This window comes from Thermobia domestica, chromosome 9 (assembly GCF_964235325.1).
Source record: "Thermobia domestica chromosome 9, izTheDome1.hap1.1, whole genome shotgun sequence".
NCBI classification, from domain to species: Eukaryota; Metazoa; Arthropoda; class Insecta; order Zygentoma; family Lepismatidae; genus Thermobia; species Thermobia domestica.
Genome location: NC_137462.1, coordinates 25,522,413 through 25,666,591, shown reverse-complemented (window position 1 = coordinate 25,666,591; position 144,179 = coordinate 25,522,413). Strand labels below are relative to the sequence as shown.

At 37.1% G+C, this 144,179-nt stretch overlaps 1 protein-coding gene across 2 annotated transcripts; it reads left to right on the top strand.

Moving 5' to 3' along the window:
- Positions 1-85,630: 85,630 nt before the first annotated feature.
- On the top strand, positions 85,631-140,698 carry LOC145694482 (uncharacterized). 2 transcript variants are annotated; one of them, XM_081770778.1, is made up of 3 exons: positions 85,631-86,439; positions 130,082-130,141; positions 140,253-140,698. In XM_081770778.1, the coding sequence occupies exons 1-3, from the start codon at positions 85,732-85,734 to the stop codon at positions 140,463-140,465; spliced, it is 981 nt and encodes a 326-aa protein (XP_081626904.1). In that variant the 5' UTR covers positions 85,631-85,731; the 3' UTR covers positions 140,466-140,698. The 2 variants fall into 2 exon arrangements, with proteins under 2 accessions (XP_081626904.1, XP_081626905.1); XM_081770779.1 differs by lacking the exon at positions 85,631-86,439 and having other exon boundaries at positions 129,303-130,141.
- Positions 140,699-144,179: the final 3,481 nt, after the last annotated feature.

Genomic DNA, 144,179 nt, shown 5'->3' with positions numbered 1-144,179 from the left:
GCAACGCTCTGCCACTGCACCAAAATCCCGTCGCGGTGGTCACGTGTTCATTCCAATCGTAGTTGCCGATGTCGTGGTGTTAACATTCGCACATGGATGGGTCGTCGGCTGCGGAAGCCCATCGTTAGGAGTGTTCGGTGCACTGCGTGTTAAGACACACTTGTACTTTGCCCAGCATTAAAGTTTGGTGTTAGTTCTGCCACAGTTCGCTGCCTGTCCTGTTTTACCAGTCTGTCCAGCCTTAGACCTCCGACATTTGTAATGAGGTGGGGAGAAGGAAGTTATGTAGCCCTATTGCGTTCATGGGAACGAAAAACACAATAATTATAACTATGCTAAATTATTGTAGACTGCCAATTGCTCATTCAGAGAATTTATTTAGTTCACTTTATCACAGTAGTTTTATACAAACTAGATATAGGCTACGGGTAATAGTTTTATACAAACTAGATAATCAAATATTATTATTATTATATTTGAAGTACAATCAAATATCACGACATTATTTATTAGTTTTAATTAACTGAATTGAGCTGAAAATTAAATCTTGATCTCGAAAGATTAACTATTAAGTTTATGCGTTTTGTACCTTTCTAAAATGATAAATGCTGGAATTGATTTCAAGGCTGTTTGTGAGTGAATACTTTCTTCAAAATAATATTAAAAATTATAGAAAGATTTTCAAGACATTCGAGTCGAGTCGAGATTTTTACGAGCAGTCTCGACTCTATTTGTGTTTCGACTCGAAAATTCGAGTCGAGAAATGCGTTTGTCTCGACTCGTCTCGAATTTACAAAGTGTGTCTTGACTCGAATCTCGAGTCGAGTCGAGTCGAGATCCGAGACATGTCTCGACTAGTGCGCATGCCTAGTCTTAAGTTTTATCGCCATACAACAAAAGCAGTAAGAGATAGCGATTTATGGCTTCGTTAATATGGATTCAGATTTCTAGGGACAAGTTCTATATTTGATGTTATTAATCTATTGCTACTAGTAGTTTATAAATGTACTATTTCTAGTTTGAGTATTGAATTCGCATTGTTTGGAAGTCTACCGCAGTTTCACACCGTGAAACGAAATTTACTTGCTACTAACAATATTGGTCGGGTTACACTACATTCTAGTTTAACAACAATTTCGTACAAGTGTATTTGCAGTCATTGTGAATAAATTTACTACATCCTATCCTATAGTATGTCAACATCGAAAATTAGGTATCTTCACAGCAAGTGATCTACCGAAGAGTATCGATCGTAATAAGTAACCTTCCCCAAGGTGACCAGAATTCTTACTTGCAAAAACGGGACGCATACGAATCAGCGTGGGGGGGGGGGGGAGGGAGGGATATATCTGGTTTCCAGATTAGCACTGTTTTCAATTTATAAAATACACAAGTAAAGGCCAACATACACTAGCGTATTTTCAGCGCGCATTTTCGGTCCGTAAAATGATGTCGTAAATTTCGGTCCGTAAGTTGGCCCATACACCTAGCGTAAAAATAGGCGCGTAAAAGAAGAAGAAAAGGAAGCGGTCATTTTTCGCTCTTCCTCTTGCCTGTTGTTTGATCACATGGTCGTTTTCCAGTTTACTCAAGTTGCTTGAACAAGATGGATCTATCTGAGGCCATGGTTTTAAGTGCAGGTGCTATAAACATTGTGTTGTTAAGTAAAAAAATAAAAAGAAAGCATAGAAGAAACAGACTGGGAGCCACGCCGAAGAGGATTAAAAATTCACATTTATCTATATTACGTCCAAGCAGCTCAATCCACTTGGCCTAGTTTTGGTACAATCTTAGATCATTGTACTTAGTGATCTGAGATCACTAAATATTTATATAAATCGTACTTCGAAGGAGGAGGACACAGGACAGGGAAAAAGTTATATTCAATTTTTTACGGTGTAGATTGCAAACATTTAAATTTCTAAACAGACACAATGATGATTTAATACAATCTGAACGAGCTTGATGTGTGGTTTCCTCTTACCTTCCGAAATAAGCCTATTGTTTGGAACTGCAGTTTACAAAGAATAAGGGAGTAAAGGAGTGTTCCGATAGTTGAATAATTGATTGATTTTTTTGTTATACAATGTTTTAGACTGTTGACTTTGGTGGTTAAAAAGGGGGCTACTGAATGATAAATTCAATTTAAAGAAAATATGATTTATTAATGGTTGTAGCTTTCGTTTTTTTTTTTTCTTTCTTACAAAATTAACGAAGAATATAGTAGTAACAAATAGAATAAATTATCCCCTCACGGGATACCAATTTTTATTATGTTATCCACAGCTCAAAATAGGCCAGAAAGGAAAAACAAGACTTATACAACTACCTCCAGCCCCAGGGGCGTCGTTAAGGGAAGTACGGGGGGAGCCTCCCCCCTCAAAGTTACCAATTTCTTGACAAGTTGGCAAATTAAAATACCTAGTTGGCAACTTGAAGAATGCCGTTTTGTTCAATTAACTTATTTGGTTTAACATTTTCTTAGATACCCAGTTGCTGTAACTTATCAGTTCTTTTATAGATTTGGCATAAATTTTGTGTAGTTTCCTATCTTGAAATAAATTGATATATTCGTTTAAAGCTCCTTTACTTGTTGCATGTGATCACACTTCACCTTTGTTCATTTGATATTCCTAAACATTTTGAAGAATCTTCAATAAAAAAATCGAGAAATTGTACTACTGACAAAAGCACAATAGAGGTGGTGTACAAAATTAAAACAAAGCCAGATAGAAGAGGCTTTTCGGTGGCAGTTATATTGGAAACAAAAGCATTTGATACAAGAGCGTATACAAGACAACAGGCATATTGTGGAGATTAATGAAACTAATAAGAATTGATATTAATAAAACAAGAACAAGGCAGTGACTGGTTAGTATAAACTTTTTATTTCAGTTCTGTTTTGCAGTAAGACTTTCTATTCACAGGGCTTTTCGAGGAGGGAGAACTGAACAGAAGTGTGTTTTGGGAATGGTATAGCCAGTGCCTTGTATAAGGGGGAGAGCTGGGCGACAGCCCCGGGCGCCGAAGTAAGGGTGCTCAAAATTGGGATAGAAAAAGAAGAGAACGAAAGAAAAAAGAAAGAAATGAAAAATTAGAGGAATATTACTAGTATGTACTTAAATCCTCTTTCTGCTTTAGGAGGTGGTCCTATAATGTTACTCATGTTAGGAAAATATATGTGCACATATATAAAATGGAAGGGAAAAAGTAACAAATATTGCTCAAAATCAAGGAAAATCAGGGTTTATTTTTGAAAATTTTCTTACGCTTCGTGTCAACCATGGTGGCGCTTCGCGGTTGGTATGTCGATCTCACTCATATGTACGGGGGCGCCATCGTGTACTCTCGCCCCAGGCGCTGATTTCCATGGCACGGCACTGGGGGACCACAGTAGGTTTCTCAGGCGTTCGATGGGGGAAGCTACAATGGATGAGTCGAGTCATTTTGTAAACCTAAGTGCATGATTCCAAAAGTCACATTCTGGAGGGCCAAACAATACGTCTGCTGGGTGAAAGCATAGACCGGCGTGTCTTTCACTTCATTTTCATACAGATGAGTTGTCATTCCTACCTTATTTTTAATCCCGTAGTTGCTTCTTTCGGAAAGTTAAACAAAAATTGAAGTTCTTCCTTTCTTTATAGTACGTATTTATAAGTCAAAGCATTACGTAACCATTGCATGTTACGTAGTTCACAGGGCCGCAACTATGGGGAAGAAAGCAATTCACGTGCCCCGGGCGCGTGACTGGTGGAGCGCCTAAAAGGGAGGTTAAATATTAGTATTTTTCCTGCCGGTATTTAATACTTTTCATCAGAATGCGAAATCATGATATCGAAGTGGGAGGAGACTGGAGGACAGAAAAAAGCTCTGCGCACTTCTCGTAAGGATTGGCTGGCGGGGATTACCTAAACTATGATAACCATGAGTTGTCAAATTAACAGTTGTGCATCATGGGTGATGATAATGATCCTGAATTGAGCTGTGAAATTGGACTCGAAACTGGGGGGTTATTCGTATTCATATCTCAGATGGGGCATGAAATGGGACGAATCTGAAAATAAGGTTGCTGTAAAGTTTTCCACAGGGTTGGTAAGTGTGGCATTTTTTTTTTATTATCAAGACTTGGCAATTTCAAGTTTCATTTCTTTCTCCCCCCCCCCCCAAATCTTGTAACGCTCGCTACGCCGCTGTCCAGCCCCATTCTTTAGAAATAGTTTGATCCTTGTTAGCTCGGCTTTTGTACGTTGAAGGTATCCTCCCCGCTGCTTCCACCTACCTTTTTTTTATTTCAAAGTTTATCTTGCCATTTAGTTTTTATCTAGTTGTTAAAAATCATTTAAATATTTATTTATTGAAAGGTTGGGTGTTAACGGACTTGGGTAATTTCATCACCGAAATTTTCGTCACCGGTAATTTTGTCACCAAAATATTAGCATGTAGGTTATTTCGTCACCGGAAATTTCGACATAGTAATTTCGTCACTTGTAATTTTGTCACCAAAATATTAGCATGCAGGAAATTTTGTCATGGTCATTTTTTCATCTTTGTTGAACTAAGTAGAGACAAAGTAAACGACCGAAACAGCTGACCTTATCTTAATCAAAGTTGGAAAACAATTCAGTTAGTGTTCGACTCTGGAAAATCAAAGTTTCGGATACTCGAAGCAAGAACAAACAGCAGTAAAATAACATAATGTCAGTTTCAGCAAATGTTAAAAGCACAGGCAAAATGGGCCAGTAATGGATTTATATATCACTATTTACAAATATAAGTTTTGGCAATATTAAAATTTCAGAATAGAAAATTAGCAAACAAAATATAATTTGTATTAATGCAATAAATGGTTTACATGTTCATTCTACTATAGGAAACAACAAGCAATTTTTTTTAAAACATTTAGTTCCACTGTTATACGTTAAGCACAAAGACTAGAGCCATTTCTAAAAGATCTAAAACACTCTTCTAGTTTGCTGTTTGGGTGGTTGCCCCACACTATCTTGATGAAGCACAGCTGAAACCGTTGCTTTAACTTGTTGAATTTCATGAATAAGCTTCCAAATAGTTGCGTGGGACATTCCTACTAGATGATGAAACTTCTAGTTCCACAATTCACAAATATTAATTATCCTAGAATTGCTGCTAAAGGTAGCCTGGTGAACGTTCCAATTGTCTGGGGGATATAGACGGGGCACATTACGCAAACAAATATTCCCGGACCGAGCTTTAACACGGTGATACGTGTTTGACACGTAAGTGCTATCAACATAGTCCAGAAGTTCCAGTTCTTCCTCCGAAGTCACTTGTATTAATCGATGCACATCTGCTATTGGAAGAAATGCAAATCTGTTTATATTCTCGTAAAATAGACGAAAATTTTCATTGCTCTTGTACCGTTCTAAGAGTCCAAGCTCTTGGACCTTCCTCCACGCTGACTGAGTCAGGCGAAAAAAGTAACGCTATAAACGAGTTGAATCTCCAAAAGTTGCATTTACAACCAGCATTTACGCTATATCAAAATCCATTACCATAGTTACAGGTCCGGATATTCACTAAATTCATTCCACTGGTGCACCACCGCACGAAATAGTTCTTCATATGAATTTTGTGTCTTGGTCTACATTAGGGCGTATACCTAGTAAAGGAAGTCTCACCTCAAATAACATACATTTTTTTTTTCGGAGCCATTGAAAAGTTGGCGTTCAATATCCATGTTTCACTTTTCAATAGCTTCATAAGGTTGTATTTAAAGGAAACATCCAGAAATATTTATACGTTTTTCTTCCTTTATAGAGATTTGTTCTCTTCACATATATATCCAATAACAATTTGCCGATGTTTACTCAGAGTTGAAATATAATATAATTCTTTTAATAGCTCCTAAAAATGACCACTCTTTTCAAATTACACTGTTAACTTGGAAGGTCCAAGAGTTTGGGCTCAGAGAACGGTACTAGAACGATGAAAATTTTCGTCTATTCTGCGGGAAAATTAACAGATTGGCATATCTTCCCATATTTGTTTGCTATTTTCTGTTCTGAAATGTTGATATTCGCGAAATTTAATATTTGTAAATAGTGAATAATGAACCCATTAGTGCCCCATGTTGCCTGTGCTTTTAACATTTGCTCAAGCAGACATTATTTTCTTCTACTGGTGCTTGTTCTTGCGTCGAGTATCAGAAACTTCAATTTTGCAGAGTTCAACACCAACTGAATTGTTTTCTAAGTTTTATTAAAATAACGTAAGCTATTTGATCGTTTACTTTGTCTCTATTTAATTCAACAAAGGTGAAGAAATAACCGTGACAAAATTTCCTATATGACAATATTTCTGTGATAGAATTACTGGAAACTTTTATCTCTTGTCTCAAATACGATATCTAAAATATGTAACTCTTTATTTAATAATAATAATCTATTTTAATTATGCTGCATAGTTTTGCTTCAGTTGAAGATTAAAGAAAATAATTTCAAAAACTTTTTCGAGTTCATTCATTGTACTTGTATTATGTTCTAAAAGACACTGGTGATGAAATTATCGTGACATTATTTTCGGTGACGAAATTACCTATATGGTAATATTTTGGTGACAAAATTACCGGTGACGAAATTACCGTCACGAATTTTCCGGTGACAAAATTACCGCCGCCCGGTGTTAGCATACGGGGTCAGGTTAAATTCAGTTCTACTCTGGTTTTCGTTTATTACCAGTTTATCACTGTTTATTTTCATGTTTCCTTTAAATGTAGTCTTTAGTAATTTACTGTATTAAAAATGTTTTAAACACATAATGACTTTTTTCTTCGTTCTTGCTGTCGGGTATGTGACATGAGGGTAAAATCCACCCGAACTTGAGGGTTTCCACATATACATACAAATCAATTGAGTAGTAGTAAGGGCGAACTCAACATCGGATAATTTTCTTTGAATTCGAGTGATAAGCTTCTAAACTTAATACTTTTATCAGATTTCCTAGGGAAGTTTTTCGAATTTTCTTCCTATCCCCCAAAATAAAGGAAGTTCACTGATAGATGAAAATAAAAAGACAAACGCGATTTTATCGAAAATAACTCTAAGGATTCTGCTTGTACATCAATATTTCATTACCACTTTTATTATCTGGCATAAGTTATTTCTGTGGTAAAAATACAAAAAGGTTAGTTTACTCTTGCCTGTGAGTTTTTTCATGATATTTTCTCAAACACGAGTCAGTTAATTTTGTTCGTAATTGATAAATAAATGGTTTATTAATAATCGGATAATGTGACATAGCTATGTTTTCCTGAAAAGATCCACAATGGGTAGTCTACTCTTGAGGGAGATTTTTTTTCGAATTTCTGAAAAACGCCTTAGATGATAGTTCATATTTCACAAATAAATGTTTAATTAATAGCCTGTAATATGGAAATATCCACACGAAGCAGTCTTGAAGAGGAGTTTTTACTATGTTGAATATGTAATGTCTATGAAAAATATACACTATTAAGTAGCAGATTGCGTCAATTATGTCAATTCTCCTAATAATGATGCATATACTACTTACAAACATAGTAAAACGATTGAGTTGTTCGTGAAATAAATTATTTAAGTGAGAAGTATTGAGTGTTACATAATATTTTATGGCAATATACCTTAAGTTGGCATTTATCTAGGAAGGTTTGATAGTACTCCCTACACTGAGATTGAGAAATGCTTTAATAAGTTAATATAAATTTATGAGTGTATTTCCTGTAAATGGGTGTAATTTTCAATTTTGGTCTTAGTTATGATCTCTTTTGGGCTTACATCTATTGTACTTTTCAGGTAAGTGTTCGTAAACATATCCCCATCATGATGAGATATAATATAATGTTGAAAAATATTGAACATGGCCGGTACCTCGAATTGAACCAGAACTTTTACGGCTGGGAAGCAACCACACACAAAAAAAGTTGTACAACGAGTTGTAATGGTGAAATAGAATTATTATTAGATTTAAATATTTGCACAAACTGAGGTTTGCAATAATATACGAAGAAAGAAACATTATATCTCGTGGTTTATTAATTCTTTTTTTTTACGAGTAATGTCAAGATCGCGTGAAAAAATAGTTACTTTCTGAACCTATTTCGCTATAAATTCTTCTAAAGTTGAGAAAGTACTTAAAATAATAAGCAGCACATTGTCAAAATGCAAGAATCGTCATCGAATTTCGATATTCAAACTCAATTATTTGCTCCTTGTTATCAGGGAAATATCGGATAGTATCTTGTTCAAGGTCAGGATTACTACTATTTACACTTACTTCGTAGGTAGCTATAGCTTTAATGCTGGTGATTTCTTCGAATATTTTTTCATGGAAACGTCGGATAAAAATAAAATATTTGCATTAGTTGGTAAAGGAGTGTCCTGCACAAGAGTGAAATATAATTTATCTTTGTTATTGGGATCAGGTTTATTTGTGTTCGACCGGAGGGAACCAAGTTCCTGCAAGTATGCCTGGAAGAAACATTGTTGCTGGCAGGGGCGAATCCAGGGGGGGGGGCGATCGGGGCGATTGCCCCCCAAGAAGAGGAAACTTTCTTATTTTCCATATATAAATAAAACCCATCCCAAACTTTGGAGCCCTTAAAAGTAGCAGTATGACAACCCACCTCCCCCCCAGAAGTTGGTCCTGGAACCACCCCTGGTTGCTGATTGCGCTAACCTTATCTTTCACTTTTCTTTTCTTTTCTTTTCTTTTCTTTTCTTTTCTTTTCTTTTCTTTTCTTTTCTTTTCTTTTCTTTTCTTTTCCTTCTTTCTATTTTTCCTTTTTGTAAATAGCGTGGCATCATTTATTTATTTATTTATTTATAACAGGTTTCAGATACAGCACTAGGCCATTTTACTCGGAAACATTTTAACAATTCGATAACCATTTAATAACAATTTGAGGACAAGATGGTACAAGACAACAGCAACGTTACAAAAATAGCTTATTTATAGATGATCTTAAATTATACTCACTTGAAAAAACGTCTACGGTTTCTAGTAACTGATTATAGGTACTGATAATTTTGTTTAGAAGGGGCCTTTGGACAATATTAACTCTCACCGCTCGAGTGTAAAAGAGATCACTAAACCGTGTTGTTCTAGAGGGTACGCGAAAATTGATCTGACTTAACAACTGTTCACATGATATGTGGCCAATTACAATTTTTTGCAAAAATATTAGGTCAGAAATTTTGTTTCTCACTAGGGGAGGTTTGATATTGAGGGATTTTAAAACGTTATTTTTTGAAAGTGTTCGGAGGTGAGGTACTCGGTAGGATACAATGGCTAAAAAGAAATTAATTACGGAATTTAATTTTTTAAAGGAGTAGGGCAGGTCATAGACCAGATAGGAGAACAATACTCAATAGTGGGAGCAACATATGATTTATAGATAATTTTCAATTCGGCAAGAATTGCTCAAATGCTATTGACAGTCATACTTTTTTTTTAAAAAAATATCACAACAGAGGGCCACAGCGGCTCAGTGCTAAAGCACTTATCTCTGGTGCGTGGGGTCCCTGGTTCAATCCCCGTGTAAATAAGTTTGTATGGGCAACATCATGTCCGTGGGTTTTCTCAGGGTACTCTCGTTTCCTCCCACATTTCATTCCACCAATTCTCTCATCATCATTCACTTGCCTTAATTATTGTATCCTTTAGTCTAAAGGGCATAATCGTGGGAAGTTAAACTCAAATATTTCATTTCAGTATCACAACATGGGTAACTCTGAAGGTGTGACTTCATCTTTATATGTGCCTTTACCTGTGTGAAAAAAAGAAACTAATGTCCAAATATTAAATTAAATCTTAAATTCCTAGTCGAAAGGCATCAGGTTCGATAAGTTTAGCGAGCCTATATGAGAAATAGATCCCGAACCGCATGAGCTCCAGCCTAGCATCGAACAGGGCGCCCCGCACAGAGAATGCGTACGCTGACTATATAGCCACGGAGGAGCTCTCATAATTTGCGAATTCAGATTAGGAAGTATTGGATTTAAATACCTTTTTCTCTGTGCACTCAAAATTAATTATGAATTTTAATTAGGAAATAATGTCTCGTTTTGTGCAATAGGAAATATTAGTTTAGCCAAAATCGTATCTTGTATGGAAAGACTGAAACTAGATTGGAATGATGATTTCTGGTGAGTCTACTAGCAAACCTCAGCAACGATTCGTGAGGACAACACAAGAACAGGTTTTCTCTTCTGAAAACAATAAGACCAGACCAGGGAGAAAGCCGTGGAAAGGGCAAGAGACCACCTGCTGCTCGAAAACCCTTTCATCTGAGCCGTTTTTACGCGCCGTATTTACGCTCGAAGTTAAAAGCAGCCAGACTTTTCCAGCGTATGAAAATTCGGTACGTAAACGTACGCCAGGTCCCACACACTAACGTATTGACAGCTGCTAACAAGACTAGCGCAAGAAATTTTATTGCTACGGCGGAAAAATACGTCAGTGTATGGCAGGTATAAGAGTAATAACACAGCGTTTCTAACTTAAGTACTACCCAACAATACTTTTAACTACTAATAAACTACTTACCTCATTATTGAATATCTGTTATTCTTTACTATATCATTACTTTCACTACATCATCTATAGCGTAATTTTCACTGGCATTTTTGGGATGAATGGATCTTCTTTAAAAGTTCTTTGTTTGCACTTAACAATTTGTAGAAATTGGTACAAGACTGATCAAAATTAATCTTACTGGTCGGCACAGCTTCCAAAGTATCTGTAAACAGTTGGGTTTTCATCACTTGTTCACAAAGCATTCATGTGCGAGAATACACGTTCTATTGTAGCATTAGTCCCGGGTAAACAGAGAAGGAACTTCACAAGTTTTAGAAGATTTGAGTACGGTACGTTACCGGTATAAGAACAGAAATGGGAAAATACTTCTACCCAGCAGTTGTCAGGAGATACTTTATTTGAGTTCCACTTAAATGAACCTTTCCAATGAGTGTTGGTACGGAAGAGTAGAGTTTGTATTGACCATTTATATTTTGAATATTAATTACGGGACACCTGGATCATTTTTGCTTAAAAACGGGACATTTAGACGTCCTGTTTGAGAATCAGAAAATTACGGGACAATGATTGAAAAAAGGGACTGTCCCGGCTAAAACGGGACGTCTGGTCACCTTGACCTTCCCTGTATTTGTCATGAATATGAACTACCTGATTAAGGTATTGGTGTAGCTTGCCCTGTTTTGGCTTAGTGTATCAGGGTGACTCACAGCATTGTTGTTACCCTTCTCTCCTGCAAAAGAAACAAGTAAAACATGCAGTGGCGTATTTAGGGGGGACTTCCGGGCTTAAGCCCCCCCCAAATCTTACTTACTATAGTAAAGTATATGAAATATCTTGCAGAATTTTCACATTTTCAGGCAAAGCTCCCCGAAACAAAATCGTAAATACGCCACTGGAAACATGTATGTGAAAGTGAAATGTGTCAATTGGTGATTGGGAGTAGTGCAATCAAATGACAGCTGATGATTTCTACCATATAAAATATTAACTGAACAATCTACATTAAACTATTTTAGAGATCAAAGGTTTAATGCCTGATGTAAATAATCTACCAGGTCTATCATGTGTGGTGATAAAATGATGGAAGTTGTTAGGTGTAAAGTCGATGGACAGTATAAAGAATTTAGAAGTAGAGAAGAAATGCAAAAGTAAGCAATGTCAGATATGTTAATCAATGTTAAAGATAGACCAGTAATGCCCTATAGAAATTTCAACATTCCTATTTAATACATCATTATATATGTATATTTAATCTTTCAGTTTTACATACCAAGATCGTGCTGTGCAAGCAAAAGGAGACGATGATGATGAGAATGAATGAAATGGTGGAGTGTAGAAAGTGGAAGGAAGCGGGACAACCACGAGAAAACCCACACATACAGTGTTTGTTCACCACAAAGCTCACTTGGCGTAAGCTGGGATCTAATCAAGGATCCAACGCGCCAGAGGTGAATGCTCTACTACTGAACCACCGCACCCTTCTTTGAATACGTTGTGTTTGATCTCGACATTTGTGTTAGTCACCAGTTGGTGGTTAGTTTTCCAATATGGTGAATGTATACAAAAAAAAAGAAAAAAAGTCACCTGTTGTGAGAATACCGAACATTTTATGACGGGAATCGAATAGGGGCTTTTCATCGCACAGGAGTATATCAAATAATAATAATAATAATAATAATAATAATAATAATAATAATAATAATAATAATAATAATAATAATAATAATAATAATAATAATGCGGTGACACGAAGTTTCATGCTCAAGTCAATGAGCATAATTATACTTAATATAATAATTCTTAGATTATTCGGTGTTTGAAATTGATATTCTGTATCTTGTATAAAACCAGTGCACTTTCAAGGACATGCAACCACTGCAACATTTAAAAAAAAATAAAAAGAAACATGTCTGGATAGCAAAAGATTGACAAAAAATGAAGATGACTCATTCTTAATTAACATTTGAAACGCCCTCTGTGGGTTATAGACTTACTGTATACTGCCGTGCTGCCAGCATAAACATTACAGATTTTATCTTCACTTTTCGATCTACTTTTGAAGGATTATAATCCTTTGGACATGTTCATGCAATCAGCCTTGCAACCGATCAAACTGTATCATTTTGGTTTGACTAATTGAAGATGATGGTGTTCAGAATTGCCAACTCGTAATGGAAGACTGAATTTGCTCTTATGTAGTGTTTCTCTCTCTCTCTCTTTCTCTCGTTCACTCACTCATTCTTTCAGGCAGGGCCGACCCTAGGCAATTTGGCGCCCCATGCAATGGCATCATTTGCCGCCTCCTTTCTCCAGAAAGAACAAATCTTAAAAGCCACGATTGTAAGTATGCTTCGCCATCATGAACAACGAAGGGGAGGGAAAGTTAACTCGCACTCAGAAAGGCCTTAACACTACAAATACAATCTCGTTGTGTCTGTATTTTTTATCTTTGAATAAAATCTACTAATTGTATTATGTTAGTGAAAGATAAAGCAAACACCCATGCAGAGGAAGGATGGTAATCCTTTTTATAGAATTCAATATCGAGCTTGAATCTCAACATATCAGTTTGCAATTTCAGTACTCCTAGCTCCTTTATCTTTATTTCTTGATTTTCCTTCTCCACCTGTTAAAAATTTAAAGAAAAAACTTGTTTCTACCTACAATGATAAGGAACTTGTTTATAACAAAAACACAATACTAGTTTTCATACGAACACTGTGATAACTAACTAAATGGAACAGGTGTTCGCTAGTATTCGAGAATTGAGTACTTGTATTCAGGGGCGTCAATTAGGGGGGTAGGGAGGGGCATTTGCCCCCCTGAGCTTGAGGTGTAAATAGATTTTATCAATAGACTAGTAGTAAGTCAGTAAAAAACGCGAAATTTTACTTATATCAAGGGGTCTTGCCCCCCCCCCAAGCAAAATCTGAAATGACGCTCCTGCTTGTATTTGACAACAATCAAACAATTCATGCTGGGATTTGTTTGGCCATTTGCTTTAGAACTGTCTATGTGATTTTAAACTAATGTGACCTATATATGATTTATGTATATACTATTTAAATAGAAAGTCAGCTTAGTAAATTTAACTACCATTATTATGAAGTCTGTTTCCAGCAGGAAATATTTATTTTAAATAATATAGTTAGTATGACAGATTTTGCCGCCCCTCGAGGCTTGTCACCCTGTGCAAATGCACGTATTGCACATATGGTAGAGCCGGCCCTGTTTTCGGTGGAATAAAGCCCCCGGGATTTGTCAACTACACTCTCTTCTCGAAGCTTAGATAAAATAAATTCGGATTACGTACATATTACTCTTGTGCAGGGCACGTCATTTTCCAGTGTCCCCAGTGCTACCTCCTCAAATTGTGATTTTGTTTCCTCTCATCCCCCCCCCCCACCGAAAAAAATCTTGAAGAAATACTGGATACTGTATATTCAGGTTTCTTTCTGCTTATCTAATTTTCGAGTTTTGGTTGGTTGGTAGGTTGTTTCAGCGTCTTTTTCAGCACCTAGGCTATATGAGACATGGACCTAAAGTTTAAGGTGCAATTCGAAGGCTCTCCCACCGGCCGATATATGGTAACTACATCGACATCTATCATTGTTATTTCTGTCTTCTTACAACAGTCACGTTACAATGCTGGGTTAATCGAAACCGGAAGCACTTACACAAACGGGCTCGCTCTAGTCATTCATTAAACAAGTGGAGAGGGCAAGTTTTGAATTTTGTTTCTTATCAATATTGTACGTTAATACGTTTAAAATATTTTAGCACGGTGACTTAATAGGTATCACGTCCGCCTTTAGTGTACGGGGTCCTGGGTTCAATTCCCGGTGGGAGAGGCTTTGAAATTTTAACTTGTCCTGGATATGTTTGTGTTCGTGTCCCTGTCGAAATTCGTAAAGGTTAAAGAAACCTTGTATACGAGGAAACTCGGGTGCTCAGGAAACTGAGGTATGATCGGTTGATCTTTTTTTTAAAAAAGTGGTAGAGCGTTTACCTCTGGTGCATGGGGTTCTTGGATCGATCCCTACCCAAGTAAGTTTGTGGTGGACAATATAGTGTCCGTGGGTTTTCTCGGGGTAATCCCCTTTAATCCCACATTTCATTCTATCAATTATTCCATTATCATTCACTTGCTTTAATTATCGTCTCCCTTAGCCTAATGGACATAATCGTGGAACGCTAAACTAAAAGATTTCATTTTAATAGATTTAAAGTATTGATGCTAAATCTTGTTTTAACATTTTTAAAAAATTATTTATTTGTACAGGAACATTTTTCTGGGCATTATCGTAATCTATGGCCTTAAGCCCGTCAAGATGACGTCCCTCAGTGAGCACACTATGCGGGGAAAGGGGGAAGGAAGGAAGGAATGGCGAAGAAAGGAAACAGCCTGGAGCCAGTACATTAGGTACCATCCCGGCATTTGCCTCGTATGAATTACGAAAACCCAAGAAAACCTCACTGAAGATGGCTAGCCTTTTCGATCGAGTATCTCCACCAGGAACCGAATCCGAGAACATAAAAGTCGAGAACCTCCCAATGAATATTTATTTATATTTTATTTAGATCAGAGGGTACATGGCTAAGACCAATAGCGTACACGAAATTTCATCAATGGAAGGTTGAGGCACTCAATGTCATATCAAGTGCGATTTTTGTATCGTATATCTTAATAGTAAACGTTTATTTTCCCCATAATACTCATTTCCAGCTCAAAGTGTGCGAGGTTTAAACCCTAGAATCCTTTTTGGGTACGCCACTGGTAAGACTGTGAAAGATTATGGTTTTGTGTCACATCACATACTTTTCATAAACTATGCACTACGGTCTTGGGCTATTTTCTTTAGCCGTAAGAGTTATCTGCTTTTACTGATTGGTTGGTTAAATTGAGTTTAACGTCCCTTTCAACACCGAAGGTATGCGAGGCAGAACCTACAATTTAAGACTTCCGCTGCTGGCCTTACATAGTTAATTCCAGTTTTCTGTCAATTTAGTGCATTTTTAAGATATTTTTAGAGCTCAAAAGCAAGCTAAAGGAGGGATGACCAGTCGCAGACTGCTGCATTTTTTTTTTTTTGGAATCCTCTCGGTTATATAGGTGTTTTAGGTGAAGCGGTGGCGCTGCTGTTCTATTGTCGTCAAGTGACCAGTGTTGTCATGTGTCGTCATGTATCTCTGTAGTCTGCAGCCATAGTAATCTGTAGTAAGACACACATGGTTGATGTTTGTAAATAAAAGCACATGTTGGGTGTTTGTAAACACAATCATGCAGCATTTTACAATATGTATCAGGTAGCAGAAAGGTAGAGATACGAAATGCATGGTAAATAAATGAGTGGGTCGGGGGAAGACAATGATAAGCGCCAATTCCAGTGAAATTGAGTTATTAGTAAGTATGGGTTGGAATAAGACCACAGAAAAGTATATAGGTAATTCAATTTCGGAAATGTAGGTCTACTTGTGAATGGGAAAGCAAGCCAAACGAGCTTTGGGTATGTATCATTGCATTGCATTGTATGTGAATGATAAATTGCAGGCACGCACCCAGCAATTTTTGTTTGTAGGGTCCTAAATTTAGAGGGACTGTCTAATCTACAAGCCACTACGTCTATGTAGTATTGAATGGGTATTATTCTGTATCCGAAAAGACGACAAGTAATTGTAAAGTATTTTCACTATATTTTCAGAAGAAAAAAGTGTAGAACTAGATTGTTTTTATAAGAAGAGAAAGAGTTCAGATGAAGTGTAAGGTCAAATCTTCGTGCTATATCAAACATTTCTCTGTTAAACAAGTATAGTTTTATTAAAAAAGTGTACAAATATATATTAAGTTAGAGTTTGTTTGGGGAGGGGTCCGGACCCGGTGAACTCCCCCGAATGGGTGCGCCCCTGTTTACTCAGAAGTTACAAAATATTATATCTTTAGGGATGCGTACGACACAAGATTTGAGGCTGTCTTGTCTCGAAAATGTGCTGTAAAAGCGAGGTCTCGACTCGAAAAATGTATGTTTCTCTATTGGAAGAGCTTTGTCTCGACTCGAATTTTGTCAGAAAAATTCTGTCCCGACTCGTCTCGTGCGCATCCCTAGATATCTTCTCTCAAGCCGTTCAAATCTTTAAACATTCTATTTTAAGATGTATCCCATATATTTATTGGTATTGTTGGATGGACTTGCTACAATATTACCAAGCTAAGACTCAGGTTTCGTCCGTTTGCATTAATGTTATCCCCAGCTCTGCTTTGACCTTAACATCGAAAGTATTAACGTGGGATTCGAACTACGTGAGTTTTCATCGGCAATCGAACTCAGGTCTTCCGCACTAAACGCATATATGCTAAGTATACAGGGTGTTTCAAATCAACACCGATAACGTTTGGGAGGTGATTCCTGACACCAAGATAACACAAAAAGTATAGACAACTTGCGTGCATAGATGCTTCCTTTCGGAGTTATAGGCTGTCGAAAACATGAAAAAAAAAAAAAAAACTTTAAAGGTCTTTAGTTTCAATATTATGGGGAATACCGTAGTCGGATCAAGACTTCACTTAGGAACTAGTACTGTATGTGCCCTATCCAAAAATACGTGTTTCAGAATCCTGCGGTACAATTTTTATAGAGGGAGTTTGGCTACGGGCTTATAATTTGAAGTGTTACTCACCAACTACCTTTATTCAAGTTGTTTCGGAATGTATTTTTGGACAGCGCACATACTAGTTCCTAAGTGAAGTCTTGATCCGACTACGGTAGGCCCCATAATATTGAAGCTAAAGACCTTTAAAGTTTATTTTTTTCATGTTTTCGGCAGCCTATAACTCCGAAATGACGTATTTCTGCACTCAGGTTAGTCTATACCTTTTGTCTTATCTTGGTGTCAGGAATCACCTCTCAAACGTTGTAGGTGTTGTTTTGAAACACCCTGTATAACCACGAGTGAATTCTAATGTTATGACCCCGTATATTAATCGTACTTTTCATCTCCCGTATTCCTTGTCACTGAAGACAGGAGGCACTAAAGAAATGGCAAAATGAAGACAATCTTATAGATATATAGAAGAGAATTTCTTATCTTCTCAGCTGATAGCTTCTTCGTACGTCTTCAAGAGAGAAATTATTCTCGTAATTGCAGTGAGAGTTGCTCTAATGAGAGAAATTATTGTCTTTATTATCCATCCTTATGAAGATTACATGAAAGTGAAGGTGATGATGTTACATGAGAATTAGAAAGCATATTATTCGCTCGCATATATCAGTTACCAGACTCATTGTTAGATCTCGCTTTTGCATCACTGATTAGCGTTCTTGTCTTTCGTGAGAAAGATTAGCATTCTGTTCCTGGTGGATTGGTTGGTGAGATTGGGGCATACTGTCTCTTTCAGCATAAAAGATATAAGTCGTCGATATAAAGCTAAACGTAGAATGCAAACCACATGAGTGTCCACCGGAATCGAAGTCGATCCTCCCGTGCAAAACGCTCATACAATAACTAGCTATAGCCACGAAAGAGCCTCGATTCCTTGTAAAAGAGCATTTGGTTCTAATACCACGTTAAACTGTAGATCAACATGTTGAAAAAAGAAGTTAAACTCAAAATATAAACAACACAACTTGCATATTTGCAATATTTGCAGCCCCCTAAATCCGGCCCTGTATATATTAATATTTTAAGTTGAGTCAAATCAACTATTATCCCCTCAATTTAACTTGTGAAGCATAGAACGAGCCCACCACAATACCATTTCTAAAAGAACTGGAGATAATTTAAGGTGCTCCTGCTGCCCCGTCATTCAACGAAATATGTTTCTCTCAGATGAAGCATAAATGTAATCTGAGCCTTACTTCAGGAAACACCAACTGAGACCCCCTATAAGTGTTAAACATGTTTGTTAACGTTTTAAATTCTGGGGGGAAATTTCATATTTTTCTAGGGGGCAAATAGTAATATCTGTCCCTCCAGGGAAAGTTCCAAGTTATGGTGTCCTAAGTTCCAAGCAGCATTTTTATTATAATGAGTTGGCAATCTTGAAATCAAGCTTCGAAAAAACAAAATAAAAGACACAGACGCAACTGCTATTCAAGTAATTGCGCTTCCAGTAGAAAACAAAAGAAGATCGTAAAATGTAATTAAGTTAACGATTGCACAGCTATAATCCAAAATTACATCAAATAATAGTAGAATCAGTAAAATGAAGCTTGTCAAGGGGAATGGAACAGTTAGCGCTATTTTCTTTCTTCAGACTATTACGAAAAAGCTGACATGAACAGTTATATTAATGTTTTTAACTTCTGACCGAAATGGTTCTTTTCCTTTTCGGATCATTATGGCTTATTTCTCATTATTGTTCAGGAAGGAGAAGGTAGTCCCGAGGTTTCTTATATGAATGAGACTAAGGGCGTCGGCAGAATTGTACTATAGAAGCAGTAGGGACAAAGTAAAACTCGATTATATTTCGATCAGAAGAGGTGAAGAGTATATTATTTTAAGCTTATGGTAATATATAATAAGGCTATTTTGTTTACAAATAAATCGAAAAGGAAAACGTTTGTTGGAGTTTTTTTTTTTCTGCTTGTGGTGGAGTACATTTTTGCTTGTATTGTGCGTTCGTTCTTTGGACGAACCTTTAGTGATAATGATTTGACCTCATGTTAATTAAAACTACTCCACCAGGGGCGTCATTTGGGGCTCCAGACGTGGGCAATTGCCCCCCCCCCTCTGGATTTGACATTTTTATGTATTTTAATCCATAAGATAACAATATACCAATAGAAACTCGGAAAATCTACGGACATCTAGGGTTTAACCAACACCATCTAGATCTCAAATCTAGGTGGTGTTGGTAGGAAAAGAGACCACGCGCATCGAAGTTGCTCGCGTTAACGATTCGGCTAAACAGAAGCTCATTTAATATTTTTTTCATTATCGTTTCTAATGCTATTCCCACCAGTAGATAGTAAATTTTGATGCATTGCCAGTGAGAAAGATCTTGAAAAGATTAAGATTATATGCAACTGAATTGGTGAAATCTTAAGTAGTGTTAAAGATAGAGCTTGTGGAAACAAGTTTTTTTTTTTTTTTTTTAAAGCATGAATGACATATATACTATATATTGTCATATCACTATGGATCACAAATGAAACGTACTGAATGTAAGCAGAATCCATTTTCAATGTCAGTGTACGAAAGTGGGGGGGTTGAGCCATGTCATCCTCCCTTGGTTACACCACTAGTTCTTGAAGTTGTTTATGAACAAAATCAGTCAAGGAGCGACTAAAGTTGTTTGTATCCAGTTTAGTTCAGATAGTAACCGTAGTTCATCCTCGTGTGTATCTCAATTTTTCCATGGCAACTATTCTCCGTGTATCTCCTTTATGTAACTCGGAGGGATGAGTTGATTTGTCCATTGTCAATGCGGATAGCCTAGCGACAGAAGCAGGAAACTGCCGATGCTGGGTTGGCACAGGCTGTTACCGAATCCATATGCTCCCAGATAAACGTGACTAGCTTATAAAAACGCCCATCGTGCTCGACTTGGCTGCAAATAGCTTTTGATATACAACATAGCGATTTTCGTAGGTGTATTGGCAGGTTTTGCATTATTTACTAGTAGAAGGATTAAAAAAAAAAGCCTTTGAAATAACATCACCAAAAAGTTATATATCATACCCTACTATTAAAAAGAAAATTTGTCTTGTAGATCTATAAGTTCTTCGATGCTTAGGTAGTGGATACAATTTCCTGCTCAGCAATATTATTTTATTTTGTTTTATTTTTTTACTTTCGAGCGACAATAGGAATTGTGAAAAAAAAAAATAGCATTCAAGATTCCAACGGATTTACACGTTTCGGTGGTCTCGCGTAGCGTAGTCGCTAACGCTCTCACCTTCGGTGCAAGCGATCCCGGCTTCGATTCCAGGTGGGGGCACTCGGTCGAAAAAGTGTAAAACGCTTTTTCTGGGTAGCCACCCTGAATGAGGTTTTCCTGGGTTTTCCTCATTCACACCAGGCAAATGCCGGGGTGGTACCTAACTTATAGGTCCCAGGCCGCTTCCTTCCTTCCTCAATCCTTTCTTCCTTTCCTTTTCCCGGATTGTGTGCTCGCCGAGGGACGTCATCCCTCAAACGTGACGGGCTAAATGGCCATAGATGTCGAAAACCCAGAAATCTAAATCGTACCCCTTAACACGTTTTTATGCTCACTAGAAGCCGAAAAAGTTATTTTTGGATGTATGTCTGTCCGTCCCAACGTAAATGTGTTCATTCGCCATTCAATGTATCCGTACCAAATTTAAAACTTAATGGGCCTTATGTAGAGTCATTTGAAGTATGATTAGGGTCATACTAAAGGCCTGACTACTGCAGGAAACATGTTAGTCGAACTCTTTATTATGACACTAATCATGGGTCAGAACGACTCTGCATAAGGCCGAAGTTTTTAAAGGGTTTTCCAGAGTTTTTTTTTTCAAATTTCCTTCCTACTCCCAAAATTAAGGGTAGCTTACAGAAGGGGGGAAAATTCAAAAATATTATTTTCTCGAAAGCTCCAACGATTTTGTTTATTTTTTAAATATATATATATATATCAATATTTCATGAACAACCCTATACTATAGTATAAGTCATTTCTCTCAGGAAAATCTATAAAGGGCGGTTTATTCTTGGCTGTAACTTATTTTCGGAAGATTTTCTCGAAATCTATTTAAGTGATTTTGCTTATATTTCATAAATAAGCATTCCATTCCAATAATCTGATAATATGGCATGAGTTATTTTTCGTGAAAAAATATACCAGAAGTAGCTTATTCTTAGCGGTGAGTTTTCCCGGAAGATTTTCTCTAAAATGACTCAGACGATATTGTTCATATTTGATAAATTAATATTTAATTAATAACCTTATCACCTATACCATAATATAGGGTTATTAATGAAATATTGATATACGAAATGTAAACGAAATCGTTTGAGCCATTTTCGAGAAAATAGTGCTTTTCTTCGCTCTTCAGTAAATTACCTTTATTTTGGGAGGTAGGAAAGAATTATTTTAAAAATCCGGTGAAAAATCTTATTAAAATCTACATTTTAAAGTTTAAAAATTAAAATTTAGTTTAAAATTCAGTACAGATATGCTGAGCGACATAGTTTCTAGATGGATGCACATAAATGGGGACAAATGAACGAATTGACAAACACAGAAATAACTTTTTCTGTGAAGACAACAGAATATATGAATTTCGGATGAGATGAAGAGGAAACTGTACAGATAGAAGAACAGGATCTAAAGAAAGTAAATATAATCCATTGTGAATAAGGATGGGAGTTTAGATGCGGAAATAGACCACAAGGTTGGATGGGTGAACTGGAAGATGTCGGGTATTCTTTGTGATAAAAGAATTAGTGTCAAGGTAAAAGAAAGAGCCTACAAGACCGTAATGTAATCCACAATGCTATACTGAGCAGAAACTTGAACAATCAAGGAAGTGCAATAGAAGATATATATGAATGAAAATGCTCAGATGGATGTGTGATGTTGCCAGGTTGGGTACGATCAGAAATGGAAGAATAACAGGCAGCGATTGTCGAAGAATGTATGAGAGAGAAGATTATCCCTTTGGGGTACTTATGGTACAATTTGTACCATACGGGTGTTTCATGGTACATTACGTTATAACTCTCCTATTTGAGCTTTTTCGTCCGTTTTTTTTTTTTTTTTTTTTTTGTTTGTTGGTTTTCAAGTCCAGAGGCATTGTAGAAGACCTTACGTATGGTTTCACACCTTCCTGCGTCGAGACATAGGTGATGACGTCATAATTTTAAATATATATTTTCTTTTATAGGTTTTCTTTTTCGTCTATGTTCATTATTTTTGGCGGGCTTATTTTTGCACGTAGAAGATTGAAATTTTGTACAAACATTCAGTCCACCGAGTAGTATTTACCAATTTTTTTTTCAGATTTCTGCGTTAAAACAGGGGGGATCCAGAGGGGCAAAAAGTTAAAAAAAAAGGGATATTTTTACCAAAAAATCCCTTTCTTCGGGATTTTCCCGCCTTAGATACATGATGGAGACATGTGAATGGTACCGCCTGAAAGGCAGTTCTATTCTGAAGAGAATGATTGGCGGATTATAGTCCTAGGGTAAATAGAGATGTCTCAGGAAATTTTTTACCCGAGATCATGGTGTTTTGTGGTAATTTGGGGCATTGTGGGAATTCTTGATAAAATTTCTCCCGCCCTTAGTATTCAAGATAGAAACTTGAAATTTGGCACACACATTCAGTATACCAAGTACTATTTATCAGATTTTTTGAGATCTCTACGTTCACACAGGAGCCCAGAGGAGCCCAAAGTGTGAAAAAAATTCCCTCGAAATTTTCCCTTTGACATCACTTTTCCCTCTCCTGGTATATGGTATGAGCATGCAAGTGGTATCATTTGAAAGCCAGCTCCATTCTGAAGGGAATGAGGTATGAACCATGATCCTAGGATAAATAGTGACGATGCAGTAGCTGCTTGACTGAAAGTCTAAAAAATACCCCAAAAAAGCCCGGATCCCGAGGTATGTGTCATGTTATGAGGAGAAATGATGGTAACGTCGACAACAGAGTGGGAAGGACAGAAGTACATGGCAAAAGAAGAAAAAGAAGATCAAAAAAGATGAGTAGATTGTGTGACTACAGGGTGTTACGAAAATTTGTCACAATATTTTGGAAATACATATCTCACATCAAAATAAGAAAAAAAAAGTTCATATGGACTTCTGGTCGGAAGTGCATAGTCTCGTAGTTATAGGCTGCCGAAAACGTGAAAAAACGAAGTTTAAAGGTCCATAGTTCCATTATTATAGAACCGATCATGGTTGGGTCAGAACATCATTGAGAAACTAGTATGTGAATTATCCAAATACATATCTTCCAGAACCTCCAGTACTTGCACAATCAGTTTTAGAGAGGTTGTTTGGGAGTACTTGATCACTCTCCACCTACCTCTCTTAAAAATTGGTATGCAAGTAGATACTCGAGCATTCTTAAATATGAATATCTGGATAGTTCACCTGTTCCTCAGTGATGTCTTGACCCGACTACGATAGGTCCCATAGTAGTGCAGCTATGAACTTACAACAAAGTTTACTGTAGCTTCCCACTCTGTTGTTCCGCTCTGTTGTAGAGCGGAGTTCATATGTTCTACGTTTTCGGCATCCTATAACTCCGAAACTATCTACTTTTGAGCGTAGGTCCATATGAACTCTTTCTCTCATTTTGATGTGAGAACTAGGGATGGCCACAAAGTTCCGGTTCCGGCGGAACCGGTTCTCGGAGATCCGGTTTTCAGAACCGGTTCTCGGAGATCCGGTTTTCAGAACCGGTTCTCGGAGATCCGGTTTTCAGAGCCGGTTCTGGAACCGGTTCCGGACCTGGATCCGAAAACCCGGTTCCTATCCGAAAGCCTCCAAAGACCCGTAAAGGAGGCACAAAGTTCACCTTCAAAAATAATGCAAAGAGGACCATGCGCTTGTGCCTTTCCGCCCAGACCCGCTTGTGCCCCCAGAAAAAAATTTTGGAACCAGTGGGGGTTTAGCCAAATGAGTTGGCCAGTTTGCCTGGTTAGCCAATGAGTTTGCCAGTTACCCAGTTTATTTAGCCAAATGAGAGAAGCTGCCGCCGCCTGGGCGTCTGCCTGTCGCTTCCACCATTTCATCTAGCATACTGTTCACAGCTTGCCAGCAGCTCGGGTTTAGCGTAGGGATGGTCACAAAGTTTCGGTTCCAGCGGAACCGGTTCCGCGAGGAACCGGTTCTGTTTTCAGAACCGGTTCCAGACCTGGATCCGAAGAACCGGTTCTAGACCTGGATTTGAAGAACCGGTTCCACACCTGGATCCGAAAAAACGGTTCCGGAATTGGATCTTCTAGAACCGGATCCGTTCAGACCCGAAAACCGGTTCCACCAGGAACCGGTTCTGGCCATCCAGTGTGAGAACCCTGTTCCCAAAATATTATGACACAGGTTTGTAATACCCTGTATACATTTAGGAGAAAAGAAGTTAATCGAGGATGATGTGTTGAATCGAGGAAGATAGAAGCAAATCATCAAGAATGTCGACTCACATACACGGGAAACTACAGAGTAATACCAGAAGAGGGACCATGAAATCAGTTGAAATTTCTATTTTTTTTTTCGCGATTAACACACACTTTTTTTCAGCTATCGTGACTCGAAAGTAAATAAAACTCTGAGGAAGATACTAGGTGAAAAGTTGCGGAAAACAACCCTTTACAGAGGAAAGTTCGTTCTCCAAGTATTCCTGCAATATGGGAGGAACAAAAGAATAAACTTGAAACAGCTTTGGCGGCACACTCAAAGTTGAACGTATTTAATAAAATCAAAAATAATACATAATACACTTTTATTTAAAAAAATAAAATAAAACACGACTTTAAAAACACTGTTCTCATTGTGGAATGACATTACTTTCTCGAGTAATGTCACTGACATCGAATGTTTATTTTCCCTTTCTTTTACTACTGTAGTCAATTTGACAATTACTATAATTTGAAAACTACCGTACTCTTGGTCAGCCTTTCACTGTTTACTGTTCCTCTTCAGTTATCGATCTTAATAACAACCAACAGACGTTAAAGATAAATCTTCCAAAATATAATGGGAGTTGGTTGCTTCCTGATGGCCCCAGGCACCTTCCTTCTACTAAATAGGCTCCGCTGAAACCATGTGTAACATTATTCTTTTTCTTTTAATATTTCCTCCACCCGCCAACATCCTGTATAATAACTACAACGCCCATGTTTTCTGAAATCCCATAGTTTGCTTTTGTTTCACGTATTTGATTGATTAGTACTTCCAATATAGCAAATATAATATACATTTTCAAAAATATTGCTCTAAATCTTCTTCTTTATACTGTGTATAAAAATTAAAGTGATTATGTTTGTAATTTCATACCTCTTAAACCATCCAACTGATCTCAATCAAATTTTCAAGGTAGATGAGGTTCGGGCCTGGAATGATGTTTATAATTTCGCTTTGACGGTACAACGTCGGGGAGCGGGAGGGGAATATTTAAAAATGACAGATATTAGTGCCGAATCCATAGTTTTCGGGGTCGCTGAGACGAACACTGACACTTCGATGTCGTTTAAATTCAAATTCACCCCCTTTATATCCAAAATGAAACGTTTTCTTCCATGTGAAGAACGGGTATTCTGCTAGTTAAGTTAATTATGAATCGTTCCTTAGCATTATTAGAACTTAAATGATATATAGTGCCTCTTCGTGGCCCGTTGGCCACACTAGAGTAGAATAAGCCGTTTGGCTGTTAAGTATGAAGCACAATTTATTCTGGCTCCGAATCTCAGATGAAAAAATAAAATCTTTCAATTTAACGTTCCACGAATATGCCGTTTAGGATAAGGAAGACAGATAATTAATGCAAGTGAATGACGATGGAAGAATTGGTGGAATGAGAATGTGAAAGGAAACGGGAGCGCCCCGAGAAAACCCACAGGCACGATGTTATCCAGCACAAACTTACTTAGCAGGGGATCGAATCACGAACTCCACACACTAGAGGTAAGCAGTTTATCACTGAACCACTGTGCCTCCCAAGAATCTCACTGACGTTTTTTTTTTTTAAGTATCCTTAATAGTATTCGCATGAGACGAGACAATTCGAGAAATCAAGTTTTTTCTTGTCTCACCGCGTTTTGTAAATTTATGTACAAAATTTAAAGCGCCTGATTATTTTTTCAATTTCATTTAGAAGTTATCAGAATCTTTCGCTTCACGAGAAACCCATGAAGGATGTAATAAAAACAACATTTAGACCATATTTATTATTGCAGTGCGTTGTGTAATGATTTTTACGTCTTTAAAAGCTGATAAACACTTTTGATTGTGTTCCTGCAATAACTTCATTAATTTCTAGTTTTTATAGTATTGACTTACGTGACACTAAAATAGTGTTTGACATGTAAGGTTTGGGTTGGATAAACTAGTGTTGCCGACGAGAGTTGTGAAGTTCCTTGTCTCGCCTCCAATTTCAAAAGATACCTGTTGTCTCGTGGACAACACTGATTCTCGTTGTTCAGTGTCCCTGTGCCTGTCAAGTATGGTTAAAAAAAACTCAATCCCTGGAAGGATCTCTTTGGTTCAATCCTAAGCCAAATGAGTGTGTGGTGGAAGTCATATCCGTGGGGTTTCTCATATTTCCTCCCATATTTTCATTCAACTAATTCAAAATAATTTACTTTCAGTGACCATAAACGTGCGACGTTGAACTAAATATTTCATTTAGTTTCTTCAGTGAAAATAAATTATAAATTACGGAGAGAAATTATAACATTATTATCAAATTATTTTGAAAGGAAAAGGATAGTAATGTAAGGTGAAAAATTTTAAATTACATAGATTGATTGAATCAATGTATCGCCGTATATCAAAGAAGAGTCCTGGTTCTCTGATTGATGAATCCAGGCCCTCCATATATCAAAGAAGAGTCCTGATTGACTGATTGATGAATCCAGGCACTCCATATATCAAAGAAGAGTCCTGATTGACTGATTGATGAATCCAGGCCCTCCATATATCAAACAAGAGTCCTGATTGGGTGATTGATGAATCCAAGCCGTCCATATATCAAAGAAGAGTCCTGATTGACTGATTGATGAATCCAGGCCCTCCATATATCAAACAAGAGTCCTGATTGGGTGATTGATGAATCCAAGCCCTCCATATATCAAAGAAAAGTCCTGATTGACTGATTGATGAATCCAAGCCCTCCATATATCAAAGAAGAGTCCTGATTGACTAATGTGCTTAAGCGGTTTTCGACTTCCAAACTATGCTATGCATAATTGCCAGAAGACTAATATAAAGGTAACCGAGAAAGTTCTGTCGCTTTCTGTAGAGGTCTCTGTTCGATTGACCCTCACACCGTGAGTTGAATGCGAATGGAGATAAGGCAAAGGTCAGTTGTTAGTGTGAGTATATCCAACATAGTAAAATGTTGTGGCAGTTCAGTTACACCGTGAACTTGTGTAAAGACGGAGTGGACATGGGACCTCCACAGAGCGTCATAAGGGATGTAACATTATGCTGTACGAGTTCAAACTGGGGTTAAACACTGCTGTGGCGAGGCGGAAGATATACCAGGCCTTTGGTGTGTCGTGACTACGCGAACAATGCAGCGGTGGTTTAACAAGTTTACAGACGGTGACGAAACACTCGAAGACGTACCACGTGCCGGAAGACCAACACGTGTACAAAATGAAGATGTTCAGGCAGCAATTGAGTCAAACAGTGGCCAGACATGTGAGAAACTGAGACTACAATTCAGCGCGGTGGCTCAGTGGTACAGCGTTCACCTCCGGTGCTTGGGATCCCTGGTTCGATCTCAGCTCGCGCCGTGTAGACTTTGTGTGGACAAACATCGTGCTCGTGGGTTTTCTCGGGGTTCTCTTGTTTCCTCCCACTTTCTTCATTCTACCATTTCATTCATTTCTCATCTTCACCGTCTCCTTTATCCTAGCCGGCATAACCATGGGACGTAAAACTTAAAAGATTTCATTTCACTTAATAATAATAATAATAATAATAATAATAATAATAATAATAATAATAATAATAATAATAATAATAATAATAATAATAATAATAATAATAATAGCTAGTAGTTGCAAGTAATTTCCTGTTACGTACATTCATGTCCAAAATGATTGTCACATATCTATAACTGTCTTCTTATAAGAATATAATTTGATAATGATTTTTGCAGGGTGTTTTTAATATTGATACTATGTTAATAATCGGGAAATGTATATTTGTGGTAAATTTCAAAGGAAAGAATTATAAATATGAAAATTAGAATGAATAAAACATAATGTTGCTAAATGGTCAAGAAAGTTTTACTCTTGTTTTATTGTTCTTATTTACTGCTCTTTTGTAGTAAATAAATTGTACGTAAATAATTTTGTAGTAACGAAATTTGCCACATACATGTCTTTGCCGATTATACACATACTAACAGTATAAGAAATATCGGGTGAATTTGTTATCAAATTATATTCCTACAACAACATATTTATAGACATGCGAGAATAGTTTTGGACATGAGTGTACATACAATAAATATGTAATGGAAGTAGGACATTACATGGTGTTATCGCACAGACCATTGGCCTTCTCTCTGAGTGGTATTGACTAACCACACATTACTCAATTAGAATCCATTTATCTGACTGCAGCTCTTATTTGGGAATTAAATCATTATACCTAAATATGATTGGATGAAATGTACTGCAATCATAACGTTCAACATCAAATTATAATATTCAAACATTATAGGCTTTAAATTTATGAAAAAACATACCAAATTTAGGTTTGCCTGGTGTAATAATAACATTCCATAAAGTAAGCGAGAAATTCCAATTACATAAGACTGATCAAATATATCCAATACTATTTTGATTAATAATAATTGAGCCCTCTTCCATGTGAAATTTCTCGGGTTCTTACCAGGAATATATAGGTCCACCAACTAAGTTTCATTCGACAGATCTGGGTTTGGAGCAAACAATTGATGCTTAGTAGATAATTTTCATTTTACTATTAAACTGGCGTTATGTATATTCTAGTTTAGTTTCAGGTTTTATTATTCTCTTAAAAAATAAAAGACCCACATGCGGATATTCCCATTTTAATGAAATTTGTTGCTGTTTATAATAAGTAATAGTGATCCTCTTCGATAGCATTTTTTTCATTGGTTTAGGTTTTTTCAAATAACTTAAAACTAGGAACGGAAGAAAGTTTCAAAGAGATCAAAAACATAAGAAATAATATTGTAATAAGAAAATACAGTCTTGATTTTGGTTTATAAAAAAGTGAGGTGAGGTGATTTTAGTTTAGCGTCACGTTCAGCAGCGAGGCTATATGAGATGTGGACCTACTGATTAACGTGGAATCCGAACCACATGAGCTCCCGCCGGGAATTGAATTCGGGTCTCCCACGCCAAAGGCGCGTACGCTAATCGCTTAGCCACGTTATAAAAAATTGTTATTAAATTTTCCTATGATCTTCTCAGAAAATGAAGATATTTTTAATGTCGTTCATATTGACTATGTGTTGTATTAATGCATGTATTTAAAATTGTATAAGTATGCATTTGAGCAATATTGAATTTTGTTAAAAGTGTAGAATGTGTTAAGAACAAACGCTTTCTCCAAAGTGTATGTCGTCTCTTATGGGTATTCATAATATTAATTAACAATGTTGAAAATTGCCGTGACTATTAGTGCACAAAATGAACTAGTGCTAGTACAGAATAGTAAAATTTTTGCATGAAAATTGAAAAGAAAAAGAATGGTTTGAAGCATCTACTTGGTATAAAATTACAAACCATTCCTCAATAAAACTGAGTTACAGAATTTAATTCACCTTATTAGGAGTCGTAATGCTTTAATTTCTTACTTAATTTCAAGTAGCATGTATTTGTTGTGATGTATCTTAATTACAATAGATGTTTTGATCTTTCTCTCTAATTTTGTAAATCATCCATTTTTACTATATTTGATTATGAATATTGTGATTGTCATGAATGTTATTCAAGTAACGTGAAGTCATGATATTTACTTTCGCTTGCACTAACGATACTTTTATGCTTATAACAGAACGATAAACTTTTGGGGGGGGGGGAATGTACTACCATGAGCAAAATAAATGACGCGTCTCTTTATTTTGAAGTTTTTTGAAAATATCTCCGTTTTCTTTATATGTTCGAAATTTCGGAAAGTTTCCCCAGCAGGAAACGTTAATAACAAGCCCGTTTTAAATATTTGTGTTAGATATTAGCTTAAAATAAATAAATTAGAAGCGAAAAACATTAAATCGACTGAAATTACGGGAATTACCAACTCTGCTAAAGTGGGAAATTTTCAAGAACGCGAGGGAATTCTGCAGTTCAACACGAAGCAGCGACATCTATGTCATTGAGAGAAATGTGGATTAATTCTACAAACGAAACTTTTAACGAAACATTTCTAATATGTCTTATTACGTGCATTATCTGCAAACTCCAAATATATGAATCTATACTAAGTATTAACGTATAGATAGAGCATATAGTGGAAATTGCCTATGGAAAAGGACGAATTGGTAGCACGATCGTAATGAAAAATCATCTTTACCGTATAACATGTTCAATTTGTGTAAGAAAACAAATAGCTCAGTTAGTTAAAGCAACGAGTCTGTATGCCGAAGGTAGCTGGTTCGAATCCTCACAGAGGTGCAACTGTCATTTTTATTACTGTGGTTATTTTATTTATTTTTTATGTGGGAAAGAATCAAATTGTAACATATGTGTAAAACTCATGACGATACCAAAAAAAAAAAAAAAAAGAAAAAAATGTTGTCGCACTTGCATTAGTGTCCCTAAGTTTTGTTTGTAAACAGTTACGTAATTATTTTCCCTGTGCTCACTGCTCACAATATGCTCGCTGGTGCATAATGAATGTTTCCCAGTAAAAGCTAATTCTAATTTGGAGATTTTTATAAAGTTTCACAATGTTTATCATTAAATAGTCTTCTATCTACTTGTTTGGACACTTTGATACCAGATTTCCCTATTAAATGTTTAATTTTCAGTAGATGTTTCATTACGGAAAAGTTTTACAGTGTATTTGTCTTGAATTGAAATTGTTTTGAATTTACCCCACGAGGTAAGTAGCCCGGAGGAGGAGAACTGAAGTAGCTGATATTCTACGTAAAAGCAACCAATTTTAGATTGATGACGCTTCTTACCTTCAGCACATAATCTTTACGTTAGAGAGTCAGAGAGAAAAATCCTTTTTTTCCCCTCCCCTTTGACCACTCATCTTAAAGCTCTACATGTAATGATTCGTGTCACATAATTTCGTCTCTCCAAAGATATTCATATAATAATAATTATTATTATTATTATTGGCGTAAATGGCGCCCCCACAACCCTGTGGCGTGGGGACCGCACAAGCTGCAAAGTCAAAAAATATATAGAAAGTACGCAGGGACGAACCAGGCCAAATTTTCACCTGGGCAAAGTGACTTTATGGCGCCCTCCCCCCTAGTATTAGCCTATATTTTACATTTTATCCTAGTGTTTTTAATAGTTTAAACCCATTTTTTCAAAAAGACATTCATTACCTAGGAAAACTTCACAAAAAATATGGCCTGCTATAAACAATACGAACAACGCCCCCCCCCTCCAGCTTGGTCTAGTGGCTAGCATGCCTGCCTTCTGTGGTCCCGGGTCCAATTCCCGGTGGGTTACTGTTGAACGATAAACGTGGTTCGGATTTCACTATAATCAGTATCCACATCTCCTTTGGCCATTAAGGCATAACTGTGGAACGCTAAACTCAAGCAAAGAAACAAACAATACTTACTCCCCCTCCACTCTTTATTCTACATGCCATCTCTCAATTTGTCGATACAGTCCCCTTAGTGCTATGAAACTCTTCTTCCATGGTGAAATGGAAAAAGATTATGTAATTGCCGCTACTTTACAAGAATATAAACCAAAAAAGTCAGTAGGAAACACATTATAAAATTTACTTTTTGAGGCTCGTTTTGGCGTCCCTCTGACTCTTGCCCCGCCCAAGGTCCGGCCATGAAAGTATGGACGCATAACTAAGGGCTGCGGACGTGAGGTTAACCTTCATGTTATGCGACTGGTGTTTGAAATGTTCAGTAACTGATGGGTTAGTAAAATAATTTCGACAGTTACTGATATTTAAAGTTTAGCTAAGACAAAGTTACCTAACCAAATACATTTGATATCGCGATGTTACAATTTGATTTTTCCTCACATAAAAAAAGAGAAAAACAATAGTAAAAAAAACTCTTACTCGTATTAGGCTCCAACTAACAACCTAATTCGTACAGACTAGTTGCTCTGACCAACTGAGTTTCGATTTCTTACGCGAAAGAAGTCTGTTATATTACGAGGCATGCTTTTCATTATGATCGTGCTGTTAATTTATTCTTTCGATAGGTAATTTCCACTCTTTGCTTTACCTATATAAATAAATGTATGGATTCATATATAAAGTGTCTTTGGGTAATATGTGAAATAATTTCGCGACATATATACTTGCTTAAATGTATTGTATGCTATGATTTGCCCTGATTGTCTGTTGATATGGTGGTTGGAAAACACACGTCAAAACTGTTCGAAGTAATACGAACACAGCTTAAGAACAGGGACTGAACTGAATCACCACTCGATTGACCTTGAGGGCAAAAAACACCAAAGGGTAGCTATAACGAAAGTTCAGCATGCATTTCTGTGGAGCTCTGTTCAGTATCACCGTTCTCTGGCAAACACGTTTGTTCTTAGGAGTATATATTACAAACCTAACCTTTCGATACAGCGCAATTGCAGAGAACCAAAGTAAAGGAATTCTTGCCCTTGTTAAGTTGGGGTACCACCATGTGCAATAAAAAATATCGCGTCTCCTTGAAGTGATACTTTATCGAAAATAACTCGTTTTCCTTTATATATTCGAAGTTTCTGAGGGTTTCAAAATGAGGAAACATTACTGAAAAACAAGGACGCATTTAGGGGTGGGTTCAGGGGGTCCAGACCCCCTCTGAAATCCCAACTTTTCTGTAAATTTAACCTAATTTTGGGGGTTATTTTTTTAAAAAAAATATTATAATTTATCCTAATATTGAAGTCGGACCCCCAGATAACTTTGGACCCCTCCCGAAATAAATTCCTGCATACGTGCTTGCTGACAAAGATATTTTCAATATATTCGTTAAATAATAAAGTAAAATAACTAAATTAGGAGCAAAAAGCTTCAACACGGTCCAACTTTTGTCCACTGCCAATATTATTAGAAGGTATATTAATAACAAAAACTTATAGTCAATGCTTAACCTTGGAACTTCATCCCGAACACAAGCATATTTTCGAAACACACTAAGGCCTAGCCAGAAAGCATTGTAAGCAAGTTACGTTTGGCAACATCGCACGGAAACAAATGAATGCTGAATTGCATTGTAACCCGTTTCTACTACTATTTTTATTACTAACTTCGCTATGGATCTGTGGAACTGTATAGTACAACTTATTTTAACGAAAATTAAAAAAAAATAATTGTTAAATCACTTTTTGAATATTATTTTAAATCTTTTTTTTTTTAACGAAAGAAGTGTTATAAACTTTTTAAAAAAATAATCGTCCCTAGTCAGGATTTGAACCCACGCCAAAACCAATCTTGATTACTAGCATGCTGCGCTAGCTGACTCAGCTACGAGAGCCGACAGCGTTTATCGTTTATTTTGTGCTATATTCACGTCATGATTCGTGATGTCACCAACAGGATCACGATATAGACGTCATTATTTTTCCTACATTGCAGAGTCCCCCGAGAATTGATCATTGTCTACTCGGACTGGAATTGTCATTTGGAACAAACACTTGAATATGAAGCCAAAAGTTCCTTTAAAATAGACGAAAACTTCGAAAGTTTTAAGAATTTTAATATTTTTGCCTTTTCCCATAAGGGGGTCATAGCCTCTACACCGAAAAGCCCCCCAAGATTTGATCATTGACCACTCGGACTGAAATTCTCACTTGAAACCAAAACTTTAATATGAAGTAAAAAATTTAACTTTTACATCAATTTGAACTGACTGGATTCCGGTTAACCACACCATTATGTTTAGTTTAGTTAAGTGGTAATTTGTGACAGCTTCATATCAACAAAAGAATCCTTCACTTCACCGCTTCCCCCCCACTCAGGAATCCGTGCTGGATCAGCCACTAGAATCAATAGACACTTTTCCTATTCTTTTTGTTACCCTTGGTTGTGTAGGAGCTCCCTCGAACAAATAAAGAAGCGGTAATATTACAATCAAGGGGAGCTATGTATTAGGTATCTCTTTAGTTACTTACCCCTAACCGCACAGGGTTATCTTCAGTAGAATTAAAAATGCTACGTGATATTCCAATCATGAACGGGGAGAGGGTGATATAAATATATTTTCTTATTCATTTTGTCTGCCCTGCTTATCAGAAATTACGTAACGTTGTCCCTGTTTGTCAGTAACGTTTAGTGCTGTCGAAATCGGTTTTTGAAAAAACCGAAAACCGGTTTTTGAAAAAAGTGAAATTTCATAAAACCGAAATGTCGGTTTTGAAAACCGCTTTTGCGGTTTCGGTTTTCAAAACCGCATTTGCGGTTTCGGTTTTGAAAACCGCTTTTGCGGTTTCGGTTTTGAAAACCGCATTTGCGGTTTCGGTTTTGAAAACCGCTTTTGCGGTTTCGGTTTTCAAAACCGCATTTGCGGTTTCGGTTTTGAAAACCGCATTTGCGGTTTCGGTTTTGAAAACCGCTTTTGCGGTTTCGGTTTTGAAAACCGCATTTGCGGTTTCGGTTTTGAAAACCGCTTTTGCGGTTTCGGTTTTCAAAACCGCATTTGCGGTTTCGGTTTTGAAAACCGTATTGCGGTTTTCGGTTTTCAGAAAATTGGTTTTCTGAAAAACCGAAAACCGCAAATGTCACACTAATATCAAGTAACGACGAGAAAACAGCTAAGAATCTTTCCCCACTCCGGCTCACAGTTGCCAGATGGAGGGAAATTTCCCTCGGCGTAGGGAAAAAAATGATCAAAATTTGCAGAAGGAAAAGAAGGTATTTTTTCTTAAAATGTCTTAAAGTGTAGGAAAATTCTTGGTGAATATACTTTTACAATTGGCAGAATAAAAAAAATAAGTTGCAATTTCTCAAAGAGGCACGGCTATCGTTATTGGAAAGTAAAAAGATACAGAATAAAATATGATCGGTGTTTCCTTCACGTATAAACTACTGCAGGTGTCTGGGACTTGCGATAAGAAGCCAGTCAACACATGCAAAACCACAACATTCACATTTATCGGAGTGGGAACAAATCAACAATAAAATTGTGTATTGAGATAGAGATTTTTTCTTCCTTTTCTCTTTCTTTTTTTATTAAGAAAGGGAGGTGGTACCTTTTTGTTAACAAAAGAAAGAGTGGCAGTACTATTTTTAAAACAAGGGGAAAGAGTAATAATAATATAAAAGATGTCAGTCTAAGTGGATGATATTTCAAATTGAATTTCATGAGTTGCATGTGTAGTGATCTTAAATAGGGATATACCTTATTTCTATTGAGCTTAGTGTTGGCTTATTACCCTATTTTAGCGGGTACCACCCGATTTTCAGGTTCTATATTCGTCTCCCGCTTAAACATATCTTAATCACGAAAAACCACCCGCTTTTTGGGATTGGAGAAAAATCTAAGAGGACTTAGTTGATAAAGTGTTGGTATGGTATATTCAACGTAAACCACTACATCTCTGACAATCTCAATCGCGATTGAGTTAAATTTGGACTCGCGCTCAGGCTCAGGCTCTGGGCTATCTGAGCAGTGCACGTGTGCAGAATTATTTGCTAATAAGAGATCTGCTCTAATGCACAATGGTTTTCTTTGTGTAGTTCATGTGTTTTTAATGAAATGTATTGGAGGTTCTATACGAATGAATATTCGTTTGTAGATGTTGTAACAAACATACTTGAATTATTCATGCCTTCACAAGCTACAAAGAATGCCGAACGACAATTCCAAGACTCTTATAGAAGCGAATTTACGTTTCTTAGCCAGGGCAGAACTCAGTTTGAAGCAAAATGTACACTCTGGAAAACTGTTTCGTTTGAAACGTAGGATGCAGGGAAGCAAATTGGACCTCCCCTGATTTTTATATATTTTGTAAATTAGACCACGAGGAACAAGAATCTGAAGGAAATTTGACATTCCGAGTTTCGGAACTCGAGATATTCGAACATAAAGTGACCACGGAAGTAAACCGGACTCCACCTGATTTTTATATATTTTGTAAACTGGAACACGAAGCTGAAGTAGTTTTGACATTCCGACCTCCGGAACTCGAGATATTAAAACTTAAAGTTTAATATAGACGCTATCTATCTATATGAAAAAACACAATATTCTCTATACGAAACATATTATGTCCTGTGAGATATATAAAGATAACCAAGAAAGTTCTGTCGCTTTTTGTGGAGGTCTATATTCAATTGACCCTCATACCGTGAGTTGAGTGCGAATGGAGATAAGGCGAAGGTCAGTTCTTGGTATGGGTATATCCAACATTCTACCTGGTTGTGGCAGTTCAGTTACATCGTGAACTTGTGTAAGGACGGAGTGAATATGGAACCTCCACAGAGCATCATAAGGGCGTGTATGCTGTACGAGTTCAAACTTGGATCAAACGCCACTGCAGCGGGGCGGAAGATACCTCAGGCCTTTCGTGAGGGTGCCGAACAGTGGACAGACATGTGAGGAACTGGGGCTAACATTCAATGTTAATGGAGAAACCATTCTCCAGCACCTCCATCAATTTGGGAAGCACTACAAGTTGGGTCTATGTGTCCCAGATGATTTGTCTCCGGGCCAGAAGGCTACGCGTGCAGACACCTGTGATTCTTTGCTGTCTCGTCTGAGGAAGGAGCCATTTCTGGACAGGATGTTGACATGTGTTGAGAAGTGGGTCCTGTACGAAGCTCCACGGCGTCATCATCATTGGTTAAAATCCCACGAACCGGTTCCAAAACAGCTTAAATCAGCAATGCAGCAGAAAGTCCTCCTGTATGTTTGGTGGACTGCTCACGACATCGTGCATCGGGAACTGCTACCGGGTGGTCAGAGCAGAACATCAATGCAACTGTGTACTGTCAGCAGTTGAGCCGTGTTCAAGAAAAACTCAAAACCCTGGAGCCAGCAATTCTCAATCGCTAAGGGGTTCCCTCGTTACGGAACAACGCTATGCCCCACATAGCTAGAATGAGCCGGGACACTATCCTACGCTTTGGATGGGAAACACTATTGCATCCGCCATACTGTCCGGACATTGTACCGTCCTGTTATCACCTGTTCCTTTCCTTGGACACTCACTTTAAAGGACTCCAGTTCAACTCCGTAGTAGAGGTGCTAAATGCACTTGATACCTTCTTCGCTTCACGGCAAACCAAGTTCTACCGCGAAGGAATCCATGCCCAACCCGAACGTAGGCAGAAGGTCATTGATACTGATGGGTACTATTTTTGATCTTCCAGGTACGTCTTAGGTGACATATCGATGCTCTAAGTGATAGGTCAAAAAGCGACAGAACTTTCTTCGTTACTTTTATACATATTACATAAAACTACTGTATAAGTTCTAGTATCTCGAGTTCGGGAATTCGGAATGTCAAAATTTCTTCAGATTCGCGTTCCTCGTGGTCTAATTTACAACATATATAAAAATCAAATGGGGTCCTTTTTGCTTCCTGGTCAGTTTATGATCGAATATCTCGAGTTCCGAAATTCGGAATGTCAAAATTCCTTCAGATACGTGTTCCTTGTGGTCTACTTTACAAAATATATAAAAATCAGGTGGGGTCCAGTTTGCTTCCATGGTCAATTTATGTTCAAATATCTCGAGTTCCGACATTCGAAATGACAAAATTCCTTCAGATTTGTGTTCCTTGTGGTCTAATTTACAACATATATAAAAATCAGGTGGGATCCAGTTTGCTTCCCTGCAGCCGAAAAGTACATTGGAAGTGTCATCAAAGAAATAACTAAAAAAAAAAAAGTACTAAGGATCGCAGGTCAGTATTTGTAACACAGAAGTTCACATCAATACTTACGGTTTAGAACCCCTCACTTTTCTGATTTTAAAATATGGCAACCCTAATTTAGCTGTCACTTGTACAACCATCGAACTATCCCTTTCGCACTGTGCTGCACATATTACAATAATAGCCTTGGAGCAAATAAGAAAAAGTTAAAACACACATATAAATCAATACATTTGTCTCGATCGATAGATGCTTTCACAATTGTTAAAAGGTGTAATTAAAAACAGCAAACATTGTTTCTGCTTTGAAAAGGACAATCCCTTATAAAACCGCAAACACGGTTTCGGGCGGCTTTCGCTTTCGAAAAGAGCTTTTGCGGTTTCAGTTTCGAAAACCGCATTTGCGGTTTCGGTTTTGAAAACCGCATTTGCGGTTTCAGTTTTGAAAACCGCATCAGCGGTTTCGGTTTTGAAAACCGCATTTGCGGTTTCGGCCTTGAAAACCGCATTTGCGGTTTCGGTTTTGAAAACCGCATTTGCGGTTTCGGTTTTGAAAACCGCATTTGCGGTTTCGGTTTTGAAAACCGCTTTTGCGGTTTCGGTTTTTAAAAACCGCATTTGCGGTTTCGGTTTTGAAAACCGCTTTTGCGGTTTTCGGTTTTCAAAAAACCGGTTTTCTCAAAAACCGAAAACCGCAAATGTCACAAAAATTCAACAGCACTAGTAACGTTGTCCTTGTCTGTTGGGAGGAAATGAGAGGGGCAAAAAACAGTCGTGCCGCCTCCCACATGGTTGCTCAAATTATTACAAAAGAAAGCATTTTAAACTAAGATGTCTAAGGTTACTACATTAGGTAAGTATGGTATCATGGGCGGCATTAGGGGGGGCAAAGGGGGCATTTGTCCCCCCACTTTTTTGAAGTAACCCATTAATGTATATAGTTTCATTTGGAAATGTAATGTTTTTGTATGTATTACGGTCTCATAGAAAAAATGGTGCCATATAATATTTGTCATTGCGTGAGTATATATTGGTTGTTTTCCCGTGAAGTTAAGAAAGCAACAGGAATTGCGTTTTAATTGCCACGGAAAACATCCCCAAAATTAACCTATTGAAGCACAATAATTCCAGCATACTTTCAATTCAGTGGTATAGAAGCAAAACCTGATAAATCCATTATTCAATTTTGTCAGGAAACGAAGAAGTGACGCCCTTATGCTTCAGAATTGTTGAACATTTTTTTGTTTAGTGATCAATAATACAAATGAGTGAAATCAACAACTAAACAAAAAAGTTGTTAAGAAATTCTGAAAACACGAGGGCGTAACTTTTTCTTCGTTCCCAGCCAAAATTCAAAAACGAATTTAGAAGGTTTTGCTTCTATACAACCTTCTTACAACGGCTCGATATGTTAGTCAGCCGCTTTGAAACTAATTGAGAGAACATTTGCAAAAAAAAAAAAAAAAAAAAAAAAAAAAGTATTTCACAAGGAATTCTTTAATTGCACAAAAATTGACAGTTCCTAAAATGTCTTTTCTTCTTTCTAAAGTAAGGAATATTGATTAAAAAGAGCGTAATAAGAAACAACTTCTACCTTTTCCATTGTTTTGTAGTGTAATATACGAGTGAAGTGGTGTGTTTAGGGGTGTACGAGTTTATACACAATTAGATTTAGTAAATTCAACATAATTCTAGGTTTTAGAATTATTTTGTATAACTGGAGTGTGAAATGATTCTAAGTGTGGTTGTGTTTTGATGTATTCCAAGTGAGTTAAAACTGCACCTAATGGCAACGAACATGTTTCGAGAAGCTGCACAAGCAAATACATGTATTGCTTTAAATGTCGTAGCAAATGTTTGTTGTATTTACTGGCTTTCATTTTCCAAGAGTAATAACATTCATTTAAAAGCATATGTGGAATTAAAAATTAAGTTGTTCATTAATCCCCAGTTTCAATATTACTTCTACATAGCATACCTCATTATTCATTACTATGATTAATATTATCCTTTCTATTCATTTGTTTTGTAAATTTGTTATTAAATAATCTGATTACACACTTTTCTAGACAGAATGTTAAGAGAAAGAAATGAAATGAAAGTTTTGAGTTTTATGTCCCACGCTTATGCCGGCTAGGCTAAAGGAGACGGTGAAGATGATAAATACTGTAAATGAAATGGTGGAATGAAGAAAGTGGGAGGAAACGGGAGAACCCGAGAAAACCTACGCACAAGGTGTTTGTCCGCCACAAGATCCACTTGGCGGGAGCAGGGTTTGGACCAGGAACCCCATGCACCAGAGGTGAACGATCTACCACTGAGCCACCGCGACCCCCAGAATTTTAAGATGTTCATGAGCAAGTAATCAAATCTCTTCTTACACCTTTGTTGTTTAAGAATACAAAGGGCTAGTGCCTACTTCTGTTGCTCTTGTCAATTTATTTAATAAAATATAAAAATACGATATACGGTATTTTAACTGAAAAAGATAGTATCCTATTAGTTATACAACCTTTCGTCAAACAAATTGTTGGAAACAACCAGGGAAACTAACAGTGATATACAAATATTCAGATCATGTCTTGCCCCCCCGCTTTTAACGTCCAATCGCCGCCACTGTATGGCATATTCAGAATTATTATTATTATTATTATTATTATTATTATTATTATTATTATTATTATTATTATTATTATTATTATTATTATTATTATTATTATTATTATTATATGAATGTCTTTGGAGCACAGAAATTGTGTAAGACGAACCATGGTATGTAGAGGTGGTTTAAGATGGGTGGTCATAGGAGAGGAAAAAACAGGATTTTTCTCTCTGACTCTCTAATGTAAAGATTATGTGCTGAAGGTAAGAAGCATCATCATTCTACAATAGGTTGCTTTTACGTAGAATATCAGCTACTTCAGTTCTCCTCCTTCGGGCTATTTACCTCATGGGGTAAATTCAAAACAATTTCAATTTAAAACAAATACATTGTAAAACTTTTCCGTAATGAAACATCTACTGAAAATTAAACATTTAATAGGGAAATCTGTTATCAAAATGTCCAAACAAGTAGATAGAAGATTATTTAATGATAAACATTGTGAAACTTTATAAAAATCTCCAAATTAGAATTAACGTTTACTGGAAAGCATTCGTTATACACCAGCGAGCATATTGTGAGCAGTGAGCACAGGGAAAATAATTACGAAACTGTTTGCAAACAAAAATTAGAGACACTAATGCAAGTGCGACAACATTTTTTCTTTTTTGGTATTGTCATGAGTTTTACACATATGTTACAATTTGATTCTTTCCCACATAAAAAATAAATAAAATAACCACAGTAATAGAAATGACAGTAGCACCTCTGTGGGGGTTCGAACCAGCTACCTTCGGCATACAGACTCGTTGCTTTAACTAACTGACCTATTTGTTTTCTTACGCAAACTGTACATGTTATACGGTAAAGATGATTTTTCATTACGATCGTGCTACCAATTCGTCCTTTTCCATAGGTAATTTCAACTATTTGTTCTATCTAAACGCTAATACTTGGCATAGATTCATATATTTGAAGTTTGCAGATAATGCATGTAATAAGACATATTAGAAATGTTTCGTTGAAAGTTTCGTTTGTAGATTTAATCCGCATTTCTCTCAATGACATAGATGTCGTTGCTTCGTGTTGAACTGTAGAATTCCCTCGAGTTCTTGAAAATTTCCCACTTTAGCAGAGTTGGTAATTCTCGTAATTTCGGTCGATTTAATGTTTTTTGCTTCTAATTTATTTATTTTAAGCTAATATCTAACACAAATATTTAAAACGGGTTTGTTATTAACGTTTCCTGCTGGGGAAACCTTCCGAAATTTCGAACATATAAAGAAAACGGAGATATTTTCAAAAAACTTCAAAATAAAGAGACGCGTCATTTATTTTGCTCATGGTAGTACAGTAATATTGACTAGAAAACAATAGTAACTTATTTGTCGCAATCTGGGAAAAATTCTTTACTTCCTCTAATTTCTTTCCCTTTTTAGGGTTTTAAGTCACAATGTTACTGATGCACCTTCTTATTTGGCATATAGGTAGTTTAAGAAAGAACACGTAAAAGGGTACAAATAGAGCACGAGTGCTACACAATATTAAATTGTAATTTCCCATTTCTGAAAGCTATGAAGTTCGTAGCACTGGGGAACTCCTCTACTCAGCTGGTAAGACCTATTGTGTGACGTCACTGTAGCAGCCATCTGGCCTTCTCAAATCTAGGTGGTGTTGGTCCTACTCCGTCCCAGTGGTAGCACTAACATTTTCCGGTGTTGATCCAGCATCATAAGACAACTGGGGAGATACTTAAATTAAAGAGGTACCGGTACCGAACTCCGGTCCACAAAGCCAGAAATATGTATACAAAAATCCTGAGACAATAGAAACTTGAGACCTTGAGCTCCCTGTCCCTTTGATGGAATTCTTCGTACGGGATTGGGTCAATCTATGTGTCTCTAGTCTAATATTGGGAGTACGGTGGCTCAGTGGTATAGCGCTTACCTCTAGTGCGTGAGGTCCCTGGTTCGATTCTCGGCCAATTAAGTTTGTACTGGACAACATCGTGTCCGTGGGTTTTCTCGGGGTTCTTCCATTTCCATTTTCATTTCACCAACTTTTCCATCATCATTCACTTGTCTTAATCATCCGTTTCCCTTACGATAAAGGCCATGTACTTGGGACTTTAAACTGAAAGATTGAAAAAGTGAAATGAAATCTTTAAATTTTATGTCCCACGTTTATGCCAGTTACGCTAAAGGAGACGGTGATGATGAGAGATGAGTGAAATGGTGGAATGAAGAAAGTGGGAGGAAACGGGAGAACCCCGAGAGAACCCACGAGCACGGTGTTTTTCCACCACAAAGTCCACACGGCGCGAGCTGGGATCGAACCACGCACCCCAAGCACCGGAGGTGAACGCTCTACCACTGAGCCACCGCGACTGAAAGATTGCATTTCATGTTATAGAGGAACTGTTTTTTTTTTTGTTTTGTTTTATTGTAATCAATAAAACAAATAAAGCTCGCGCCAAGTGAATTTTGCGGTGAACAAACACCGTGTACGTGGGTTTTCTCGGGGTTATCCTGTTTCCTTCTACTTTATTCATTCCAGCATTGCATTCATTTCTCAAGTCTAGGCATAAGCATGGGACGTAAAACTGAAAGGTTCAATTTTTACTATGTACTTCTTTTTGTACTACTACTACTACTACTACTACTACTACTACAAATAATAATAATAATAATAATAATAATAATAATAATAATAATAATAATAATAATAATAATAATAATAATAATAATAATAATAATAATAATAATTCCGCTTCATGATAGAAAGTGACCCTTTTTTGCTGCAATGACTACAACGACTGAGATGTCAATTTGGTGAAGTGTTGGTTTAAAGAAATGTGAACTAAGCAATCTACAGAAATGTTCCTTTTGAGGAACCTTCCTTTTCGTCATGCTTGAATAAACACACGATGCTCTTAGATCTAATAACAGTATTTTCGTTTCTGTTTCTCTAAGCGAAACAGAGAGAAAGAAGGAGAGAGAGAGAGAGGCGTGACACACTGTCTAATGCAACGCTTTATCGTTTATTTCCTTATTATGAACGAACCTGAGCTGCACATAATGCACCAAGCTTTCGATATCATATTAGAATGGAATGTTTTAGAAGGAAAATGGGCCGGCCACTTCCTCAATGCAGACGCGCGGTTACTTTCTCCACACCAATGAACTTGGGAACCGCAATCTTCACAAAAAACATCAATATACAGATCTGTATTTGTTCGCTTGCCGAATATTTCATGAATAATTTTACCTTTCACAAATTTATTGTTAAGTGAAAAGGTAATACCATTTGGAGATTTATATAAAACCCTAAAACTTCGAACAATCAACAAATGCAGCAGAAATAGTATAGTAGTATTTGGAGGCGTTCGTGCAACTGAGTCAGCAAAATTTTTTTTTAGTCCACTTCAGGACCCAAGACCCAAGGTCTTTGACCAAGAGGCGATGGTCCAGGAGTACATAGTGACCAGCCCCTATAAATTTTGGCAATGATTACGTTGGTACATCTTAAATTTCGAGAGAGATGCATAGGATCATTTCTTAACTTTTGAAAATTGTCAAAAACTGAAGATTTGGTATGGTAGTAAAGGACCAGGATAAATACCTCGATAAGATTGATTGGTCCATCTCGTTCCTTTTCACGGCTAGAAAATGGACAAAAATTCAAATTTGAGACGATTATCATCTATTTTATCCTTTCCGGTTGACGTGGAAAGTTGAAATTTCGCATGATTGTAGCTTTCCGGAACTAAACCACAGGAAAATTGCTAAAAGTGAATATTTTTAATTTTTAAGGGGTCTAAAGGGAAATTATAAAATTCCTACTCTCATTTAAGTGCGACTTTTTTTAATCTCATGTTTTAGCTGCTTGGAATTGGAATAAGAACTTGATGTTCGGTACGCTTGTACTATTTTGTTAGCGTTACCTAAGTAAATCACTAAAAGTAAAAAGTTCCAACTTTAGAGTGGTATTATGGGAACCTGAAAAATCTTCCCCATGTTATTTATATGGAACACCTTTTATTACTGGCGTCTCTGCCATGTAAAATTTGGGGGAGACATCAAAGAAAGTGATGAACTTCGATTATATTTGTTACCTTTCTGCTTATCTTCACGGACCCCCTGAGGTATATCAAGAACTCGTTGGGGTCCTGGGTTCGATCCCAGCCCTCGCCAAGTGATCTTTGTGGTGGACAAGCAACGTGTGCGTGGGTTTTCTCGGGGTTTTCCCGTTTCCTCCCACTTTCTTCATTCCACCATTTCATTCATTACTCATCATCGTCGTCTCCTTTGACCTAACCGGCATAAGCGTGGGACGTAAAACTCAGAGATTTCATTTCATTTTCATTTTTCGATTACAATCGTAGGGGGCGCGGTTGCTCAGTGGTAAAGCGTTCACCTCTGGTGCTTGGGGTCCCGGGTTCGATCCCAGCCCCCACCAAGTGAACTTTATGGTGGACAAACACCGTGTGCGTGGGTTTCCTCAGGATTCCCCCGTTTCCTCTCACTTTCTTCATTCCACCATTTCATTAATTACTCATCATCACCGGCTCCTTTAGCCTTACCGGCATAAGCGTGGGACGTAAAACTCAAAGATTTCATTTCATTTCATTTTTCGATTACAATCGTTTCACAGCCTGAATATTATATTCCAAATAAATATAATTATTATTTATATGATATTCTGTTGTTAGTAAATAAATTTAATTAGAATAGAATATTGAATATTTTGTACTTCAAAATATTGGGGGACGCGTTCCCCTCGTCCCCCCGCCAGAGACGCCCATGCCTTATATACCCCAAAATTATTGTCACTTCCTGCAGGGCAACAACGATAAAATTTGACAGAATTGTAGCTTTCCGGAACTAACCGACAAAAAAATTACAAAAAAGTTACAATTTTTAATTTTTAGGGGGTGTAAAGGGGGGACGAAGAAATTTCCTATGTTATTAAAATGTTCCTTTTATTGGACCTGTAATCTTATATTTTAGGCACTTGTAATAAAAACTTGAAATTCGGTATGCTTGTACGTTTTTATTATCGTTACCTAAGTAAATCAGCAAAAATAAAAAAAAATCAACTTTATAGTGGTTTTACGGTGAACTGAAAAATCTTTCTCATGTTATTTATATACGACATTTTCTACACCCCGAAAATGATTAGGCACTTCGGGCAGAATTAGAATGATGAAATATGGCATGATTGTAGCCTCCCGGGACTAATCTACAGGAAAATTGCAAAAACTTAATTTTTTTTAGTTTTTAAGATGGTCTAAAGGGGTATAAAAATTTTTTTCAATTTTATTGAAAAGGCGTTTTTTGGGATATGAAATCTTATATTTTAGATAGTCGAAATAGGATGGTAGAATTGTGGGTTTAACAGGTGCGAGACCGTAGGCTGAGAAACGCGGGGGTCTGGGGACGAAACTCCCAGCTGGTCAGTTTCAGGAAGAATTAAGAGCATATGCTCGAAATTCAGTCTTGATGCAAATGTTGATACATAAGAAATGTGAGGCTGTAGAGAGAGCAAACGCAGGGATCTGGGGGCGGAGCTCCCAGCTAGCCAAATACTAGTCACCTTATACATATGTATAGTTATATGTATAAATGAGTAAAGAATCCATTTTCTTTCATAAGACGGGTATATTAATGTACTTCTCTTAAAGTTTGGTAGGGGTACATTAGTATACTCCTTAAATTTAAAGAATTGTCAAAAAAATAAAATTTGATAAGGGTTTTCTAGGACTCGAATTTGGTTGGTCCTGCATGCAAAAATTCAAATTTAGATTTTTTTTGTCTATTTATCTTCTTTAATCACTTTATTATGGTTATATAATTGAGTACAAGGTTCCATTTTTGTTTATAAAGTCGATTTTTTGTTGTTGCCAGTTTGATAACTCGAACACTGGTTACTCGAAAAACTCGATAACTCGATTCTTTTTTTATTCACTTCAGTTTCGAGTTATCGAGATGCCACTGTACATACATACACCATAACAAGTCGCAATATTCTATCGAAAACAGAAGTTGTTGAATTTATTATTATCCTTGTTTCAATACTGATTTTCATGGAGCAAATATTTTAAGAGAAGCCGAGTAGTTGATTGCAGTTGATTCAGCGTCCCAAGAATAGGTTCTATCCTCTCCTTTAAACCCTCTATTCAAATCGAGAATGGTTCAAATTAACAATAGGAACATGTTCTATCTTTGATCTTGTTACTCTATTCCAACCTACTAGTTGGGGCCGCGGTGGCTCAGTGGTAGAGCGTTCACTTCTGGTGTTTGGGGTCCCGGGTTCGATCCCATCCACCTCCAAGTGAACCTTGTGATGGACAAACACGGTGTGCGTGGGTTTCATCGGGGTTCTCCCATTTCCTCCCGCTTTCTTCATTCCACCATTTCATTCATTTCTCATCATCACCGTTTCCTTTAGCCTAGCCGGCATAACGTGGGAAGTAAAACTCAAAGATTTCATTTTTCCAACTACTAATTACAGATGTAGTACTGCAAGTTCGAGTATTGAATTAATATAGTTTGGAAGTCTACCGTGGTTTCACACTGTGAAACGAAGCTAATTTGATTAGGATTATTTTTATCTCACACGACACTGTAAAAAGTTTCAAATAAAATGGGGGACGGGTTTGATAAGCACCCTTAAAATATCGATAATTTTTGGTAGTTCTATAAAGACTTTTTTCTTTTTATATTCTTGGGCTATTGGACTATAAAGTGAGAATCCCACTATCTTAAGCCTTATAGGAGTTATTTTGTTTTGAATATAAATTAATGTGAAAAAATGACTGGAATATTTCTAAATGTGGATGCAGAGAAAAATGGAGCAAATTAGTTGGGTCAAACGGAAAGCAAACTAAACGATGTTATAAATGATGGGGAAGAAAAGAAGTTTTAGATATTATTAAGAAGAGGAAGAGAAACTGGTGGGACATTGGCTAAGAGGAAACTGTTGGTGTGCTAGAGGATATGGTGGTAGGAAAGAGAGGGAGAGGGCGAAGGAATCCACAATTAATGGATAATATCAAAACAGAACAATCGTATGTGAAGGTTAGCGGAAAACTGTGGAGTAGGGATGGTTAAAATTTTTCCCGAAAATTTATCTGTATTCCGGAAAATTTATTTTCGGGAATCGGAAATTTCACTTTCCGGATTTCGCAAAATTCCGGAATTCGAAAAAATCCGGATTTTTTCGAAATTGGAATTTCATAAATTCCGATTTTTTCCCGAATTCCGGAATTTTCTCGAAATGGGAATTTTTTCGAAATCCGGAATTTTTGCGAATTCCGGATTTTTTTCGATTTTACTTTCCGGATTCCGGAAGGTAAAAATTCCAGAATTGGTCATTCCTACTGTGGAACATGGAAGCTTCTCAGTTGGCAAGTGACCTGCCAACGATGGCAGAATAGCTATGATGATGATAATGTAGATTCTGTGATTTTCCCTTTTGTTCTTTTTTCACTCGTAAAATCTGAAGTAAAGTATAGAATATCTTCAATGGTTCTCGAGGTTAGGAGCTTAGAAAAGTGAATCGACATAATAATTAAGTTTATCATTTCGGTAATACTATGTCAACATTTAAAATAGATACACTTACTCTAAATATTGTTTTGCTTTACAGAATAACCCGGAAAACTTCAGTGGCTTCCCCTTTTTATCGTTGATATGCTTGCTTTGTTAGTCATATGTTTAATTGAATGTATAAAACTTAAGAGTTGAGTGTGTGAAGCAACCGGCTTGAGTGAGTACAGTTGAGTTGGAGCATCGTCCTCTGATTGCAGCTGCGTCACGTCGGGACTTCCGTTCGAAAGGCGTATCATTCAGTCGTGCTCTGTTGAACGATTAAATAATAAGTCACGTACAATGTTAAGTTTCTTTAATCTCTCAAAACGCTTTGTCCTCTCTTGGTTTTTGAATCTTTAAATAAGATTTGATGAGCTTTGTTTTCGGTCCTTTTATATCAAATAGTTCTCAATCCATGGGTTAAGTCCAATTGGTTGTCCTCATGAGGCAGTATTAAAAAGAATGAAATGAAATCTTTAAGTTTTACGTCCCACGATTATGCGGATAGGCTAAAGGAGACGGTGATGATGAGAAATTAAGGAAATGATGGAATGAAGAAAGTGGGAGGAAACGGGAGAACCCTGAGAAAACCCACGCACATGCTGCTTGTTCATCACTAAGCTCACTTGGAGCGAGCTGGGATCGACCCAAGGACCCCATGTACTAGAGATTAGCACTCTACCACTGAGCTACCGCGGCCCCTTTGTTTATCATTAGAGTCTGACCTTTAAAAGAAACTAAATTTAAATTTAGTCTTGATTTTCAGTTTAGCCCTGAATTTAAATTTAGTCTTGAATTTAATTTTGGTCTTTTATTTAGTCTTGAATATAAATTTAGTCTTGAATTTAGTCTTGAATTTAAATTTAGTCTTAAATTTAGTCTTGAATTTAAATTTAGTCTTAAATTTAGTCTTGAATTTAAATTTAGTCTTAAATTTAGTCTTGAATTTAAATTTAGTCTTAAATTTAGTCTTGAATTTAAATTTAGTCTTAAATTTAGTCTTGAATTTAAATTTAGTCTTGATTTTCAGTTTAGCTTGAATTTAAATTTAGTCTTGAATTTAGTCTTAAATTTAATTTTGGTCTTGAATTTAATCTTGAATATAAATTTAGTCTTGAATTTAAATTTAGTCTTAAATTTAGTCTTGAATTTAAATTTAGTCTTGATTTTCAGTTTAGTGTCCCTTTCAGCAACGAAGTTATATAAGACGTGGACCTACAGCTTAATGTGGGATCCGAACCACATGAGCTCCAACCGAGAATCAACCACGGGACTTCCACGCCAAAGGAACGTACACTAGCCGCTTAGCCATGAGGAGGCTCTACATAGAAAAGATCTACAATATTATTAGTCCTTAATGAAAAATATGTCCAAAGGTTAGAAATATACCAATTGATCGATCTCATTCAGCTGAACAATATGATATGACTCAGTGTAAATCCTCATGTGTAGCTTCCGAAAAAGAATGAGAAAAATAGTTTTTATAAACCTGAAACTAGATGCTGTAAGATAACTACACCACCTAAGACGACGAAATCGATACCGAAAGAAAAACATTAGTTCCAGGTCCTGCTAACAGCAGAATATGGTACTTAATAATAATAATAATAATAATAATAATAATAATAATAATAATAATAATAATAATAATAATAATAATAATAATAATAATAATAATAATAACTGAAATGCCCATTCTTCGCTTGGGAAAAATAAGGTTTATGCAAAATATTTTAAACTAAAGACATGAATAAATAACGGAGAGCAGTGAACACAAGTGAAGTAATTAAATAAATAACAAAGATTTCCATGCCAGCTAAACTGTGTAAACTTAGGCTTAAATGTAATCTGGATTGCCATCAATCAATTTAATGTCCCCGAAAACTACGGATTGGACATTAATCTCGGCCATTTTGGCTTTTTAAAAATCTTTCACCCTCTTATTCATCTCAGTGTCTTAGAAAACCATGAATTCGACGCTATTAGTCATTCTCGATTAATGTTGCATGTCACCCCTTAACTCCTAAAAAACTTTATGTATATATATATATATATATATATATATGGGGGGGGGTGTATGTGTGTGTGTCTGTGTCTGTGTGTCTGATTACAATGACAAAAACATCAAAGTGCGTAATAAACTATGCAAATTATTATAAAATAAATATAAATATTATTAAAAAAAAGTAGTTAACAAGGAACAAAGACAGCATAAGTCATCGATTACCGTTGAGTTCATTTTCCTAGTCGCTGCCTTAACCTAGAGTTTTGGGTAATTCAAATTCTGGTCACACTGTAATTTCTACAGATGGCAACACTGAAAATTCTTCCGATTCTTATTTTCGGGTGTAGAATAACATTATCTATTATTGTGATAAGCTACATTTCATTATCTCTTTTCACTTACGAAAAACGGGCAAAAGAAAGATTGTTAGCTTTTCAAAAATATTTACTAGTCTTCCCCTTAAGTAAAAGTATGTAAAATATATATTATTCATCCTCTCTTTAAATTGCAATATACGTGGTAACGTTCTTGCGACTCATCCTTCCTTATTGATGTATATATGCCCTAGTATTTCTAGGTTATACCAAACTAGTTTTCACACCAATTCAGTTCAGAATTACTAACAGCAATCATAAAGATTATTAACTATGAGTTTCTTACAACCAAAACACTCTTGATGAGATCATGTTTTATATTGAATACATTGCATCCTCATTTCACCTTAAACATCTTCAGAAAATTTATTGTAGCGAAAAAATTCCCCTTCGTCATTAGGTGATTGAGAACACTGTTGGAAGTGTCTGTCTTTGCTGGTACATTGAATTTCTACGGAGTCTATCACATGAACACGAACAATCGAAGCGTAACACAAGCCTCTATCATTAAAGTTATACATTTAATATACGTTATATTCATTAAATTTAAATAATGAAAACATACCCGTAAAACTTTACCACCTCCAACAATTAATTCTTGTCACTACAGTACGTTCACACCTATAATAGAAACTCTCTACGTTAAGACGTCGTGTATTACCTTTATAGAAATAGCTCCAATGGTCAGTACAAGAGTACAACACAAAATAGAGAAGATAGACTGCTGTTCTATAACTTCCCTACTTTCCGATACGTATTTTACCTTATAGTTAGACCATATGCTTTATAACCTCGTTTAAGGTATGAGAAACTCTCAGAAATTTAAAGTGAACACATAAAAGATAAGCTTTGATTTAAATTATATGTGAGATTTGGTTAGTAAATTACTGAAACTTTGCTATGATTTAGTTCCATATATTGTTTAAATTTTCTTTTATGATTAACGAAGAGTTTTCTTATATGCATATATATTCTTATAAGCTTGAAAATATTGAAAATCCAGGTAGTATTTCAAATTTCTTATATGTATATATTTAAGTCTAAATTTTCACCTCACAGTCATCGACTTACGTAAATAGATCGTTTCAGGCAGGTGCGCACTCAGAAATTTTTATTGGGGGTCCAATATTGCAAACCACTACGTCTATGAAGTATTGAACAGGCGTTATTCTTTACCCGATAAGTAATTCTAAAATACTTGCACCTACATTTTCAGAAAAAAATCTAGAATTTGTTTTTATAAGAGAAAGAGTACATATGGAGTGTAAAATCAAATGTTCATTCTACACCAATCATTTCCCTGTTAAACAAGTATAATTTTATTAAGAAAGTGAGTTAGGAAGGTTTTTTTTGGGGGGGGGGGGGCGGAGGTCCGTACCCGGTAGACCCACACCCATGGATGTGTCCCTGGTTCCAGATTTCTTTGTGTAAGTCAATTTTTTACTATAACCTAACTAAGATTTGTTGCATATACGTATGAAAAAATACGAAAAGAAATCGACAAAATACCATTTAATATTACTGCAATGCAAAAACTGAATCACATAACGTGCTTTACAAATAAACACAGAAAATAATATTTTGCACTTACTAAATAAATAATTAAAATTACTCGTTCCTAAGATGTAAGGGTTGTTCCTAAATTTTACTCATATCGGAATTCTTACATAGGTAAATATGAATTTACGTATGTCAAATTTACAGAACTCGGGAACAATCTGTATTTGACGTAGTATACGATTGCAGCCCGTAGCAACTGAATTTTCAAGCCTATAGTTTGAAAACTTGCATTCATTAAATTTAGATTTTGCGATGCATTACAAAATATGATTCATTTAGTTTACTGTCACTGTTTTTATACTAACTTCCTGAGGGGTGAAAGCCAATTTTGAGTATAGTTGAGTATAGTTAAAAAAGAAAACTCAATTTATTTTTTCATTTTATTTCATTTCGTACTTCAAGTTTGTTGATAACGATGATGTATGACTAGCTATACTTCCACTTCGTTCTTGAGTGAGCGAGCGTCTCTTACCCTCTTTCTCTCTGTTCTCGTGTTAAAAGAGGCTATACATAATCTCATTCAACCGCGAAATGGCAGTGGGGGAACGTAAATTTCACATCAGAGGAGCAACACACGTGGTAACCACACATGGCTAAATATACGGTGACGTGGAGAACGAAAGAGTCTTAACAAAAATTCTAAAATTATCTTGTGTTTGAGGGAAAGTTAGATGGAGGTGTTCTGTTAGGAAGAAAAGTGGAGAAAATAAGAAAAGATGGAAAATGCACCAGGAAGAAAAGTTAGCGAACTGGCAGAAAGTTTTTGCAATAATTTAGCAGTAGATGTCGCAAGTGTAGACATTATCAGGAGGGTTGTCTGCGATCTCTCAAGACCTCTTCTTCCACTTCATGAGTCTGGAGTGTTTGTTAAAGCAGACCCTATGTTACTTTTTTCTTATTTTCACTTGTTTATATTCCTCCTTCTTGTTTGGATACAAAGATACAAACCAGGAACATACGTTCTGCCATATTTGCTGGATAAAATAGGGGCAAAGACCTTCCTATCAAAAACATTTTTTTTTCTATTTCTTTTATGGATTAATACTTTTGGATTTATATTAACATAAAATGATTATTATTTATTGTCATTTTCTGCCTTTGACTCAGAATACCTATATTCAATCCTGATGGAATCATGTTTTCTCCGCTGAGTCTTTCAGAATTTTGACATAATATTTAAATGTTCTTGCTGAATTGATGATTTCATCTAAGTTTTGATAACTTTCAACTTGGAAAATCTAATTTCTCCAGATGCTGCAGTAACACCCTGGTATTGACAAGAAAAATCGTATATTTATATATCTTCTTGTATATATTCGACATGCTGTAAATGGATTACACTCTAGCTTGGGGCCCGATTGGAAGCAATTGGAAATCGCCAAATGTGGGTGAGATCTGTCTGTGCTCAAGCAGCAGACATCACAGCAAATGTGTATTGCCAAACATTATCTAATCTGCGAAGAGGAATGTTACTATTTGGAATTCTTCTCGTCCATGCCAACGTCCGCCCGTGATATTGAGACAATTCAATAATTATGATTGGAACATTTTAATCATCCCTCAAACCGTTCCGACTCTGCCTCAGGTTTTTGTTTGTTTATTTGTTTTGGTCCTTCACCTATACCCTGGCCGGCGAAAGATGATATCTGACAGCTCAGCTCGCGAGGACGACTGAGGAGTGCAGTGTTGCAATGTGCTTCTCGCGCAAGGAAAGAATCGTGTGCTTCCTCGTTGAGGGTGAGTGAAAGTTTGACAATGTGCGGTGGTTACCATGGAGACGCGACATGTTCTGAGCCTAAGGTTGGTTGACCTGCTGTCTTCTGCTCGCTCGCTGTGGCCTTGTGCAAAGCTGTCAGAAATCATCGTTCATCGGCCAGAGTATAAGAAGGTGGTTTGCTTTGCGTTCAACGTTAGAATGACAGTAAAGTTCTTAAGAAGTCAATTATCGAGTGGTTGAAGTCTCGGGCCAGATTTCTACACAGAGAGTCTATGAAAGTTTGTGCCATTCTACGAAAACTGTCTACAGCTTTATGATGACTATGTAGATAAGTAGCCAAGATTTGTACTTATATAAAATCAACAATATATTTTTCTCATTTCATTTTCTTCTTCGCGATACCCAATCGGTTCTTTTTGACATGCTCTTTGTATATTTATTAAATGATACATCTAATAAATAAAATAAAGAGTTTGTTTGTGAGTCTATTTGTGTGCAGCCTGGGGACCAGATGAGTGAACCGAGAGTTACCAAATTTTGGTCACGGGTACCTTGGTCTAGGCCCCAGACCAAGACGAAGCGTTTATTTCAAAATTCGAACCAGGAGGGTCTCAGAGAGGGCGTTTACCGGGACATGTAAAAGTAGTAGAAAATGACCGGTATTAGTGTCACATTCATAGATTTCGTGGTCGCTAAGATCAATGGTGAAACTCCGATCGCATTTACTTTCAAATTCACCCCCATTCGGCTGCGGGCCAGAGGTCACCGGGGGATACCGAGACATGTAACAATAATTTAAAATGGCCGATATTAGCGTCAAATTCATAGTTTTCGCGGTCGCTGAGATCAATGGTGACACTTCCATTAGCAATGACTTTCAAATTGAGCTACCATTGTATGCGGGCCGGGGGTCATCTGCGGGGGCGTGTTACCGAGACGTAAAAATAATCAAAAATGACCGATATTAGTGTCAAATCCATAGTTTTCGTGATCGTTGAGATGAATGGTAATACACTCACAGGCGTTGACTTCCAAATACACCCCCCATCGGCTGGGGCCAGAGGCGTTTTTTTTCTTCAAAATTCGAACCAGGGAGTCGTAGGGGGTGTTTACCGGGTTATGTAAAAGTAGTAGAAAATGACCGATATTTTTTTCCTTTCGTTGTTCAATTTGTTTACATAGATATTTTATCTAATCCATACGAAGAATGGGTATTTCAGCTACTTTTAAATAAAAACATACTGAATAATAGGCCTATAATAATTACGTTTACTGTCAAATGAAATGTAATTCGCAAGTGAATTTATATTCATTAATTAATGATTTAATGCATTAAAAAATAAATTTGATTTCCAGAAGCGTATATTACAGTTCAAATTGCAGTGGATTTAGTTTTATTAAACATAATTATATATGTGACATGTCAAAAGTTAAATGTGTGTACTTCATGTAATAAGCACTTACTGCAATAAATCCGAAAGTATTTTTCAGGTTGAAGTCAAAGATTGAGTATTTTTTATACAGACGTGCTTCGTATATTTCTTATTTCATTTTACCTGACCAAAAACACCTTTTTCCCACATTGAAGTAAACATGGTAAAAGTATAGGAAGCGTGAGAAAACAAAATAAATGTTGTGAAATATAGATAATTGCGTAATATAATGACTAAATATTTGTTAGGTAATACGGCACTGAATTAGTCTTAAAGGCAGTTATTTGTTTTAATGTTTTTTTTTGTAATGTTAGTATATCGGTGTACATATGATACAAAATTAAGAGCTCGCTTGTACACATAATCTTGTATCTTTGGTAAAGTATGGGAAACGGGAAAGAATTAATTGCTAAATAGCTGTATCTGTCCTTAATGTGTGAGAATATTTTCTTTAACAGAGAAAATAAAGTTTGTATCAAATATCTTCCGTAAACAAGTGTGTGTACCTTGTAAAAGTCAGAACTGACAACTGTTCTTTCGTAACACACACACACATATGTGAAGGTCTTTTGTTTTTTGTGTGTGATAGTGTTATAGGAGATTAATACTACTTTATCAGTGGCGTTAGCTACAAACATTGTACAATTATATATATATATATATATATATATATTAAAAAAGAAAACATTATTTGTCTCAGTAAAATATTATGAAGAATATTGATGTAAACAGTACCTTATCTTGAAGGAAATATTAAACATGTCGACTGCCATGTGCATGGGATTCCATACACATGGCTCTTCCATGGAGCGCTGCGTGTATGAATTTCCATACACAAACAATATATTGCACTTTCTGTTGAGTTTGTTTTATAGGTGTGTATGCAATTTACATACACATGACGTAGAAGTCAAAATTTAATGTCCACGCTGCGTATATGCAAAACCACACACAAAGAAAATCACACATGTATGCGCCTAAAACAAAGGTAAGAACAAAATATTAGCTACTAGCGAACTCTTGCGAGTGACATACAAGTGATAACGGCAAACAGATATAGCAGCAGACAAGGTGTTAAACAAGGAGAAAATGGCGACTTTTTACCATGGAAATATAATGAAATGAAATCTTTCAATTTAACGTTGCACAATTAGGCCCTTTAGGCTAAGAGAGACGGGTGATTAAGGCAAGTGAATAGTGATGGAAGACTTGGTAGAATGAGAATGAGGGAGGAAAGGGGAATACCTTGAAAAAGCACAGGGACATAATGTTGTCCACCACGAACTTACTTTGCCAGGATCGAACCATTTACCTTACGCAACAGAGGTAAGAGATCTATCACTGACTCACCATTCTCCCACTTATTAGTATGGAATAGAATTATTATTATTTTACAGGTGAAATACTTGGATTCGCACAGGGAGAATACCTTTATGAAAATTAGTTAAACCGTCTTTTCCCCTTTCGAATATACTCTTTTGCTGATCAATCAAGATTAGAACCAATAGTCTTTCAACTACACATAATACCTCACTACCTCACTTAAAAAAAAAAAAAAAAAAAAAAAAGCTTGAGAGAGTCTGAGTTAAACCTTAGTTCCCAGAAATGCATATATTCTACTTATAAGTTACTACACTGAAATATTTTTATTCCTCAAAGCTTATATCTAAACGTTGCAGATATCTTATTGTTTCTCACTTTTTTCTTGATACGAGAATCTCGTTGAATCTTTTAAAGGCGACGGTCGCAGTTCGACTCGAGGATCAGGCACAGGCTGTCACACGAAATGTTTAGACGATCAATACTGGGAAAGAGAGAAACCTGCTTCTAGTCTCTCCCTCCACTTGTCCTTTCCCTTGCGAACTTCTCGATGTGTGTTTATATTCATGTGTATGTGTGTGTGTGTGTGTATGTGTGTAATGTTAGCATGACGCACGTTCTCGCAGTGCACCCTAGCATGCATGAGTGATGCGATTCTGAGAAGTAATTTTAGCCCTATGCCATCGTTGTTATTGCAGTTGTTGTTATATCTACCTTACTTCCCCCTCCCACAAAACATAATTATGTGTTTAGACCATAAGGGGAAAAACCTAGACGAGAAGCTCGGAATGAGAACATTATTAAGTTCAATATTCTTTCTTTATATATATTAGAAAATTAGAAAATGTCGCTTCTCAAGCAAATACCGGTCTAAAAGTTTTGGGGCCCATGTATTACTTTTAGCAGCTTGAAAAAAAAAAAGTCATATTTTAAGCATTTCCACATAAAGAATTTTTTTGGGGGGAGGTAACATATTCTGTACTACTAGTTTTAACATATTGTTTTCCTGAAAAATATACATGGTCCATCCAGAAAAAACTGGCGCCGCCCCTGAACACAGTTCCTGTTCTACTTTGTGATTTAGGTTTGCAACGGTAAGTGGTAGAGATTTTTTTTAAAAAAGTTTTTTTGGGGGGATCATATAAATAGTAAGTTTTTTCTTTCTAACATTTTTTATTCAAGTACAACCTTATTCAACTAGCTTGATTTTCCTGTAGTTGATTCAAAATTAAAAAGTACCTTTACAACATTCAATGAATCCCAGGAATTTTGCAAGCTTCCTTTCACCCGCACAAATTTTTGTACACCCTCCCAGTATAAATACTTTTAGGTGGTGTTTGGGAGGTGTTGAGTGTATGAAAGCATGTTAGTTTGGGGAAAGTGATGACAAAATTCTTGATAAAATAGTGATATAGTGGCCTCCACAATCGCCAGACCTCAATATCACTGAGCTCTTGTGATAAGTTTTGGAGACCAAGGTATGAGCCCGCTACCCACCACTTCGTCTCTACAACAACTTGCAGCTGCTTTGGCGGAAGAGTGGTACAATATTTCTTTGACAACCACACGCGACCTGTATTTCTCCATTCCCTGTCGATACCGATATAGATAGTAATATTTAAGAGGGAGCAAGACACAACTAATATGGATTAAGAGCTTCAATTTAGCGTGGTCCATTAACACTTCTCATTTTATAAATACCTGTACCCACAGCATAACTGAATGAAGTTACTGTCTTTTACACCAACGTATCAATGGCTAGCCCCCATTTCAAACATGCCCTCATTCACCATACTCTTGCAAAATTTATCCACCTTCCGTCCCGCCCTTCCCTCCACAGCCCATCTATTAATGGCAACGATGCATTTTCATTTAACATTGGGCGCATAAAGAGTGTACAGCCCAAACGGCTCGTCCGATTAAAAAGAAAAAGAAATCCTTCACTTTAGATTGAAAACATTATATTTGGAGAAGGTTTCCCCTCTTACATTTTGTTATAACTCTGATAATAAGATGGGTCGTGATGGCTCAGTGATAGAGCGTCACCTCTGGTGCATAGGATCCCGGGTTCAAACAATGCGCCTGCCAAGTGAACTTTGTGGTGGACAAACACCATGTACGTGGTTTCTCTCGTTTCCTCTCACTTTCTTCATTCCATCATTTCATTCCTTCCTCATTATCACCGTCTCCTTTAGCCTAGCCGGCATAAACATGGGACATAAAACTCAAAGATTTCATTTAATTTCAGTTCTGATAATAACAAAGTTACCCTATGTCAGGGGACTTTTGAGATACTATATACAGGGTTTTCAAAACAACACCGACAACGTTTGAAAGGTGATTCCTGACACCAAGATAAGACAAAAAGTATAGACCAATCTCGCTGCACAAATGCTTTCTTTCGGAGTTATAGGCTGCCGAAAACATTAAAAAATGAACTTTAAAGGTCAATAGGTCCAAAACTATGGGACCTACCGTAGTCGGGTCAAGACTTCACTTAGGAACTAGTATGTGCTCTATCCAAATATCCAAATTTCAGAATCCTCCTGTACTTTCGCAACAATTTTTATAGAAGTAGTTGGTAAGTATTTCAAATTATATGCCCGTAGCCAAATTCCCTCTATAAAAATTGTGTCGTTGGTACTTTAGGATTCTGAAACATGTATTTTTGTATAGCGCACATATTAGTTCCTAGGTGAAGTCTTGACCCGACTATGGTACGTCCCATAGTTTTGGAGATATGGACATTTAAACTTCATTTTTCCAAATTTTCGGCACAGCTTATAAGTCCGAAAGGAAGCATTTGTGCACCTAGGTTGGTCTATACTTTTTGTCTTATCTTGGTGTCAGGAATCATCTCCCAAACGTTGTCGGTGTTGTTTTGAAACACCCTTTATATATATGTAAGAGAGAGAGAGAGAGAGAGGTACTACTGTTAGTAAAATATCATATCCTTAAGACGTACTTTTATTTTGCTTTTTTTAAAGTAGCATTTATTATGAAAGAGTATACATTATATACACAACCATTTTGATGTCACTCTTTCTGATGGTGTTACTTCATTGTACGATCCGTACTCACTGCACTTGACGAGCGTTGCATCTGCTTCTATAAGCGTAAATTTTTTACAGTTTATATAGTTTTGCTAACACTTGCCATGAAAAAACAAAGGGGAAGAAAAAGAATCTCTCTTGGTATAGCGCTACAAATACTACAAATACTCTCTGTATTGTCACTTAAGAAAAATATTTGGTAAAGCTCGGGAGAACGTGAGTTGATTTTATCAGTTCAGAGTCTGTTATTTTAACGGAACGTGCATTTACTTAAAATATCTTTAGTTCACGCACAGCGTAAGTAGTGGAAGAAACAAACCATGATACGTAAACATTTCCTTTTTATCTATAGTTTTATGTTCTTTCTTTCTTTTATGTATATTGTTACGAACGTAGATATGAGATAGCATTACATCATAGAAATATCGTAGAGAGCACTTTCTTTAGAATTTTGACTTTGTGAAAGAATTTTGTTACCAAAGAGATTTAATATTGAAGTAAATCGTAATTTTTGCACAGATAACAGATTTAACTAGCAGAAAGGTTGATGGAATCCTGTGGTCTCCTAATTGATGTAAATACACAGGCAGAGCCAGATTTAGGGGTGTGTGTGCCAAGGTGCACGTGCATCCCTCCTTCGTTGAAAATGTACACTACCTAAAGCGAAAAACTAGCAGTGAAAATAGAAACACTTTCCGAAAAATTCTCCCGTCATGTTTCCGTTTGGGCTTAAAAAAGCTAAGGTTTGCAAAATCAGTAGTTTAAGTTCATACTCGGAAGGTTGAAGGAAAAGGATTCATCGAGAGCAGACACTTCGCATTTCAAGGGCAATTCCTCATTCACACCACAGACTCCTATAGGCATCTAAAAATTCAAATTTAATTTAAATGTACTGGTAGTGATTGGTGCACCCACCGTTGGAAAATCCTGGACCCGGCCCTGCACACATAATAGATTATGGTACGCGCTAGTGCTTCGAAATGCGACCATTAGACATCTCGGAAATGCCTGTTCAAAAACATATAGACTTATTTCAATTAAATGGAAGCACCTGTGAAGTTGGACATACGTCAGATGGCAGAGTTGACAACGGTCAGGTGGCGAACGCAGCGTCGCTTTTTTTGGTAGTGATGTGTTAGAGCACTACATCAGAAGCACTAGAACAGTAGAATGCAGTGACTTGAACAGACAGCCGAAACTATAAAATGACTATCTTTCTTATTTCCAAACAGGGCAAGTGTGTTGGATATGTCGGGAGAGACAGTGTTCAGGGTCTGCCAAACTCACGCAAAACCACATCGGCGAAGAGCAACAGTGATCGGAGTGACAAGTCCCGCCAAGCATTAAAGACAACGGTCACTGCGACAACGGTTCCAGTGACGGAGGAACTCGAGTAACTCCTCCCACAGCCTGTATCGATTATTATAGTCCGCTGCGAATTACATGACATGGACGTACGCGGTCTGGTTGCACAAAGGAAACCACTGATAAGGAACCATTAGTTTTAGCACGACACCAAAGAGTTTCGCGAACATGCAACGTGGACTGCTGATGACTGGAAAAGTTTGATATAGTCAAATTAATCATGGTTCACATTATTTCAAACTACGGGCCTTGAACACCTCCGTGTTTATGTGTGGCGGGCACACAAAGGAGGGTATGATTCGCAATGTCTCCTCCCAATTGTAAAACATGCAGGACGCTCTGTGATTCTGTGGTCCACAATATCCTAGTTTTTTTAGTGTGCTGACGCTTACAGGTCGCGCCACTGCCGGTAATGATGTCGTCATTTTAGAGGCCCGTGTGCATCTCCAACACAATTGAACGTATATGGTCCGTTTTTGAGACAGAAATATGGCGCATAAGTGATCCAATGCCATATTAATCTGGTAAGTTGCACATTTTCAGATGTGTTCATTAAATTTAAAAGTGTCAGTATATTACTCAGTTTAATAGCACTCATTACCATCCGAAACGGCTATACAGAGTTATTCGGGGAGGAGGTCGGTAAAACAAATACTGTACGTCTGCCTAAGGTATGATGTCCCACAGTAGTTATACACTGCAGATCTCCCCATAGCTAAGTAGTCGTTCTCAGAAGTCCAACTGGTGGTTCGGTGCCGTCCCATATCTTTCACACGTGCTCAATAGGATTTAGGGCTAGTGAGCTAGTAGGCTAGTATAGATGGCGTTATGGACAATAGGTAGACCTTTTCTTTATCTTTTTGTGGACATGCTATACTCCCACGAGTTTTTTTCACCTTCAAAACAAAATCTCCATCTTCCTTTGCAAGCAAATTAGAAAGGTCTACAACAAACTACCCATCCTCCAAGCCCCAAATGTATAATTCTTTCTCGAAAATTACTATTATGTTCCTCAAATTTATCATTTTCCAGTTTGATTGTAGACCTATGAAAAAATATGTCCCTCACTTTTAGTGCAGTCTGGGTAATAAAACTCACAATAACGGGCGCGCCACTGGTACCAACCAGTTGCTTTTGACATCAGAAAAGTCCAAAACTTTAATTCTTAAGGAAAATGAAAATAAACGAAACAAATTATACAATACATACAAAGTGCTAATGAACTATACCGACAAACTGTAAAATATGATTCCTCACAACAATATATATAAAGGCAGAAATTTTACCTAACATACAGGTCCTAGGCCTATTCCACTTCTTTCTGTTCCCATTCCTTTCTTTTGTCCTCCCTTCTTCAGACAGTATGCTCTCCGAGGAACGTCATCCCTCATACGTGAGGGGATTAAGGCCATATATACCAGTAATACCCACAAATGTGTATAAATAAATAAATGTCTTTCGGTAGATTTATGTAAAAGATACGATTTACGTGTCATGACTACATAAGGGCGTACCTGTCTTGAGAGCCACAATTTTTGTAGCTGATTCATCCATTACACCGTGGGTGCTGACCAAAATGTGGGAAAGACTCGACTATCAGTTAAATTGGGCAATCCAAAAATGTTCACATTCATCATCATAGATAATCTGTCATTGTTGGCAGATCATATACCAATGAAAAGCTTCCATGGACTACGATCTTCAACTAACCTTTGTGTACGATTTTTACTGTTTTGATATCGTCCATCAATTGTAGGCTCCTTCACCCTCTCGTTCTTTACTACTACCATATTTTTTAGCAGTATATAATTTCCTCATGATATAGTTCCTTCTCAGACAATGTCCTAGTCAGTTTTTCTTTCTCTTTTCAATTACATCTAAAACTACTTTTTCCCACACTATTTTTAACACCTTTCCATTCTCGATTCAGCTATTTTCTTCATTTTCCTTCACATCCACATTTCGAGAACCTCCAATTTTTTTTCGTGGTTTCTTCGTAATGCCCATGTTTGTGATTGTACAGTGTATCCGTAAAGTGCGCAACCAAAGTTTGATTGCGTATATTTTTTGAACTAGGAACGATAAAGACCTGAAACTTGAAACAAATGTAAGCATGTCCTATGTAGATGTTTTTGAGATCATGACCAGTGATGTAATTTGTAAAGTTTTTGTGAAGTAACGAAACAAAAGTATCGAAAGTGTAAAATAAAAATAAAAAAAACTGTATAAAATGAAGAAAATCAATATTTAGTTGCAAAAAAAATTCCTGCGAGTGAATTTCTGTGTATACGGCAATATACTCGTACATCAACATTTATCCAGTGTTTCGAAAATATGGCAAAGTTGATGCAGTGTTGTTATGTAAAAATGCTATTTAATGCAAGTCCAACACTGTTGTCGTAAAATTACTGCAACAGGTGTGTTTTAGGTTAATTAATAGTAAGCAGTGAGAATTTGCACATAATTGATAACCTGACTTTATGGAGAAGATTCATCAGAAACATCGATCCCATAAAAGCGGAAAAGACAGAAAAAGAAGTTTCCATCAATAATGTAAATTATTTTTTTTAAAAAAAATACTGATCTTTAGTTATACATACAATACAACTCACACTATTGTTCAGTACTAAAGACTTTTAATATGAGAATTATCTGAACTATGCCATCTCTGGTATAGCTTAGCTCACGAATCTCTGCCGCGATTGACGCCAAAGAAGAATTTCAATCGCGGCAGAGATTCGTGAGCTAAACTATAGTTTAACCTTATGATTGCTATTATGAGACTTAGAAACAATTTTACGATCTTCTATACTTTCAGCTTCTCTAAAACAGCTAACACAAATAGTTATATCTATATGTGTTAATTTCAGACGAAGGTGGAAAATACATATATCAACCGCTTATCAGAAATTTATCGGATTATAGAACTGGTCCTTGACGTACTCTGTTATATTGATAATATTTTTAATCCCAAGTAACTTCCATATTTGATTTTCTGGCAAAACCCTCCAAATTTAATTATTTATTAAAGCAAGTTATAATTTTCTGAGCCTCTGAAGACGCCACAGCCACTTCCATGACTGCTTAAATGATTCAGTAGCTAACCACTTACCGTTGTTCATATAGTGAAGCTGTAATGTTATAAAGGTTGGCAGCAACCCAGATGATTTGTCTTTATACACTTAATATGAGAACAAGTGCGTTGTCACACGTCATATCTTGCAAGCTATAAAGGATCTAATGAACAGGTCCTCAGATTTTAAAAAAGGAAGAAAGGAAAGTGATGGTGTAAACTTTACCATCTTGGTAGAATAAGACATCTCTTTTCTTTTTAATAGCAACACGAAGCAGATGGATTTCATTCCTGAGAGAGAAGACCTCAACCAAATAAATTACCTCTTCTGCCCCTTTAATGTCACGTGCTAGATGTTGCTATAGCAACAATTATGGTAGATATTATTAAGAATTCCGTTACAGCAGCCCACTGAAAATAAAGTCTGCGCTCATTCGCCTCGGATTCTCGTCAATTTTTCTCCTTACTGTTTTCATTTCTTTTCTTCTCAGAGTCAGGGAGAGTTTTAGACAGACAGGTCCTGCCTGGGGAAACAGTTTGGTGTATTGTAAATCTCCTTCCAATCTACGTGAGATCTGGTAACCATAGAAACAAGATCTCGCGAAAACGATTTCACCACAGCCACAGACTGCATCCCAATGTCACTTCTCGTCTTCTTCTTCTATTGTTTTCGCCTTGTTATCTTTATTTTATGGCATATTTTACAAGTGAAGGGATATTTCTTTCTTTCTTTTTTCTTTCTCTTTAAACGAAAGATCATTGCTATTAAATTACACATTTTAATGATTGCATGCCAATGTTAGCTATGGATACTTTAAAGTCACAATTTTATTTATTATCCAGTTTAAACCAATGAAAAAAACTATACATTAGGATTCAGTAATAATGCCTTTTACGCAAGGCGAATAATTAGTAACTATAATTAGAGGTCTGCGCAGATACAAAGTATCGCATCCGTGTCACATTCATAGATTATAAGAGATATGGAGTTCATTTGTTCAATTGACTTCAAAAATAGTTTTTTTTTTTTTTTTTTTTACATAATTATAAATATATAATTTGTAGCTTTGTAAAACTTATGGCTGGACTGGCGAAACAGTCGATTGCGATTTAACTGGTGACGATTGGTCAATCGCCGCTGAGCGTCGAGAGACCGCGATTTTTTAAAAGTAGATATCTGAAAAAAATAAAACTTACCTATTGCACAGTGGCGGATTTAGCCCGGGGCCGGGGGAACCTAGCTCCCCAATTTTTGACTGACAAAAATAATTTAAGTTATTATTTATATATTTTTAAAAATGTACAGTAAACTCATAGTGTACCTATGAATCTGGGTTCTGGCTGCCCCCTCCAGTTTTTACCTTCTAGATCCGCCACTGCTATTGTATTTTTAGAAAACATGAGTTTCAATTGAAGTAAAACTACTTCTAATAAGAGGCCAAAAATATACCATTTCTATGCAGAAGGAGAATATTATTTCTCTTTTGTAATGTCAAATGATAAATGCATGTGTTGCGGAAAATTTGTGTTGATTTGACAAAGAAAGAATTTGAAAAACCATTTTCCACAATAAATAAATAAATAAATAAAATTTTATATATATGAAAGGAAAATGAAATTGAAGTGAGTGCTAGTTGCAAAGGGCTGTAGTAAATCGCCGAAGATTTTAACAGTCTGATGTAGGCAACTGCATCAAAAAGTTTGGCCACTCCTGTCATACAATATGATATAGTATCAATTAATTTCAAGTTAGTATTAAATACAATCTGTTGTAATTATAAGTAATTACTGCAATTGAAATACGATAAAATAATGCAGCACAAATTTTCGAAATCGATATACAAAAATATGTAGTTATCTAAGGTTTTCCCAAATACTGATATCTGACAAGAAAATTGCGAAGTTGATAATACTTTATCTATCAAGTAATTTCAGACAACGTCGCTTTTCTTAAATCTCACTACATATAAGGCGAGCATAGAAAACCCAGAACGGAAGGAGCGAAGAGTTGCAATATTTTAAAATGATGTTATGATATTTGCAATATTGTAAGACAACAAGAAAGTCATTAGACTAATATACAAACTGAATACAGAGTGTCTATAAAGTTTCATAACATTTCATCGTCTTTTTCACAGGTGATCTGATCTGCAAACATGGCGCTGGATCGGTTGATCTTGGATAAAATGTCCAGTCTTGAAATTAGCTGTCAGGTTTGGATGATACTGTAGGAAGGACACCTTTCCCAATGCTTTCGGTATTTCAGTGTGAATGTCCTCTGCAGGCTTGGAGAAACCAAAACTTCACGACGCCGCGGTGGTCCAATACTCCAAAACTGTGAAACTTATTTGAGCCTCCATCATCAAGTCTTTTCTTTCTTTCTTTTTTTTTAGTTTCCTAAATTTGCACCAGTACCAGGGACGTACGCAGGGGATGGGTCCTGGGGGTCCGGACCCCCCAAATCCGGACCTTTTATGTAAATTTAGTCTAATTTTAGGGACAATTTTACAATTTTTAATATAATTTAGCCTGAAATGGTGTTTGGATCCCCCCGAAAAGCTTTGGACCCCTCTCGAAATAAATTCCTGTGTACGTCCCTGACCAGTACATACAAAGATCCTAAGCTTTCATATATGAACTCAAGATTACGTGGATGGATGGGGAGCAAAACCAGGAATTTTTAGCCTTTTATTCTCGATTTTGATTCAGTATGGTTAACATTTTCTTTGGATTTTTCAATCATCTTCATAGCTTCGGATCAAGAATAAAGGATGAATTACTACATCTTAAAAATGTATGCCAGGATATGATTTGCAGTAAAAATATTCGATTTTAATTAAATATAATCTATGTTTTCTTTGAAACAGAACAATTATGCTTCTTGCTTGCAGTTAAGTAGTTACTAACAAGAGAATAACTCATCGTCTTTAGAACAATGAATTCATCATCTAAATAAAGTTTAACGATTTATATATTTAAAAGAAACTACCTGATTTTCACAAAACGTGGCGGTGCTTGCTTTCGGACCTTCCAGTGGGGACTACTGTTTGGAGTTCAAATTAGTTGGGAGCAAGAATGTGGATTTATCTGTCGTTAAAAGAAATATTTAACAATTCCTTTCATTGAAATTACACAATTAAAAAAAAAAAAAAAAAAAAAAAAAAGAACATGTATTTCTTCGAGGCTACCCAATGGGTTTTAACACACGAATAAGGAGTAATTTGTACTTTAATTTTGAGAGTATGTTTCAGAGTACTTATTAAAAAAAAAGGGGGGGGGGGCATGTGTTTCCTATTGATGCTTAAGAATATTTGCTTTTGGTTAGGGTAAAAATCGGTCAACGGCATGATAGTGAAATTCCTCAACAACAAAAATCACTCGCGTTGAAAAGGTTTGCATCGTCACTAATATAATGTAAAACCTATTTTTATTACAAGAGATGATTTGGAATTAAAATCTTTATTTCAATACAGTTTAATTTTTCTCAGATGAAGTATGAAATGTTCCCACATAAATAATTTTTAAAATCATATGTTGGAAAAAGAAAGCACACGATTCGTTGTTATAAATTATCCATGTGAATGACGTTTTTAATGCTTATGAAGAATAATAAGAAATCTATTTTTGTTATGAAGAAATGTTCGGTTCTCATCATGAATCGATATGAGAAGTTGCTTCTCAAATTATTACAATAAATTTAGCAATATACGAGATATGTCTTAGTGATTAAATTATTCGTGCCTTTCGTCTTCTAAACTTGCCAGTATCATTAAATTTTAATCACGATTCTTGATTATAATCTATAGACGCAGTAAAAGTTGTTTTTTGTGTTTTAAATCTTGCTCTGAAAGTAATGTTCAGGCTAAGATAGCAATAGAGTGCCTACACTGAAAAAAAGGGCTTGGTCAGGAATACCAAATTTGTTTGGTCAGAGCATTTGGTCACTTTTTTTAGTTAATTTAACCAAAATTTGGTCATTTTGACCAAACCTGTTTGGTCATGAACACTATATTTTTTGGTCAGAACATTTGGTTGATTAATTTGGTTATGCCAAACAAATCTTAAGTGATTTGGTAAAAATTTGGTTTTCCTGACCAAAGTGTTTATTTACAAAGTCACGTGTATCGATTTGACTTCTGGGTAATCTCTATTTAAGCTATCAGTGTTTTGAACGTATGTTAGTGACAAATAAAACTGACTACTTAGCTGCACAGAATGAATGCTTGAAGTGTGTGATTAATTATATAAATCGAGGTAAGCTTACTTTTTCGTGTAATGTAATGTGTATTGGTTATTTTTGTGGTCGTATATTTGGCATAACAAATAGGCCTTTATATACAGATGAAGCGGGCAAGTTATATTGACGACGCTAGGGCAGGGAGCAACATTATAGCGTCAGGTGTTGGTTCATTTCCTATTCCTCCACTAGAAACTTCCGGAAAGGGATATATCAAGTGACACTAACACTAGAAGTTTGCAAAATAAACTGGTGCATTCACAGTTTATAGATGCACAAAGTACAAAATATACGGAAGAAATAAGTAGTGTTTACTTTCTTCCCCAGATCACTTGGTATAGACTATGGCTCACTTGGTAGTGATTACCATTCGTTATTTGTAACTGTGATGTAGTCATGAATATAAATGGAGTGTGAACGTGTGGTATAGAAACTACGGTGCATAAAACGCGAACCAACTTGTGCTAGGTGGCCACTAGAAAGCAGGAATGCTATTTAATCGAGTCAGGACAGGAGCGTAGCAGAGGTGCCCGAGGGTTAAAAACGATGTGCGTCCGTAGGGAGCAGACGCGTCAGCAACGATGGCTCTTCATATAAACGAGATAGTTAAGAACAGCTCATTATAAGTCACATTACCGACTCCGGAGCCGTCGATGGATTTGGGGGAGATACTAAATGTCATCCGAAATATGAAGCATACTTTTGAAGAACTTTTCATATGGAATTCAAACATGGGAATTCTTACCTATGAGATCGATATTTCCTGAGAAATACGTTAATAAAAGCGTATAAGTTTACGTTTGGGACACCACTCGAAATAATTATTGAAGAAATATATGTTCCCTAATTTACTTCTTACTGACTCCTAAATGATTTGCACTGGGCAACATGAAAATATCTCACTTGGCATAGGTAAAATTCAAGGGTGCTTTAGAAGTAATTGTTAAAAAATCACAATTCTTTCCGCCCATGAGAGATTGTGATGGACATTATCGTGTCCGTGAGTTTTCTCGAGGTTCTCCCGTTTCCTCACACATTCACATTCCACCATTTTTGTTGAAATCAATCCCTTCCATTAATCACCCGTCACCTTTGACATAAAGGGCACAAACATAGTACATGAAACGAATTATTTTGTGGAGAGGAGTCGCGGTGGTTCAGTGATAGAGCGTTCACCTCTGGTGCATGGGGTCCGTGGTTCCCTCCCAGCTCGCATCAAATGAACGTTGTGGTAGACAAACACCGTGTGCTTGGGTTTCATCGGGGTTATCCCATTTCCTCCCACTTTCTTCATTCCACAATATCATTCGTTTCTTATCATCGGGAACCGGTCAAAATCCCCACAGCCAAAACCCCCACACTCAAGAAATGTCAAAACGCCCACACGATCGGTCATAACCCCCACACAAATGGACAAATCCCCCAAACGCACGAACGGTCAAAACCCCCACAGCCAAAACCCCCACACTCAAGAAATGTCAAAACGCCCACACGATCGGTCATAACCCCCACACAAATGGACAAATCCCCCAAACGCACGAACGGTCAAAACCCCCACAGCCAAAACCCCCACACACAAGAAATGTCAAAACGCCCACACGATCGGTCAAAACCCCCACACAAATGGACAAAACAGCCACACATAGCAACGGTCACAATCCCCACATAAATGGACAAAACCCCCACACAAATGGACAAAACTCCCACACAATCGGTCAAATCTCCCACACTCTGAAATGATCCTGGTTGTATGTCTTGCCCTTGTACTTTTTAATAACATTTTTTATTCCACTTAAACCTATGTTGCAACTATTCTTCTTGCACTGTTTTGTAATGACAGAAACACTAAGGTGGGCGTCGTAAAGAGCCGCAACAAAGACGTGCAATCACGGTATTTTCAGAGTGTGGGGGATTTGTCCGATTGTGTGGGGGTTTTGTCCATTTATGTGGAGATTGTGACCGTTGCTATGTGTGGGAGTTTTGTCCATTTGTGTGGGGGTTTTGACCGATCGTGTGGGCGTTTTTACATTTCTTGAGTGTGGGGGTTTTGGCTGTGGGGGTTTTGACCATTCGTGCGTTTGGGGGATTTGTCCATTTGTGTGGGGGTTATGACCGATCTTGTGGGCGTTTTGACATTTCTTGAGTGTGGGGGTTTTGGCTGTGGGGGTTTTGACCGTTCGTGCGTTTGGGGGATTTGTCCATTTGTGTGGGGGTTATGACCGATCGTGTGGGCGTTTTGACATTTCTTGAGTGTGGGGGTTTTGGCTGCGGGGGTTTTGACCTAGACCCTTATCATCACCGTCTCCTTTAGCCTCCACAGCATAAGTGTGGGACGTAAACCTGAAATATTACATTTCATTTTGTGGAAGTTCCGGAAACGTACCATGAAGTGCACACGATTGGTGACTTTTTGCTTTTAAGTTTCCTTGTTTGTACTTTAAAAAAATGTTTAAACCTTAAAAAAGTTATTACGGGATGTATATTTTCATCGAAGCTACACGTAATATTTTCACATGTACTAACTTTCCATTTGCATATTTAAGAATTTCTTGTTTTGTGACGATATTTGTTAGAAAAAAGGTTCTCATGACTTTTGCGATAACCGCATTATTTTCAGTTTAGTACTTATACAGAATCAACAGTATTTGGTAATTTCTACCAAATGTTTTGGTCAAATTCACTAAATGCAGGTTTAGTATTTACAACCAAATTATTTAGTTCCAAGAACCAAATTTGGACCATTTTAACCAAATTTTTGGTATTCCCAACCAAATCCTACTTATTTGGTTATTCTTTGGTCAAAATTACCAAACGCATATTTGGTACTGGTAACCAAATACTAGGTTCCTGCAACCAAACAAATCGTGACCAAATGATTTCGTGTTGGTGACCAAGCGTTTGGTTGGCGCTATATTGACCAAACGATTTGGTAACTAGCACCTATTTTTTGGTCAATTTGACCAAACCTTTTTTTCAGTGTAGGTATGATTGCCACTTCTTCTTCTTCTTCTTCTTCTTCTTCTTCTTCTTCTTCTTCTTCTTCTTTAAGTTTTCGGGATTATACTCCGAGGCAAAGAAAGACGACGACGATGATGATGATGATGGATGAAATGGTGGAATGAAGAAAGAGAGAGAAGATGAGGAAACCCCGAGAAAACCCATGCATACGGATATTTGTCCATCACCAAGCCTACTTGGCGGAAGCTGGGATACATACGATTTCTTCTTGTAGTCGTACGGGTGTTATCAACATATTCCTGTCTGTTCTTATTGGTTTGTAATAATTTAATGTCCCTTCAAGTATCGAGGCTATATTGGGATGTATCTACAGCTAAACATGAAATTCGTATCACAGGAACTCCCACCAAGGATTGAACCCGATTCTTTCGTAGCGAAGGCGTGTGCAGTGATCTTATAGACACAAGCAAGTTTTCTAACCCTCAGAAATGAAGCTCTTGGAGTTAGTTTTTGTTTTGTTGTCCATCTGTAACTAAAACATGGCTGTAATCCCAACCACAAAATTGTCCAAATTAATAGGATCATTATTCATGGTTCAGGTTTTAGGGTAAAGAGATCGTTAATGAAATTGAGAAATTATCCGATATAAACTGTAAAAAATACAATAGCATTTAAACACTTTTAGTATAGATGTTGAAGGGGGGAAAACATATCAAGTATGTGTTTAGAAAGTGTGCTCCGCGTGTCCAAAAGCGTTCATTATCCGAAATCAGTATCTAGTATGAAATATTTAAAACACTTCTTCTCGGCAAACAGTTCGAAAACAAAATGATGACATACATTTTGCACATTTTGTACATACATCTGGGATATACTTGGGCAACACAGTATCTATAAGACAAGGGCGGATCCATGACGGATTTCTGATGGGCGTTGGTTGTAATACTGCTTCTTACTAGTTAGAGCTACTTTTAAGAGCTCCAAACTCTGGGATGGGTTTTATTTATATACTATAAAATAAGGAAGTTTCCTCTTCTGGGGGGGAAGGAATTGCCCCCTTTGGTTCGCCCCTGCTACAAAGGGTGAATATGTGTCATCTGGAGGTGTTCAAAGAGTATCGGTAATGTATACAGTGTCCTACTATGTCTAAAAGTAGTTTCTGTATTTTTTGTAATGTAGACTCGATAAGTGATTTCATTGGGTGATTCAGGAGGAAAATTCTCCTCCGGCACATTCGTCCGCTCATGCTCAACCTAGGTTCCAACATTTTCGTAGTACTACAAATATGGCTTCCTAAACTACTCATGAGGATTTCCTTTTAACCAGATTATTTTGTTCAATTTAATGATGTCTTTCGATTAACATCGATAAGTCGATTTTATTTGGATCTACCAGCTTCTGACTTTATATTATTATTATTATTATTATTATTATTATTATTATTATTATTATTATTATTATTATTATTATTATTATTATTATTATTATTATTATTATTATTAGACTTACGAATACTCCTGTTGGATAGAATTTATGTGGAAGGATAAGGAAATTAAAGACCTCCAACTTAAAAAGTAAATTTTTAGCCCGCTTTCACAGTACAAAGTAACACTAGTATAAAGATTCCTTAATATTTTAGAGTGTGTTTCATCTAGTTTTTTCTTCAACATACTAAGTAATTCGTAGCCTACTGTTTGGTGTAAATGAAGACACGTACAGTTATTTCGTGTTAATTAACAAACAAAATATTCTTTAAGATCCCGCAAGAACAATAATTTTGTAAGAAGACAATTGTTAGCACCTTACTCCATGCTTACTTGAAAACTAACGGCATGAGATTATTACGTCCTATAAGGAAACTTCTTCTCTGTAATATATATAATGTAATATATATAATCTACTCAGATGCACATTTTCTGTCTTTCCTCTTGTCGGATGCTATGTTCCTTTGGCATCCAGGCCTACTGCAAGCAACGTAGTTTTCGTCTGCTTTCTGTAGAATGTGCATGCGCAACTACTTCCTTACTTATTCTTTTCATCCCTTGCAACTCTACATTTTGCTTTAGATATACGCTGGCATATTCAAGTATTTCCAACTCTATCTATTTTGAACTAAGCTATAGTTTCTGTACAGAGCGTACGAGCGCTATCAAGGAGATAGAACAAAACAGAAATGGTTGGTTAATTGTCTTTTTGAAGCATGTAGGTTATGTAAATAATAGTAGGCTATAAGAATAGTTATGCTTTAATCGTAATTAAAGGCAAATTATTAATCTTCTTCATAAATACACAGTATGTCCAGTGGCGTTGCCAGAAACTCTTTGAGGGAGCTCACACACACAAGCATAAACATAAAGCATTCTGTAGAATCACGGTCACCGATCTGGTAGGTCAAGAGAGCCAGCTCTGCCCGCCCCTCGCAAAGATTGCTTGTGCCCTTCAGTCACTGGCACATATCCCGGGGAGATGAGGGGAGCATGTCCCTTCTAATCTTGGAACAAGGGAACTGTGTTCCCTAATAATTCGATTTGAAATTGTGAAGATTTGTATCCGACTGCCACAAAGGAAAGTGAGATGATATTCATGTACCTTGACTTGTTTCATTTAAAAAAAATAATAATAATAATCGTATTCTTTAATATTTCATTGTCATTAATTATTGTTAGTCTATTTTCAACTATTTGTTTAATTCCTATATTGTGATCATCATAATTTTGCTCAAATAAGAGTATTGCCGAGTTTTCTCGTCATAACGGTAGTGGCAAGAAGAAGCTGAGACAATTGCTTATTGGCTTCTAACGTAATCCACGCATTTGCTTCTGTATGTCCCATTAGGCCACCAATTAGGAAGGCCTCCCTTCTAAATTTTTCATAACCCTATATTTCCCCTCGGAATAGCTATGTAGGGCTGATTGCAATAATATTGAATCGCGCAAGTGACTGACTTTGGCATCCCCACTTCGGAATACCATGCTACGCTACTGAACATAAGCCAAAAACAGGAAGACTAGATAATCAAATCTTAATGAATTGTTGTAGAAAAAATGAAGACTGGAGCATCGGTGCACATCTATCTTCAACATTGGGGAAGACGGGTAAGACCGTTCCCATATTATTTGTTTATTTATTTATTGATTGTTCAAAATATTTATAACTAGCTGAAATACCCATTTTTCGCATAGGGGCTATATTGGAAATCAACGCCTGTGGGAGTTAAGGGTGGGCACGAGTCGAGTCAAAGGTAATCTTCTCGAGTCGAGTTCCGAGTCGAGTCACTGTTTTGAGGTCAAGTTTCGAGTTGAGTCAAGTTAGATAAATGGCTCGGTCGTTCAACTCGTTTTAACTCGTTTTGAAATCATGGCCTGATTAGACTGGAAGGCGAAAGCCACGAGAAATGTAAGCAGTAATGTGGAATACTTTTAGTGTTGCTCACGATAGGGGTGCATCTCGTCTCGTACTTTTAGTGCATCTTGTGGGGCACTTTTATTGTGTCTCGTTACGTCTCTCGATAACGAGACAACAATAGATTTTTATAACGAGACAACCTCAAATGTCGTGAGCAGCAATATAAGTGTGTAATTCTTACTATCAAGGCTGAGACCTGAACGATCGAATTTTTTAGCCCAAGCAGAAGGCCAACTCGGGTAATGATGTGAACAGATTCGGCTCGGTTCAACTGAGGGAACTGCTCGAGCCGGCTCGATTGGGATAAGCCATCGGCTCGGTTGGGACAAGCCATCGACTTGGGTCAATTGAGCAAATGGCTCGAGCCGGCTCGGTTGGGATGAGCTACTGACTCGGCTCATGTGAACCATCGGCTTGAGCCAGCTCCTTTGAAACGACTCCATTGGCTCGGTTCGACTCAGCTTAACTGAGTCGATGGCTCGCACTGGCTCAGTTGGGTGAGCAATCAGCTCGGTTCAGTTCGGCTCGGATGAGGCATCGGTTCAAGCCTGCTCGGTTGGGTTGAGCTGTTGGCTCGGCTCACTTCTCGGTTCGGCTCGATAGTGAATGAGATGTGAGCCGAGCCGTTGACTAACCCTAAATCCGGCCCCGAGCAATTTTTAACATGTTTGGACGGTGCCCTATAACTTTTAATAATTTTTGGCTCGAGCCCGAATACTTGCTCCTTCGGAATTCAAACCCAGAACCTCGTGACCGATGTCCTTGCCTCCTAAAGACTTCTCGATGACCGAGATTGACAGTTAACTAGTTTTCAGTATTAAGATACAAACCGCCTACCTTTCATAGTTATACACGGTGTTATAATAATAATAATAATAATAATAATAATAATAATAATAATAATAATAATAATAATAATAATAATAATAATAATAATAATAATTTGTAATAGTAGTATCATCGATAATTATATTATCTATGTAGGATACTTGAAGAGAGTACTTGGAACTACACACACAGAGTTTAGATCGGATTGTCTCGTTTTGGCTCGACTCGACTCGAAACTCGACCCAAATTCGAGTCGAGTTTCCAGTCGAGTTGGAGGAAATTCTTCGAGCCGAGTTCTCGAGTCGAGCTTAAAGATGTCTGTTTCGAGTCGAGTCGAGTTTCAAAGAAAACTCGCACGAACTCGCTCGTGCCCATTCCTAGTGGGAGTATCACCATTGATCTCAGTGACCGCGAAAACTATGGATTTGACACTAATATCGGTCATTTTGGATTATTTTAACATGTCTCTGTAACCTCCCAAGCAGGTGAACCCTGGCCCGCATACAGTGGTAGCTGAATTTGAAAGTCATCGCTAATGGCCCACCCAACCAGGTACATTCTAGGAACGTGCCATTTAAGTTCCATATGTACCGTTTACGTACCTGGTACTTGAAAAATGTACATTTCATATGCAGAGCACGTGTCGCTAGGTACGTGCCTTTCGAGGAATTTCTGACACTTGAAAGGTACTTTTACATGCTTCACTGGAATGTGAGGAATGTGAATGGCACATACCCCATGTACCATGGCATGGTTGTGCGTAAGTTGCTTCGTAGTTGCGTAATTGCGACTAGGGTTGCCAATTTAGCCACTTTGTGACGAGATCTGGCGATTTTGAGAACGTCGTTAGTCACATAATTTCCAAAGAGCCAATAGTGGCTTTTTAGCCATATGCTTTTCACTTCTATAGCCACTTTCTGAGTTTAGCCACATTGTAATATATTGTGTGTGTCATTTTGCAATTTTCTGCAGTGTTTTCTTTCTTCTTGCATGCAGTATGTAATAAGCAAATACATTACATACAAAATTAATATATTGTCAGTTATATATGGTGCTTATTGGGAAAAACACTCCCCAAAAAAGTTCATCTTAGACTGGAGAAATGGTTATCCTTCCTTTTCCATTATTATTTGGCTATGAAACAAATGCCGGAGACATATACAACCGCTATATACAACAGTGTGGTGTTGGAATGTGTAATGATTAGGATGTGATGTTTTATTTTATTTTTTTGAAAGTTCAACACTTCCAATGTACCCGTAAAAATGTACTAAAGAAATAGTGCCCATGTGTTTTAAATATTCAATTAGAACTGGACAATCTACATGAAATTTGCAATCGATCAGTGAAAACGTCATCTTTCTAGAGCCTGTAGTTTCTGAGATCTCATTGTCGAGAAACATATATGTGTATTTTAAAAGAGCTCCAAAGATGGCAGCACAATTCATTTGCATGTATTTCGGAGAAGGCTTACTAAAGGCAAAGGCCTTTGAACAATAATTTAAAAGGATAAACTTTGTGAAAAATATTTATTTCAGTAATTTCTTTAAACTACACTCTTTTAAAAATATTTGTCTTTGTTATAAACGTGAAATCACAAATAACCGTAAATCAAAGGTTTGAATTCTAAGATTATAGGTTAGAGCTCGGTCGCTCGTAAATGTTACTGAAGTATTTTCATAGATAGTTAAATTGCCACACAGATGCCGGAGGAGGGCATATATTTTCAGAGTTAGTTGCTTGGCTTTTTTTAAAAGTACAAGCTTCTAAATTCGAACGTAAAAATGAAGCGTTAAGGTTTTAGTATTTAAATACTCGCACCCCCAGTTGCATAGCACTGCCCTAAGGAACATTACTGACATGCCTAGTACATTCCTGGCACATGCCAATGCCCAGTAAATGTGTCAAGTACATACACGGTACGTGATATACACATAATAGATACATTCCTCGGTATGTGTCATGCACGTACTTTTGGGCGGAAGTAACCTTATTCCTTACATGTGTATTTCACATGATTGCTCTATTCACGTACCTATCATGTACATTCCAATGTACCTCGAGGAACATTCTTTACACATGATCAGTATGTACTTGTGTTGGGTGGGGGAAGTGTCACCATTGATCTCAGCGACCGCGAAAACTATGGATTTGACACTTACATCGGTCATTTTGGAATATTTTTACATATCTCGGTATCCCCCCTTCTCGGTGAACCCCGACCCGCAGCAAAATGGGATAAATTTGGCAGTTAATGCGATCGAAGTTTCACCATTGGTCTCGGCGACCGCTAAAACTATGAATTCGAGACTAATACCGGTCATTTTCCACTACTTTTACATGTCCCGGTAAACGCTCCCCTGAGACCCCCCTGGTTCGAAATAAAAAAAAAACGCTTCGTCTTGGTCAGGGGTATGGACCGAGGTACCCGTGAACCAAATTTGGAAATTTTCAGTCCACTCGTGTGGTCCAAAGGTCACACATAGACAGACAGGCAAACAAACTCTCAATTTATTTATATTCGAAGATGGCGCAGAGTTGTCTTCAACATTGGGAGGCGGGCAGATTTGAGGCTTATCCTGAGGGGGAGGTGAGACTCATATTACTGTAGGTTAATCTGATTTCTGAGGTGAACCTGCTGAATATTATACAGCAAGGGACAACAATTTCATCTCACTTTCCTTTGTGACAGTCGGACACAAATCATCATATTTCTCCTCAAAAAACACATTTCAAATCGGATTATTGGGGGACATTCCTCCTTCTTCCAAGATTGGAGGACATGTCCTCCTCATCCTCCCGGAATTTGTGCCAGTGGACAGGAGTAATGTGAGTGCAGTAGAGCTCACTGTACCTACTGTGTGATCGCCTATCCTACTGACCCGCACCCCACCCCCCGCCTCAACTATTTACAGTGATAATGTCATTGTAAACAGCTACACTGCTAGAACAATGAAGTACATCTTGAGCTATCATTACACAAGTGGAACACCTCGAAGGTAATGTACAGTGGATAAAACATGTACAGGTTTGTTGTCCTTCTACTTATCAGCACTAGTCGGATACCATCGGTAGCAATTTAGTCTAGGGGCCACACCTAGGTCCTGTTGGATCGAAAAGGTCGAGAGCAAATTATTACTGGATTTTGTCTAATGGTACTAAGTGGATGATTTCTGGCTTGGTAGCATGTTCTGAAAACCATGAGTTTTTTGGCAATATGGCCGCCAAGGTCAAAGGTCGCCGAAAAATTACATTATATCAGAAATCTACGGTTTTTTTTAAAAATAAAAAAGTAGCCTTCTACAAACGTTGTTCAGAATTAAATTTTGAGAAAATTCACTATTCTTACCTTTAGTCCAGTGGCGTAGCGTGATCAAAACTTTAGGGAGACACTAGTCTATATCCTAAACTATCTTATAAATATCTGGACCATACAAATATCCATATGATAAAGAGGCAAGTAGATATTTCAGGAGAGAAAGTTGGGGCATGTATCTCCCTATTCTACCCTCCTCCCGACGTGACACTCTTGCCTAAAACCTACCTTTATCGTTAGGATCAGATCCTCAATATTTTAGCCTATTTTCTGAATTATTTCCTTAACATGTGTCCTAAACAAAGAAAACTAAACATAGCATCGTATAACTTATTCCGGATCACCTAAAATGAAACAAATCATTGACTATTCCACTTAATATTACCATGAATATGTTCAAATAAAATTTGAAAAGAGTTTCCTTTACATCTTTCGGTGCAAACTAGTGATGCCCATGAGACGAGACGAGACGAGAAATAAGTTCTATAATCTCGTCTCGCAAATTTTATAGAAGTATCGTCTCGTCTTAATTCTCGGAAACTTCTTTATTGTCTCGATTCTCGTCGACTCACTTCTCGTCTCTTTCTGTAGATGTATGCCCTTATCTACAAGTTATCAGAATACTTCGGAGTCACGAGAGGTGTAAGAGGCAAGGGCGCCGATCCTGGGGGGCCGGCCCCCCAAAGCTTATGTGGGCTCCATGTATTTTTATGAATATATATTTTTTATTGTTATATGTATTGTTATACACATTTTTTTATGAATGACCCGCCCTCCCAAAGTTACAGAGAAATCGGCGCCCTTGGTAAGAAGGGTATAATCTAACAACATTTAAACCATATTTATTATTGGAATATATTGTGATTTGAGTATCTTCAAACGTTCATAAATGCTCTTCATTCTGATCGTAAAATCATTTCTATCAACTTATAGGTTTTACGTACGTATCATTTAGCACTAAAATAGTGTTTGAGACCTAAGACTTGAGTGAACTAATGTAAAGGATAAAGGATACATATAAAATTTACGTAGAAGATTGAGTTCTTTACACGAAATTGGTTTGGCGAATTTCGATTTTAATTCCAGCAATAACACTCTTTGTAATATTTGGTAGGCCTATATATTTCTTATGTGCAAAAATCATTGACCCATTTTTAATGTTACTTTTGTGTGTAGAAGTTAATGTGTGTGTGGGTGTGTCTGTCTGTCTTTGAGCATATAAAACTTGATTTTGGGTGGAAGAAGAGAAAAAAGCATACAAAGATATCGCACTGAGGCTATATTATCCGGGTGTTGTTGGACTATCATATTACTTAATATCTGTTTTTGCAACAGAAATTGGAAACGTAAAGGAATTAACTACTGCTCAATCGACTTCACAACATATTGCTTGTTTCCAGAAACTTAATACAAATTATTCATTTAATAATTAAGCGCGAGCCCGAGCCGAACTGAGGAAACTGAGACCGAGCGCGAGCCCAGTTGAAAGAAATGAGCCCGATCCCAGTTGAGAGAAGTAAGCGCGAGCCCGAGCAAGCCCAGTGCAAAATGACCATCTATGGACAAACGTCATTCCATCATGTCTTTTTCCATCTTATCTACTGCATTCTGTTGGTTCTCTCACTGATTGTGTTTGTTCAGATATCAGCGATCTTAAGATTATATCATTTACTGCTGAATGACGTGAGTGACGGTCTGTCTGCCAGTACTCTTTAAACATGACAGTGTAGACACTTTGGGCCTTATGCAGTCATTTTGACGTGTGATTAGTGTCATACTAAAGAGTTCGATTAAAATATGTTTCCTGCAGTAGTCAGGCATTTAGTATGACTCTAATCATATTTCAAAACGACTCTGCAATAAGGCCCTTTATATCTAAAAGTCTCTAGCACAGGCAGAGCAAAAATGAGGCACATTCGCTTCTTAACGTAGCTCTATTTCTATCCGGAAAATTTCATGAGATACATGCAAATATTATATTCATCTGCATTATTATTTTTAATAATTATGTAGAAATACACAAGGGAAATTGTCTACTGCAATTAAATGAAAGGAAAAATTTGACCAATCTATAATCTTACTATGACATCAACTTTTCATCTAGGGGACATGGCAGGTTATTTTAATATTCCTCCAAAAATTCAAGATAGTTGTTAAGGAAGCTTATCCTTCTCCCTCACGTGCCCCCGTTCTCGTGAAGGAAATTGTTCTTCGCCCTCGCGCACCCTTGCCTTCGCAGTGGAAGTTGACCCTCGCCCTCTAGCACCTTTGCCCTCATAGTAACAGTTGGTTATCGCTCTCGTTCACCCTCACCCTCGTGCTGAAGACGTCCTCACCCTCGTTCAACCTCGCCCCCGCGAAGGGAGTTGTACATCGCTCTCGCTCGCCCTCGCCCTCATGTTGGGAATTTCTCCTCGCCCTCGAGCACCCTCGTTATCGCTGTCGAAGCTTGTCCTCGCCCTCGCCCTCGTGTCATTGTGGGCGAGGGAATTTGAGGGTGAGAATGTCCTCGAGAGAGCCACCTTCGCGAGGGTGAACATCTCTGTTTAAAACTAGCAACCCGCTGAGTCCCGCGCACCCGCAAGAAAATACGTTAATGTAATTCGCTCTAATTACAATAATTCCTAATTAGCTAGCTTATGTGATTATTTTTAAAAAGTTATCCGCTCCCATTACATCCCAAGGAGTGAAGATGATAATGAAAACTGATACCATTAAACTCAGTGACCTCGATAACTATAAATTCGACACTAATATCTGTCGTTTTCGATTACTTTTGAAATTTCGCCCCCTATCTGGGAAATGGAGTATGACCTTGAAGTTGAATTGGATTAAAACTGTTACTATTCATCTCAGCGATCCCAAAAACTATGAATTCAACACTAATATTGGTCGCTTTCAATTATTTTTTAAAATGTCCCCATGTTATTTTTATGGGAATTTTGCACCCCCATATTTCAGCACATGTGTGACCTAGGGACCTTGAACAAGTCATTTTTATCATTTCTCTGAGAGTTTTAAAACATATTAAAATTTCATGTTTCTACCTAATATGGCTCCCTAGTTGAAAAGCGCTAATAGTTGCTATTAAACCATTACTAATGATGAATAATGTAAACAATTATTTTTCTTATCAGTTATCACCAAAAATTACTGGTGTCTCACAGTGACATTCACAATAGATGTCAACCAATCCCATTAAATATCTTTAGTAGGCTCTCTCGCTCTGTGGACTCGGGTGTCGCTCCCCTCCCACTTCTTGTGAGTTGGTATCTTTGAATGTGTCCCCAATGGATGAATGGTTAAGCTCGTTGCCTTGTAACCAAGGAGTCCTGGGTTCGTTTCTTGGTAAGGACACAAGTGGTTCGAATCCCAAGTTAAGCTATATATCCCGTCCTTACTAGTCATCATCACCCCGTGGAAGGCAATGGCAAACTACCATGAGTTCACTTTGCCCATAGACCTTCGGGTGAAACACCTACCTTCGGGCAGAACACCACATCATAGTCATTATTCAGAGAATTAAGGTCATTTACAATTACGTCAGAACTTTTGAAACTTGTAAACCTAAACTGTCACTTAACAAGAGCTGGTAAGTTTGCAAAATCACGGCTTGTATCCTTGTTTGTGACATAAGTTTGTATGGGGCGGAAGCGGCAAATTATTTAGAGGACAGGGATGCACAATATATAAATACACAATATATGGATACAGATAAAATACAACAAAAGGACAATAAAGTCGAATCTTTGCGTGGTTGGCTGTAAAATACCTCTTTACAACTGAAATTGACTCGTACATCAATTGGAGCCAATGCCACACCCGCAAGTAATGCTAGTTTAATGAGAATTTCCCGCAGCGCAGGGGGATTTAGGAAAGACTTTTTTAATGGGAAAAATGGAGAGTTTACGAATATGAGATAAAATGTAGAGAAATTTAGCTATTCAATAGACGTTATATTAAACACTACGGTAATACGACTAAAGACAGCGGCATTCTTTCCACAATCTCACCATATGCACAAAATACAAAAATAACAGACTCTTGATTCCTCTCCCAACAACCCTTCCGCGAGCTTGCTGTAGAATATCATTACCAAATAAAATATGTATTTGAAATGGAAATGAATTAAGAAACAAAAGGAAGTAAATTGTACGTGTTGCTTATGGAATGGGTGGCATTATCACATTAGAAAGAAATACCTTCAAGGGTGCTGGTGCTCCGACTTGTCATAAACAGTATCCCCGCACAGTGCTTTGATTTAATTATAATCACAGTCAAGGGTGAAAAAGGTGAGCGAAGTTCACGCGACTATGTTTTTGTTATCCATTGGTTCAGAGAGGGAGCGAATACTAAGAAAGACGAGCAGTATAAATGGGATTTTTGATCATTTCTGAGGGAAATTTTAACTTAAGTTCCTAATATCAGTGGCTCACAATCGCTGCCCACAACTTAATGATCACTTTGTTAATGTCTATTAGTCCATTTGTCATTCGTCAACATTTTCGTTTCTGTCCTGAATCGTATCGTTTTTTTAGTTTTTTGTTTTATAATGATGTGTGTTTTCACTTTTCAATAGTATTTTATTTTTCATGTAGTAATAATGGCGAACGATAAAAAAAACAAGTGAGCATTTTATCAGAAAAGAAAGCTACGAAACTTGGAAGAAGAGGAGAAGCAAACGAAGGCCCTAAAAAAAAAGTTTTTTCGACTTCTGTACAAAATTTCGAAAGTGCTAATCATACAAATATTGATGCGAAGCAGTTGTCAGTACCAGTTACTGTTAACTAAGCATTTGCAAGTCGACAAACTTTTTGAAACTGTGAGTTTATTTTATTTGATTGCGGTAATTTAAATGTTAAATTAAAATGGAATGGATACGGCCTGTTGGGTTACAGGTCTGAGTTAAATTCAATATATTTCAAAATTTGTTTGAATACAATTAGTTTTCACGCAGTATATGTGTATATAACTCGAAAGAGTAACTGTAACCAAAATCGAAACTGTAATCGAAAGATAATTAGGATTATATGTAATACATTTTTTTCAGAATTTTTATTGTCAATCACAGCAGCGTATACATATGGCCGTTGTATTATAACAGTGTAACAATCATTATCAATCCATTCTCTCGTTTTAAATTTAGATGAAGCGCCATTTTTAAACATTTACCAATAGTCCTAAGGCAAAGTAGTTTTGATTATTAGTTACTTGTGTTCAGGGATGCACCGATGGAGGTGGCCTGAGGGTCTGGATCCCCAAAACTTTTATTTTTTAAAGAAAATTAGCACAATTTCCGGGGACAAATACACAAAATTATTTGCATTTTGTACGCTACTTCGAAAAATCTTCAGACCCAAAATAGAAATTTTGGGTGTACCACTGATTGTATTTACATTGAATTACTCATTGCCTGATTTCGAACGTCTAAGTTGGAAATATACATGAAAGGACTGAATTGTTTTATAGGCTTAAGGGGCCCTGAAAATAATTTTTGTAGGGTACCAGATTTTGAAGTTTTGTCATTGGATCAAGACAAATTAAATATCTATTAAGGCACACATTTTTGTCATTTGTTGTGTATTATCAAGTTCAGCTAAAATTAATAAAGAATTATTTGAGATCAACTATCTCAAGAACGATTAAATGGACTAATTTTGATGGCCATTGAAAATGACATAATACATGAAATGGATATGAATGAAATAATAAGAGATTTTGCCAAATTGAAAGAAAGAAAAGTGTCTTTATAATATGAGCTTTTCAGTAACAAAGAAAACGAGAAATTAAGCTAATTACCATAATCGTATCACTAGAAAATACTACGTAAATATGTTTTTAATGAAGCGTAAGAGCAACATACCTCTTAGTCAAAATCAAATCTGTGTTAATGTTACACTTGAAGATCGTGAGTTCTGTTCTGTTTCGACATTTATGTTTCAATTGTACCTGTCAAAATTCGCCCTTAGGTATATATCTTAGTTGTCTTGTGCTTATTTAATAACAAATGTTATTAATTATTAAAATTGGAACGTTGTTCAGTATTCATCCACAGTCAACTAGTTATAATTTGGCTATTTTTCGTTAATATTCACAGGGAGACTACAGATATTGAAGAAATTTGCAATTGTAACAATTTAATTGAAAAATTCTTGTTCATTGCAACTTTCTATTCTTTTATTATGATGTAGGTGGGGGTGCCTAAGTATTGTTTGCTTACACTTAAGAAATGTCTAGAACCGGCCCTGGTTGGGTTCTGTTCTCGACATAAAATGGGCAAATTAAAGACTTCTCCAAATTTTTCCGTACATTTTAGAATCTGTGGATCCGTATAGTAAAACTGCACCGCTTATATTATTTATATTCATAACTGACAATTGAAATTGTATTTATTTATGTATAATGTTGTAGGTAACTAGGTATATTGTAAAGGATATTTTATACTGAAACAAATATGAAAATTTACTAACTAGCTTTCAACACTATTCACCTCATCATCAAAGATAGCCAACGATCTTCTGTCGTATTTGTAGCATCTATAGTCTACTGTCCAATCTTCATCTCTATAGGTAAAACAAAAGAAACTTGTCATTCGTGAATTTAGTTTCCCGGAAATTTATAAATATCTTGAAGTAGAAGTTTTGGTTTAGAAGTTCTGAAATTTGTTGTTAGTTTTACACATCAATGAGCCAAAAACGTACAGAAAACATGGTAGAACTTGAAGATGTACAAAGATTATTGTATCATATAATAGAGGCCACTGAAATTAGCATGGAATTTAAAGACAAGGTTCTAAAAAGTGCTGAAAATTATGTGTGTTCGTTACGAGGCGAAGTAGCAAAAACTACTAAAATAATAACAGCTCTTATAAAAGCCGCGAAATCATACATTTCTTCTGTACAAAAAATCATAGTTGAAAGTGCCCAAGATACAGAAAACCTTTCCCTCAGTCAACCTGCTCGTGATTTTTTGTTACCACAATATGAGAAGCTTCGTACTATGCTAGATGACGATATTGTTGAATTAGAACATTTGATAACCGAAACAAACTTACAAGCTATGATAAGTGTAAGCTTACCCATTATTGATAGAAAAATTAGTAGTTTGCAATCAAGGCACAAGTTAAAAGAACAACCAAGTTTTAACTTGACTACTTGTAGTAGTGTGAAAAGTGTAAGATCTTTCTTTTCCCGGGAGTCACTGATTACACATTCGAGCACAAAGAGTCTACCGCCATTGCCAGAATGTGGATTCACAGGATTTGGTCGATCTCCAGTGAGAAGTCAGAGTTTTACATCTTTGAGAAGTTTGCGAAAAGTGAAGTTGTCCTTATATCGTGTCCAAGGTCCTGAGGACAGTGGAACCGAAGCACAAGCTCCTTCACTCCCAACCGTAAATATATTTCGTATTCATTGCTTTAATACTGTAGAATTTTGGTGCTGGTCAAGAATAGCTCAACACAGACATGGAAAATTAACTCATAATTCCTCAAAATGAATAATGGAACGCTTGTATAACGCGTGTATCCTTTTCATAAACGGAAAACGTTTCAGTACGTCACGATAATTCCAGTGCTATCCTATTTTATGAGCCGATACTTCCTCAAAATTTACATAAGAAATATTGGTACTGTCCCAACGTAGACATTCTTACACTCTAATTTATGAATTATGATTTCTTCCTTCAGGAAATGGACTACCAGTCCCTTATAAATTATTTTTCATGGGGAAAATTGTATTCGTGTGCGCAGATTCGTTTTAGAAGGAATTAACTATTATATGATATACGAGGCGTGTCCATAAAATAAGATTTCCATTTGTTTTTCACATAGAAAATACGTTTATTGACAACAAACTTACATGGACTTTCAGCTATTTTTCGACGTAATTACCGTTGCGATCGATGCACTTTTGTGCGCGCTGTGTCATTTTTCGTATACCCTTGTCATAGAACTCCCGTGCCATGTTGCGCAGGTAGTACTTGACCTTATTTTTCAACTCGTCGTTAGTCTGGAAATGCGTTCGACCCAGGTGTACCTTCAACTCAGGAAAAAGATGAAAATCACTAATGTTAAGTCTGAACTGTAAGGGGAATTGGGAGGATGTCCCATTCGAATTGGGCCAGAAGGGCTGTTGCACGAGCAGAATGGGAGCGAGCATTACTGTGATGAAAACACACACCCTTCGATTTTGAATGGCACGACGCAGTTTTTTAAAAGTCTCGCAGTAGTGACCGTTTCTTGTTGTGCCGGTAGGCATAAACTGGCACAACAATACACCTTTTCTGTCCCAGAATATACTGATCATCACTTTGCCGGCAGACACAGTTTGTTTAAACTTTCGCGGCTACGGCGAAATCGATTTCCGCCACTGACACGAATTTTCCTTAAATTCAGGTATCGTGTAATGCACCCAGGTTTCGTCACCGTTCAGAAATTCCTCGCCCTGTTCTGGATAGCGCTCCAGGAATCCGCGGACCGCTTCAACACGCCGTTTATTGTCTTCGGTGAGCATTTTGGGGATCCACCTCGCACACACCTTATGATAAAGCAAATATTAGGTCAAAATAATCTGAATTGTACTCTTACTGACTTCAGGGATCCGTTCGTACAACTTCGTACTGTCACATGCCGATCTTCAAGCATTGTTTGCTCCACTTTTACAACTGTTTCGGCCGTAACAGAAGGCCAACCAGAACGCTGTTCATCATGGATGTCTGTACGCCCGTCCTTGAACTCTCTCACCCACTTTCGCACGTTTTTTTGATATCCATACATTGTGGTCCATACACTTCGAATAACTGACGATGAATATCAATCGGGGTAGCGCCCTTGGCACTCAAAAAACGGATCACTGCACGCAACTCGCACCTAGCGGGAGAAGCAAAAGGGAGCTCCATCGCGAATGGGTGCTCATTCCAAACTGATCGTCGCAGCGGGCTCTGTTTGGTGGTAATGTTAAAATGGGAAGCCAAGCTACACGCCAATGTTGCCATATCTCGCGTCAAGGCTTTCTTCACGGCTCCAGCGCCTTGGAGACCTCATTTTAGGGACACGCCTCGTATGTCGTGCGGATATATACTATGAAAACGATAGTACAAATAAAATAAAATAAAATAAAATAAAACAGCCAGTGATAGGGAGTCATTAAAAGCTTATGCTATCTAACCGAGTTAGGGCAGGACGAAGCTGGTTGACTCTGGCTGGATGTATCCGAAGGGAGCAGGCGCGTCCACTTCGGTGGATGTACGCGTAAGCGAGGATAGTGCAAATATATTGTGTTTTTCATGCTACTAGATGACTTACATGTTAGACAGCTTTATCGTAACGGATCATGACTTAACTACATTGGCACATAAATTCAGTTCATTATGGCTTCCTTGTGGTGCTTAAAAGCATACAGTTAGGATTAGTGTATGCGGATCTTACCTCTGACGTGAATGGGAAAAAATACGTAATAAAATATGTCTGCTTAACCACGCATTAAGCCCATAAGGGAGCTATGATGAAATCAAGGATTGCCTGAAGAGGAATACAATGTTTGAAGTTATCATATGTAACCATGTAAGTGTTTCAAAGCTACACTACACGCAAGGCACTGTTTTTATGCCATATGAAGTGTTTTACCTCTAGTCTTGTTTATAAGCATAGCTATCATCGCAGATGCGCCTGCTCCTTACCTACGCACTCCCGCGCTACCACACAGTCCCCTTGCTGTTCTCCTGCCTTGAGTCGGCTAAGATAGCATTCTCGGTTTTTAGTGGATACTTTGTAAAAGTTGGTAAGTGGTTTTTGCACTGCAGTTTTTATGGCGTATATCCGAACACGTATTTATATCCTTAATGCTTAAGTTTTTGGAAGTATTACCCGTATTATATAAAGTATATTTGTATAAGTACCTAAGAAGTCAATTTGTATTTACGCTCTGTCTTACAACACCGTTCGACTCCCAGTGGGAAATTAAGTGGTTCGGATTCCATGTTAAACTGTAGATCCACGTCTCAAATAGCCTCGATATTGAAAAAAGACGTTAAACTTCAGATCAACCAACCAAGCGTGCGACACAATCGATCCCGTGTAGGCAAACGAAGTCTGTAGCTTTGACCTGTGGCTGAAAAGTACTACTACAGCATTAGTACAGAGGTCAGCAGGTAACAGATACACCTCATTCTGTTTTAACAAGATAGACAAGACATTGCAACACCGCAGCTCATTCATTTGCTAACACTGTTTAAAGAGAAATCGGATCACCACCTTCAAGCGCAATAAACGCTGTCCTTAAGTTTAGTAAAGCCCTCACCGTTAGTCTAGTGGCTAGCAAGCTTGCTCTTGGTACACAGAATTCGGATTCGATTCCTAGTGGGCCAGCATTGAAAATTGAAAATTGCGGTGGTTTGGATTCGACCTTAAACTGTAGGTTCACGTCCCATTTAGTCCCGGGGCTGAAAGGGGCGCTTAATTACAGTCCAGCCTACCTCCAAAAATGTAAAATTATTAATGGAATACGAATTGTTAAAGCATTAGATTATTAAAGAATATACTAGATTATTAAAGAATAGAAAAGAAAATATTTGTAAATGTAACATGTATTTTGATCTATTCTTGAGCTGCACGTTAGTTTTAATCATAATATAATTTATGATTCTCTGGGTCTTGATTTATACCACAGAAGACAAGAAATACAAATGTATAAACAGATACAGTGAAACTTATATAAAATCATCGCCCTTAGTTCCTTCCCTTCCCCCATACATACAAACACATACAGAAGGCCAGCTTATAGACATATACGTAGCAAATTTACACACTACTAACACACTATTATATATGAACGATTCTTACAAGGCAGGGTACTCCGGTGTAACACGCCGATTGTGATAAGATTGCATAGACACAGGCAACATCGAAAAAGAAGCGACACGTATTTTTTTTATATCAGCCAACAACTGCATTGAAAATGCAAAACAAAATAAATTTAAGGAATAAAAGGCAATGATGATAACTCGTGCCGGCTTTAATTTTCAGATACCGGTTCTGAAAGACTTGCCTAAAAAAAAGTGCATTGAAAGTGTCAAACAGGGGCATAGAAATGGAGTCAAAATGAGATTAAGGGGGGGATTATGAGATGGGGTGGAATTTAACAAGAACAAGAAGATATATCGGAAAAGGTTAAATGTACGAAATACTACCCATAGTTGACGCAAAGCAATGAGGTAGAACACATCCTTGCGAAGTAAGAAGAACATCCGGAAATGGACCAATCACGTGTACAACATTGTCACAATGTGTTACGAAAATGAGCGAAAAGGGTGGTAAGGAGCAGGAAGAAACAAGAAACGAAAACAGAAAACACGTGTTTTTGCTTTGGGTACATACCTCGCCAGTACGCGAAAAAGACGCAGATTCATCTCAATGCACGAAGATGGGATAACATGCAGGAAAAATGCGAACGCCGTTCGTATAGACAGCCAGCGATACAGTACTGCGCAATGGGTTGCATATCGCTCGCTAACAACGAATCCGATCTTAGATTTACAAGGTAGTGTTGGCCTCGGCCAAGATTTCAAATAGAAAGAATGGGGTTCGTTATCCTGATAAAAGCTTCATAGTTAACAACCCTTTAGGATATCACTGAGATCAGAAACTCAGAAGTACAGTTCCTTGCAGTATGCCTGCAGTTTATTGGCCCTAATGATATTACAAGTCCATGAGCCGGGGCTTTGAGTGTAACTAAGTGTCAATAGAAAATGTTTATAAAACTTACGTGACGCGTTCCAATCTCTAAGTACTTTCACAGAGAAAAACTCACTAGCAAAAATAAAACAAAACTTCACTAGACTGGGAGGGCACGAGTCAGTCCTAGTAGAAGGTTTAGGTGCACAGGTGTAACTATTTGATCTATCAGTGTGTTTAAGATAACTAGGCAATGAACCTAGAGTCTATCTAAACACACATCAAACAGGGGAGTAACAGAACTTCGACCGTCAGCCTCCTAAGTTAGCCAGCACTTTCGGGACGCACAGGTCCGGGCTGTAGCTTAATTTGGAGAAGCAGATTGCCAAGTTCGAAGCAGGCAGACTTTGACTGTTAGTTTACTAAGCCTACCAGCGATTATGGGCAGACCCTTGGCTGTCGTCAAGCTTTCAGAAACAGATTGCTAAGTTAGCCAATAGGACAAGGTTTGAATGGTAACCAAGAGAGTAAGGAGGCCTTCCGGGAAGCCAGCGGAGTGAGGCAGAGCGACGGCAAGGATTACTAGGATTCACTCGGAATTTCTGGAGTAGGTCGTACTTAAGACAATACGAACTCCGTTAGATAGCACAGCCTTGAGAGGCCAGAACTCAGGGACCAATGTCCCAAGAACGAGCAAAAAACACGAGTTTTTAAAGGGCTCGTTCCCCATCAGGAAGTCGCAGTCGGAAAGAGGGATTGACAACGTCGACGGTGGCGGGCCGCCGTAGGCAGCCTGCACCCGTCCGCGGCGGCACGAAGATCTACTTGTTTAAAGATGCCGACCTTTTGTCGAGGAGGCAAGCGGTCGAAATTGTAAAATAAAATGCCCTTTGCCGACTGTTGCCGACCGTCAGAGTCGGCAAAACAGTCGGAAAGGCCTCTTTGCGACCCTCTGCCGACTCCTTATGCCGGCCTCTTTTTGATCGCGGCGTCGGCGCATTTACTGCACCTTTACGGCTGTTTGCCGACTGCTCGGAAAGGTAACTTTCTTACGGCAACGCCGACGGATTTAATGCTCATTTCCGGCTGTTTGCTGACTGCTCGGCAAGGTAACTATTCGTCGCGGTCGAAAATCGCGCGGAAAGACGCCAGTGTCCGGCGCCGGCAATCCGACCGCGGCATCTGGTCGGCATGGACAAATTATCCGACTACAGGCGGCGGGATCCTGATGGGGTAAGGGCTTAAAGTCGGCACCAATTTACGGGTTTGGCGCGTTGGTTTAACGTGTGCAGGCATTGCACTAGAACCGTTAGGTCAAAGGTTGGACATGCGTGGTAGTCTGAAGGTTCCTTGGGGTAAACCAAGTAGTAGTCAGCAGCCTGGAAAGAAAGCTGATTGGTTTGCGCACGACACTAAGGGCAAAGTCAAACTAAGAAAAGTTCTTCTCCTTGGGCGGGGAGAGTAGGGATTGGAACACGTTATGCTGATAACAGAATTTAACATCAAGATTGTTTTATAACAAGGTGCCTGGTGGCGCTAAATGAGAAGAGATTCTGTTTGTGCGCATGCATGTATGTATATGTATTCTGTACACCATGTCTTTATGTGTGTTACCCCCAAACTCTGGCAAAGTGGTTTACATTGAAATGTACTATAATCAAACGTAGCATCATTTGAAAATGTTAAACATGAAAAATTTTATGCATGTTTGTACCAATGATCTTTCTATAATTTATCTTTAAAACTCACTTTTAACACATATATAACATCTGCAGTTTGACGACAGAAAAAGATTCTTCTTTATCTGGCTTTCAGAAGCAAAAACGAAAAGATTTTAACCACAAATTATATGGACTTCTCTTACAGTCTTCTACCACTAATAATAATAATAATAATAATAATAATAATAATAATAATAATAATAATAATAATAATAATAATAATAATAATAACTAATACTACGATTACACATATAGTATACACAGAGTAGTGAAACACAGACGTTTCCTTGTTAACTGAGATGTTATCTACCAGAGAGCTTGAACTTGATGTCATTGGGAGGGAAAGTAAACAGCTAGAACCGAGAAGACAAGGAATCTTTCGTTCTGACTAACAGAGAACAAAAATACTCAACAGGAATTTGTATTTTAAAGGAAGTAAATGAAATACTAATTCTGTTGCAGAGACAAAATGCATAAAAAAGAAAAAAGTAAGAAAAATTAGCCTGTGAAATTTCGGGACGCTACAGTCCTTCCTCCTAGGGAAAGAAAAGTTTTAACTGTAATTCAAAAATTTTTCGTACTAACTACAATCAAAGATGATTTTAACGGGTTTTCAAACACCTAGTAACTCTCTGATTAAGGTTAGGCGAATCATCATCTTATGTTACATTATTAAAAGTTATTTCACTTGAAGCACCTCTGTAAGTAGCACTGAGAACTGGACTATGTGATTGTATACCTGCAATGATTGTTGGTTTAAAACATATAGTTTTAATGGAATCAGAATTACACCACTCGTTTCTGTTTACAACAAAACTAAAATTAGTTTACACAATATATACAAGAAATATTACAATAGTAAGCACGATTATATATGTCAAAATAGAATATGAAAATACATGATTACTTTGTTTTATATGTCATTCTCGCTAATTGATTAATCTTTCAACATCCTCAACACGATGGCTGACATAGTACAAATCTGTAACTTCATGTAAAATATGATTTAAAGGCAAAGTATATTCCATATCCTTAATCTTAAGCTTTGAGTTTGAAAACATACAATAATCTATACTATCATTTAGTAATGGAAGCAAATCTTTACTTGTGTTATTAGTTATATATATTTTTTGAGAACTGATCAAAGAATTTGGACCATAAACTTTACAATTTTTATCTAATTTCAATGTACCTGTCTTGAGAATCAAAACAGTTTTTGACATCATTTCCACAAACTATTGTTAATTTTTCAGGGAATGGCGAAGCAAATAGCCATTCATTATTGTCTAAAGAAATCCACAAAATATTCCTTTGCTCTACAATACATCGATTACAATCTGTAGGAATTGATTTAACAAAATCTGTAAGTTTCACTTCACAGTCTTCATTACAATGTGTAGGTGTCAATGGAAATGTTTGTTTACCCACGTTTGAAAATGCACCTAATTCTTTAGAAGCGCTAAGCATAATTTCATCAATTTTTCCATTCTAGTGCTTAGACACTTCAATAATCAAATAAGGATTCTGAAGTTGTATGAAGAAATACTTACTATCTTTAAGCACAGTAGGAAATGATATTAGTTTATAGATATTAAACTTTAATCCATCTGTCATAGTAAACTAATTACATAACCAAGAATTTTATGATTAATAAACACATTAAGATTAATAATTTTTAATAATGTATAAACTGGAAGTTCATTTATTGACTTCATAAATTTTTGACTACGAGCACTGATTTCTCTTTTAACATCTTTCAAACCTTTTGTAAAATTTATTTGTTACGTTCAATAGACAACACAGTATTATTAATAGTTTTCAAAGTTGCTTTAACGACAGTCATTGGTAGGTGTCCACCGGTAGGAAGGTTGTGAAACTCTTTGAGGATCCTCTCTTTCGTTTCTTCAAGGGGAGAAGGTTGTCCTGGATCTAAATAAGTAATACGTCTCAATGCATCAGCATTGGTGTTACGGACGCCGTCTTAGTAAACAATTTTATAATTATATTCCTCTAATTTCATTCTCTATTTTAAAAGTCGACTACTAGGGTCTTTCACACTAAACGCCCAAAGTAAAAGTTTATGATCTGTCACAATCACAAAGATCGTTTCTTTTCCAAAGATGAATCGGCGAAATAGTTTGGCTGCCCAAACTATCGCAAGTAATTCACGTTCGGTTGTAAAATAAATTCTTTCAGCACTATTGAGGGTACGACTAACATAGGCGATTGGTTTCTCCTAGCCAATTTGTCCCTGAGACAAATTGGCTCCAATCGCGCGACCTCTGAGGCGTCGTAGGTAATAATGAAGGGGCGACTCATGTCAGGATATTGAAGGAGAGGAGGTGATGTCAATTTTTCTTCAAAGTTTGAAAAGCTAGTTCTTGCTTGGTTCCCCAATTGAATGGAAAATCTTTCTTGAGCAAAAAGGTGAGAAGTTTGCCTATATTGCTATAGTCTTGGATAAATCTACGGTAGTAAGAACTTAATCCTAAAATCCATGTAATTGATTGACATTATTCGGTTGAGGAAAATGCAACACTTTCTCAATTAAACGGGGGTCTGGTTTCAGACCTTGGTGTGTAATTTGATGTCCTAAATACGTCATTTCCTTTCTGAGGAATTCACACTTATCGGGCTGAAGTTTGAGATTGTAGGTTCGAAACTATTAAACACAAGTTTCGATCGTGACATATTCTCCTATAAATCTCTACTATAAATACAACAATCATCTAAATAAGAAAAGCATTTCAATCCTTGTAACCCGGATAAAACAATATTAATCATTTTCTGAAAAGTTGCGGGGGCATCGCATAATCCAAAACTTATTCGATTATACTCATAATGACCATATGTGGTACTGAAGGAGGTCTTACTACGGTCTTCAGGTTTGATTATTATTTGTTGGTACGAACTAGCAAAGTCCAAGGTCGTAAAGTACTTAGATTGCCCTAATTGATCTAAAATCTAAGTAATGTTCGACAGAGGAAAACTAGCTACAATTATAATCTGATTTAACCTACGAAAATCTAGGCATATACGAATCTTCGGTTTTCCTGATGCATCCATGTTTTTCGGCACTATCAGTATCGGAAAATTCCAAAAACTCTTACTTGGGGAAATTAAACCTTCATCTAACATCTTATCAATTTGATTCTGCACTTCTGCTTTATATACCTCCGGAATGCGGTACGGTTTCTGAGTTACAAAGGTACCTCGTTTGTCGGGATGAATGGGGATACTATGTTCAATCACATCAGTATACGAGAGCTTATCTCCCTCTAAATAATATAAATCATGATATTCCTTACAATGCGATATATTAATGCTTTCTCTTTAGAATTCAAATGATCTAATCGCAAGTTTTTCCTGAGTAATTCTAAACGCGATTTTAACCCTTCATTTTGACTTACATTGTCAGACTTGTTTAATACGTAAACACAATGAGAATTTGTCATATCACTAATTGGTTCAAAATCTAATTAAACTGGGGAATTTCTACATCTACTTCTTTCTCAGTGAAATTCAAGATACTAGTAACACATTTGTTATTGAATGCTTTTACTATAGCGACAGGCAGGAATACACCGTCTGCGAGAGTACGTTTGGATAAAAATCCTATCCCATTATTCTCAGTTTTTATTTCAATTAGTTTTTCAGTACATGGGAGGACTTTAACTCCAGTTCCTACATCTAATTTCAATTCGACTTGTTCATCCTATGAAATCACACAATTATGTTTGGGAAGAAAATCTCTACCTATTATACCGGCTACATTAGGAGGTAATAATTCACTACGCATTACATGAAAAGTATGAGTTACTCTGTTCTCGCCCATTTCTAGTCTAAGATCTAATGTACCTAAAATATAGGCATGAAAATTATTGAATCTATGCACTGGAGTAGATTCAGATCTATAAATCTTTTTCAATATCGACTCGCGTAAATGACTATACTTTATCAGCGAAAGATCTGAGCCTGAATCTAACATCTCAGTTTTTATTCAGATCCATCATACGTACTTTTATTTTACCCTTTTCATCAATTATACCCTTAGTGGAACATTGGCATAATTGGTCGTAACGTCCAATTGTATCATATTTAACAGAATTTCTATCAACTCGATCATATTGCTGAGGTGGTTTCACCTTCGTACAACTACTACTTGTTTGTTCTGAAGAACAAAGGAAAATCTTACTAACCCTATCGCTTTGATTTTTACTACGACCAATATTTTTTCAACTTTACCTTTGAAGCGTTGTTTCGACAAACAACACAAAGTTTTATTCTGACGACACGATTATATCTTGGTTCTATGTTCAGCACGGCATTTTTCTCTTAAATTACATTCATGCGTGTCTATGAGGGGATGACGACGCGGCGAAACATCTTTCGGTTTGGGTCGCGGAAAAGGATTGCACGCTGTGCGACGTTGAGAGCAACGCGGAGAACGTCTATGCGTTTGGCGGTGCCGAGAACTACGTGGAGAAGGATCGCGCGGTTGACGGTGATGAGAACTACGGTTCGCTCGGGTACAAACATGGATGCGTATGGTAGCACAAGTATGGTTAGGTTTTTCACGACAATGATAAGTATGTGTACAGCGTACAGCACAAGGATTGGAATCGTCAATGGTATTACTACTTTCACTACAATGTTTATCGTGATCATCTACTTAATGTTCACAATCTTCTAAACAGTGAATCTTTTTCTTAAATTTAGCCCTATCATTACGAGGACGAGAAGAGTTATGGGAATCTCTGGGTTTACTTTCAGAACTCTTATTATGAGAAAATTTCCTATTTATTTTCCTGACTTATCGTGACTACGATTTGAAGAATTTGCCCTATCTTCATTTCTAGATTGTAATGGCTTTCGTCTCTGAGACAAAATGTGCGACTCTTCAACAAGAGCGAAATCAACTAAATGACCAAATTTATCTGTACTTCTACCACGACTTACTATTTGAATGCGAGGATCGCTAATTCCCTGGAGAAAAGATGCATTTGTCAAATGATCAATGAGCGCATGAGCACCGGTTCTTTCAGTTTCGCTACAAATTGTCGAAGCAGCAGCTTTCAGATCAGCTCGAATTACATCCTATTTGCTAGCCCATGAGCTAATACTTTCATTTTTGCCTTGCCTGGCAGAAAACAATAAACAAGCATAATAATCAATAGATCTATGTGTAGCATCATTCTCTTCTAAAATTTCCTTAATTGCTTCCCAAGAATCTGTGTTCAATCTGACTAAAATACGATTTCTCTGTTCTAGAATTTTCGACTTAATAAACTTCAGATATTGTGAAGACTGGCAAGGAGATTCATGTTCATATGTGAATGATGCGTTGTATAGAGAGTGCAGCTTCAGCTACTATTATTGAAAACGACCGAATGCTTATATACCAAAAATTTTGGCATTACATTACTAAACGGCGTGACAAACATCTTGGCACTTGAAGGCGGCGCTCCAAGTTCCCTTTAAATGCTGCTAGCAAATGAGAGGCCAGCGGTATTGCCATGTTTATTTTGTACACATCCATTTCTATCCCCTATCACCTGATCGCGCTATAATATGTCTGCTTAGCCATAGCCATACCCCTTAGTACTCGGCAAAGTTGCGTCAGAGCTTGCGTTTTATTCGTTTAGCTGAAATGCCAAGATGTTTGTCACAGGCTTTAGTTAATTTACATGGTAGTAATAAGATTATTCGTATTTGCAGATTTTCAGAATGATCATTAGCTACTATTTCAGGTTTTTATTTTCAGAATTAACTTCATGAGATTTGGAATTATCATAGTCTTATTGTACAGGAGCAATTATGTATTTTATTTTTCAACTAATAATAATACAAGAAAAACTATTATTCAAGTTACATAAAACCTCATTGAAATTTTATTACACTAGTTACCCCTCCCCTACTTCAAGAAAAAGAGAACATTGTATAATTACCGTCGAGTTTACCGGCCATCCTCTTCCCGAGGCCGTGGTTATTTAGTGCAGGAGCGTTCACCTCTGGTGCGTAGGTTCGATCTCAACCAGCGCCAAATGGGTATTTTAGTGGACAAACACGGTGTGTGCGCGTAGGTTCTCTTAGAGTTATCCAGTTTTTTCCCCATTTTATTCGTTTCACAATTTCATTTATCCTCATCATCACCATCTCTTTTAGCCTACACGACATGAGTGAGCGTGGGAAGTGAAACTGAAAGATCTCATTTCCATCCCCTTCCCGGGAATACAAATATTCTTTCGTATTTTGTAAGTGCTGTATTTTGTTGTGCGTTAGAGCTTTGATAGTGAAACAGAGATGACAATAGTGTCATACGACCTTCCCGGGAATACAAATATTCTTTCGTATTTTGTAAGTGCTGTATTTTGTTGTGCGTTAGAACTTTGATAGTGAAACAGAGATGACAATAGTGTCGTACAACGTTATTTAGCTTGTGGCTTCTCTAACCGTAGCAAAGTATTTTCAATGATTTTGGTTTCTTTGTAATTTATCTTTAAAGTGGCTAAACACAAATTGGTGTTTAGGAGTGACTATTGATGTATTTCTGTAAATCAGTGTGGTAAAGTAAAGAAACTCGGAAACAAATTTTCTTGATTTCTGATTTACACACCAATAGAAAAGAAACACTGTTCATACTCATCAGCTTGACGTATCATACGTCACAAGCTGTTTTTTTGTACCTAGCCTAGCTGGGAAGTGTTAACGTGCCTTCGAGGACATTGTGTTGCATACGCACAATCGAGACCAGCACGCATACGCTCTCACTGGAATTGACAGCGCTTTTCAGTGCTGGAGGGCGAACCGTATCATCATCATCATTACACATCTATAGACGCAACACATCTTTTCATTTGGGCATTAGCCCAGGGACGGATATTTCTATGGCGGACTCACGATTAGGCACAGGAAAAACGACAAAAGGTAAACATCAGGGATTACTTCAAGTTCTTGTTGGACCTTCCGAAAGTCATAGGAAGACTCAGCTTCGAAAGGATCCCAGGCAATGCCATTCATCCACCAGTAAATCACAGCAACGCCGAGGTTCCCAAGCTTCTATTGCGTCTGCTTTTTCCATTGTATCATCTGATTCCGTCCGCAGCAAATCACCACCAGCATCGAACAATAGCTATTCCGAACGCCTTCAGCGATCTCCACCATCAAAGAAACAATATTTTGCATCTACATCGGATCCAGATCAGATTCCAATGGGCACAGCTGCATCTACAAGCGATACCAACACGCCTTCTTTATCTTGTATTTATTCCATGCTACTCACAAATTTCGATACGAAGTTCAGCAACGCGAAGTTCATCGCAATTCAGTTACGTAAATATCTTCCTCGAGCTGCGATTACACAAACCCTGCATACTAGAAATGGCATCATTCTAAAAACATCCGATCCAACTCTCCTTAGTAACATTAAAAACAAGATGCCTATTGATACCTTTGGTCGGGACGCAAAGATTCAAGCACTCTCATCATCCACTCGCAAGCAGCCTCCACCTCCGAAACGCTCACCATTATTCTATGTAGTCATCCGTGGGGTTGACCCATCTTATACAGATGACGAAATACACGACGAGATCAAGCTGGAAGGTCATACCATCACTAAAGTCTTGCGAATTCGTAATGACCAAGGACCTACACACATGGTTCGTGTCTTAACCACGCATCAAGACACTATAGATGAGTTATTAGCAGCAGGTGCTTACATTTACAATCATAAACACCGTGTTGAGCCATCGAGGACACCTGTTCCTATGCCAGTTAGGTGTGAACGCTGTCAAGTATATAATGCTCATCATACATCCGCTTGCAAAAGCTCAAGTAAATGCGAATATTTGCAGGCCCGCATACCACCCGAACTTGTAGCAACCTACAGTTACCACCTAAAAGTGCTACTTGTAACGATCAGCATCCGGCATATAGCTACAAGTGTCAAGCAAAACCGGAACCTATTCAAGATCACCCAGAACTCGTAGTTCCACTACGACCACCAGCACAAGCCCATACCACTTTACATCCGATTGACGCACCTGTTTCGTTAGATCAACTCCTGACCTTCCTGACTTTAGCTCTACAGAATATCCATCCCTTCATAAGGCCTCACATACTCCAGCAAATCATTCTTGCGGCAAAAAGCACTTTTCATGTAAATTTCACGGCTACTTATTCAGGAAACACTGTTCATTTTCATAAATAACAAACAACTACTCTCGACTAGTTTACTTTATAACATGGCTATCACTTTTCGGTTTCTAAATATCCGGTCTTTACCAAAAAACAAACTCTTATTTGAACAGCTCATTCTTGAGAAACATGTCACAGTGTTCTAACTAAATCAAACTTTTCTGACAAGATCTCGAACATGTCGTTTACCACGATACACCATGTTGCACGCTGAAAATCCTACACCTGCACTCCGAGCCAATGGAGGAGTGGCCATTGGAATTTCGCCGGATATACCGTTTCGTCAACATCATTATACAACGACACCTATTCCGGAATATCTCGTCACTGTCTATTTCAAAAACGTCATCATCACACTGGCAACAGTATATATCAGACCCAACCAGGGGCGGATCCAAGGGGGGGCGATTGGGGCGATCGCCCCCCCAGAAGGGGAAACTTTTTTATTTTATATATATAAATAAAACCCATCCCAAAGTTTGGAGCCCTTAAAAGTAGCAGTATGACAACCCACCGCCCCCCCAGAAGTCGGTCCTGGATCCGCCCCTGGACCCAACCATCCTCTACCAGAGCATTTCGTACAATACATACCTAATACATATAAGACGTACATTATCATGGCTGATTTCAATATGCATAGCCGCACCGATGGCGAGAGGACAAATTTTGTTAACTTCATTACGACCAATACCACTGGAATCATACTTGATCTTCCACAAGCAACCCGTCCCATTTCCAACTCAAAGCCTCACATAGTCATAACCTCCGCAAATCTCGTTTCACATTGCACGCTAGATATTCTTGATCTGTTGGGAAGTGACCACGCCTCAATTAAACTCACCTATCAGCCAAATACCATCACCAGGCATAGCTCATCTCCACCACTCCGCTTAAGCGTCCATTACGATAAGGTCAACTGGGATAACTATCGCACACATATCTCTCACCTCACAGATTATCTTACTGAACCACATACGGGTGAAGATTTAACTGCTGTCGTTGATACTATTACTTCAGCTATTCAAGAGGCAAGTCAATTATATATTCCAACCACCAAATCTCGTCCATATCAGCCTAAACTTCCGCCGCAATATCTCACGCTGATCCAACGCTCACGCCAGTTTTATCGAGATTATCTTCGCACTCGTAACCCTGAAGCACTCCGTCATCATCACCAACTACAATGCACAGTTCACAATCACATTAAAGCGTATAAACTTCGAAAATGAGTAAACGCATGCAATAATCTATCCGAGACTTCTCATCCAACCAAATTTTGGAACCGTTTCAATGCATTATGTGGCAAATTTACTAGCACACCCTATCCGATTCTTCAAGGCGACACACCTGTTTACACCAATAGTGATAAGGCAAACGCTTTCGCAGATCACTTGCAAAAGATTTTCACACCATCATCCGGCAATACTCCAGTCGCTGCAGATAGGCTTAACACGTCCACACCGCACCTTCAACCAAACGCCGCCCATCTCTTACCGCCAGACACAGCCATATCTAACCCTATTAGCGTTCACGAGATCTCTCAAGTTCTCCACAAGAAACGAAATACTGCACCTGGTCTAGATAATATAACATACCGCCATATCAAAGAGTGTCCTGCTTTGTTATTACTTCTCCTAGCTAATATTTATACCTTTATCTTGCGCACAGGCTTCTTCCCTTTAACATGGAAAATCTCTAAGACACTCATGTTTCTAAGACCAAATAAACCACCCCAGAACGTTCCATCATATCGACCTATTCAGCTAACTTCGACTTTCAGTAAGATCCTGGAGCGCATCCTGGTCAAGCGCCTACATACCTACTTAAACGATCCCAGCTTAATTCCTATCACACAAGCCGGCTTCAGACCCTCTTTTTCTATTAACGATTAGCTTTTAAGACTCACATCACTTATTACTCAACATTACAATTTTGCAAAACCATCCTGTCTAGTCCTATTTGACTTAGAGAAGGCGTTTGATAAAGTCTGGCACCACGGGCTAATATACAAACTTCTTCAGTTTCGACTCCCCATGTGCTACATCCACCTAATATACAATTTCATTACCAACCGTCTCGCCTACATATCCATTCATGATTGTTTATCGCATCCGATCTTTCTACTTACTGGAGTGCCACAAGGGTCTGCATTATCTCCTTTACTCTACCTCTTATACATCGCTGACATGCCCAGACTATCTGATAACGTTCATATTTTTCAATATGCCGATGACACGGCTTTCCTTGGACTCGGAAACTCCATCCAACAGATCAATACCGCCCTCCAGCTTGCTATCGATCGTTTCAGTACCTGGCGTATGTAACGGACCGTTTCAGTTTTGTTCATTTTATTTCAATGTTAACGTTTGAATGTTTGGTTTATGTTTATTCAATATGCCGACGTTTAGTCTATCTGTGCTGTTGGATTTAAGTTTACTACTTGTTACGTACCTCATGTTTATGTTATAAAATTTGTATCTTGAAAAATTCTTTGTCTTTGAATTTGTATCTTGAAAAAAGACATATAAATAATCTTTGAAAATTTCTTTTAATTAAGTTTAAAAAAGAAGAAAATGTGTGTAATATAGAGTGTATTCTTAAAACAAAACTACTAAATAATTTAGAAAATAATTTTGTGTAATTTTAAACCACAAATGATAATCTAAAGATATAAATAACAATTATTTATTCTATTGATTTCTATATTTGTGTAAGGGATTTATTGCCAGAAAGTTTAAAGAAAAAATGATGTATCTGTAAATCAATGTTCTCCGAAATTTACAGGTAACATTAGATGTACGAAAATACATTGGATGTAAGATTCATTCACGTCTGAATACCTTTCATTGGTATTTAGATTAGCGTAATTAGATTATCAAATTCATTAGCTACATCCAATTTAGAAACTTTCTTATGAGGGCACACCGTCTTGTTTCCGAACCTGTAACTTAGAAGGGGTACCACAAAATGGCGACTGTGAACAGGACTTTTCAGGTTGGTTTGGCAACAACTTTATGATTAAGAAACTAAGACGGGAGTTGTATTGTCGTCGAAGAAGTGTTTAAGTTCTAACTAATTGAATACTATACTAGTGTTTACTTAGGATTCCGGGGTATTGTATGAAAACAGAAATGACATTGAGAAGTGATAAACTTTCTATTGCTAATAAGCAGAATAGTGAGTATGCGTGTTGCGCGTCGAGTTCTAGTTTATCATCAAGTGACGAAACTGTAAATTCTATAATGTGTAGTCGCTGTGAGTCTTGGTATCATTTCGACTGCATGAATATACTTAACGAAGACTTTGATACTTTAAGTCACAGTGAAGTGGAATGGCTATGTCCACAGTGCAAAAATGAAAATAGTGCACCCGAAAATGTGCCCATCCTGCGTTTGTCTGGGAGTAACGCGTCAAGCAATTTGAATAGCCCTATTAACGTCAATACATCTCGATCAAAAACAAACATGATTGGTGCTAATGAAAACGTTGTCGAGAAAAACAATAATAATAGTGATAGTACGTCATTAGGGCAAACACAGGAAAGCACATTACAAATAATATTGTCGAAATTATGTAAAATGGAAAATATGTTTATGGACATGAAACAGGAGCAAGCAGCTATTAGATCGGAGATGAAAGAGGAGTTTAGAACAATCCGGGAAGAGTGGCACAAAGATTTAAAAACAGAAACTACTCAAATGGAAGAAAAGATTGAGGCTGTTATTTCGGTAGTTAGACTGCAAGAAGTAGAAATAACACAGCTAAAGGAAAATGCTGTTGAAGACAGAAAACAGTACTCTGAAATACGGAAAGATCTACAAGCATTATAAGACGAAAATACAATTACGAAAGATAATTTGCGTAAATTCACGATAGATGGGGAAAAGAAATATACCGATCTTAATATGAAATATACAGAATTAAAAATTGAAATGGTTAAATTGCGTGAGGGAACTGTCGGTCGAAGTTGTGAACCATCACGATCACTGCCATTTAACATAGGCGAAATTCACGTTCCTACGTTGACTACAAATTTTACCACTACAACTTAAACAGTGACTACTGTCAGTAATATGTCACCTTGTATTTCGACATTACCTGCTAATAACTACGATAGTAATGACGTTGATCGTATTAACTCTAATATAAACAGAATTAGCGTCTTACCAAAGGAACTACAAATTAAAGGAAATACATTAAAACCAAAAGATATACAGAGTTTTCCTGGTTTTGGAGGTCAATTGACCCCTGGAACTGCCAGAAAATTTTTGGATGAGTTCGAAAGGTATTCCAAAATTTTTAATTTATCCAATGAAGATAAGCTTGTTTTAGTACCTCAGTGTTTAATGCGTGGCGCTAGTGGTTGGTTTCGTAGTATCTCCAAAGACATCTTGACATACGAGGATTTTGTAAAATACTTCAAGGCTCAATACATGTCACCGGTGCTGGAGCGTGAGCAAAAGCGTCAATTGCTTTTCACCAGGTATGACAGGTTAAAGTACCCGTCAGTAATGGAGTTTGCGTGGCATTTGGTAGAGATATAACAGCGTGGCAGAAGAATACAACGAGAAAGAACTGGTTGATCTGCTTTTAACGTGTCTACCACGAGATGAATCCCGTTTGCTGATAGTTGTTCCAGTTACTTCTGTAGAGGATTTACTATTGAGACTTTCAAGTATTAGTTCTGGTGAAAACAATCCTGCTAGAAACCAATCCAATAACAACGCGAAACCTTATGTACGACTTGCGCGGGTGAATCAGCAGACCGATCGAAATGAAAACGCAATCCAAACATATAATACTTCTAGTTGGAATATACGAAATAATCCCCAGCCTTATGGTAGAAATAATGATAGAGTCCCGGGTGGATCAGGGATATAGTATGGAAGAAGAAGACCTTTTATACGAAATCGACGAAACCAAAGAACTGCTGAGACACAAACAGATACTGCTAACTTAGTAGTTACTCAAGAAGTTAACTTGGCTGTTTCACCTAATGAAACTATAATGGGAAACGAGTCTCGCAACTCAATCTAGAAGGGGGAGAGGGTTGCGATGATACAGGACTTTGCCCTTCTTTGGAAACAGAATCTAAATCACTAAATTTTGTATTCCAGGAAGAAAATGAGATTATTTCAGCAGACAAAATTTTTAAACATCAGAAGCAAGACACTTATTGTAAGAAATTTATTGATTTACTAGAAAACAACCGAAATATTAACAATATTACTGTAATTGAAGTCTTGGTTTTTGTAAAAGACGGCAAAACGTTTCGTTGGTTATTGGTGATACCAAAATCCTTGGCTAAAGAGGTTGTAACTAAAATTCATGAACGAGGTCATTTTGGTGTAAAAAAAGATTTGCTTTTACTAGGAAAATTTTCTTCTGGCGAGGACAGAAAAGAGATATTACCTCTTGTATAAATGACTGTTTAAAGTGTGCTCATACCAAATTTAGAAACCGAAAGATAATGAGCGAAAATTACCATATCGATGCAGAAAAACCCCATGAAAAATTTTGTATAGATTTAGTGGGTAAACTTCCTGGTAGTTATGGTTATTATTACATACTTTCAATCATTGACGTATATACTCGATTTATCAGTTTCTATCCGTTAAGAAAAGCTAATACTAGAGAAATAATTCAAGTGTTAGAGAGAGCTTACTTTCATAATTTTCCGTATCCACGCGATATCATTACAGACAAAGGGAGTCAGTTTACTTCGAAAACATGGAGAGAATTCTGCAAAATGCATAACATTCAGCCTCATACATCTTCTGCCTATTCTCCACATGCGAATGGATTAGTAGAGCGCAGACATCGTGAATTAAATCGTCTTTTACGAGTGAAATGCGAGAATGATCACACTAAATGGAGTAAATCGATTGAAGAAGTTCAGGATCTTTTGAATAATTCTCTGTGTTCAGCGATTAATCGGAGTCCATCCGAGTTATTTCTCTCATATTCGGCAACCGATTCCTTTAAAAGAAATTTTCCATGGCCTCAGGAGTTATCAAAAATGGAGCCCCAAGATAAACAGTTGCTAATTGAGATTAATTATAAAAAAGAACATCCACCCCAGAATCCGCGTCAAACTCAGTTACATGAGAACGATCTGGTGATGATAAAAACTCATACTCCATCAGTTGCTAATATACATCGCACGCATAAATATGCCAATACATATGTTGGACTTTATCTTATAGTCAGGATATTGAAAAATTGTGCAGTTTTAAGAACTCTAAGAGGACAAAACCTCGGAACCCACAATTTTAAGAATTTAAAGTTGTATCATTGTTCAGATGCTAAACTTGAAGATTTAATGCGAAAGTATGACATTGCGAGATCCTGTGATAGTAATTCTGATAAGCTGGACGATACCGAAACTAACTTAAAATATACAGTTTCTTTCGTTATAGATGAGTTGGATCAAGAATCTCTTATTACTAAAGATGAATATTGTTATCCTTCCCCTTCTATTTCCTGCAGTTTAGGAACACTAAACCTTACTGCTATTATTGATTCTGGAGCGAAGTTAAATTTAATCAGTGACCGAATTTGGAAACAGATTCAACAAAAATTTCCATCTGCGAAACTAAAGCCATATGGAGAAATTACATTGAAAGCATTTGCCGGAAAAGAAAACTTTCCAGTTAAGGGCAGACAATTATTAACTTTTAATATTAATAACCATTTATTTGAAGTCCCTGTCTTTGTAGTAAAATCGATGCGTCCAGACATTATTTGGGAGTCCATTTCTACAGAAATTTCATGCCGTGCTAAATATAGAGAAGCAACATTTAAGTCTGACTGATAGCAAAGGAATTTCGATTATTCTGACTTTAAATAAACCAGCTTGTGTCTGCCTCTCTGTGATAACTGACGCTGATACTATGGATAAATTAGAAAGAAGTGAAATCTTTGACAATTTAGATAGAGAAGTTCCACCAGAACCTAGTATCTCTGAAGGTGAATTACGAACATTTATTTATGACAGAACTGATATAGATGAGGAAACTAAACAGAGATTATTTACATTACTTGTGAGATATCGTCACCTTTTTACCGATTATCCACGTCCTATAAAAACAAATTTATATAAGATTGAACTAACCGACAATGAACCTGTCGTAGGAAGAATATATAACATTCCTCAGGCTATGAGAGCAGAATTCGAGAAAGAATTAAACAAATGGGTGAAACATGGTATAGCGGAGGAAAGATTGTCCCCTTACCGAAATCCCATTCATTGGGTCCGAAAGGCGAATGGAGGAGTATGACCAGTCTTGGACTTGCGGGGATTAAATTTGAAAGTAATTTCTCCCAAGATTCAGGTTGAACCCATTAATGATCTATTATTTCGTTTATCCGGAGCAAATTATTTTACATCCTTTGATTGTACCTCTGGCTACTATGGTATTCGATTGCATCCTTCTTCACGTCCTTGTACCAGCTTTGTTTATTTAGGACAACAATACGGCATGCTCGCACTTCCTATGGGTTTAAAATCTGTACCAGCTGTGTTTCAGGAAACAATGAATCGATTCTTCGATATGTCAACAAGATCTTATGTGATTGTGTACCTAGATGATGTTTTGTGTTTTTCGTCGTCTTTGGAGTAACATTTTGTGCCTTTAGAGGCAGTATTCAACATATTTGAAAAGGCAAATTTCTCATTAAATTATCAAAAGTGCAAATTTTTGTTGAAAGAGGTCAATTTCTTAGGACATATCGTCAATGGGAATGAGATAAAAGTTAACCCTAAATCTAATGAACCGATTAGATGTTTTCCGATCCCTAAGAATAAGAAACACTTAAGCTCCTTCCTTGGGCTCGTAGGTTGGCGCCATAAGCATATCAAAGATTTTTCGAAGTTATCTGCTCCTCTCTTCGATTTATTGAAGAAAAACAAACCTTTTGTTATGGATGAAGTTGCAATGAATTCTTTTATGAAACTACGAGTTCTCGCAAGTGAACCTTCAGCGTTAGGACAGCCGGACTTTCCTTACCATTTCGTCTTTTTAGTGATGCCAGTTCTGAAAATTTGGCAGGATACTTGGCTCAATATAAAGGGCTCTCAGTGTTTCAATTAGAACTCTCAGCTATTCTGTATCTTTGTGAACATTTTCAAAGTTATCTTTTAGGACGAAGGACTATTGTCCATTGTGATAACTCTGCGGCAACCCATGCATTTACGTTGAAGCACCTAGAACCTAGAACTACCAGACTGATTTTAAAGTTGCAAAGATTCGATTTAGTGTTCGAACACATTACTGGAAAAGATAACGTCATAGCAGATGTTTTGAGCCGTTACCCTCCAGAATGTAATAATGATCGACCTGAGCATTAGTATATAAATCTGTTTATGTAAAAAATTGTATTTTCTTATTGTTCACTACAATTTTTTCTGAAGCCCGTCGCAACCTGTAACGGTCCGTTTCAGTTTTGTTCATTTTATTTCAATGTTAACGTTTGAATGTTTGGTTTATGTTTATTCAATATGCCGATGTTATGTCTATCTGTGCTGTTGGATTTAAGTTTACTACTTGTTACGTACCTCATGTTTATGTTATAAAATTGTCTCTCTGACATAAATAATCTTTGAAAATTTCTTGTAATTAAGTTTAAAAAAGAAGAAAATGTGTGTAATATAGAGTGTATTCTTAAAACAAAACTACTAAATAATTTAGAAAATAATTTTGTGTAATTTTAAACCACAAATGATAATCTAAAGATATAAATAACAATTATTTATTCTATTGATTTCTATATTTGTGTAAGGGATTTATTGCCAGAAAGTTTAAAGAAAAAAATGATGTATCTGTAAATCAATGTTCTCCGGAATCTACAGGTAACATTAGATGTACGAAAATACATTGGATGTATGATTCATTCACGTCTGAATACCTTTCATTGGTATTTAGATTATCAAATTCGTTAGCTGCATCCAATTTAGAAACTTTCTTATGAGGGCACACCGTCTTGTTTCCGAACCTGTAACTTAGAAGGAGTACCACATGTATTCACTGGAGACTTACTATTAACGCAACCAAAACAGAGGCCATGGTCTTCTTACCTCCACGACGCTCTTCCAGAGTTCGCAGAAACCCACGTCGCTTATCTCTCCATGTTGATCACGTGCCGCTTCAGGCCAAAAATACAGTAACGTATCTGGGAATTACCTTTGATCGCCATCTTACGTGGTCGCAACATCTGAAAACAGTCACTACTAAAGCCTATAATCGCATCAATCTTTTGAAACGCCTTACTAGTACTACCTGGGGTATGAAGCCACACACAATCCTCAACATCTACAAAGTTTTCCTCCGACCTGTTTTGACATATGGTTTCACTGCCTGGATAGCCGCCCGACCTCAGTGCTATCATAAACTTTTCATCTTAGAACGCCACGCTTTCCGTACAGGTTATCGCATTAAGCTCCCTATCTCTACGCAGGAACTTTACCGCCATATTACTTTTCCAATTCTGAAATTTCACCTTGAAAAACTGCGGCTATCATACATCTCTAAACGCTTTCAAACTCGCCACCCATTACTTCAAGATACAATGCATTATTTAGCAGTTCATCCCACACCTTACACTTACTATTATCCACCACTCTCTCTACTTTTTACATTATATCACTACACGCTTCAACCCCCAGACCCAACCTTGCGATTCATTTCAGAATATGTTGTTCACGATCATCTTCCTCTCATCCATCCATCATTTCCCGCACAGTGATTACCGTTGTTTATTAACTTGGGCTCCCCATGTTCTCATCAGTGCCTAGAGCAGCCCCTAGGCTGAAGAATAAGCTCATCTGTCTCACTAACATAACCTAAAGTGTTGTATTGTGTATTTCACTTCGCCTCATCTTTCATACTTATTGATATATTTTGAAATGTGTTGTATTATTATTTCTATTCTTATATTTCACTCACATTTTTTCAATGCACGTTTTCACGTATATCTAATCATTGTGTTATTTTGTATATTTAACTTGTTGTTTCTCACCTCACCAAATGTTAAGGATCAAAGTTCCTTAAGTCATCATGTTTCATTAATTTGACAATTTGAAGTTAATAAATATTTAATAAATATTTAATATTAAATATTTAACACTTAGCCCAACCACAGTAACCTTAGCCTATCCTATTACTACACCTCATTCCTAGCAGAGGGCATAACCCTCTTAAAGGTGGCTAGCCCTTTTGGCTAGCAGAAAAAGAAACACTGTTCTAATACTATTCCCGTTCTGCCTAAAGATAAAATCATTTAAAATATTTTCTACAAAGTTCTGGAGGGCCTTTAGACAGAACGAGAATGAATCTTTTTAGTATTGCACCCCCTAATTGGGGGGTGTTCGAAAACTTTAGGGGGTGCTGGGTGTGTTAGGGGGTGTAGATAAATCACTGAGTATAATACACGAAACTTCCCTAAGCTGCAACTACCTTTTTCTCTTCGTTCCCTGCAATTAATTGTACGGACTGAAGATATTAACAATCGAACTACAAAAGAATCGCTTAAAAAACTCATGATGACATCTTATAAAAATGCTTTGCGGGAAAACAATAAACAAATAATCTCGATTTATTTAAATCAATGTTACAATCTACACTGAGAAAAATCTGTTCTCCGGACAGCGGTATATTGCACAAATATCCGGAATCCTCTTGCTTACTACAGAAACCAGTATGGAGCATACATATCTATATGCTACATATGCACTGCCCTTAGACGTTACATCATGCTGTTGCAGGATGTTTGACATCTAACAGTTTTCCGTATATCACATGCATATACTTATGTTACATTCCTCAGCTGTATATTATATACGTCCATTTGTATGTGAGATCCTGACCGCTTATATTGTTTCATACGGAAAGTACGTATAGACGGAACACTTGTACGGAAAGTATTATAAAACATGCGTTTTCAGTTATACGTCTGCTGTACGTTAAGTCCAAAAACTACAGGAATTACGCATGTAATCTACCTTTTTAAGTACGCCACCCACAATTTTTTTCTCAGCGTACCTTCAACATTCTTCGCGCATTTAGCAATATTTATTTACATGGCTGTATTTGCCAAAATTACGTTTGTCAGTTTAATCTGATGAAAACTTAGCTGATTTTTCTCCTTGCGTCATGTCTAATTGTCAGATTATAGGCCTAAGTTTTCTTAGAGTTGTTGTTAGGTCTCAACAGTCATTTATTTTTTTTTTAAATTGTACTGTCTAGCACGCAAACCCCACGTATCTATAGTGTCGCTTTTTATTTCCTCATATTTTTGTAACCGTTAGGGGTACCGACTTGTGATTTTCGGTAAACACATACCTATAACACTCTTTAAAACTTTCTTAACACATATTTTGGAAATGTTTAAAAATGGGAGTTTTGCGAAATCCCATAGTACCCTATCCGCAAAGAGAAAAAAAGCATATATTATAACTTTCATATTTTCACTAATATCTCAGTATTCTTCATATAATATTGCTTCTTGGTACTTTCTTTAACAAAACAGTGGAGTAATAAATAATATAACTTTCGAGAAAAATAAAGCAAAATAAGAAAATTGTAAGCAAAGCAGATCCCGCTGGTAACAGTTTTCAAAGAACGATGCCGCGAGCAGTCCACCAAACACACGGAGGAACCTTATTCTGGTGCAGTGCTAATTTCGGCTGTTTGGGAAGCGGTTCATTGGATGCTGACCAATGATGACGGCGCCGTGGAGCTTCGTACAGGACCCACTTCTCATCGCACGTTAACACCCTGACCAGAAATGGCTCCTTCCTCAGACGAGACAGCAAGAAACACAGGTGTCTGCTCGCATGCCTTCTGGTCCGGAGACAAATCATGTGGGACCCATCGACACAACTTGATGTTGATGCTTCCCAAGTTGATGGAGGTGCTTCCGAATGGCTTCTCCACTCATACTAAATTGTAGTCCCAATTCATCACATGTCTGGCCATCGTTCGCCTCAATTGCTGCCTGAAGATCTTCATTTCGTACATGTGTTGGTCTTCAGCACATAGTGCGTCTTCAAGTGTTTCGTCGCCGTCCTTAAACTTGTTAAACCACCTGTGCATTGTCCGCGTAGTTATGACACCCTCATCAAAGGCTTGGCATATCTTCTGCCTCGCTGCAGCGGCGTTTGACCCCAGTTTGAACTCGTGCTGCACACACGCCCATATGACGCTCTGTGGAGGTTCCATGTTCACTCTGTCCTTACGCAAGTTCATGGTGTAACTGAACTGCCACAACCAGGTAGTATGTTGGGTATACCAACAACAGACCCTGGCCTTATCTCTATTCGCATTCAACTCACGGCGTGTGGACCAATTGAACACAGACCTCCACAAAAAGCGACAGAACTTTCTTGGTTAGCTTTATAAGTCGTAGTATAAATTATCCATCCTCCACACACATAGATTGTTGCTTTTCCAAGATTTAAGAAAATTGAAATGCTTTTCATTTCAATAGAATATAAAAGACTCAATGGGAGGGGTTACAACTCCCATTAACGCCCTGACTTTTCGACACGCCACTGTCTAAGTTGTAACTTTCAAGTTCGAATCTAAAATTAGAAACATGTTAACTACTAACAATATTCTAGGTTTATTATACTTTTTCAGAAATAAACATACACAATTTTAATGACAATCAGTATTAAGTAAATTATTATAAATTTTTGCACTTCGTGCTTCCCTCTTTCTTCCGAACTTATAGTGACAAATTTAATAACATTAGGTTAAGAATTCGAAATATTTTAACACGTGTATGCCTAATTTTATTTCTTGACCTGTATGGAACAAAAGGTCTTCTTAGCAAACTTGTCGTTGCTTTATTTTTTAACTAATACAAAGCATTAGATTGTTATTGTGGAGGATAAAGAAGAGTTAAAATGCATATTGCACTTGTCATTGCGTAAAGAATTACCAGGTTTAATGTTCGATAGGATCTAAGTTCTCACTAATCGACTGAACAAATGAGAAGTAAAATCATACTAATGTTATGTTATTACTACATTATATGAAGAATGAAGAAATTAGATTATACTACATTTTTCTCAAATTCGAACTCAACTAAAGAAGTGACAATAAAGAAAATGTGTTTTATTTATTGGAATTAAAATAATACTTGAATCCAGAAATTAAACAACCAAAAGGAAAAGCATCGTTAAATAAGATCGGAATACTTTGATTAGAGACGTGAAATTAAGTCAACAATGACCTGAAATGAAAGTAATATTAGGAGTGATATACGGGTTAGAATAATAAATGAATGCGTTTTCAAACACGTTCAAAGTAAATTCACAGTTACTTTTCGAAATATACTACCCTTCCCTTACGTTTTAACGTATCAAATAAGTTAGCAAACAATAAAAGATAAAGAAAGAATGACTTACTCTTGAGAAAGTACAATAAATAAATGGAACAATGTTTACACAAAATTAATACAGTAGTACTTCGTGTAGTCACCTCCAAAGTCAATTATTTCTTGAAGCCAACAGGGAATATTAGATACAACTGTCGAGCAATAGGACGATATGTTGCCACAATTTCATAACATGGTTTTGAAGAAACGTTTGGTCTCTGTCCTGACGCCTCTCTTTGCATTTTTCAATAATATAGACCCACAAATATTCAATTGGGTTCTAATTTGGGGATAGAGGCAGGTCCGTATCCAAGGGGGAAGGAGCTAGGGTGGGCCGGGCTCCCCTAAATTTTCACTGGCCCCCATAAAATTTTCATGGTAGGCTTGCAAATGAATTATAATATGGTTGGGTCGGCCTCCCTAACTTCTACCGGCCTCCCCTACATTTTTGGGTTGGCTACAGGCCTGGATAGACGGCGCCACTTTTTACAAATCTCCGGTTGTTCACTTAGCAACTTTCGTATTTGCCGAAAAGTGTAAACAGCACTGTTGTCATGCATAAGTACACACACCTTCTGTTTGGGGAAGTTTCTTTCTAAGGAAAGCGTATTTTCGAGGATATTAACGTAAACACTACTGTTCATTCTTGTAAGCACTGTAACTAAATCTCTAGGACCAGTAGCCGTCATATATATCCAGAAGTTTGCTTATATTCGTCCTGAAGATAATTTTTGTTCCGCCATATCTGGCTGCGCGTGGTCTATACAATATAACTGTCTTGCTGCTCAGACTTGAAAACCTCATCGGTCTAGATAACTAAGTCCCAATATGATTGAGGTTGGGTTATATTCTTCTGTAGCCATTCCATTCTTTGTGAATTTCAGTGAGGAGAGTCTTCGTAGCACGTCTTGACAGTATAGACCAGCCTCCTATAATCTTTTCCTTATTGCTTTGTGGGAACAATTATATGACCTGGCTTTGTCCGAGAGGATAGGTGTGTGGAGTAGAGGCCTGTTCCTTGCTGCTGTAACTAACGCTTGATCTTGAGCGGCAAATTTCTAAGACTGTCCAAATGCCTTGCTCTGAAGGTTGTGGAGAACTGAGTGCTGCTATCCAAGGATAAATCATAGTCTGAACAACAATGGGACAAACTGTCCCTCGAATCGCTAGAGATCTGGGCTGCAGCAAGTAAACAGTCAAGAAATGGATTCAGTGTCATGAAAAATGTGTAAATGGCTCACGTCTCGGCGAAAAACTGGGAGGCCTGAAGTGACTATTGCCGCTCAAGATCAAGCGTTAGTTACAGAAGTAAGGAACAAGCCTCTACTCCACACGTCTATCCTTTTGTACACTTCTGGCCATGGAAACCTAGACCGCAAGAAAATAAGACTAAAATCCTTACGTCCCTCAGATCTGTGCTCACAGGTAAATCTATTTTATTTCCGTTCTGCTATAGAGTAACATGAGCATTTGCAGCAGAGACATTGGCTATATGGACGTTGCAGTCAAGTAAATATGTTATTGCTGTATACAAATAATAATAATAATAATAATAATAATAATAATAATAATAATAATAATAATAATAATAATAATAATAATAATAATAATAATAATAATAATAATAAAATCTGACAAAAGACAAATGAAAACAAAATATGCTTTACTTGGTGATACAAAATTCATGCTTCTACGAGATGTACATCAGCAAGGTAATAATTAGAGACCGGATGTTTAGGCACTAAAAACCTAGAAAATAGGCAGGCAAATAAGCACTAAAAATTTAAAAAATAGGCAGTAAAATAGGCACTAAAATGTAGCTCGAAATAATGAAGATAAATACTGAAAACCATTAAATAGATTCTAATCATAAATAATGTTCAAAGAATATAGAAACATACTTCTTTGTCAATATTTTCTTTTGTTGTATATATAAAAACGAAGCTTGTTATGGATTCCATATATACTGGGTGAACCTGGAAGATGTGCACATACTTTGGGAGGTGATTCGTGACATTCAAGAGGACTTTTTGTCTTCTTTTCAAGTCACGAATCACCTCCCAACGTATGTGCACATCTGTCTGTTCCGCTCCAATTGTCAGGATTCGATTTTCGATTCCAAGTTGGCACCCCTGTCACTCGTACACGACGCGGAATTGCACATGCAACAGGACTTTTTGTCTTCTTTTGATATCATTAATCACCTCGGAAGTATGTGCACATCTTTGAAATTCACCCTGTGTAAACGTGTAACGTACCATGTGCTTGTGTTTACAAACACCTAATATACGTATATATGTATGTATTATTTATGTTATATAAATTATACATTTTCCCAATGAAGGCTTATTTTTTTTAATGCATAGAATAGGGAACATTAGGCACTAAAGCAATTATTTAGGCAGTAAAGGTCGAAATAGGCAAAATAGGCAAAATAAAATTGGCTTAAATCGAAACTATAACCCCCCATATAAATTTTAAAACGTTATTTTTGATCATATCTTTAATATTAAAGAATAGGCATTTTGCCTAACATCCGGTCTCTACTAATAATATACACAGATGGGCAACTTCTAGAGTAAAGTTTTCTTGGTGTAGTGGTTAGCATAACGGAGTTGCATGCAGATTTTCATTTTACAGATTCGAATCCTGTTTAAGAAAAATTACGTATTTTCAACAAAGAATCTGCGTTCTATTGCAAAGAATTTGGATGTAAGAAAATTATAAGTATCATACGGTTATGTAATATAGAACATTACATCAAATACACGATTGTTCGCTGTATATCCGTCCATTTTCGATTCGGTTCTGCCATAGGTGTCACCTGGCGTATCATGCTGGAATTATGGGTTTGCTGGTGGGAGCAGTGTTGTGTCTGATCTTGTAGGTGCGTGAGTGTTATCAAATGTTAGCAAGTAACGCCGAAAATATACCGGTGTTGTAAGGTTTACGTAATGGACTTTTCCATGCTAAGTTTTCCTACGTACATATTGTGAAACAATGTCGGGAGAAAGGTTAACACTCGAGATGACGACTGTGAAAGCTATTTTGGCCTGTTACACACAACAGGCTCCCTTTGTGAAACATTCACCCGCAAAAATCGCCAGGAGAAACGCTGCAAGCAAAGTGATACCTGTAGTGCTAAGAGAGATCCGTCGATTGGCGTGCCAAGAAAATCCCCGGACTCAACGTGATATGGTCCACAGATTCCATCTCGCACCCGTCAACTGTGAAATAAACAATTCGCAATCGTCTTACGAATCGTGTTAGATTGAAGTGTGTGCGGAGGGCCCGTGTACACCTGCTACAGCGTTACATCAGCCATACACTGACGTATTTTTCAGTCGTAGCCATAAAATTTCATGCGCTAGTCTTGTTAGCAGCTGTCAATACGTTAGTGTATGGGACCTGGCGTACGTTTACGTACCGAATTTTTATACGCTTGAAAAGTCTGGCTGCTTTTAACTTCGAGCGTAAATACGGCGCGTAAAAACGGCTCAGATAAAAGGGTTTTCGAGCAGCAGGTGGTCTCTTGCTCTTTCCACGGCCTTCTCCCTGGTCTGGTCTTATTGTTTTCAGAAGAGAAAACCTGTTCTTGTGTTGTCCTCGCGAATCGTTGCTGAGGTTTGCTGGTAGACTCACCAGAAATCATCATTCCAATCTAGTTTCAGTCTTTCCATACCAAATACGATTTCGGCTAAACTATTTCCTATTGCACGAAACGATACAATATTTTCTAATTAGAATTTATAATTAATTTTGAGTGCACAGAGAAAAAGGTATTTAAATCCAATACTTTCTAATTAGAATTCGCAAATGAGAGCTCCTCCGTGGCTATATGGTCAGCGTAAGCTTCTCCGGCGCAGGGCATCCTGTTCGATTCTCGGCAGAAGCTCACGCAGTTTGGATCTCACTTCTCATGGCGTGGGAGATCCAGGTTCGCTTCCCGGTGGGAGCTCATGTGGTTCAGATTCCACGTTAATCAGTAGGTCTCGTCTCATATAGCCTCGCTGCTGAAAGGGACGTTAAATTCAAAATCAACTCAACTTAATCGTTTTATTATGTTTATAAGTAGCATGTCCATCAGTGTCAGGAGAGTTTATATAATAATTGACACAACTTCTTACTTAATAGTGTTATTTTATTGTCATTTTTACTACTAGAGCTTCGAAATTAATTGATATTTAATTGTTTTCAGTTTCGTATAACATACAAGTTTGTTTACATTTTTCTTTTTACTTTCTGCTTAATTCCTTATAACTACGCTTTCTTACAGTGAAATATGTCTTATTCAATGAATACAAGAACTATGAGTATTAAAAACATACAATTCGATGGATCTTTACACTGAGAAAAATGAAAATTTAAAATAAAACAAATCTGTTTATTTTCTCAACCAGTAAATGAAAACTCTTCCGACATAGATTGCTTCAAATCATTGGTTCATAAGTTGTGAATCAAATGTAATAATAATAATAATAATAATAATAATAATAATAATAATAATAATAATAATAATAATAATAATAATAATAATAATAATAATAATAATAATAAATTTAAACGAACGAATGGATTTGGTTCAGTGTCTTTAATGAGTTAACAGTTTAAACTTCATTTGAAAAAGAAATCTGAACTAAGATTGGGTAGCTCAGTTAATTTTAATAAGCAGTTGGATGTTTGTACCAACAGGTAAATTTAAACAAACCAGTCGTTCAGAATAGTTTAACTTTGTTTGAAAATAACCTAATCTGAGCTGAATTGGAGAATAGAGTGTTGTGAATAGCTAATGTTTGGACCGAATTTGACTAAGTTCGAAATTAAATAAATTAAGGTCTATATTATGGTAAAGCTTCGTGATAATATGCCAAATATCATAGCTACACCAAATTCATGAAACAGCTATAATCATTTGTAACAATTCCACATTTTATTATTTGCAGTTTCTTATGTTCCCATATAACATACACGTGCAAACCTTTTTTTTTTTTAAAAGACAAATTTAATATTTAGTATACTAAATAACTATAATAATTCTAATCAAGCGTTAAATTTCTTACTTTCCGTAATCAATTGTAGTTGCGCAAAAACACAGATCTATTCACTTGCAATGGAAAGTACCAGTGACGGCAATTGGGTATGAACACTAAAAAGGGGGACAAAACACTACTAATAGTAAGAGGGCATGTAATTAGGTTATAGTGTAAAGCCAAAAAAGTGGGGGCAGCAATTACCTTCACGCCCCTAATCGCCGATGGACAGCACATTTGTTAATAATATTCCTAATTTAAGTGAATTTTAAGACTTTATTGAGGAATAATTTTAGTAGTATTTAATTAGATCTATACGCTTTTATTTGAATCACTTCACTTCAGATTTACAATTAGTTTCATTATATTTTCATTAACTGTTAATCATCCAACGATGCGTTCAAACGTAGAATATTCACTAATAGTCATTACATTGGCCAACAACTTAAATTAATTTGTTTACAATTAACTAAATTATTTTTAAAAAACACCAAATTTGTTATATTTAATTTGAACATGTGGTTTGGTCCAGTCATTTGAATCAATCATTTTTTAATTTAAAAGTTGGTTTACATCGATCATAAGTGTCTGCTTACTGTGTCAAAAGCTTTTCAGTAGACCTTACATTGAATGCTGTAAATTTCTTATATCTTATACACTAACATGAGAGGCGGACATAGGGCGTATTGTGAAATTATATACTCAGAAAAAATGTATGTGGCGTACTTAAAAACGTAGGTTACATGTGTAAATCATGTAGTTTTAGGACTTAACGTACAGCAAATGTATAACTGGAAAAAGTACATTTTATACATACTTTCCGCATACATGTTTCGAATAAACGTACTTTCTGTACGAACGAAAGAACTGTATATAGGTGGTCAGGATCTCACATACAGATATACGCATGTAGCATACAACTGGCGTATGTAACATACGTATACATACGTATGTAATATATGGAAGACTGTTAGATGTCATACATCCTGCAACGGCATGATGTAACATCTAAGCGGGGAAAGTCTGTAGCATATGGATAACGTATGCTCCGTGCAGGTTTCTGTAGTAAACATAATGATTCCGTATAATTGTACAATATACCGCTGTCCGGATAACGGACTTTTCTCAGTGTATTAATTAATAAGAATTTGCGTCCGGTGAAAGAGAATATTAAAAGTTCGAAAAATTATATATATATATATATATATTACAATAATGAGGAATATCACAGTCGAGTCGATAAGTGTTAGTAAACAATACAAATGTTTAGGAGGTGGATGAAAAACAGCCGTACCTAGAGATTTCGGCTCCAGGGGCGAAGTAGAATTCGGCGCCCCTACACTCACCTTATCAAGCTTCCTTCTTTCCTTTATTTATTTATTTATTCATTTATTTATTTATTTACAAATAAGAGAAACAGCTGTTCTTGTTATGCTATGTTGAATTTTTATCATGCTGCTTGCACAGACTATTGCAACAACCGAAAGTGATCATTCTCTATTCTTTTACAAATAAAAGCTGTTTTCAAGAGGCTTATTTTGGACTTTCTGTTAAAGTTACAAAACTGCCTTTGCTGTACACAAATCCACTTTGAGAAAAGTTATAAAAATTTACAACTTTTTACGTTTCATACTATATGTAAGAAATGAAATTTTAATACGTTAGAAACTATGTGATTTAAAAATGTTCGAAATGGGTAACAGCATCAATTTCCAGTAATAATTGTAAACTTTTGTAATTTTATTCTGTATGTGACCACATAAAGAAGATTTTAATTTTGATCGTTTTACGGTCAAAAATATTTTGTGAAATGTAACGGAAACTCTGAAGAGAGAGTATTTGCAAATTTCTTAATATTGATCGATGAAGGTAAAGAATATGTTTAATGTTCGTACTTCTGAAATACAAAATGTAGTTTGGCTACTACATACACTGTGATCAAAAGTATCCGGACACCCAAAAAACATACGTTTTTCATATTAGGTACATTGAGCTGCCACCTACTGCCAGGTACTCATTATCAGTGACCTTAGTAGTCATTAGACATCGTGAGAAAGGAGAATGGAGCGCTCCGCGGAACTCACGGACTTCGAACGTGGTCAGGTGATTGGGTGTCACTTGTGTCAGAAGCATAGATGTTCATTTTACTTCGACCTCACTCACACTCGCCCTCGCAGTAGCAGTTGGCCCTCGCCCTCGTTCACCCTCGCCCTCGCGAATGGAATTGTCCATCGCCTTCGCGCGCTTTTCCTCGCCCTCGCGCACCCTCACCCTCGCCATCGAAGCTTGTCCTTGCCCTCGCGCACCCTCCACCCTCGCTTGCGAAGCTTCTCCTCGCCCTCGCACACCCTCGCCCTTTTCGTCGAAGCTTTTCCTCGCCCTCGCGGACCCTCACCCTCGCGATAGGAGTTGTCCATTATCCTCGCTTGCCCTCGCCTTCGTGCTCAAAACTTTTCATCGCCTTCGCGCACCCTCGCTCTCATATCATTGAGGGCGAGGGTAATTGAGAGTGAGGAGGCCTCGAGAGAGCCTCCTTCGTGAGGACCAGAGCATCAATTATTCAACCTATTTGTTGAATTATTTCCTTATCGTCAGTAGCGGATCCAGTGGGGGCGATCGCTCCCCCCCAGAAGAGGAAACTTCTTTATTTTATATATACAAATAAAACGCATCCCAGAGTTTGGAGCTCTTAAAAGTAGCTCTAAGTAACAGTATTACAACCCACCACCCCCACCAGAAGTCCGTCCTGGATCCGCCCTTGCTTAACATACGTCCTAAAGAAAGGAAACTAAACATATCATCGTATAATTTACTGTGGAACACCTAAAATGGAACAACTGTTACAATGGAGATCTCGGTCGATAGTGACGTTTACATCATTTATCAACAGTATCCAATGCCTTTACTTCAAAATGTTCCTTGAACTACGATGCAAGCATAAGTATTCAGCCACACAAGGGCAGCTCTCATGAGGGTGAAGGTGAAATCAAGGTTTGATGAGTTTCGGTGACTGCAGCGGACTATCTGTCAGAATTTGACAGTCAACACGTTGGCCATCCCTAATGTATGTAGCGTAACTGAGGAATTTGAAAAAATTCAAAGGGAAAGATCTAAAGAGCTTAATTTTGAAACTCCGTCAGCAAACAAATAAAATACTTCAAAACACTCATTTTCATTCTATGAACCTTAATACATACAAAAACTTTATATTTCCAAATGAAACTATATAGCGACATTAATGGGTCAATTCAAAAGAGTGGGGAGGGGTAACTGTCCCCCTTTGCCCCATAATCGCCGCCCATGCTATGATGTGTGACACATTTGTGCAAAATTAATAATAATATGATTAAACTGTTTACCCCCAACAAAATCCTGCTCGTTTTGCTGAAGTGGCTTTTCCTAAGTTTTATATGTTTCATATATCCTACAGTTTTTTTTCAGGCCTTTTTTTTTTTAAATTTGTCCAAATTTATATTTCTCCTTTTACCACACAATCGTTCAATACTTGCACTATAATATTTACAATCAGTATATCATCCTGTAACGTATTTTATTCCTAATAAAAATCATTAAACAACATAACATACAAACACTATCTCACTGGCTTGCACGCGAACCTTTGGTGAATGGGGTCCTGGGGACAATTCCGAGTGGGAGAACATTGAACGACAGTGGATCGAATTCCGCGTTAAACCTATAGGTCCACTTCTCATATAGCCTCGCCGACGAAAGAGGACGCTAAACGGCAATCAGTCAACAGTTGCAAATTTCGGCTGCATAAACAACTTATGTCTTGTGGAACTTATTAAATTTATTTTGTTAAAGCAGCTCTTTTAACAAAATTTCAGTATTAACGTGTCAGATATTTCTATTTAAGGACAAGAAAAAACATATTATTTATTTTGTAACTAAATGATAGCTCTACCCACGTAGATTATAAAAGCAGTAATAATGAAAATCGATACAATAGTGACTGACATTATTTTAACAAATATCGATTCAGATAATAGTTTGGGCTGTCACAAAACTATGAAAAGTTAAAAATTCCGATTAATTGTAACAACTTCATCAGTGTTGGACATTGGAGGAGGATGTATGCTATTAATCAGCCCATTTCATGGGCATCCAAACTCACGAGCCCAACGCTTGCTAGCTCGGCATTCGCGCTCAACCGTTCTCGGGTTCAATAATTAAGCGCTACCCCGAGCGCCAATGAAATAAGTCAGCGCGAGTCCAACTGAGGGAAGTGAGCCCGAGCACGATTCCCAAAGGAATAAATGAGCGAGAGCCCAGTTGAAAAAAATGAGCCCGAGTCCGAGCGAGTCCAGAGCAAAATGGCCATCTATGAACCAAAGTCATTCCATCAAGTCTTTTTCCATCTGATCTACTGCATTCTGATGGTTCTCTCATTGATTGTGTTTGTTCAGATATCAGCGCTCTTGTCATTTACTGCTGAATGACGTGAGTGACTGTCTGTCTGTCTACCAACACTCTTTAAACACGACAGTGTAGTAGACACTTCTTATCTAAAACGCCTCCAGCATAGGGAGGGCAACAATGAGGCACACTTACTTCTTAATGTAGCGCTATTTCTACCCGGAAACTTTCATGGGAAAAATCAAATATTATTCTTATTTGCATTATTATTTTTAATAATTATGTACGTACACACGAGAAATTGTCTACTGCAATTAATTGAAAGGAAAAATACGATTAATGTATAACCTTGCTATGACACTAACTTTTCATCTAGAGGACATGGCAGATGATATTTTAAATTTTGCCTCTCTCCAAGAGGTCAAACAGCAAACTCCAAAACAGTTGCTTTAAGGAAGCTTTTCCTCCTCCCTCGCGTGCCCTCGTTCTCCTGAAGGAAGTTGTCTCTAGCCATCGTGCATCCTCGCTCCCGCAGTAACACTTGGCCCTCATCCTCGTTCACCCTCGCCCTCTTCGTTGAGGCTTGTCCTCGCTCTCGCGCATCCTCGCCCTCGCTGCCGAAACTTGTCCTCGCCCTCGCGCACCCTCGCCCTCGCGCACCCTCACCCTAGTCATCGAAGCTTGTCCTCGCCCTCGCGCACCCTCACCCTAGCCATCGAAGCTTGTCCTCGCCCTCGCGCACCCTCGCCCTCTTCGTCGAAGCTTTTCCTCGCCCTCGCGCACCCTCACCCTCGCCATCGAAGCTTGTCCTCGCCCTCGCGGCCAAAACTTGTCCTTACCCTCGCACACCCTCACCCTCGCCATCGAAGCTTGTCCTCGCCCTCGCGCACCCTCGCCCTCGCGGCCAAAACTTGTCCTCACCCTCGCGTCACTGTGGGCGAGGGAACTTGAGGGTGAGGATGCTCTCGAGAGGGCCACCCTTGCGAGGGTGAACATCTCTGGTCAGAAGTCTGTACGCGAGATTTCCACACTCCTAAACATCCCTAGGTCCACTGTGTCTGATGTGATAGTCAAGTAGAAACGTGAAGGGACACGTACAGCACAAAAGCGTACAGGCCGACCTCGTCTGTTGACTGACAGAGACCGTCGACTGTTGAAGAGAGTCGTAAAGTGTAATAGACAGACATCTATCCAGACCATCACACAGGAATTCCAAACTGCATCAGGATCCATTCCAAGTACTATGACAGTTAGGCGTGAGGTGAGAAAACTTGGATTTCATGGTCGAGTGGCTGCTCATAAGCCACACATCACGCAGGTAAATACCTCGCTTGGTGTAAGGAGCGTAAACATTGGATGATTGAACAGTGGAAAAACGTTGTGTGGAGTGACGAATCACGGTACGCAATGTGGCCATCCGATGGCAGGGTGTGGGTATGGCGAATGCCCGGTAAACGTCATCTGTCAACACGTTTAGTGCCAACAGTAAAATTCGGAGGTGATGATATTGTGTGGTAGTGTTTTTCTTGGAGGGGGCTTGCATCCCTTGTTGTTTTGTGTGGCACTCTCACAGCGCACGCCTACGTTGATGTTTTAAGCACCTTCTTGCTTCCCACTGTTGAAGAGCAATTCGGGGATGGCGATTGCATCTTTCAACACGATCGAGCATCTGTTCATACTGCATGGCCTGTGGCGGAGTGGTTACACAACCACAACATCCCTGTGATAGACTGGCCTGCACAGAGTCATGACTTGAATCCTATAGAACACCTTTGGGATGTTTTGGAACGCCGACTGTGCCAGGCCTCACCAACCTACATCGATACCTCTCCTCAGTTCAGTACTCCGTGAAGAATGGGCTGCCATTCCCCAAGAAACCTTCCAGCACCTGATTGAAAGTATGCCTGCAAGGGTGGAAGCTGTTATCAAGGCTAAGGGTGGGCCAACACCATATTGAATTCCAGCAATACCGATGGAGAACGCCACGAACTTCTAAGTCGTTTTCAGCCGGGTGTCCGGATACTTTTAATGACTGAAAATTCTGAATTTAAGGTTACTTTTATTAATAAAAATATTAAAATACACACACACACACACACACACATATATATATATATATATATATATATATATATATATATATATATATATATATATATATATATATATATATATATATATATATATATATATATATATATATATAATGTGTGTGTGTGTATTTTGTATGTATGTAGATAAATAAAAAAATATCACACAACTAGATACGCAAGCACAAAAAAGAATCCTGGCGATACAAGTAGTTAATGGAGAAATGATCCCAATAAATTTCTTTAAATTGGAAGCATTTCATATGTCAATGAAAAAAAAAAAACACTGGTAGCGATCAGTCTTTGAAAAAGACGAAATTCGTGGAGTAAAGTTCTGACCCATTAAGCCCCTATTCTACAACTGTTTCAAATTCAAGAACGTTAATATTCTCCTTGTTTACCATCATTTTTAATATTCCTGCTGAAACAACAACTTGTGTGTCTCTTCACTCCTTTCATTTTTCAAACCTTTATTCTCACCGTCACGATTAAAACGATTGGTTAGAAAAACGTGATTAACTAACCAAACTCATCATCATCAAAATGCCGAATACATACGTATTTAAGACTGTGACCGTTTCTGATTTTGGAAACGCTCTTGTTTACACTGTAAGTCATTACTTGGCAGCATGCATGTCACATCGTCATTAAGAAATCATATATAATAGCTTTTTTTTTTTTTAAAGTAATAAGTAAAAACTTGTTCTAACTCTTATTGAAACATTTGGATTGCGGGCGTAGCGAGCAAGAAAATTTTTAACAAATCTTTTTTTTTTTCATTTCCAATACTTTCCTTTCTTCTTGCTTCTTCGGCACCCTCTTGCTATCAGCGCCCGGGGCAACCGACCCGCTGGCCCCCCAACTTAGCTACGACTCTGATTAGAATTATTCTAAATATAAAGCAATCTATTCTACAGTTGCTAAATGGATAAGGGATAACACAAGCACTTATATATTTAAAAATTAGTTGTATTTAAGGTAAAGTATTTTTTATCTTAAAAAGATATTTTAACTTCCAAAAACTTCTTATTATGAGCAAATGTACTATCCAATGTAATCTGGCATGGTGCATTAATATCGTCACTGTTAGAACAAATGCTATGCTTCAAAGATTGTGAAAGAAAACAGGAGAGTGAATTAGTTGCCGCATTTCATATTAGTAAAGTACAACAATACAATTGATATTGTTTTCATTTGGTTATGTTATATCCCAGATTAAGTGTTAATTCGTTTTCTAAATATAAAATTTTAATTATTCTAGATATTCTTTGTAACTTTTAAATAGCTTGTCAAGTCACACTTCGAAATTAAAACTTGGTTTGTTTTTACTTGGAGACAGTTGACATTCCTTCTTTTTGTTGACCTTTTCATTAAGGACTAGATTCTACAAGAGCAGCAGATGTGCTGAGCATATATTACCCAATAGCAGTGTGCGAATTAGGTTGTGTATATTTGAAGGGGGATAAAATAGTTCCTAACAGGAGATAGTTGATTGCTTTGTGAGGGACCAATGTTTCAATTTGTTGCTTTTGGAAGGGATTAAAACAAAGTACGAGGAAATTCCGCCCCGGGATTCGCACCCTGCCCTAAAGGCATGAGTGGCACAAGCTGGATGGTAGGCCCTGGTTCCATGAGATATGTTACGCCACAGAGGGTAGATTTATTTATTTATTTATTTATTCGAGAAATCTAACAAATTTAGTGAGAAAATTTATTAAATTGAATTACTGCTTTCGCAAAATCATGGATTTAGCTTTTGTTTTTCTTTCTTTCTTTCTTTCTTTCTTTTTAAATCTGTCTCATTTAACTTTGTTAAAACATTCTATGGGAATTTTCACATTCCGATACTATGAAAAGAAATAAAAAGTACTCCTACATTGAATATCACTTGCTAGTCCAAATGTTTCTATTGTTTTGTTCTTTCTTTTTATTCGTTTCCTTATAGCATAATGTTTATAGGACCTGCATTTAAAACATAGATCTGTCCTGTTCAAACAACTTGAGCAAACTGGAAAACGACCGCGTGCTGAAACAACAGGCAAAAGGAAGAGCGAAAACTGACCGCTTCTTTTTCTTCTTCTTTTACGCGCCTATTTTTACGCTAGGTGTATGGGCCAACTTACGGACCGAAATTTACGACATCATTTTACGGACCGAAAATGCGCGCTGAAAATACGCTAGTGTATGTTGGCCTTTACATTGCCGAACGTAAGACGAACTACAGGAAATTGTACGAAAAATATCTGACGGGTTTCAAATGGAAGAAAGTTGTCACAATGGATGAATCATATGTCCGTCTCACTACTGGTGATCACATTCGGACGATCACATACCGTGACATTGACGACAAGGGGCGTAGCAACTTTGTTCGTTAGTGCAGGGAAAGTTTTTCTCGTAGCTTTATGGTCGTAACGGAATTCGCATACGAGGGTAAGTTGCTAATACGTAAACTGGGTAGAAACGTGAAGGTGAATTCAAGATACTTCCAATAATCCATTCTGACACTTTTTTTTTTATCAGAGATATCCCACAATTGTATGGAATGGACGCAAACCAGGTAATGATCCATATGGATAACGCTGCGAGTCATACCACAAGAACATCACTATGTTTTTATCAGGAAATGGCAGAGGAATTAGGAAATCGTATCATTCCTTTTGAAGACATTCCTGTGGAAAGCCAAGATGTCAGTCCAATCGACTTTTGCGCATTTGGACTATTAAAACGACGGTTTTAACATCGCCGCCTGGACTTACTGGATATTCTATGGAAAGCTTGCAGGGAGGGGTGGGACAAAATTCCTATGCCTGTCTTGCGTCTGAGTTTGCTGTAATGGAAACTGCAATGCCGTGTGATAGTTCACAATACTGGGGATCCAGCGCCATGGTCGAATATAAAGCGAACAACCTTCCGCATGTTGAACCATATCGTAAATCCTTCTCCTTTTGTTTCTGATGTATATTCTGGGTCCGATAGTAACATAGAAAGTCTTAATCTAGTTTCACAGTATTACACACAAAGGGAATCATTATATAAGAAAATAAAAGGTCACTAAAGTATTTATGTAATTTCAAGCGCAACCAATGGTAATAATCCAGTTGGCCTGTAGCAAATACATAATCTCATTCAAATTCGAGAACTTCATCTTGTAATCAGTATTTCAAATAGAATAATTTCTAAAGTAATATAACAGATTTGTCGAATCGAAATATTTGAATTATAGACACCGATGAATATCATAGTGAATTGAAGAAAATAATCACTAAAGAATCAGGTAAGGAAGATAAAGTAACGGAAAAATCACTGATATGAATTATGTTTACTGCTTAGCGTCATAATCAAGTAGTTAGCGTACCGAATAGCCACGCGGCAGATGAGGGTTGAAATCTTATTCCCTCTACTGCCCTGACGGCTAGATAACATTGTACCTTTTAGTAACCACCTAGCACAAGTTGGTTTGTGTTTTTGCACTGTGTATCGCATGTGTCCAATCGCTATATTTATACATATAATGGTTAAGCCCTCCTAAAGTGAATCTGTCCGGTCTATCCAGAAAAGGAATTTATGCAACAAGAAATAATTCACAAGGTACTGGGAGTGTATTTCCTGTCGAAAGAAGTATGTATTGTAAGAATTCATGTTTGTATCAGTAATGCGCGGAAACATATTAACTACTAAATTTAGGATACTATCTAACTTCATTTCTTAAAAACACAAGTTTAGTTTGAAAGTACAGAGTTAATGTCATTGAATGATAATGTTATTTTGGCTATAGTTCTTTGAATAAGTGCACGATCTGGCAACTTGTTGTTTGTAAACAACAAAATTGTTTCTCTGTTCTTTGAACTACTCGTCTTTCTGTTTCTAATTTTGGGGCAAAATTTTAGTGTTAGAACATATTAAATGGAAAAGAAACCCAGGTACATTGATGCTATAGAACAAGCAGAACTAATTTTACATAATGCAGTCACTATTACAGAAATGGCAATGGAACTCAAGGATAGAGCTGTTGCAGCAGAAAAGTATGTGAACTATTTGCGATGTTTGACTACAAGATCATCAAAGACTGTGTCCGCTATGAGAAATACAGGCAGATCATTTGTTAGTATTGCTCACAGAATTGCAATGTCAAGTGCTAAATTAGTAGAAAAACTTCCTCCAAGCGAGCCTGCTTCTCACTGTTTAAAAATGGAGTACGAAAAGCTTTCCACATTTCTTGAAAAGGAGCTCAGCGAAAATGACGATTCTGATAGGCCTGATTCTAGTAATCAGGATACGATGAACATTAATTTGCCCTCAATATCTGAAAAAATTAAAGCTTTGGAAGCAAGACATAAGTTACCAGAGGGTTCTCATTTAATAAATTCAAGTAGTGTTAGAAGTCTCAAACAGGATGTTAATGAACGATACCCAGAATCTTATTCGAGAGAATCGCTAATTGATTTAGATAATGTAACTTGTCTTCCACCGTTACCTGAAGATACTTTTACAGGTTTTCCACGAACTCCAGTTAAAAGTTCTAGTTTATCATCGCTAAAGAATCTAAGAAAAATTAAATTTTATTTACAGCGTGCTGAGAGTGACGAAGATGAAAATGAATGCCAGACTCAAGATCTGACAGTTTCAACGGTAAGTCTGTTGCCTAAATATACACATAATTAGAGAAATAGTTTTTCTTTTCACTATCGTATAATAGAATGGAATTATACTGCTTGAGGTAATATATTTTTAAAAATAAGGCTATTTGAGTGCTGGGGCACCTATAGGTCTATTCAATATTTATTAATAATATGTAAGGTTTATTAAGTTTCATATTTTGCATTGTCTAAGTATTCTGTCCGATGAAGATTCTAACACATTTATCGAATATAGCTAAGAGTACTACAAAACAACAAGGATAGGGTAGTAAGTTCCTTTTTCCTTCTGATTTAAAATGGTAATATATTGAAGGCTGTAAATTAATAGAAAGTTGAGGTTAAGAATTAACACTATAGATAACACATACAAGCCGGTAGCCAGCTCAAAAGTGTAGGGCGGGAGGGGGGGGACGATCTAACCATATTATACTTCATCACCATATTATAGTTCATTTGCAAGCCTACCGTGAAAATTTTAGGGGGGCGGCCCCCTAGACCCCCCTGGATAGGGCCTGAACACATATACAAGGAATTAGTAGCTAACTGTGTCTTTATTGTTACATAGACATTTACCTGTTTACATCAATTACTATTCTTCCAGCATAAAATACTGTCGGTTTCTCATAATGGCAAGAAATCATATCCAAATTTTATAGAAAAGCAATAGGATCTAACTAAATTTATATGGTGATTATTTGTGGCAAGATAGATGTAACTCAACCTAACATTTTCTAATAAACTTTGCGTGCCCAAATTGAAATGTACGGATGATTGATCGGTTTATATCCGATCGATTCGATAACACGACTATAACCTGTGTAGTTACGCCAGAAACATGAAATTTGCGCCGTTATCAGTGTGGTATTTTAGTTTACAGGTGCTAAAGTATTGTGTTAGTGCTAGTGAAATATCACAGAAAGTTAACCGTTATTGGGAAAGGCAATCATGGCCCTTTTTTGCGCACCTTCTTCGTACAGCCGAATAATGAAACACAATTAGGAAAATGTTAAACCATAAAAATGACATGCCTCAAAGATTAAATCTCGAGCAGTCCACTGACAGCCACGAACTTCTGCAACATCATTGATGAACAAAAGACTAACTGCGACACAGACTACGAAAGATCCTTGGGGTGGGAGTGAAGATGGTTACCAAACTGAATGAGGCCCACATTTATCTCACGCGTAATGGTAGCATTGGGACAATTACATGCCATGGTACATCTGGCTAGGAACGTACCGCGCTTTTAAATTAAATTAGATTAATTCTGTACTCTATAAACCATATTACGAGTATATTTGTACAAAAAAGTATAGAACTCGTCAATACTTAAAACAGATACAATACTTAGAACAAATACAATGTTCTTGCTTTAACAACTTGTGAAAAATATATAGGCCAAACTATTTCTACACTCTATATCATAATGATATATATGGATATATTACTATTTCAATTACTGTATAGTGTGTGCACTTGTATTCAGCACAGAAAGATAATTATACAATAGGAATTTAATTATTTTGAGAAGTTTCACAATTAGCTGCTAAGATATTCATTTACTGTATAAAATGTGTTGTTTAATAGCAGTTTGCACACTGAGTTGACAAAGAAACTCTTCTCAAGAGTATTTTTTTTTTTTTTTATGTACGCATATACCTTATCATGCAGTTTCACACTCATGTAGATATGTGATTTTCTATATGCAGATGTTCTATGATACACAGCAGATAAATTACCTTTTGCACGCGTAAGGTAGTTGTGTGTATCACTACCTCTTTCAATATTATCCAAATGACCCTAAGTAATTTCCAGTAGTTCAAATATCAACAAAGAAGGCTTTCTTAGCTGGTGCGTTTGTGATTTTATAACGATTCTTACGATACATTCTTGTTGTTTGAATATATTATGAAGTTAGAGTGAAGACTCCCAGAAAGCAATTCTATATTTAATATGAGAATAGAAGATGGCATAGTCATCATCTTCATCATAGGTATACTCCATTGTTGGCAGGTAACTTGGCACAGTTGAGAAGCTTCCGTGCTCCACGGTCTTCAACTAATCTTTCCGATTTCGTCTTCACCTATGATTTTTCTGTTTTGATATTATCCATTAATTGTAGTCTCCTTCGCCCCCTCCGTTTTCTTTCTCACCATACCATGTAGCACGTCCCTCATGATACTATTTCCTTAGCCAATGACCCAATCAGTTTCCCTTCTCACTTGTCAGTAATATCTAAAAGTGTTCTTTTCTCCCGCACCATTTCTAACACCCTTTCATATGTTTTCCGCTCCACCCAGCTAATTCTTCCCGTTTTTCTCCACATTCACATTTCGAAAGCTTCCAATTGTTTTCCATCATTTTTGCATAATGTCCATGTTTCTGCCACATAGGTCTACAGTGCAGTACTTCACACGAAGCATTTTGTGAGTCTTTTTTCTCAACTCTTTTATTCAAAGTTCCACAAATTCCACTTTTCTTCCTCCTAAAGGCTTCTTTTACCATAGCTACCCTTGCTTTTATTTCACATTCGCACTTAATATCATGACTAATAATACTACCCAGGTATCAAAAACTAGTCAACTTGTTTTATTTTCTCCTCTCCTGCTTCTATATTTGATACCGACCGCTTCGTTCCAATCACCATAGCTTTTGTCTTTCTAACATTTATTTTCATCCCAGCCGTTTCTCAAGTTTTCTAACATCTTATTGATTTTCTTGTTGCGGATGTTGTGGTTCCGCAACAACAACCATTTCATCTGCACTAATCATTCTACTTCCTACCGAAATGTCGTCTTCATTATATAGTCTTTCTTTCAATATCTCTTCTAGATAGATATTAAATAATGTTGGCGAGAGACTCCCCTTCCAATTACACTCTCCTTTGTCATTTCCTCCCCTATTCTAAAACTTACTTGTTGGTTCATATATAAGTTTCTTATGAGTCTTCTATTTTTCCATTCCAATCTAACATTATTTAGAACTCCCAACAACAATTCCCAGTTCTAGAAAGGTCAAAATCCTTTTCTAGATCAATGTATACAACATACACTTCTTTCCCTTTTTCTATAAATCTTTCACCGATCACCCTTAATAATCCAATTACATCTCTTGTGCTCTTACCGCTCCTGAACCCGAACTGTTCCTTCTTAACTTTTTCATGTCTTCTTTCATACACTTCTGTTCAGTGCTGCATACGATACGAGACTAATAATTCTGTAATTCTCACATCTCTCTGGGTTCTATTTCTTAACAATCGGTATCTTGATCGTCTTCAAGAAGTCTTTTGGTTACTCTCCTGTTTCGCATATTTCATTGCATACTTGGAACAATTCTTTTCTGCCCTTTTCTCCCATATTCTTAATGAACTCGGTTGGTGTATTATCTGTGCCGATTGTCTTTCTATTCTTAGGCCCCACGGTCTAGCCCTGCTGTCATATAAGTCCTCGACATATTCTTCCCATCTTCCTAAGATTTCACTTCTCTCGCTGACTACCTTCCTTCCCATTTTTATTTTCTACTGCCATCGTAATACCTCCTTGTTTCCTCCGAAGTTCCATAGATTTCCCCTCGTACATTTTCTCATATTTCCCAACTCTTTCTAATTATTGGGGGCGCGGTGGCTCAGTGGTAAAGCGTTCACCTTCGGTGCTTGCGGCCCCTGGTTCGATCCCAGCTCGCGCCGTATTGACTTTGTGGTGGACAAACACCGTGCTCGTGGGTTTTCTCGGGATTCTCCCGTTTCCTCCCACTTTCTTCATTTCACTCATCTCTCATCATCACCGTCTCCTTTAGCCTAACCGGCATAACCGTGGGACGTAAAACTTAAAGATTTCATTTTCTTTCTAATTATTCTATGTCCTCGCATATTCTTTTGTAAAAATCTTCCTTTGCTCTGTCTGTTTCCTTTAGTAACTCGTTCTTTAACTTGCTGTATATCTTTCTGCACTCTTCTGCATCAACCTGTTTCTACATTTTACTTTCCATTCTTATTTTGCAACATTTGTTCTGTATCCCATGGCTTCTTAGCCTTTCTCTATTCGCAGTAATCTACTACTTCTTCTGCAGCCTGCCATCTTAATATGCTCTCACAGTCTATTACTACTTGCACCTATCCTTTCCTCATTTGAGTATTTTTCTTCGAATTTTTCAGCGAAAATATTTTTTACTTCCTCGTTTTCCTGCTTTTCAGTATTCAGCATCTTGTTGCCTACTTTTCTTCTGTCTACATTTTTCAGTTGAATATCCACTCCAGCCAGAACAAGGTTATGATCAAATAGCATTCTTCAAGCTATTCCGATACCTATCCTGAATCATAATATAGTCTATCTGATATCTTCTCTCGTCTGTTAAGGACTTCCATGTACATGGCTTGGTAAATATGTACCAAAATAGTGTCCTTTTGCTTCCCTGCCTCATTTGAATTTTGTCTCCACTGTCAGGACAAAATTCCTGATAGAAAATCGGATGAGTTTTTCCAAAATAAGAACATAATAGATACTTACAAAAAAAAAAAAAAAAAAAAAAGCACAATTGTTCCATAGTGTGTAAATATTTACATCTGAAAAGTTGTATTTGTTGATATTCCGTACTCATCGTGTTCCTCCACTTCAAATGCAAATTTTGTTCTCCATGCTGTATACTACATGCAAATCATTTAAATTTAACAACTGGTTCTATGATTAGGATAAGTTGATTTAGTATTATTACTATATATTGCTGTATATTATTATTATTATTTATTCCAATGACACTAGTAACGGTGACTAACAAGGTACATTTGCGAAGTGTCCCCTCGGGATTTGTGTAAAATTGGTTCAAATGTGAAGTTTTCCGCGGCCCATACCGGTACTTTGCGTATTTATGATCCTTCATATATATATATATATATATATATATATATATATATATATATATATATATATATATATATATCTGGAATTCAATCATACACTACTATAACGCTCGGACACAAAACTGCTTTTAATTTCTTTAGATGTAACTGGACATGAGTATGGGTATATGCAAAACAAATTAGATCAAGTACTGGCTTCTCTGACATATGTTACCCACCCTGGTCGCCATATTGGATTCAACTTTCGGTTTTTCAATTGGGAATAGGTGCAAGTGATACATCAGATTAATTTACAATTTTCTCAAAAATTCATTGGTGTAGTGAGTTTACCGTAACTTGTACCGTTTGCAACATATTGCATGTTAAATGTCAGGAACTTCACGAATATTGAACCAAATAGAAAATTGTGCAGAGGCCCGTGTTTTGTGTGATTTATCGTTGACGAAATATTCTCTGAACGTTCATACATACAGACACACAGACATCAATACAGAAATGGTAGCTCTTCACCCAAATCTGGTCGTATCTAGATTTACATTAGACATTTTGACCGTAATACAATACTTGCTTGTTATAGTACAACATGGTAGTAATAACAATTACTCACAGAAATGTAATAAGATTATGACACTAATGTAAAGAGTTTGTTTATGTCTACAGTATTTTCGTGTTAGAAATTATTTTGATTTGTCGACATCAAAACGTAAGCGTAACTGATATTACTGTGCAATGTCTATTCGCGAAGTGCCTGGAGGGATTTAACATGCAATACCTTCCAAACGGTACAAGCTAGGTAAAATACATTATATCAGTGAATTTCTGAGAAAATTGTACATTAATTTGATATATCACTTGCACTTATTCGCATTTAAAAAGCCGAAAGTTAAATCCAATATGACGGATCCAAGATGGTGGCCGGGGTGGGTAACATGTGTTTGAGAAGCAGGGATTGAGCCAATTTGTTTTGCATATGCCCATATTCATGTTCAGTTATATCTAAAGAAACTAACAGCAATTTTGTGTCCAAGCGTGTAGTGTATGATTGAATTCCGGTCAATATGAAGGGCCATAAATATGAAATTACCGATATGGGCCGCTAAAATTAGTACAATGCACATTGGGCCGCGGAGAACTTTGCATTTGAATCAATTTTACACGAATCCCGAGGGGAAACTTTGCGAATGTACCTTGTTAGAGTATTTTTTTTTCTAAGTCATGTGGCATGCTTACATTGACAGTTAGCAAAACTCAACAAGTGTTGAGATAGGCCTAGAATTAAAGAAGAAATCACAAGGCTACAATGGTTGATGTTTGGAATACTCGGAGCCATTGGAACAGTAGCGACACCTGTATGAATGCCCCAAAAAATGAGGGTTCTATTTCGATTTGGTTTACATCAGTGTAACGTAAAATTTGCATTTTTGACAGGTAACGAAACAGGTTACAGAAAAGAACTGCTTCTGCACATCGGCAGAATTGTATTTCCACTGATGAGATTTAAAGTGTCACGTCTCAAATGCAGTACTCTTAATTCTCTCTAAAAATTGGAAAGGCAAATAAGTATTAATTAGATCCGTAATGTTTCGTCTCTTATAAATATTAAATTAACATTTCTCTATTTAATTTGAATATCCCTTTCCGGTACCCGGCTTTTTGGGCTATTTTTTAGACTTTCAGTCAAGCAGCTACTGCATCGTCACTATTTATCCTAGGATCATGGTTCATACCTCATTCTCTTCAGAATGTGGAGCTGGCTTTCAAATGATACCACTTGCATGCTCATACCATATACCAGGAGCGGGAAAAATGATGTCAAAGGGAAAATTTCGGAGGGAATTTTTTCTCGCACTTTGGGCCCCTCGAGCGGCCCTGTGTGAACGTAGCTATCTAAAAAAAATCTGATAAATAGTACTTGGCATACTGAATGTGTGTGCCAAATTTCAAGTTTCTATCTTGAATACCAAGGGCGGGAGACATTTTATCAGGAATTCCCACCATGCCCCAAATTACCGTAAAACACCATGATCTCAGGTAAAAAATTTCCTGAGAGATCCCTAATTACCCTAGAGTCATGTTTCGCCCATCATTCTCTTCAGAATAGAACTGCCTTTCAGGCGGTATGACTCACGTCTCTCCATCATGTGTCTAAGGCGGGAAAATGAGGAAAAACGGGATTTTTGGATCTAAATATCCTTTTTTCAACTTTTAGTCCCCCCTGGACCCCCCTGTTTTAACGCAGAGATCTGAAAAAATCTGGTAAATACTACTCGGTGGGCTGAATGTTTATGCACAATTCCAATTTTCCAGGTGCAAAAGTAAGCCCGCCAAAAAAAAAAAAAATATATATACCGACAATGTCCCATATTCCCGTATACAGAGGGAAATTTTTAAACATTCCCTGATACATCCCTAATTACCCTAGGGTCATGTTTCGCCCATCATTCTCTTCAGAATAGAACTGCCTTTCAGGAGGTACCATTCACTTGTCCCCATCATGTATCTAAGGCGGGAAAATCCCGTGAAAGGGATTTTTGGTAAAAATTTCTCTTTTTCAAGGTTTAGCCCCTCTGTACCCCCTGTTTTAACGCAGAAATCTGAAAAAATCTGGTAAATACTACTCGGTGGACTGAATGTTTGTGCACAATTTCAATCTTCTACGTGCAAAAATAAGCCCACCAAAATACTTTACATAAACCCCCCAAAAAAGTATTACACGAAAATATAAATTTTAGACTTATGACGTCATCACCTCCTATGTCTCGACGCAGGAAGGTGTGAAATCATACGTAATGTCTTCTACAATGCCTCTGGACTTGAAAAACAAAAAACAAAAAAAAAAAGAAAGAAAGAAAGAAAAAAAGAAAGAAAGAAAAAACGGACGAAAAAGCTCAAATAGGAGAGTTATAACGCAATGTACCATGAAACACTCCGTATGGTACAAATTGTACCATGGGATCCCCAAAGGGATATTAAAGAATATGAAATGAATATATATGCATATTGGATTACCATTACTATTGAGAATATATCTGTATATTGATATGAAATGAAAGGATTGATGGATTGTTAGCTAACACATTCCGCGTGCAGCTATTTCAAGGCACAAGTAAAGGAGAATATTTATTCCTATTAGTAAGATAGGTGTCATTAGCTTATGCAGATAATTATTCACAAAATTAAGACAATAAACACAACAATATAATGGGAGCCGTGACAAATTAATGAAATCGAAACAAATCTAATTAATCTAACATTTAATAGTGATAGTGGCATATCTATTTGATTTAGCCTGTCTATGGAAGCCTACTAACAATCTGAGATAGCCAAAGTCATCATAACAAAATTAAGAAGGATATGGAAAGCACAACTTACTGGCCAGGAGAGTGTGCTGCCATTGTTGAAGTTCTTCGAGAAACATCCAAAATTCAGCTACCCAATTCATAACTTGTTATTGAGAATGAGGTTTTATATACTATTTTGGCAGGACACTTTCCCTTTCACAAAAGTTGTTTACATTATTTTACAAAGCTGATGCAAACCTCTTGCGTTTTAAAGAATATTGCTATTCAAGGGCACCGATCCTGAGGGCCCAGGCCCCCAAATCTCATCTGGGCCCCGTGTATTTTTATGAATATGTATTTTTATATGTATTTTTTATTGTTATATGTATTTTTTATAAATGCCCCTCCCCCCAAATTTACAGAGAAATCGGCGCCGTGTTGCTATTGCTTTATACTTTTATACATTAAAATCAGACTTTAAAAAGTTTTAATTATACTTGAATAATTTCAATAAATTTTCATTAAACAACAGTAAAATCAGTACTAGAGAATGAAAATTTTATTCGTAAGTACTGGATCTCCAGGTGAAGAGAGAATTTCAATAACCGAACCTGGTCCTTGGGAAATTTTAACCGGCTGAATGACTCCACTGCCTGTATATAAATAATAATGCTACGAAATGATAGTAAATGAAGAGCTAAGAGCAATAATAAGCAATCTACGGCCCGCCAGTCAGACACGGCTCCCTAGAAGGTTATATCCGGCCCGCGACATGATTTCTAATCTGCAGAATCAAAAGAAGAATAGGGTTACTTCGAGAGAGTTGAATTAGAAACACACTGACAAATGGGCATTTAAATTCGCTTTGGAGTCAGTGCATCCTAATTCGAACTGATTATGAGTAAATTCAATTATTAATAGGGCTTATTGTTACAAGATTTTTCTAAAATGTACATTTGTTGTTCTTAATAAAGTCTGCTGAGCCATCTATAAGTTTTCCTTTTTTTCTTTGACCCTCTTCTAAAAAAAGATTATCCATCACTGGTTTACAATAAGAACCATAAAAAACACTTTTGAAAATGAAAACTAAGAGAGTAGTGTTTTTGACGTGTTTGAATCACTTAGAATGTTAGTAACATCAGAATATTTTGTTAACAGCAGGGGTGAAGTAAATCTGAAAAGATAGGGGGACGCATGACATCACAATGTCTCCCATGCTTGTACTTGCCCATTGTAATTTTTAGGAAGTGGGAGGACGCCATAGATATTTTTGGAAGTAGGGGAACGACATCCTCTAGCGTTCCTCCTAACGTTTATTCCCCTGGTTAACAGTGTTTTCTTTTTTAAAGTTGTACCACTCTAGATTTCATTATGTTTTTTTTGTCTGCCTTTTGAAAAAAATGAAATCTTTGAGTTTTACGTTCCACGTTTATACCGTCGAAGCTAAAGGAGACGGTGATGATGAGTAGTGAATGAAAGGGTGGAATGAAGAAAGCGGAAGGAAACAGGAGAACCTCGAGAAAACCACGTACACGGTGTTTATCCACCACGAAGTTCACTTGGCGGGAGCTGGGATCAAACCCGGGATCCCAAGCACCAGAGATGAACGCTCTACCACCGAGCTACCGCGGCCCCACTTGTCTGTTTTTTGTCCTATAGTGCGTCCAGTAAGAGAACGTCTCTGACAGCTCGCAGTGACATTGCCACTACTCGCGTGTCAAGTTTTTTTTTTTTTTTTCGGTGCAACTGTAGTGGCAATTTAATTAATGATATAAGACAGAGTGATTGTGGTTGGTAACACTGGTATCAAAGTAGGGGCTGCAATGTCCCACCGCATGTGGTAAGAAACGTCAGAGACCATCTCTTGTTGGCCGTGCTATAGACCCTTCCAATGTAGGCAGTGTATCTTTTTATTTAGTCTATATACTGTATATATGAGATAATATGTATACATATTGACTCAACAGGAGGAAGTAAAGTCATCGAGTTCTCAATGCAAGAAGTCCCATTCCCAAATAACAGGCAGCCATGCTACGTTAGGTGATATAATGGAAGAGGCGATGCATGAACTGAACAACCAGTCCAGTGCGGAGACAGAAGAAGCAGAAACCGAAGTTGTAGAACCAAAAACCGAAGCCATGAATGATGAACAATTGAAGGAAACTCAACATTTGGGTTGAATTCTGCAAGTATAGTAAATGGGTTTTCTTTTACTAACTGTCTTGTTTGAAAATGATTATTTAAAAAATAAGATTTCCTGTAAGTAAAACAAGGCATGCTAAGTTATCAGTCTTCACTTTTGATTTTTGTTTGTTTGTAATAAATATTTTAATTGAGATATTTCATAATTATGGAAGAATGTACGGATATAATTTATATTGTCATAAAAATAAACAGTACGACAAAAAAGTAAAAAAAAAAAGTTTATTTATGAATTAAGTTATTAGTAAATATGCAATTTGTAGTATCTATATTTATTTATTTATAAATGTTTCAGATACAGATCAATGACCATTTTACACTGAAACAATGTAACAACGTATACACGAAATAACAAAAAAATAAAAATAAACTTAAAAAAATAACAAAATATATTTATATACACATAGAATATGTATCATATTTCCAAAAAATTTAACTTGTTTTTAAAATGATTTTCAGTCAAAAATATCAACATTTCACATTAAACTATTATATAATGATGCCAGACTGAAGTATAAGGAACGTTGTATAATTGGTAATCTGTGTCTTCACAGGGGCGGATCCAGGACGAACTTCTAAGGGGGGGGGGCAGTGGTTTGTAATACTGCTACTTAGAGCTACTTTTAAGAACTCCAAACTCTGGGATGGGTTTTGAATTGATTTGAATTTAAGTTTAACGTCCCGTTCAGCAGCAAGGCTATATGAGACGTGGACCTAATGATTAACGTGGGATCCGAACCACATGAGCTCCCGCCGGGAATTGAACCCGGGTCTCCCATGCCGAAGGCGCGTACGCTAACCGCTTAGCCACGAAGGAGCTTGGGGTGGGTTTTATTTATATTTAAAATAAGAAAGTTTCCTCTTATGGGGGGCAATTGCCCCCACCCCTTCCCGGATCTGGCCCTGGTGTTACATACTGTGAGTAAGACAGGAATGTACGCGAAAATTGCAATTTGGACTCCTGATTGACTGATCAACGCCCAGGCCAAGCCGCTTGCGTTAGACACTTAAAATTTAGAGAGGGCATAGGATTTGTCATGTAAGGTAAGGATTTGTCGTCGAAGGTTTTTGAAAATTCGACGGGGAAAAGGGAAAAGAGGGTTGCCAATTATTATCTTAAAGTATCCACATCTCGGAGTCTGAATGTTAGAAACATGAAATTTGGTATATTGACTTCTCATTTAATATAATTAGACACATAATTCAGCGATTTTTTTTTTAAAAGATATATTTGACCAGAAGGGAATGTGATGAGAATGAAAAAGAGGCAGGTATTACAATTATTAAAATAAGATGTTCATATCTCGGAAGCTTTTAAGGTTGGAGACCGGCATTTGGATTTCTGTGGTTTTTGATATTTGCCTTGAAAATAGTTGGTTGCAATTGTTATATTTGGATAATCATATCTCGAAATTCGTTAAGATTAATGACATGAAGTTTGATATTTATAATATGTTTCAGGTAAGCTGATAGGAAAAAGAAGTTTTCCCCCTACCACGCTCAAGTGCAGGTGAATGTTGGTGTTCCGTCTTCCACCATCAGCCCCCGCACACAGAGGTATAGAGTGTATCTAAATATGTCTAAATAATAAATTACAACTTTCATAATAACACTACGACTACGTATTTTAAAACAATTACATTTACCTCCATTAGTGAGGTAACACATGTTATTATAATGGAAATTTTATTGAGCAGTTGTATTATTTATTTTCCTCCTTTTTGGCAGTCGAGTTTGTGACATAATGTTGGAATGGCAAGGGATGGCAGGGTTGGTAATTGAATTTGTATTTTTTATTGATACAATAATTTCATAATAATATGAAATCGAAAACCGAAAATTAAATCTATATAAGTTTTCATGTTCCACGGAAGCCTTCTCTTTCGTCCAGCTCCCCCTAGGCTTTTTGAATAGTCCTAGGACTTGGTGCTTATTTCCCATACAAGCAACTTGTCATGCTTATCGTATACATACGAACTTTACTATTTCTATAACACTCGGTGAACTGTAGTTGATATAAAATAAAAGCTTGTTTACTGTTTTAATTTACCTGAATGTATGCCTTTTTTGCTCCAAATATTTTTATCAATATTTTATTTTCGAAACCCACAGTTCCCGTTCTTGTATTCGTGAGTGTTTTATTTATCATTAGTATTATTGAATGTATCATGTTATGTTGTTATTTGTATCTTGTATCTTATTTGTGTCTTTTTTTTTCTTTCTTTTCTTTGTAATGATGACAAGGGTTAGGTGGCAGAGCAGCCTCCGGCTGAACCTCGCCCGCTGAAATAAAGAGAAATTCAATTCAATTCAATTTTAGGGATCAACTTCCACATTCAGGTTCAGGTTCAGGTTCAAGGTATTTTCCTTCCTTCTCTTCGGAAGTTTGGATCCTGGAAAAAAAAAGTAAATACTGTTTTTTTTTTTCATTTACGTTTTCCATTTTCTTTTTCCACTAAAATTCAAGAAGTTCTTTGGTTTTTTCCATTTCTTTCTCACTTAGTTCCCTTCCATTTATATTAAAGCCTAGCCTCCAAGCTAATTTAACCAAATTTCCTTCCTCTTTCATTTCATCGATCCATTTCCATTTTTCCCTGATTTTTTGGGTTTCTTCACATTTTAACAATATGTGTTCTAATGTTTCATCTTCTTTAAAACATAATTGACATTTTTCATTCACTTCTTTAAATTTTTTCAGTCTTACCCCTGTTTCAAGGCTCCCTGACCTGGCTTTGAAAAGTAAAATGCTTCCTAAATCATTGTTCATGTAATTTATTTTCTCATAACTCTTTTTATGTGTGTATATTCCTTTTAAACTGCTCTTCTTAACAACTTCTTCATATCACTTTTCCTGCGCTTTCTCTTTAAATGTTTTTTCTGTGATTTTTTCCCAATTTTTATAATTTTCTTCTCTATGCCAGCGGGTAGTTTGATCATACTTTCTTTCTAATTTCCTAACTCTTCTAAACCATTTCGTGTTCTCCCCTTTTCTCATATGTTTAGTGGCCTCATGCACCACTTTTACTAATCTTGTTTCTTCCATAAATTTTAATCTTCCAAGATATTTTACTTTACTCACACCTTCTCTTTTTTCAAAATCACTCCATCCCATTTCTCCTGTTATTGTTACATTTGCACTTAATTTATTTGCTCCTAGGGCAAACCTTCCTATTTGATTTTGTGCCTGTTGTAAAATACTCCTGGCTTTTTCCGTTAAAGTTATTACTTCATTTGCATATGTTAGCGCCGGTACTGCTACTTGATTCCATAGTATTCTTGATACCTCATATCTATTGTATGACCACATTGCTTTATTTTTTATAATTGCTGTATATTTTTGTACTTTATTTTTCAGTTTTTTTTTTTCATGTTCAACTAAGTATTGTTCTCCTTCCTCAAGTGTGATTCCTAAAAATTCTATTTTTTCAGTCCTGCTTATTTCTATGTTTCCTGCTTGTATATTTTTATCCTCTATGTCTCCACTAAAAACCATGAACTTGCTTTTTTCTTCATTTATTTTTAGACCTATTTCTTCCTTCTCCTTTCCTAACTACTGTTTCTAACATTTCCTTAATATCTTCTATATTATTACTCATCAGAGCCACATCGTCTGCAAATAGAGTGCCAGGGATTTTTCTTACTTTTTCTTTTCCTTGCAATCTTAATTCTAACCCTCTGTTTGTTTTGATCAA

Bases quoted from the DNA above. Each gene is read 5' to 3' on its own strand.
- LOC145694482 (XM_081770778.1), top strand. From the start codon at position 85,732: ATGAGCCAAAAACGTACAGAAAACATGGTAGAACTTGAAGATGTACAA. The intron at 86,440-130,081 runs GTAAATATATTT...TTTTATTTACAG, and splicing joins AAGCTCCTTCACTCCCAACC to CGTGCTGAGAGTGACGAAGA. The intron at 130,142-140,252 runs GTAAGTCTGTTG...TTGACTCAACAG, and splicing joins AAGATCTGACAGTTTCAACG to GAGGAAGTAAAGTCATCGAG.